Source organism: Vombatus ursinus, unplaced genomic scaffold, assembly GCF_900497805.2.
Source record: "Vombatus ursinus unplaced genomic scaffold, bare-nosed wombat genome assembly UNPS02014770.1, whole genome shotgun sequence".
NCBI lineage: Eukaryota > Metazoa > Chordata > Mammalia > Diprotodontia > Vombatidae > Vombatus > Vombatus ursinus.
Genome location: NW_020954548.1, coordinates 39,563,949 through 39,685,844, shown reverse-complemented (window position 1 = coordinate 39,685,844; position 121,896 = coordinate 39,563,949). Strand labels below are relative to the sequence as shown.

At 43.0% G+C, this 121,896-nt stretch overlaps 1 protein-coding gene and 1 pseudogene across 7 annotated transcripts; one reads left to right on the top strand and one right to left on the bottom strand.

The window, feature by feature from the left end:
- The first annotated feature begins 965 nt into the window (after positions 1–965).
- On the top strand, positions 966–100,005 carry CAPN15 (calpain 15). Of its 7 annotated transcripts, XM_027862911.1 has the most exons (14): positions 1,570–1,712; positions 34,068–34,376; positions 53,410–53,463; positions 66,921–68,406; positions 85,535–85,743; positions 86,888–87,071; positions 87,381–87,604; positions 89,478–89,603; positions 89,943–90,095; positions 93,276–93,437; positions 94,214–94,431; positions 95,539–95,705; positions 96,245–96,423; positions 96,690–100,005. In XM_027862911.1, exons 2-14 carry the CDS (start codon positions 34,201–34,203, stop codon positions 96,865–96,867), a joined length of 3,516 nt encoding a protein of 1,171 aa, XP_027718712.1. In that variant the 5' UTR covers positions 1,570–1,712; positions 34,068–34,200; the 3' UTR covers positions 96,868–100,005. The 7 variants fall into 7 exon arrangements, with proteins under 7 accessions (XP_027718708.1, XP_027718712.1, XP_027718706.1 ...); XM_027862905.1 differs by lacking the exon at positions 53,410–53,463; XM_027862907.1 differs by lacking the exons at positions 1,570–1,712; positions 34,068–34,376; positions 53,410–53,463 and adding an exon at positions 966–1,011.
- On the bottom strand, positions 24,262–25,522 carry LOC114043740 (annotated as a pseudogene).
- Positions 100,006–121,896: the final 21,891 nt, after the last annotated feature.

The following is a 121,896-nucleotide window of genomic DNA, read 5'->3' as shown; positions in this document are numbered from 1 at the left end:
TGAGGAGGCAAAATAGGGAGGCTGAGGAGGGGCTGGGAGGAGTTTCTGAGGAGGCAGGGTATCCCTGGGGCTGGAGTAAACCGGCAAGGGAATGTGAGAGCACTGAGGAGGCGGGGGAATCCTTGAGGCTAAGGAGAAGGGGGAAGAGGGCCTAAGGGGATTGAAAAGGCAGCGTGGTCGCTGAAGCTGGGACGAAGGTGCAGGGGGATGTGGGGACACTGAGGAGGAAGGGGGTTTTGGGGGCTGTGGATGTGTGGGCACAGTGAAGGCAGGGGGAATCCTTGGGGCTAATGCCACGGGGGAAGGAGGGTCTGGGGGGCATTGAGAAGGCGGGGTGGTCCCTTAGCGGGGGCTAAGGAGGTGGGGGTCCCTAAGGCTGGGGCAAAGGTGCAGAGAGACGTGGGGAGTTCAGGAAGCAGTACAGGTTTTTGGGGCTGGGGATGTGGCGGCTCTGAGGAGACAGAGGGGTCCTTGGGGCTGGGGATGGAGTGGCACTGAGAGGCACGGAAGTCCTTGGGCCTGGGACAAAGGTACAGGTCGCTGAGGAGGCAGGGGGTTCCGTGGGGCTAAGGAGGTGGAGGGGGCGTCTTTGGAGCTCGAGCAAATGGGCAGGAGGGTCCTCGGAATAGTCTGAGGCTCTTGTGGCTGTCCTCCACCTCCTCGAACCCCCCCCCACCGAAGAGCATACCGGGGTATGTAGTCACAATCCCACTACGCGCATTCTTGTCCTCAAGGTGCAGCCCCGGACAGCTTCGCGGCCCCTCAATCAGCAACTCGAGCACCCTGAGCTCTGAAGCCTGATTGAGAACATCCATCCCTACCTGGGGACTTCTAAGGCGACCTGCCATAACAACTACAACTCCCAGCATGCCTCCAGCTTCCGTTCTGGCCTACCCGCCCCCCCAGCTTTCTGGGGCTTGTAGTCTCGGCGCGCGATTCACAGAGCCGCTTTCGCTCCCGGCGCGCCGTAGCTGCCGAACCCCTTATGGAGGGCTACGCTACGGAGACGGCGTAAGGCCGGGTTTCTGGACTCCCGAGCGCGCTCGGCTGGGCTCCTCAGGCTGAGGCAGAGGAAACAGTTTCCAAAGCGGCCGGGCGAGCGGTACCGAGCCGAGCCGAGCCGAGTTGCGGCGCGGGGAGGGAGGAGGGCGGGCGGGCGGCCGGCAGGGGCGGCGCTGCTCTCCCGGCTCTCTCCGGAGGCAGAAGTTGTGGCGCGGCGCCCGATCGCTGGTGGAGGGAGGCCCGGGGCCGGGGCCGGGCCCGGCTGGGCTGGGGGGCCCGGGGCCGCGGGGCGTCTGCAGGCGCCTCCGGACTGCGCGGGTGAGTGCGTCCCGGAGCCGGGGCTCTGAGGGCTCCAGGCAGGGCCTTCGCCGCCCGCCTCGGCCCCCCCAGGGGCCCCCACGCCGGGCCGCCGGGCCCACCGAGCCCAGCCTTGTCCGCCGCCGCGCGCCGGGGCCGGGCCGGGGAGGAGGGAGGGAGGGAAGGAGGGAGGGGATCCGCACCGCAGCCAGGCCCCTCCCCTCCGCACCCCCTCCCCGCCCCCGGCCCTCCCTCCGGCCGCCAGAGCTCTGGACCTGGGACCAGGAGGAAACGCGGGCTAAGTGAAACTGTTGCAGTCCCGGCCCCGGTCAGCCCCGCCCGGCGCGAGCTCTGTCCGTCCGTCCGTCCCGCCGCTGCCGGCACTCCTGGGCATCCCGAAAAGTCGGCAGGAGGTAGTGCTAATTTATTTATGACGGGAGCCTGTTGTTACTGTTGCTGTCGTCTTACTGAACTTGCCCGTCTTCTCCGGAGGGAGAGGAGAGGAGAGGACGGGAGGGGACGAGGATGCCCCGGAGATGGTGGCCGGGAGCAGCTGGTCTCCGCGGCCAAGGGCAGGCAGGTGTGGGCTCCTGATTCAGCTTCGGGGACTTGGGTCCTTGGAGGATGGAGCAGACGCTTGGGCGACCGTGGGGTGGGCAGAGCAGCCTCGGAGGAGAGCAGGGCAGGCGGCCAGCCCGCCCTTTGGTAACCCTGGAGCTTCCAGGGCAGGGAGCTGGGGGGAGATGTTTTTGAGCCCAGGCCAGACCAAATGGCCAGAGGGAGGATCTCTGTGGCCTCTGGCCAGATGTCACCTGGAAAGCTCCGGGGGCTAGCCAGAAGGTGTTCCTCTTACAGGGTGCTCTCACCTCTTGCCTGTCCTTGGTTGTCCTTATTCCTCAAATACTGTTTTTATTTATTAATTTAATTTTTGGAGGAGGGGGGAGGGGAACCAATCAATCTAGATTTATAGTTCCCCAAGTCAACATAAGAGGAAGTTTCAGCCTTCCTTACACTTCCATACCCTGTGACTCCAGGAACTACCGGAGGCCCCACAGATTAGGGGGCCCATCCTGTGTGGTGGCTTCCAGTTCTTCCTCTTTTATTTCCTGGTTTGTCTTTGGGGACGAAGGGCACCTTGCAATGTTTCTGAAGAACTTACTATTGATTAAAACAACATTTACCAGGGTCATGGGGGTAATGCCATAGGCCCTTGGGCTTCAGAGTCCTTCCGGGATAGGAGTATAAAGAGACCATTCTAGTGGCAACGGGGAGAGAATGAACTATCTTTGTTTTAGGAAGGGTAAATCAGGCCTGAGCCTGACCAGATCTGGGAATCTAACTACAGTAGTGAGGTCCATTGGTTTTTACTGCAGACAGTAGGACTAGGTAAGTGATTTATAGGGACCCCAAAATGAACTCTTGGTCTATAATGGATTTACCTGGAAGTGTTAGGAGTTTTAGTGACTTGAACTAGTAAGTTTTTATGTAGAGATCTGTGCTAGGCAAGGTGAAGAAAAATACTCTGTGATCTGGGTCATTGATCTCTATGAAACTGGGTCTCTACTCAGAATATCTCATTTGTGGAACCTCAGAAGCAATTTATTTAGCTGCTTCCTCTGAGTGGTGTGGTGGAAAGAACACTGGATTGGGAGTCAAGAGACTTGTGTGCAAGTCTCTCTTCTACTCCTAACCATCCAGGTGACTTTGGGTGAGTCATTTGACCTCTTTGAGACTCCGTGTTCTTATCTCTGAAAGGTGCCCTACCTGGATCACAGGGTGTTTGTTTGTTTGTTTGTTTTGGGGAGGGGTAAGTAAAGTATTTAATAAACCATGGAGTCTTGTATAAATGTTTGTTGTTGTAGCCAAAGTTGACCATTCCCTCGAAAGTATGGAAATTGCTCCTATACAATACCTGCTTAGGGTATTAAGCCAGTTTGCATTGTGTGGAGGAGAGTGTACAGGAGAGAAGTGGGGGTAATTTTATCTTTCTTCTTTTTTTTCAGTTCTAAGTGACTCAGATGGGAACAGAGTAGAGAACAATATTATTTTTTAGTGCCTGAGTCAGTAGAAAGAGTGAACCCATCACCCAATAGGTGTGGTTAAGATGACTCCATAATGAACAGATACCTGGTGGAAGCTGATATTTCAAGAAGCCAACTTAAAAATCAGGTCTTAGGGTCATGTGGCACTTTGTGCTTCATTTATCTAAAATTCATTCTCTTTTTTCTCTTCCAAGACTGAGAATCCCCCAAGCTGCTTATATTTCCAACTTTCTTATTGTTGAGAAGACTGGATTGTATTATATTGTTGTGTGTGACCTAATGGAAGATGGGTTCTTTGTGGAGAAGCAGGATGTCTTCGATTCCTAGATCCAAGATTCAGTGGCTACATGATTTTATGCAAGAAAAACATGACCTCTGTGTTCTTCAGCTTCTCTGTAAAGTGGAGATTCTAGTACCTGCTTTTATTCTTCTAAGACTCAGAGTTTTAGCGATCCAAATCCACCCATTTTACAGAGGAGCAGACTGAGGCCTGGAGAGATAAAATGAAATGTCAGTGGTGGCAGAGCTGGGACTAAGAATCATGTCTCTCAAATCCCAGCCTAAAGATCTGTTCCACTATACCTTGCTGTCTTCTTAATAGGGATGCAGAGATGTTAGAAAGACAAATGAGGTCAAGTTAAAGTAATTTGAATTCACAGAAAAAAAGTTTTTATATTAATGCAAGGTAGTAGTAATGTTACTGACAGGAGCCTGTTAAACATCATACCTATAGTTTAACTCTCTTCTGACCTTGATATGGCTAAGATTGCTGGAAGGTAATAGGTTCAGTGATATAATGGCAGGAATAATATGTGCTTCCAAATTTCCAGTACCTATTACAGGCACATAGTGAATCTTAACTGAGATTTGTTGAATGAACTATTCACTTCTTGGCCCCTGTTATCTATTAGTCTGGTTATCTATTAAGTCAGAGGGAATTATTCTTTGGCAAGTATGAATTATCTATGAATAATTAGTTCCTCCTCCTCCTCATCTAGGGCACTTGGAATCCCTAACTCCTACCTCTTACACAAAATCTGTTGTGATCCCCTCCCACTGAAATTACTTTGTATATGTTTTTGTATTTACTTAAAACACATCATGGTGTAGTGAAAAGAGGAGAACTTAGAAGTCAGGAAATCAGGAAGAACTGAGTTTGAATCTTTCCTTTGATGTTTAATAGCAGTGTGACCCTGAGCAAGTCACTTAACCTGTCAGTGTCAGAGTTGAAGTGGATGGTTCCCTTTTAGCTCTCAATCTATGATCCTATGGTTTTTGGACATATTCTATGTTCCATTAGAATGGAAACTCCATGAGGGAAGTTGTGTTTTGTCTTGGTATCCCTAGTGTCCGATACTGCAGCTGGAACTGTAGGCCCTTAATTTGTGAAATTGGCTTAGAATTTGTGGAAGGTGTGGTTCCAGGGAAAGAGCTTAGGACTAGTATTCATAAGACCCAGTTTCTAGTCCTGGTCACGTCATTAATTGTGTAATGTTGGGCAAGTTAGGTCACCATTTGGAACTTCTGTTTATTTCTTCACCTATCCAAATGAGGTTGCTTCTAGCTTTAATGATCAGTGAACTTGTATGAATATGTTAAGCATTTCTAGATTGTAGTAAATTGTTGGGGGGTCTGTGGATAACTGATTTTTAAGTGATTTGGAATGTTAGCTTTCTTATTCTTTTGGGATGGCCATCTCTCTTTTAGAACTCAGGGCAGATCTGGGCCAAGCAGTAGGCCATTCTTTTTAGCATCATTAGCTGGCGTGAGAGTAGATGGGTAGAAGACCCCTTTCTTTGCTCTGAGAGAAATAATGGAATGTGCCTTCCTTTTCATCTCCTGGGATAGGCTGGACGTGTCTGAGTTGACTTTGCCCTGCCCACCTTCTGTCCTTCCTACTTTATTGTGCAGTTATTTCTAGGTCACTTGTCTTACTTGCTCTATTGATTGGAGCCTCAAAGTAAATGCAGTAGATGATGGACAAGAACACAGTCTTGCCCCCTACATTTGTAGACATCAGGCTACCCCTTTTTATTCTTTTCAGGGAATTGCTGTGTATCGCTTTTTTACTTCTTGAAGCAGTCAACCAAGTTCTAGACCTGGAGTTGGAAGGGCTTGATTTTTCATTCTGGATTCACCCCTTACTGGCTGTGTAACCCCTTAGGCAAGACATTTGATCTTTCCAAGGCTCAGTTTGCTCATCTGTAAAATGAAGATAATACCGATCTCAGAAGCTTGTTGTATGGATCAAATGAGAAAGTGCTTTATAATCATAAAGTGCAACATAAAAATCAGCTGCTACTATTGTAGTGCTGGACATGGCACTCTAGGTCAACCACCTTTTTAGTTTATAGTTGTTTCTTGGGTTCTTCCAGTTAGAGTTGAGATGCCTTAGGTATTAAATAGGGTTATTGTTTGTTCTTAGTTCTTGAAGAGAATCATGACATCAGGAAGATGATGCTATGATTTGCAGGTGAATTAGATTTAAGTGAGAGAGGGTTGTGCACGGTCACCAGGCTCCCTTCCTCCTCTGGAGCCATCTGGGTCCAGTGGCAAGATATAGATCAGGATGACTGGAGATGGCCCCCTGGATTCAGTGGGAGACCTTGGCCTTTTTAAGCTAAGGTCTTTCTAAGTTCTCACTTTGAGTGTTAAATAGGGTGCTGAATGTGGAGAAGCAAGGTCAGACAGAGGAGGGCCCTCCAGTGTAGAGGTTTTGCTTGTAGTATTTCATTGTCTTTGACCTAAAGCTTTTACATGATAGCTTCTAGAACTCCCTGTGTTGTTTTAGGAAAAAATGTAGACCTTTCCCATGTATGAGGGTATTGCTATTGGTCAGCTGCAATAATGGTGTGTTTGGGGGAAAGGGGGAATTTAATCTGAAATTACTGGAGTAACATATTTAGGAACCTTGTAATGCTGTTAACAAAGATATGCCCAGGAGAAACATCAGAGTTTGGGTCTATTAAAGGATAAATCTTAAATGTTGAGTTAAGACTTCTTGCTGTCTTCTCACCATGCTGACCACTCCATGGCCATCATCCTTATCCCCTCCTCTCCTCCATACCTGGGAGTCCTCCACACCAAAGTCCTCCACACAATCCTGATAGGTGAACTTCTGCCTTATTTTATCAAGGCCTAGGCTTTCATGTTACTTTCTGCTGTCTCTTCATTATGCCTCCTCTCCAAGGTCATTTCCTCAGCCTTCCCAATACTCCTCTGTGTGTCTGTCTGTCTGTCTATCTATATCTAATTTTTATAAGATTGAATGAAAATTTGCAAACTATCTTATTCCCTCTGTGACTGTTAATTGTCTGGCAATTTTATCCAGTTTGGTAGACTTCTCTAACTCCCCAGCAGTTGAGAGGAAGGTTTGGTGGTTGCTGTCCCACCAACTCTTTCCCCAGAGTCTAGGACTTGGATGTTGGTTGTTAGTAAGACAGTCAGCCTGGAAGACATGCTTTTGAATGGGGGCTGGAAGATATCACAAGGAAAACAAGTCGATACCAGTTGTTTTAAAATGGCACTGGTGTGTCTGCACCCGATCGAAAATAATCGTTTGCAGGCTTCCTGATTCCTCTGCCTTTATGACTCCTATAGAGAATGGCTGAGTGGTCAGTTGCTAAGGGAACTTTTCCTTCTCTTTCCCTTTTTCCACATTTCTCAGACATATTGTCAATTCCCGTCTTCACCCTGAAATCCCTTACTGCCATGTTTCTTGAGCTTTGAGTTACTTTTAAGATATTATTTTCTTTTGGGGGTTAAATGGAAAAGCTAATCAGGTTTTAGAACTTGATCTGGAGACATAATGGGAGGAGCCCTGGACTTGGAACCAGTGGACCCAATCCAAATTTGAGGCCTGGCTATTAAAGCTCACTACACTATCCTATTGAGGTAATAGAAAAGCACTGGACTTGAAGCCTGGAGAGCTTGTACTTCATTTTTCTTCTTTCTTTAAATTGTGTGGCCCTCCCTGTATTGGACCACTCTATGGGATGAGGCAGAAACCTCAAGTTCTGTCTCCTACCAGGGTTGGGGAAGCCTTGGCCTTGAGGCCACTTGTGGCCTTCTGGGTCCTTAGGGTGACCTTTTATTAAGATCTGACCTATACCTTCCTCTAACTGCTTGTTGTGTGAGAGGAATTGTAGATTGGTCCTATCTGTGTTGTAGATTTTTTTTGGTCATTACCAATTCTAGACCGGTAAAGCAAAACTTCTGTCAGCTCCTCTGTGTCTTCCTTCACAACTTAGGACTAGGTTTCAGGTTTCATTTTTGAGTTTCTGAGAATGCTTTCCCTGCCATTGTACCTATTACTTCAAAGAGACCTATTTCCTCTTGCTTCCCCAGCACATAAATCCAGATGACTCAGTGAATGAATTGAGAATCCCCTGCCAACAGACGTTGCCTGTGGGCTAACCATAACCAAGAGAAATCTCAGGCTTAAAGAAATACTTTGAATAGAATTATTTTAGTACTGCAAAGAATAGTAATTTTATCGGCATGGATTCTCTCATCGATAAGGTCCTCACCTTAGTAGATAATTTTGGTAAGTTGCTGTGGCCAAAAATATCATGATCACCCTCTTGCCAGTCTCTCCAAAAGAAATTGACTTGTTCTCAGACAATAGATATAGCCTTTCCATCTTGGTAGGACCTACTGGCGTAGCCTGTAAGAGCTCTGGGTCACCTCTTCTTTGTGCCACAAAGCACCAGAGTGGACTTGAGTGGAGGTTAAAGATGATTAGAAGGTTGAAAATGAATTCTGAGGAGGTAAGTTGAATGTAAGGAAACTTTGAACCTAATTTTGAATACTTTGAGTCTGGCTTAACTCAGGCTCAAAGATTTGGGACAAGTTCTAGTTTGACCCTTTACCTTAAAAGACATTGTGACTCACGGCACTAAGTCTTAGAGTGTTTCTGGGTCTCAGTTTCCCCATCTGAAAAATGAGGTCAGATAGCACTGATCTGCCTCATGTGTTTGCAAGGAGATGCTAATGATTGTAAAATGCCAGGCCAATAAAGAGAGCTATAGAAATGCCAGATAACAATGGTGATTGTCTTGTAATTTGTTTTAGCCCCACTACCATCTCTGAATCTCAAGAATTTGAGGGATTGGATGCTTCCATTCAGGTTTGTTAACATAAAGTGCTAATTAGTTGTGTTTTTCAAAACCACAGCCATCAGCTTTTATTCTTTCGTTTTGATCTTGGGTAGCTGGTTTTCAGTTTTCAGCAAAACCTCTGCAATTCATTCTCCAGAGGTCAGAAGTTGTCAGATGGTGTTATCTTTCTGGCATTATAAATAAACCATTAATGAGCAATACTTCCTCGTAATGATAGTCTGTCTGATTTATCATTGGTGTTTTTGTATCTCTAATCATTCCTGTATAGTCTTGCGCCATCCTGCCTTAGAGTTTGTCGTGATTTGCCTAGAGAGAAGTATATGTGGCATAAAATGAAGAAATGGGTTTGAGGTGCCTTTTTTTTTTTTTTTTTTTTGGAAGAAGGAAGTGGATCAGGAACATAGTAAGGAGCGGTGTATCCTCTTCCAAACTGAGAATGAAGTCATTTATGCTTTTGTTTTGTTCAATGTGGTTTAAAGACCCAAATAAAAGAAAAGCCACCCTCATCCATGAAGTACCACTTATCATAATCAACAATGTAACATGGGGAAAATCTTTGACCCCAGCCAAGATAAAGTTATGTTTTATGACAGCATCAGCATCAGCAAGCAATATTTTTCCCTTTATCTACAGCACGCAGTTAAGTTTTATTGATACCCTTTTTTTTACATCACATTACTTCTAGATATTCTAAAACCACCATTAAGCACTCTTTTGTAATAAAGAAAAACAGTTAGCAAAAACCAACTAACACAGTGACCTTATCTGAAAATGTCTGCCACATTCTTCACGCATAGTCCCAGACTTCTCCAACAAGGAGAGAATGGTGTGTTTCATCGTCTACTATGCAGTTCCAAGATTGGTAATTATGATTATCTAGAGTTAAGCCACTTTTTATTGTTCTTTTTGTTTACGTAATTGTAGCTGTTACGTGTGTTATTTTTCTGGTTCTGCCTACTCCTCTCAACATCAGTTTATTTAGGATTTCCCTTGTTTCTCAGAATTACTTATTTATGTTTGTTATTTCTTATGATGCAATAACATACTGTTACACTCATATGCCACATTTTGTTCAGCCATGCCCCACTCATTGGATACCCATTTTGTTTCCAGTTTGGGAATATTTCCCATTTCCATATTTTGGGAATAGTTTCCTATTTTTCTTCCTTTTTGTCCTTCACCTGGAACCCATAGTGCAATCACCACTGGTACAGTTCTTTTGATCCTCATGGGCTTTGTCCATTGATGCCTTACTTGGCTTCTGGGGATGGTTTGTAGAACTGGCGAACCAATTCTGTTGGTGTTCATCGACCTTAGATTCAGAGGTCATCTAGTCCAATCCACATCCAAATCATAAATCCTATTACAGGGACTCTGACAAGTACTCACCTAGCCTCTGCTTGAAGACCTCAAAATGATTTGGACCTGACTACTTTTAGTGCTAGATAGCATTAATTGAGTGGATTTGTTGTCTGAGGCCCGTGCCTCTTTTTTTTTTTTTTAAATTAAAAATTTTTTTCAATTATCAAGCATTTATTTTTTCTCTCTCCTCCCTCCCTTCCCCAAACTCTCTCTCCTTTTCCCCCAACCATAAAGGGGGAAAAAAAGAACAAATATGCATATTCAAACAAAACAAATTCCTATATTAGTTAGCCATGTTATGGCTCTGCTTCCTGTAGAAAGAGTAAAGGGTACAGCCCTATTCCCTTGTTGTTTATGAGACCCATCATATCTTAGAAACTCTTACTAAGCCCTTTGTACTAATTTAGAACCTTGCCCTTGATCTTTTTGGCCTGGGACACTGAAATAGTGTGAGGATAGAACCAAGGTAGTCTATTTGGCTCTCAAACAGGGGCAGCTGTGTTTTCTTGGACTGGTTAAGACAAGTGCTGCTCTTCCTAACTCCTTTGTGTTCCCCTTGGCCTTCTAGTCCTCTCTGGTTGGCTGAGGACAGATTGAACTTCAAAAGACAAAGTCCCCAGGAGGGCATGTTCAGCTTTAGTATTGCATATCTTACTGTTGCTCCTTCCTTTTCATTAGGGTCATTTACAATGCCACCCTCCCCAAAATGGGTATGAGTGAACTGATTAGTTTTTTTTTTTTAAAAACACATATTGTATCAAATCTTTAGATTTTTCTGAAGAAGGATCTCCTTATTCAGCGTGCTAGCTTGTTCCACTAGTTGAACACTCCATCTCCTAGTGTCTCTGCACTGGCCCTGCACATCCCTTCTCCTCCCAGAGTCCTTTTCTTCCTTTAAAATGCAGCACAGGCATCTCCATGAGGTCTTTCCTGATCCCACAATTGCTAGGGCCCACTCCAGGACTACTTATATTCAACTACTTGTATTTATTCACTTTATATTCATGCCTTTTGTGTATATATTTTATATGTATTTTTTATCTCTCGCATTAGAATATAAGCTTATTGTGAGTAGGTATTGTTTAATTTTTTGCACTTGTATCCTCAGAATCTAGCACAGTGCCTGGCATATAGTCGGTGCTTAATAAATTCCTGTTGATTAATACTTAAAAAATTATGGAAAGCTGATGAATAATGTGCTGGGGTTTGTGCTTTGCACTTTTGGTCATTTCGATGGGATTGGAGGGGTGCTCCCACAGGACCCTTTCTCCCTCTGATTTGGATCCTACAGCATTGTTTTGCTGACAGTGAAATTTACTTTAAAACATTTACTAACTTTTAAAGAATGCACTTGTTAAGAATGATTAACCTGGGAGTTTAGTGTGTTTCTGTCCAGAGCCAACCCTGTTTCTAGAATAGGTAGTTGCTTGCTAAGGTGTTCCATGCCCATTCCCTTAAGTAAATATGGTATATATTAGGGGGTACAGAAAAAATTATTATATGCCTTATAGTATGTATAGTATGCAAAAAATTACAACCTTCAATACATAAATACAAGATGATTCTTCGTATTGCAAAATAATTAGTTCCAGTTTTTTTACTCAGTTCCTTAGTGCATTTCAAGTGTTTTGATTTACAAAAATACCAATTTCAGAGTGGTCCAGGTAGTATAAAATTGGCTATTACAACAGTCACCTAACCATTCTACTTGCTTCTAACTTCCTTCTCTTGTAACCTGTTATATTGATACCAAATTCGTCTTCTTAAAGTGCAGGTCTGATTTTTGACACTCCCCTGTTTAAAGCACCTCAGGGGCTCAGAGGTTGCCTGCTATATTAAGACCATACTCCTTTACCTGATATCCCAGGACCACTTATAGTTTGACTCTAACCTAGTTTTGCAATTTTATCTCATACCATTCACCTTCATTTACTACATACTTCTTCCAAACTGAATTGCTTATTGTTCTAAGGACACATTCTGCACTTTCCTGTCCCTGAAATTCTACTAGACTCTCCTTCATGTACTTCTATTGTAATTTCATCTATCCATCCTTTAAGACAGAGATGAAATGACACTTCCTCAGTGGACTCTCTCCTCATCCTCCCTACGTCAGAAATAATCTTTTCTTCTTCCTTGGAACTATCATAGCATTGTTATTTTCTTTTATATTTATGTATATCTCTTCTCTTTCCTATTATCAGCTCGTTGGGGGCAGGCACTGTGTTTTGTTCATCTGTCTCCCCTAGTAACTGACAATGCTATGTGCTAGAGGTGTCACACACATGTGCCATGTGGCTCATAACACTCCTTAGTGCTGTAGGAACCAATTATAATATAATTGGGAAATATTTAACAAAATAAATAGAAATACAATAAAACATGGATAATATTAGATTTTAAAAGTAAGTCAATAAAGTGGCCTGGGGGGATTCTGTGTACAGATTAGTGACCCTGTTTCTGTTTGAGTTTGACACCACTGCTCTGCACTATACAGTTAATGTATTTATTGTTTAGTTGATAGGAATTACACCCTGATAACCTGCTTTAGGATTTAATGAAAACTTAAACATCAATATCAGGTATCTTCTTGACTGCTCTGCTGTTGAGAAACTTTACAGGTAGCTTATTCTGGATTAACTTTCAGTAACAAACAGAGAGGTAGTGAAACCTCATTCATTTACTAAGATTTCTCAATTCACCTTTTCTTTTTTCCCCCTTAAGTTTTTCTCCTCTTTGTATCACACAGTTAGTACATGTTTAACTCTGCATGATATCTCTAGCATTTTCAACAGATAGTTGTTTCCCTCTGCACCTTTCTACTTCAGAATGCCCCAACTGGGCCCCATTCCTTGTTTGCCAGATTCCTTTCCAGCTGTTACAGTTTTTAAGACCCCCAAGTGAATGACAACAGATGGAGCCCCCCAGCCAACTTTAAGAAACAGGTCTCATTGAGTACAGGCAAGTAAGTCAAGGAACCTTGACTTCTATTCCTTACTCTGCCACTGACTTTCTGGGTGGCTTTGGACCAGACGTTATAACCTTTTGGTACCTTGGTTTTTCCATTTGTAGAATGCAGATTCTACTTGTATCCTGTTTCATAGGGGTTCTGGAAGAAATAATTAACTGAGAAGTGCATTGAAACAAAGTACTAAGTTACCCCCTGTGGCCCTGCCTCTATCCTCTCCTGCTGGTTGACTGTGTACGTACAATCCCTTCTTTCTCACTCCATTACCTTTCTTTGTCAGGTCTGACAGCTTGCATCTCCAACCAGAAAGCTAGACTCTCTTGGGGTGGGGTTGTAAAACCTCTGGTCTAGGTGGCATCAGCCAGCTCTCTAACAACAAGTTCTTGCCTTCTCAGTCAGTATTAACATCTTCCCAGAAGAACATGTATTTTGGGGATGTGATTTGGATCAGAGGAATTGGGGCTCAGTTGGCATGTCCCCAGCCTTCCTTTTTTCCAAAGGTGCCTCTTGGCTGTGATTGGTTGTTAGCACATTGGGAGGAGGGGGAATGCTTTAAATAAGTAGGTTTTCTGACCCTAATTATGTGTGATGCCTATTGATAATGGGTAGAAAAACCCTAAGGAGGGGTTCTAGGAAAGTATAAGATTATGAACTGGGTAAAATGTGATGAATTGAACAAGACTCTGTGGTTTGACCTCAGACGGAAGCATGGCATGTGTTAATTGGGCCAATAAGGGAGGATGTTAGCAGGATCCCTGGAGAAGACCTGAATAAATTCTAAAGTTCTATCAATATAATGCAAGGGAGAGGACTTAGAAAGTTCCCTTTCCTGTGAATGTTGTCCTGATGTTTCTGGTTCCTTTGAGGCCAGCTGAATTTAGGGCAGAACTTGAGGGTCAGTCCATATGGTGATAAGAAAAGTACAATTTTAGAATTCTCTTGGCTCTCACACCAATAGTACATAATTATAATAGCTTCATACTTCCAAAGCTCTTTCCACACAGCAAGCAACCCTGTGAGGTGAGTAGTATAAGTAATACTGTTGCCATTTTTTTGTCTGTGAGGAAACTGAGGCTTAGAAAGGTGAAGTAATTTTCCCAAGGTTACACACTTGATAAGTGTTATAGCTGAAACTTGAACTCTGCTAATTAGCACACTAGTGCTCAGTCCCCTACGCTGGACTGCCTTCCTATACAATTATAATGACTCACAGGACATATATCATTGGAAAATTTACAAACTATTATTCCCAAACTATTCTTAGGGTCTTGGCCTACATCTTTTCCCATCACAGTCTGAAAAAAATCTAGTTAGAGCATGTTGAGGGTACTGTGAATTTGGCAGAGAGGAAATGGGCATTTTTGGCCGGGACTGAGACCCTAGGGCTGAAGGGAAGAACTTTGAGCTTGAAGTTTGCTCTTGGCAACCCAAGTAAGGCACATTTTATCCTTCTATAGCTTCTCTCTTTCTCCAAAGTGGAACTTTGTGTGGGATGGTGAAAGCTTCATTAGTATTCCTGAAGCCATTTGAAAACATAAATGTGATTACTAATTATTGTTGTTGTGACATTAGCAGTGGGCTTGTTATTTGTAATGATAAGATTTGCTTTTTTTAAGATCCTTGGAGAGGCAGTGTGTACATACAGTGTCATTGTTGTGGTTGTCATCCTCATTATCTCTTCTCTTTGATTTCTAGGTGGGTTAACAAAATAATAATAACAACAACAACAACAACCAGCATTTATATAGACTCGAAGGTTTGCAAAATTCTTTACATATATTGTCACATTTGTTCCTCATAACCACCCTGGGAGGCTGGTGCTATTACTATTCCCATTTTACAGTTAAGGAAAGCAGACCGAGGTTAAGTGACTTACCTAGGGTCACAAAGCTAGTGAGTATCTGAGCCTGAATTTGAATTTAGGTCTTCCTGACTCCAGGTTCAGTACTTTATCCATTGATGTACCTGCCTTAATTACCTTAATTAAGGCAGTAATTAAATATGACTAGGCACACCAAGTGCCTATCATTATGCTTGGTAGGTCCCTAGTAGAGATTCATTCTGCTGTATCTATATTTGTGAGTTAGCTTAAAATCAAAAATGCATTTATGTGAAACCCTGTGTATCTGAAGATGACCTGCTGACCACCTTCAGTAGAGCTTGTGCTTCAGGTTGGATTTTTAGTAATATGGTTTTGTTATGTCACATCTCTCAGGAGCTAGAACCCAGGATAAAAAGGGGGCCTTCTCCTAGAACAATACTTAAGAATCATTGGATAGAGTCATTTCTTTCAAAGCCACCTATCTATACACTCAACAACTTAGGCACAGTTAGAGAATAGTACCATGGTGTTATCTATAGGGTTATGGGTTCATTTTCCATGCTGACTAGTTAAGTTTATACTGAAAATTCTGTTTTGTGGCTTCAGATTATATGCATGGTCCTAGCAAGAAAGCCAAGAATGGATTGTTGGCTCAATACAACTTGTAGCAGTTCCTAATAGTAATGACAATAATCCCTGACATTTATATTGCTCTTTAAGGTTTGAAAGGTGCTGTATGTACTCAGTCTCATTTGATTAGGGAAGTAGCTTATAGTGTGTACCTATGGACAATAGATGACATGTTTTGAGATTACAGAGCTGTGCTGCCAAAAATTTTTGGAGAAGGTCATGACCTTGATGTCATAGACAAACTTCTTGTGGTGAGATTTGGTGTTAGATACTAGTGGTGATTATAGGTATTTAATAGGAGCACCTTTATACTACCATCCTTGAGTGAATTAGAAATAGCATGCGGGTCCCAGCTTCAGTTCATTTAGAATCTGCATACTTGATAATGTCTCTTTTTTTTCCATGAACAGCTGTTCTTCAGGTGGGTTATATTTCTACTTTCATGACAAAGTATTTGATTCTTTAAAGGTACTGAGGTATCAATGAGTTCTCATCTTCTTCTTGGATCCACTTTAATTAACACCTTGAACGTATGCCACAATGACTGGCCTACCTCTGCATTTACTTTAGTCCAAATCTAGGCCACTGGTCCTATGAAAAACTAGGGCAATGGCTCCAGAATGAGGGCGTGAAGAATAGCATTTCAGGGAAGCACCAGATTCCATGGCAATGAAGAGACTTTTCTATAATTTGAAAACTCAGGATGCTATGTAAGTCATAGCTTCTGGCCAGTAGTTGAGCCTCTCCTAAGGCAGCCAGAGCTGTTGACTTTGGCAGCACAAAAGGCTGCTAATTACAGTTTGAGTGATGGAGCACAGACCTGAACATTGACAGCCCTGTAGAGAAGAGAAGAGTGTATCTTTTGGGTAAGAAGTGTTGTGCAGTGATCTTCTAGCCCAAGTGGTTAGTGCCACAACTCCTGAAAACTCATTTCTGCCTAACAAGACTTTCTCATGTGGGAGTTGTGGGTATTGAGTGAACTACACTGACTCCGTCTTGTGACTCAGTTCTGGATCTAGCTCAGTTTCTTTTGTGTTCAATTACGGGTCCAATCCAATTTCTGTCTTTTGAGAAGACTTTATTCAATTATGGGAATTGTGAGAAAACTTTGTCGCATTGTTTGAACCTGTGTGTCTGGGAAGCTGGACCACCTGTTGCTTCGAGACCCCTAACCAAGGACCTAGACTGTGCTGACCAGAAACCCAGTCATATCTGAAGATTGATCCAGGGAATTTTCTCACAATTATACATCTCAAGTGACACATATAAGTGTCTTACCTGAAAACTGGCCCCATTCTGGTCAATCAATTACTGTTTCCTTGTATCTTTGATTGAATATAGACAACTTGGGGGGACACCTCTTTTTCTGATTTCAGAGAATTGCACCTGTTTGCTCTCCCCGTCCCAGTTTGGAAAGTCTCTAATCTTTCCTCCAATTAGAAATCAGATGACCTAATCTTGTATCCTGGTTTATATCCTGTTAATTATTTTCCTTCAATGCATAAAAATCTGTCTTCACCTATATTCGGGGCCCAGTTCCAAGCCGAGGAGTCCTGGTCTTGATTTGTTATGCAGTTGGCATGCATTGCTTAATAAATCAGTATGCTTGGAAACCTGAAACTTTGATTCCTCAGTCATTTTAATCATTCGTCACACTAAACTTTGCATTTGAGTGGTGGTTGGCTGTCACGCTTTCATTTCTGTGAGCTGATGTGAAAGGGACCAAAGTCAATCTGAAGAATAGAAGTGGATATATACACACATCAAACCATTTCCCAACTGTGCCTTCCAGGTAAGGGGCAGCTTCAGGAGATTTTGTTTCTTAATTGGGTTTTCTTAGGTAAGTAAAACTTCTTAAGAAATAGAATTGAGTGGTATTAAGGATCTTCTCTTTGAGAGACATTGTGCTGGACATTGAGAGAAATACAAAGATAAGGCATAGTCCTTTTCTCAAAAAGCTTACAGTTGGTAAGACATGCACTCAGATAAATATTTGCAGTTGTAATGTAGTTTGGCTTCTGGAGGGTTTCCTCTGCATATTGGTCTACAAAGGATATTAGTAACTATATGTTTGCTGAGAGCTGATGACAGCACCTCACCCTGCTGGATGATGAGAGCTGTGTCTTTGGAGGAGAATTCATATTGATAGGCTTGGAGATAAAACCCTTGTTGGATAAAATTACAACATAAATGTTTTATTTTTCCATATACACACACTTAATTTCATTTAATATTTGTACTAAAGCATGTGTATAATGTGTGTGTTTTTTTAAGTGTCCCTTGTGTATTGATTGCTTTGCTAAAGTTCATTGTATATAGAAGTGACTGAATTCTCAAAGTTTACCAGCACAGAGAACCTTCTGGTAAATCTTAACAAGCTTGAAAGGCTTGAACTATGTTTATCAGGGGTTGGCCCAGAGAAGTTAAGAAAGGCTTGTCAGCAGAAGGTTGGCCAAGCAGTAATGATTTTTTCCCACCACAGCCCTTCATGAAGATGCCAGGCTAATAAGGTATAGATGGGCTCTAATCCATATCAGCAGAGTGAATACTTACATCATTGAAATAATGATTCCATTAAGTATCAAATTCTGTCTTAGGTTAGGTCACTATTAGTAGAGTTGTGTCTGTAGGTCAAAGGCTTATTCTCGGTCTGGGATTATGTGCTTAAGGTTAACATGGACTGTTTCTTAAACATATGCTTGTGGATATTGAATCCTTTTTGATAATGATTCCATGACCCTTAGTCAAAGATGCCTTCTGAAGCTTTGTGAGATAGATATGAGGCTATGTGAGAGTGCTGTTTGGTTAGATAGGGAATAGGAATGACTTCCTATTGGTACAATTTTTGTAAAGTAATAGGATTGTTTGTACATAGTTATTTGCATGTTGTCTTCCCCATTAGACTGTGAGCTCCTCAAGAACAGGCCCTCTCTTTTACCTTTCTTTCTATTGCCAGTGTTTAGCACAGTGCATGGCGCGTGGTAGGTACTTAATAAATGTTTATTGGCTGACTAATGGATAATATTTTGAAAGAGTATTCTAGTCAGCTTGTTTTCCAGTAACATTCCATCTAAATTATCTTTTTTTTGCATTTTTTATTAATTTATTTTGATTTATCAGTAATCATTTCCATATGCTTTTGAGTTTAAAATTTTTCTCCCCCTTCCCACCACTCTCCCCAGGACGGTGCAAAATCTGATATAGGCTATACATTTACATTCATATTAAACATATTTTCACATTAGTGATGTTGTAAGTAAAAATTAAAACCAGTAGGAGGAACCATCAGAAAGAGGAAACAAAACTCAACAGAAGAGAAGAAAAAAAATAGCAATGCAACTTCATAGTTCTTTCTTTGGATGTGGATAGCATTTTCCATCACAAAGGCCTCTGGAGATGTCTTAGATCCTTGTATTGCCAGGAAAGTTTAAGTTTATCAATATTAGTCATCACACAACGTGGCTGTTATTGTGTACAACGTTCTCTTGGTTCTGCTCACTTCACTCCGCATCAGACCGTACAAGTCCTTCCAGGTTTTTCTGAAGTCAGCCTGTTCATCATTTCTTATAGCACAATAGTATTTCATCACATTCATATACCACAACTTGCTCAGCCATTCCCCAATTGATGGGCTTTCTCTCAATTTCCAATTCTTTGCCACCACAAAAAGAGCTGCTATGAATATTTTTGTATATGTGAGTCCTTTTCCCATTTGTATGATGTCTTTGGGATATAGCCCTAGAAGTGCTGTTGCTGGGTCAAAAGGGTATGCACATTTTTATAGCCTTTTGGGCATAGTTCCAAATTGCTCTCCAAAATGGTTGGATCATTTCACAACTCCACCAGCAATGCATTAGTGTTCCAATTTTCCCACACCTTCTCTAACATTTATCATTTTCCGGTTTTGTCATGTTGGCCAATCTGATAGGTGTGACGTGGTACCTCAGAGTTGTTTTGATTAGCATTTCTCTAATCAATAGTGATTTAGAGCATTTTTTCGTATGACTATAGATGGCTTTAATTTCTTCATCTGAGAAATGTCTGTTCGTATCCTTTGACCATTTATCAATTGGGGACCATCTAAATTATCTTGACCAATGTGTTTTTATCTTATTTGTAAAGAATCCTTAGAAGATTCCACCATGACCCCTCATAACCTGCTACAGTATTGAATAATTTTCTCTGTCAGTTTTCCATTATATCTATTCTAAAGAAGTACATCTTGCTCTGTATGCTGTGCTACATAAGCCTGTTTTCTTTGTTTTTTTAGTGGATATGGAGAACAATTGATTTCTATTTCTGCATGAAAATCCTTCTGAGACGTAGGACAGTTAAACTTTTCCACTTCTCTTTTTCTAGTAAAATAATCTCAAGTCCTTTCCTCTTTCCCCAGAGGTCTTACTTTGCAACTCTTTAATCATCTTTATGACCTTTCTCTGAAGCCTTGCCAAATTTTCCTTTTCACTTATTGTAGATGTCTCTAGCTTGCTCAGAATAGGTTAGATTCTGGGATACCAATCTTTTTTAGGCTAAGTCTCTTCTCAAATGTATGTATTAAACCCTGACTAAATAATGGTTATTTTGATTCTGAAGTAAGACATGTCTATGAATGGTCTGAGAGGTAGACCAGAGGAGAGATTGTAGAAGAAAGGAGGTTTTCTTAGCATGGCATAATAAAGTACACATTTCTGTGGCACTTATTAAATGCTTATTAATTGTTGTAGAGGAGGCTAAAAAAAGTGGATTATTCTTTCAAGAGTTTGTACAAACAAAACTTTTCACACATCACACCACTCATATACTATATGGTTGGGGACCAATTACATAGTAGAAGGTTGCCTGCTTTCTCTGATGTATGTTATTGAGGCTACTCTGCAGCCACATTCAGCAGGCATTTGGCTTCTTTAAAGCACAAAATCAACATCTACTCAGCTTATGACCCTCCTGTTCTGCCAACTGGATGTCCAGACTTTAGGCACTTGTAGTTAAAGAGCATTGAGCAGTCATCCTTTCTTAGGTAGCCATAAGCTCACATTCTCTTTTGGAACACCTCATTGCACAGTATGGACTGCAGTATTCCCAGTTTTGTTCCTCTTAGCTAATTTCCTGTATTTTGGATCTGATCTTTAAACCCACTTAAACCGTGTGGCCGAAGACCATGCTACCTGCACTTCAGTCATTTTCCCTCCCACTGGACACTTGGACTCTGCCCCTGGGATCTGTTAAGTGAATTTTTGCTTTATCTTGCCTAGAACTGGGCTATAATACTACTTTCCACACATTTTCAAATGATGCCACTGCATGTGTACCTCCCCCACCTTTCTAGTTTCTCTTTGTTGTTCCCTGCCCTTGGTACCATTAGAATGTAAGCTCCTTGAGTACAGGGGCTGCCTTGATAGATTGTATTTATATCCTCAATGCTTAGCACATAATAAGCCCTTGCGCTTTGTTGTAATCGCCATCACCATCATCATGTGAAGAAAGCTACAAGAAGCCTGAATGGGGAGAGTCCTCAGTGAGATTGTTGTCTTGTTTTCCCTGAGCCCTAGGAGCATTTCCTTGCGCTTCCATTTTTAAGAGACACTTCAAAGCCCAATTCTCTAATTCAAGCCTTTTTCTGAAATATGAGCAGGATAAAAGCTCTCTTTTTGCCTCTCCACTCAGCAATTGAATGACTTGAGGGGAAAAAATTTTATTTGTTGTTTTAAAAATTGTTTTGAGGGATTCTTAGGCTTATTACTTGAGTATAACCATAAACTTCTCAGAATCAGTACCATGCTTTTTATTTACACGTTAATGATTAGTATTAGGCTATATTGCACAAAGGTTTTTGCTTGATTAGCATGATAGAATTAGATGTGAAGTGACAATTGACTTTTCTCCTGTAATTTTCAGTAGGCAAAAGTTTTATAAATCTTTATTTCCAATATTGGAAAAAGAAAAAAAGATTCTTTTTCCATCTTCCTCTTCTCTTAGGTAGCCTTCAAAGCTCTCTTCTTGGGGCAGCTAGGTGGCACAGTAGATAGAGCACTGGCCCAGGATTCAGGAAGATATGAGTTCAAATGTGGACTCAGACATTTAACGCTTACTCGCTGTGTGACCCTGGGCAAGTCACTTCACCCCAATTCCTCACAAAAAAAAGAAAGAAAGAAAGAAAAAAAAACAGAATAAAACAAAGCTCTCCTTTTTTTAAGCCACTTAAAAGTGGCTGCTCCATAGAAGGACAGTGGTGATGTCAGTTATCCAACTATAGTCAATTTAGAAAGAACAGGAGGATAGAGCTGGCCTCCCACATGTACTAGGCATAAAAACATACATGTTCTAGGAAGAAGATGAGTAAAACAAATTGAAGGAATTCATTATGGAACTTAAACACCTATGTATTTTGTTTCACTATTGAACCCTGCTTCCTGACTCTAGAACGAAGGGTTTTTAACCTTTTTTTTTTTTTTTTTTTTGTATCATGGTCCTCTTTAGCAGTCTGATGAAACCTGTGGATCCCATCTCAGAATAATGTTTTTAAATAATTGTGAAGGAAATGCTAAATTTCAGTTAGAAGTTTGTGAAAATAGATATCATTTTTTCCATCCGAGTTAATAAACATCTATTCATGGAGCTCCTCTCCTCCAATCCCAAGTTAAGAATCCCTGCTCTGCATCATGTTTATTTGCTTGCCTCTTGAATCTGTTTTTGGTCCTGCCCCTGACAGCTTCTAGTCCTGACAGTACTTTTTGCCTTTGATGACTCAGCTCAGCTCGCTATATCCCAGTTACTGATTCTAACTTATTGAATATGTATCTGGGCTTTACTTGCACTGAAACTTCCTGACTATGGCCTTTACATGGTCTCCAACCAGAAGTTTCAACTTGTGCCACTGAAAATTCTCAATTTTAGTTCATGGTAGGTTATGGGCATCTAGGGGCAAGTTGGAAGGAATAATATCTTGCACATAATTGGATTGAATATGCTGGTCCTATTTAGGTGTTACCCTATTATGACTAGGGCAGAGGACTTCCTTTCCAATATATAGTGCTGTAGGATGAGAGGAGGAATTTGATAACAGTTCATCAGAGATGGTTGGCAGCTTGGATATGAAGAAACTCATGCTATGATCTAACAATGAAACATCTGGATCACAGTCATAGAAGGTGTTCACTTGCTGACCTGGCCCAAAGCAGGAAATGCAATTGAATTACACCTTACCAGCACCTGTCACCAAGAGAGATAAATTCTTTAGCAGCAGAAAAGGAGAACAAGGCTCTTATGTCATGGAAAACATGTGAAAACTCCTTTTTTCTTATAACAGGCTAATTATTGCTAAATTATAATTATTTCGTGTAACACATTATAATGATTATAATTCATAATAATTTCCTGGATTGGGACTACTTAGTGATAGCATGGAAAAGAATACTGGACTTGAAGTTAGGAGAATGGCGTTTCAATCTTTATTCTGACATTTACTACCCTTATGATAAATGTGGATGAGTCATTTAACTTCCCCAGGCTCAGTTTCTTAATCTGTAAAATGGGAATAATAATAATGGTTAATAATGTTTGCAGCTCTTTACTTCAATAGAGTTTTTATGAGGAAAGCACTTTATAGAAATATGAGCTGGATTATTATTGGAGCACTAGGTGGGATGATGTGTATGAGATCAGATTAATTCCCCAAATTTATCAATTTTCTGTTGCTCTTCCCACGGAGCAATGACATAGAAATTAGTAGTTGTAAACTTCTTGGGCAGAGACTATATTTTCTATCCTGCTAAGTGCTTAGGACAGTGTCTTGCATATGGTAGATAACCTGTAACTATTTGTTAAATGGATGTAATGATGCAAATCAGCGAACACCTTTTCAACTCTGGTTTTCCTGGTATTTGGCCACCGTATTAACCAAGACTTTGTAATGTCTTTGACTTTTCTTTCTTTGGCTACGTGTTTGGTCTAATTATTGGTCAAGCTTTGGTTTGTGGTTTGCACTAGTCCTAGATTATTTGCAGCAAATCCCTGAGACGTGCCATCTTGGCTGGTCCAGCTGGTTTATCAGTTGTTTCAGCTTTGATTTAGGAAGTAGGACCCTCCATAATTCAGTCCATAGTACCTATTACCTCTCGGATGTACTTATCACATTTTAACTTGTATTATTAGTGTGTATTTTATCTTCCCTATCAGATTGTAAGTTGTTTGAGGTCTTTTTTTTTTTTAACTTTTTCCCGTCTTTGTAATCACAATACTTATCACTGTGCACATAGTTGAATTGAATATGCTGGTCATATTTAGGTGTTACTTTATTTTGACTCGGGCAGAGGAGTTCTTTTCCAACAGAATGCTATAAGATGAGAGGAGAAATTTGATAACAATTCATCAGAGGTGATTGGCAGCATGGATATGAAGATACTCATGAAATGATCTAACAATGAAACATCTGGAGAAAAACAAAACAAGACAAAACTCCTCTGTGGCTACAGAATGCACCCTTTGATGCAGGCCAGCTGTCTGTGAAGAGGATGAAACTGTAGTATGCAAGTGCATCATCATTACTGGAAAAAGACATCTGAGAAGGAGCACTGATCTGGAGGCTATAAGACCGAAGTTTCAGTTCTGGCTCTGAAGCCAACTAGTAGTATGACCTTGGTTAAGTCACTTCCCCTAAATCTTAGCTTTACTTCCCTCATTTGCAAAACAAGAGAGTTGGACTAGATGATCTTCAAGGCTCCTTTCTATTATAACAGCCTATGATCTTAATCAAAATTTTCATCCATTTATGAGGCACGGAGTTTTGAAACCCAGCTGGCCCATCTTTTTGACCATGAGTTAGTAGTATCATCTTATAGAAAGGACAACACATTTTTTTTTTAGTGCTTGCCTGTATGGAGAAGGTTATCTATATTTGTAGACATATCTATATAATTTATTTTATTTTGCAATTATACTTTTATTGATTGACAACTAATTAACAACAAAAGATATTTTCATAGGACAGAAAAACACAGATAGTATGAAAAATAACATAAATTAATATTTCTCACGTTCATCTTCCCCTTCAGTAGTGTCTGCTCCAACTTCTTCAGAATCCTTTATAGGACAACCATGTCCTTATGTGCTTCAGAGACCTTTCTCCTTTCTGTCCCCTCCTCTACATGCTGTTGAACAATGGTATGCTTGGCATACATCAAGTTAAACTTGTAGTCCAAGAAAGCTCAGGCCTCAGCAGCTGAAGAGTGTTGTTCAGCATGCACCCATCCCTGATGTAGCTTGGCCAGGTCTTCCCAGGAAACCTAGTGCAAAGCTGGTCATCAATGCCAACCTTGAAGCCAGTTGAGCACCAGTCCACGAACTGGATGCCATACCTTGCCTTGATGGTGACAGTAACATTTTTGGGAACCACATCACCACAGTACAACAGTCAGTAAGCCATATATTTTCTGTGGTGACGGTCATACTTCACCATTTGGTTAGCTGACTCAGAGAAAGCATTGGTGATCTCTGCTACAGTCTGCTGCTCATAGGAGACGTTCTTAGCAGAAATGATTGAGGCTTCTGTGGCCAGAAAAAAGTGAATCTTGGGATATGGTATGAGGTTGGTCTGGAATTCTGTCAAATTGAGATTCAGGACACAAAAATCAAAGAGAAGCAGTAATAGAAGACAAAATTTGATTAAGGTGATTCAGGTTTGTGTAGGTTGAGTGTTTAATGTCTAAGGTAGCGTGATCATCTGCCATGAAGGCACAATCAATGCCTCTGGTTGGTGTGAGTGATCAGTGTCGTTGATGGGCTTAACTATAGCTGTGGAAACCTGGGTAAATGGAGAACTCTAGCTTTCACTTCTTGCCATAATCAAGGGACACACAGCAGACGGCTGAAATCAGACCCAGTCCTACCTTCAAAACTCTGGAAAACAAAGAAGGCTTGAAGACCTATGCACAGATTAGCAAGCTCCTGTATCCTTTCCAGAACTGGATCAATGATGCTGATAGTGGAAGGATCTCAGGTATGGTCATTAGCAGAATCTTCCTTGTTGTTGATCAGCTGCTCAGAGTGGAAACTGGCAGTTTATCAATGACATTTGGTTCTATTTCTGCAAATACTGTTCTGGGGACCTGTTTACCAGAGCCTGTTTCACTGACGATGTTGAAGGAATTATCTTCTTCCTCAGTGGTACCTCACTTGGTATCTGACCATTAGACTGGATATCATTTTCCAGGCAATACAGCTTCCAGCAGGCATCACCAATCAGCACAGCAGCTGGTCCGTATATAGAGATAGTCTCATACATGGCCTTTGTCAAGTGAGCAGGGGGGCTTCTGGAACAAGAAGAAATGGAAGGGAAAAGCCACAAGTTTCTCACTGGCCAACCCTTGTTGGGGGAGGGGGTCCTTAGGAGAGCCAGCTATATTTCTCTTTCTTCCTCTCTGTCCTTCTTGTTTTTATTTCTCCCTCCCTCCATATATGTGTATGTATATTTGCATATACATATACATATACACATAGGCCCCATTGAGAAACCTATAAATGCTGCCTATAAATTACATATATATATATATATATATATATATATACACATATATATTTTGTGAGGGAGGGTGGCGGTGTTGGTGAAGACCTGTGATTCCATTGATGTGGGGAATTCCTAGAGAAGGAGACTCCCTCTATCTATGCTGATTGGCAAGTACTTTGCAGCTTATAATTAGAGGAGTTTCAGTGCTCACAGAGAAATTGATTGATTTGCCCAGAATCACATGGCCATTTTATGGCAGAGATGATAACGTGAACTCAAGTCTTCTTGATTCTGTTGCTGGTTGGCCATTCTGCCAGCTGCTACCCTAACTTGTTATATGCTTGCAAACACTTGAGTATATATCTTCATTCTAAATGCAAGTGAACTATAATAGGTATTCATAAGGTACTATGTGGTAGGATTTTGTGAGGGTGTCATGCAGTTGAAACTGGCTTTAGTAACTGGGGAAAAACATAAGGGTTCTGCTCAGCTGTCTGTAAGATGTAGAAATTGAATTGATAAGTATTTGGAAATTAGAAACCTAGGTGAAAGTTTATGGTAATTAGAGCACTGTTGCCTGGTGTATTGGGTTTTTTCCTCCTTTTTTGTGATAGCTTTTATGATATTTAGATCTTCCTAATGAGGCACATCATACCAACCCACGCTTGTTTTTGTTAGTACTTTATACAATATTCAAATGCTGTAGGTTGACATTAGAAATACCAGTATCCTTTTTATGTTAGTATTTTCTCTTGATGATCCAAGTGTTGACCAGGTTTTTGAAGTTGGTCTTTTAGGTCAGATGCAGTTGCCACTGGTTAAACTCATCTGGCCAAACCATGGTAACTTTGTGTTCACCACAGGGAAGAAACTTTAATATTGTTATTCTTAGTAGAGAGGGTCTTTTATATTTCTAGGAACACTGATTTGTGTGAATTTGCAAGATACATAATTTTCTCTTTAGGTTTCTCCTAGGAGTGGTCTTCAGGGCTTCATTCCAGACCTTACTTTTAGTGTCATTGGGTAGTAAGGAATATCAAGCTAAGGTGTATACTTCCAAATCTTTATTGGCCTTTTTGGAAGGGAACACCTAATTGTCCTTTATACACTCTGGATATCTATCATGTCCATGAATTTGTTTGAATGGTGATTCCAGAGAAGTCCTCAATTTTAATTACTTTTCTGCTTTGTGCTCTTGTAGAGGATATCAGACTGTCAACCAGGCATATAAACCTGGTCATAACATAGAGAAAGAAGTTGCTATGAGCATCTAAGAAATCTCTAGTTCAAAATTAAAAGTTGGTGATTTAGCACTGATCTTGCTATTTTTTTTTTTTAAGAGCAGGAGAAGTCAGTTTGTACATACTTTGATCCTCAACCCCACTGTCTTTGGCCTGAAGTGTGTTGGAACAATAACTTTCTTCTTTGGCTGTTCCTGGTTCTCCACCGCTTACTCCTGTGATTTTAAGCAACTTTTTCCTCCTCCCTTCTCCAATGACATTTAGTGTCATTTTGTGTCTACCCTTTGTATCCTCAAGATTTGCAACACAGGGTATTTGCTACTATGGATATTGTGTGGGTGGGGATATGTAGACTTTGTGGACACTTCATAGAGTATGTTCATGGACTGAATTCTCTAGCCCTAAGGTTAGAATTTTGTTGTTAGAGGCATCCAGGAGAGAGAGTGTATGGATGAAGGAGTGCCTCATCTCCCTTCAGACAATGGATTTCCTCAGCAGTCTCTCTTCAGAAGATATATACTCAACTGTTTGCAAGCATATAACAAGTTAGGGAAGCCCCTGGCAGAATGGCCAGCCAGCATCAGAATCAAGAAGACTTGAATTCACGTATCATCTCTGCCATATAATGGCCATGTGATTCTGGGCAAATCAATCAACTTCTCTGTGACCACTGAAACTCCTCTAAACTAGATGAAACTAGAAAAATAGGAAGTGAGTATGATTCAATCTCTAAATAGGCAGTGTGGGGCTGATGAGGGCTCCAGTCCTTCACCATTTCCAGACCTCTTAAGCCTTATTTGTATGTTCCTTTTCTCCTCAAAGCCCTTCTCTGCTTAATCAAGCAACTTTTACCTCTGATCTGCTTGCCGAGAAGGGAACTGGTGGGGCAAATCTGTGGGTCTCCTGTAGCTCTAGCTGTGTGATTGTGCAAAGCAAGTGCCCTCTCCTGGAGGTGACAGGTCACATTACAGAAAGGGTTGGTGAGAAAGACCCACACCTCCCTTTTGGGGCAGAATCTTCTTACCAAATGAAAAGCCTTCTATGAAAGGATTGTGGGATTGGTTGCATCATGGTGTAGCTGCCTTAAATTTGTCATACCTTCTTTGTGGGCATAGGCTCTCCTTATCTCTTAGAGGTAGTGAATGTCTGTCTGGAGAGGGGAGGATTTCCCCTTCACTTTTTCTAAGAGAGATAGTGAAGTGTCCATAGTAGGGAGCTCTATTGCTTGGCTTCTGCTATCACCACAAACCAGATTTTTGAGATGACAGTTGTGTTTGCGTGTATATTTTTTAGCTTCTCAAGGAAAGGGCTTTGTAAGTATCTCTAATTGGATATTTTTTCCTCCCATATTTCTGACTAGCACATGTCCCTCCTCTGCTTTCTTAACCAAAATCTCCTTTCCCATATCTCTCCTCTGAGTTCTGGTAGAAGGTATTTGGTTAAATCTGCAGCCTCAGAGAAAGCTTAGCTGGTATGGCGCCACTTAAACCATTTCTCCCCTGGGAAGTGGATTTAGGAAGATTAAGCATCAATGTTATTCATAATAATAGTAATAACCCAGATGTCCATAAAGCTTCACAAAGCACTTTCCTCACAGCAACCTTGTGAGGTAGATAGTTCAAGAGTAGCATTCCCATTTTATGCATGAAGCAACTGAACCTCAGAGAGATTAAATAACTTGTGTAGTCCTAAAGGGTTGGAACTGGGATGCAAATCCAGTCTTCTGACTCCACTGCTCTTTCTCCTCCACCAGCTTCAGGGGAAAGGCTTTGTGTTTCACTGGTTTCCTGGAAAAGTGGGCTGTGGAGGTGGAAGGGGCATGAGGACCTGGTGAAAGAACTAGAAGCAGCTATTGAAGTCTGCCAGAGGGCAGAGAACATTCCCCTCCCTGAGACACCTTTTTTGCTTCCCACTTCCCTCCTCCCACTGAAAAATGGGTCTACGGTTCAATTTTTTTCTCTTAAGGAGGAAGAGGGAGAAAAAGAAGTGGCAAATTACTGGGGGCTTGGAAGTGGGGGAGGGATAAAATCAATTTCTTACTTGGAAAATAACATTTCAGAAGCAATTAATGAGAACCTGTGAAAACCAGTCATCATTGTGTTTAGAAATAATAAAAGAAAGGAACTCTCCCTGTTGGTCTGTTGTTCCCCCTCCCCCCCGCCCATTCATCTCTTCCACTTTCCAGCCCTCCTAGAGCCTTCTTCCTGCTGCCTCCAGCCAGGGATCCTGCCAAGTCAGGGCATTTTGCTATTCACCATTTATCTGGTGATTTGTTGGAGGAGGTGGAATGGAAACTGGGAACGTGCCCACCTCGAACCTTGCCTCTCACTCTTTCTTTCCCACTCCATTTCTGCTCTGAGAAAGCAGTTCTACTCAGATTTCTGCATCCTCTCTTGTTAAAACATAGCAGTGCTGTTTGTCTCTGTTGGGAGCAACCCTTTGGTTCATACAGGGAGGGAGGTGAGTGGGAGAAGAGATGCTTACTGATTTGGGAATCTTACAAACCAGTGAATGTGAGGTGCTTCAGCACAAACACTGCCTCGATTTTGCTTTGTGAGAGGCAGATTCAGGTGATGAGTTATTCTTTCTGGTTCGATTTTATTTTAACCCATTATTGTCCAGCAGCCTTAGGCATAGAGAATAACTGTGAATTCTGTGCAGTCACCATTTTGTGGAACAATTTGGCTCATTTATTTGTAAATTTGAATTATTTTCCTCCTGAAATAGGCCTCATTCATTCAGTAAATATTTTTATTAAGCATCTATTATGTCTAACATGTTGTTCTGGGGATAGGAAGGTTACAAAGAAAAACAAGGATATCTTGAGATTAGGGAACATACAGTTTGTCAGCTTACTAGAACAGTCTTGTTGCAGGATTCTAGACTAACCAGAGATAAGTTTTACTGACCAGAGAGCAGTCTCTGTTTCACAGAACAATTGCTGGTGTGAAACTAAATCTGTCCCAAGAGTAACTCCAGCTTAGCTTGGGTTATCCTGTATCTATTTATAGCTCTCTTTCCACACCCAGCACTACCACAAGCAGAATTTTGTTCCTAAGCAGCCTTAAAGCAGGCCTCCTGGCCAAAGTCTCTTTCTTGGCTGGAGTGACTGACTTTTTTTTTCCCTCTTGGACTGACTTTGTAAAACCTGATGGTCAAGAAAGGCAAGGAGCAGGTGAACAGCAGGTGTAGAGAAAGGGAGCAAAGGAAGATGAGAGTCAGAGAGGAGGTCCCAGCAGTGTGTTTGCCAGCAGTGGCCTCAGTGAATCAACTTGACTTTCACATCTATTCAAGAGATCTTTATCACAGGGGAGCCCTTCTCTTTCCCTATTCCTCAGCTTTGCAGTGTGATTCCTGCAATGTGATACTACTAAATAGAGTGCCTAGAGTTCGAAGTATAGCAGTAATCTTATATTCCTAATTTTCAGTCCAATTCAACAAACATTTATTAAATTCTGCTAAAGTGTATATGCTCAAAGATGAAACAAGGCAGCCATTCTCAAGGAGTTTACAGTCTATTACAAGGGAAATAGGACATGTCTTTGGATAGCTGCAATACAAATTAGAATGTGGTAAGGGCAAAGGACAAGTTCAGACAAAGTATTAGGAGAGATCACTCCCCACTGCAGGGATGAAGAAAGCTTTCTGCAGGAAGTTACCTGGGTTGGTCATTGGAGGAAGGAAGGGATTTCAAGGGGGGTTGAGAGCTGGAAGCAGAGATGTGAAATGGAGGAGGTCCATTTTTAGGCCTAAGGGATGTCATTAACCACGAGGCACAGAGATGGTCAGAGAGCAAGAGGGACAGCCAGAAATTCAGTTGGAATGTAGAATACTCAAAAAGGTATAGATAGATAAGGCTATCAGAGGTTAGAGGTAGGCTGGAAAGAACTTTGAATGCCAGCTGAAGGATTCTCATTAAGGGAATAACATAAGGGCAGTGTATTGGGAGGGGCTAAGAATTGGCTTCATTTTCAAGAGGGAAACCTCAAGGTACCAAATAGGATGATACTCTCCTCAAATTGTATAGTAATGAGAACTACTGGGTTTTCTCACTTTGGTCAGCTATGCTGCTAGAAATCCAACTCCTTTCTACTGTAGGAAAGGTGACTAATATGGTGCTTTTCTTGAAGAGAAGGATGTGGTCCTTTTCTTACTGGCCTGTAATGTTGTACCATCTTTGATTAGAATTTTTGCCTCAGAGGTGTATGTGTGATGTGAGTTAGTGTATGTTTTCAAAGAGGAAAGGACACAATTACCTTCAGTTCTTTTACTTTTGAATGAAGAGTCCCTTCTGTTTGCTATCAAGAGTGAGCTGGAGTAGTCTCCTTTGTCACTTTCCAGAATTGGGCAGCTTTACCTGAGAAGTCAAAGGCATTTGCAAGCCTGCCTCCTCTGCTTAAGTCTGTTATCTTTCTTTAAATCTATCTGGCTTTGAGTTTATTTCTATCCCTTCCTTACATGTAAGTAAGCTTTCCCCACTCATTAGTCCCAGGTGGGTTAGAAGTTGCCAGACTTGATGATTAAATGTTTCCTGGGCCTTGAGGCACCAGGACTACTGGAGGTTTGGGTAATTTGGGCTGCATGAATGTTGTCAAAATTGTACGGAAACAATCGATAGCTCCTAAAGTATGTTCTGTTCCAAATTTTATTCTTAAGTTATGTCATTTGGATGTAAGACGCTCTGTTGAGTCAGTTAATTTTGAAGGAATAATAAATCCCCTTCCTTACTTTATTCAGTTTCTGGTTCTAGCACATGGATTTTAGCATTTACTAAATAGGGAGGGGGAATCTGGGGAGAAGAAATTGCTTTCTAGTTGTTTGAGAAGTTGAGGTGGATATTGTCCATGAACCTTATCTGAATACGTTGGCCACTAAGCAGCATGATTTATTGGGATGTATGCTGGGAGGAGAAGGCAGGAGTCCTGGGTTTGATTCCTTGATCTGATAATTTATTAGCTTCGTAATCGTGGGTAGGTCACCTACTTCTCTGGACCTCAGTTTCGTCACTTGTAAAGTGGTGATAACAGGTTGTTGTCAAGAAAATGCTTTGTAAAATATAAAGCACTCTATGAATGGAAGTTGCTGCTGTTAGTCACCCTGGTAATAATCTGTCAGCCATGGCTACCTCTCATGCCAGATGCAAGAGAATAGGCTGGGACACCCTTCAGAGTTCTCACTTGATACTCTCAAGCACTGCATTTTCCAGGTTCTTTGTCTCTTTGATTGCATTAAATAGCTTCTTCATAAAGGTCTTTCTGAATTATGGTGGGCAGTTGGATAAGCTCAGCTGTGCTAATTTTTTCCTTTGTTTCTCCTTTTTAGCTCAGTTATATGTTCCCTTGATCCTTTTATTCTGTCATAAATCTAAATGATATGATTCCTTTTCCTCCAATCAGAAAAAAAGTGTTGGTTTATTTATTTATTCAAACTCTTTGTATTTACCTATTCAGGAAATGTGACGCATGGCTGTATTAGAATGACAGTAAGAGATGACACTATGTAGTTCATTTAAGGTTTGCAAAGTACTTTATCTAGATCATTCATGTACAACTGGACAAGACCTTTGAGTTCAGTCCTCTAGTTTTATAGATGAGAAAAGTGAGGCCTAGAAAGGGGAAGTGACTTACAAGGATCTGAATTAGAGTTTCTAAAGCTAGCACCCTTTCCACAGTACCACACATAGACTGTATTATCTAATTTGGTTCTCACAACTATTCTTTGGAGAAGCAGCATGGCATAAAGAAAGCTGGCCTCAGTGTCAGGGAAGTCTGGATTCAGATCCTGTCTCTGAACCATGCTGGCTGTGTGACCTGAATGAGTCACAACCTCTCAGTGCCACAGGCAACACTCTAAGACTATGAGTTACAAACCAGTTGCTGGTCTCTGTTGGTAGAATGAGTTTACTCACTCTCCCTACAAGGATGAAATCATAGGTCTGGTAAAATAAACACTGTCTCTCACTCACACACAGATATATACACATACATCAAAACCCTCAAAACCTCCCTGTGAGGTAGGTACTATAGGTATTATTTCCCCAGTTTTACAGATGCAGAAATTCAAACTTAGTGAGCTTAAGTGACTTGTTTGTCTGTTGTCTGTCATGTAGCTGGTAAGTATCTGAGCCAGGATTGAAACCCAGGTCTTCAAGTTCTAAACCCTGGGCTCTTCCCACTACACCATGCTACCTCACTTCCAAACAGAGAATGAGAGGATTGGGTCATATTTTTATGGGAAAGGGTAGAGCAGGGGGATGGAGAAATTAACGTTCTTGTAATTTTGACTTTTCCTGGAGATGAAGGCAGTGTTTTCAGTGAGTTGGAAGCATTGTGTAAAATGCCAGGTTGAGTTTGGTTGGAAGAATTTACATTCTCCATGAGTCACCCAATTTACCTTGGGCTGATCTTGCAGTCCATAAGACCTTCTTTGGATCCTGCTACCTGTCTGCTTTCAACATTTAATACCCTACTTTTGCTAGAGAGCTGGCTGCCCTTGGGTTTGGAATGGTTTTAGTTTGAAGTTAGTTATAGGAGATGTGGGTTGATGGGCTTGGTAAATTGGGGAAAATATATGTGTGTATATATATGTGTGTGTGTGTATATATATATATATATACACACACACATAAATGCATGTATACATATAGGTATACACACATACACATGTACTCATATGCACATACATGTATGAACATGCATATACATATACATATATGTGTATATTATGTACTAAGTAAATATATGTTGAATTGAAATAATAGTCTCATTGCATTGGTCCTACTGCCTGTACCACTGCTGGTATTAGTCATAGGAACTAGTAGTGTGGAGGCCTATTGCACTGGGGTATGACTTATTGACTCTTCAGGACCCCTGTGCCCACTGTTTCAGTCACATGCCTTTATCTTCACTACTCCAAATCTTAAAACTTTGACTTATTTAGTCACCTTAGTATGCAAGCATGATCCCTTCAGAGAATTCTTCATGAAGCTTCTGAAAACTTTATTCATTTAAATCATACTTTGTTTCTTTTTTCTTTTTTTTCTTCTTTTTGTTTCTTTTCTCTTTTTTTTTTACTTTAATCAGAATCGACCTCCCTTTCTCCAGTGTTGGGAACTTTCTGCCTGTCCATGCCTCCAATCCTCACCCTTTCCACCCGACTACACGCGCCTGGACCTAATCTGGGATAATTCTTGGCTGGGCCCAGGTTGGGGGTGACATGGGGAGCTCAGCTTCCTCGTTGGCTGCAGAGACGGAATCAGACCACGGCTTCACTAGCCCATCCTATCCCGGGCACCCGGCTACAGGCTGGTATAGGAGTAGCCACAGTGGTCCTGTGTGGGAAAGTGCCCTAATAACTCGGCAGCATCAGCACTTACATCCCAGGGCACGAAGGTAAGAAAGTAGGGGAAGGAGGCTTGTGGCATACCTCTCAACTGGCCCCTGGCCCCCAAGATAGTGGGACAGCAGGGCTGGAATCAGCTTCAGCCCTGGGGGGAGGGGGTCTGTTCCAAAAAGGAGATCATTAAAAAAAAGATAGAAGAGGAGAGATTCCTCAGAACAAACCCCTCACAAAGGAAGTTTTTGTATTTTCCTTTGTGCTTCTTTTTTCTTCCTTGTCATCAAAGTATCTGTAGATAAATAGTATTGAGTTATTTTCAGGCACCAAGATCACTGATGCATAGTTCTCCGTTGTTATCTCCATCTTGCCCAAAGGTAGTCTGGGAACTCCCTAAGAAATACCCATGCTACTTTTTCACTGGCTATTTTCTTAGGATTTTCCCACCAGAGATGCATTTCAAGTCTTACCTTCCATTAGCTGACTGGCTCTTTTAAGCCTTCCCTGCTTCCCTCTTTCCCCAAACTATGTCATTTGGGGAAATTGGTTCCTAGAGGTTGTCCAGCCCTCTATTTCATCCCTGGCTAGTTGAGAGGTATGTTGAAGGCATCTTGATATGCTGGCCCTTGCTGATGAGGCTGCCATGTTTGTGCTCACCATCTGTGGGGGCTCGAATAAATGCCTGCTTTTTTATAGTTGCTTACTTCAAGAGAGAAGACTGGTTCTACTTAGATCTGAATAGTGGGAATGCTTTTTAGAAATAGCAGCTTGCTTTATCCAGTGTTTGGGCACTGGTGTGGCCTTATGTTGAGACTGCTTACTGTTGCTGTGTGAGCATTCTGGCTGGACTTGTCTCGTTGATGTAGCTGTTTTGCCTTTCCTCTCAGCTGCTGAGATCATTGCATGCTAGAGCCTCTTCAAGAGTTAACTGTTTGGACTTGATCGAATCTGTCTCTACCTTGTTTCCATGAAGAAATATTTTATTCAGTAATGGTTAGAGCCTTACATATCCCACTTTCTCTTTTAATTGGTAACTTATGCCATTCATTCTCATCTGTTTACTTCTTTGTAAGGATGGCTGGATTTATGCTCTTCTAAATTCTGAGGTTTTATTTCAAACCTTGGAAAGAAGCACAAACTATTAGCCCTCACCCCATTTCAGATGTCCGGTAACTGAGCAGCACCACGCCCACAAACCAGGCCTGGGACCAAGTAAAAATTGCCGAGATGAATGTCCCCGCAGCTGGAATCAATCAGATACTCAACAAGCATTTATTAAGTGCCCACTATGTGACAGGCACTGTTGTAGGTGCTAGGGATGCAAAGACATAAATAAAACAGTCCTTGCCCTCAAGGAGCTTATGGTTTATGGGGAGAGAGAACACATACCCATATAAGTATATATACAAAGTAACTGAGGGGTAGGGTTGCTAGCAACTGAGAGGATCCCAAAAGGCCTCAGGTAGTGGTTGGTATTTGAGCTGAGCTTTGAGGCAGAGGTGAGGAGAGAGTCCATCAGGGCCTCTGAGCAATGTTTTTGGGGAAGTTTCCCCTGAGCTTGATCTTATACTTGGAGACCATCTAAATTAGACTGTGTTAAAGAGAAGAGTGATGTTGATTGGGGCTTCTTAGAATTTCAGAAGAGGGCTCAACTTTACTTCTTTGAAATAAGGAGTTCTGGATTTCTGGGTAAAACTAACCCAAGAGAGGCTTGACCAGAAGTTCCTCGCTGTAATCAGGAGAAGAGAAGATACCACTGGATTGTGTATTATTTTAGAACTCCAGAGAAATCTAGTGGCTTTTTGTTGAAGAGTATATTATTCTCAGCTGTTATCTCATCAGCGTTGAACCCCAATGTATCAGAACTGGCCCTGTGGTCCCACTGCGGACATTGAAGATCTTAGACAAGTGAGGGGCAGAAACAGAACAAATAGCCCCTGAGTTTCTTATCCTGTTTAGCCCACTGAGCTTTATTGCTGATATCCGACTTCTCTTTGGAGCAAAGGATACAGAGTGACTTTTAGAGACATCTGCAGTGCATGTCATCTTTTCAGCCCATCTATCAAAGAACTTGCCGTTCCCAGGTGAAACAATGCAGAATGAAGTTTCAGCCAAACCTGTATTCTGTATTTGGAAATAAGTGGTTCTGGGGTTTTTTTAAGTTAATAGAAAGAGAAATGTTCAGCTCTGTTGGTTCTTGTTAGCTTGGCCCTGTATCCTGCTGGTCCCTGGGGCCCATCGAACAAGAAGGAAATAGAGTAAGGTACAGTCAATTTGAGAGTGCTGCAGTGTTCAGGGATTGATTTGGCTTTTCCTGCTGATTTCATGTCTGTACACCCAGCCCCCAAGATAACAGTCCTGCTGATCTTTCAAATGGTTCTCTAACAAATTAAGTACAAGCTTTTTAGCCTGGCATTCAAGGCCCTTGACATTCTGACCCTAACCTACCTTTCCTCATCTACTACTCCTTTTCACGTACTGTGTGATGTAACCAAGCTAGACTACTCACTATTTTATTGATGTTGCCTGCTTTTTGACCTCTGTGCTGTTACCCATACCATTCCTTGTGCTTGAAGTTCCTTCTCTCCTCTGCCTATTGAAATCTTCCCTTATTCTTCAAGGTGCATCTCAGATACTACCTCTTCCATGAGACTTTCTCTGATCCCCTCCTAACTGGAAGTAATCTCTCTTGTCTTTAAACTATTTTCTTACGTACCTAGTTGTTAGTACTAGTTACTGGGTCCTAATACCTCATTTACTCATTTGTCTTATAGTCTGCTCAAAGGACCTGAGTTTAAATCCTGGGTCTGATGTTTACTAGCTGTGATCCTGGATAAATCACTTAACCTTTCTGGGCCTTGGTTTCTGCCTTTGTCAAATAAAGAGACTGGAGTAGGTGCCTTCAGTGGTTTCTATCTCTAAATCCTGTGATCCTACTTTGTTATGTTTATTATCTATATGTATTATTTCTCTATTAGATTGGATATCCTTGAACACAGGAACTGTGTCTTCCTAAAAGAGTTATCTAAAATTAGAATGGTATGCCTTTGGAGATAGTAGATTTCCTTTCCCTGGTAGTCTTCAGACAAAGGCTGGGTGACCACTTGTTGTGTCTGATGTAGAGGAGATCTTTGGCTGGATACTCTTGGATACTCTTTGGTTTAGATGGCTTCCAAGGTGCCTTCCATTGCTGATATTCTGTGATTCTCATTCATCCTGTCTCCTTCAGAATACCTTACTTGGATGAAATAGATACTGGGTAAATGTTAAATGTTTTTTGAATGAGTGAATGCCATGTTTCAGTCTAGAGTCCACATCTCTTATGGAATACAATTTAGGGATCTTTGGCAACATTGATAGTCTTAGCTATATTTGTATATGTATTCCACTTAGCATGCTCATGTGTGTATTCCTATTGGCCTTGTATAACCTTGTCCTTTGGACACAAAGTGAAATAAATTGGTGATTGCATGGTAATGGAATGTTCTTAGAAGGGAGGAACATTTAGTCAAAAGTCAGTATATTTCATAGTGTCAAGCTAGCAAACAGATTCCGTGTCCTCCCTGGAGTCAAATTTTGCTCCCCTTGATATATTGATATGCCCAGGACTTTATACAGGGCTGCAACTGTTTATTTTCTCTTAGTCAAAACCAAGTGGATTGGGTGGCTACTGATCCTTAAGTGGGAGACTGGTAGGAAGAAGGATGGTATTTAATCAGAGCAGTGGTTTTTGATTCCAGATTCTTTGACCTATATTCTTTCATAAACTTGGACAGTTTTTGAAAGAACTTAGATGTATCCAGCCAGTTATACCCAGTAACCTTAATGTGCTTTGGTACCGGCTGAGTAATGAATATTAGCTCAGTTGTTATGATAGGCAAGAGCCAGGAAATTTCACCTCAGCCGTCCAAACCATACTGCAGAATGCATCTTTACTTGACTTATGACAAAGATTTTTGTTGGGAAAACAAGGAAAGAGGTTGGTCGTGTGTCCACTTATTGGCTTTATTTTGGTCTTTGGGACAGAATATTTGAGGAGGAAAGAATTCATGGTTCCAGTGTCCTGAAGATGTTCCAGGGTGTTCAGTTTCTTATCCTCTTTGCCGAATACCTGAGCAGCTGCCTTCTCAGAAAAGGAAGGAGAAAAAGAATACTCCCCCATTAAAAGGGAGAACATCAGGATTCAGGCAGCCCCTTATAGGCCCTGTCCAGTTCTTTGACAAGGCATTGGTCAGAGAATATAAGGCCACTGTAATTCTTGCCTCTTTCCGTAAAAACTTTCTGGACAAAACTGAAAAGGTGACATGGTGGTGCTTGGATTCTGCATTGCCCTCTGGCTCCTCTTCCCTCTGTCACTTGCTACTTTCCTGAGCATCTTTGAGCCAGTAAGATCCCTTACCTTACTCTGTGGTTGCAGAAAGCAGGTTATAAAGGGAGGGATACTGGCCATGCTTAGGCCACTTTTCAGTGTCAGGACTGGGACCTATGCTCAAAGGAGTCCCCACTTGGTATCATTGTGTCCTAGGCTGAGCAAAGTTTACCAAGCTGGATGATGATGATGAGGATGATGATGACGACGACGACAACGATGATAACATATTTGTTGCTTTCTTTACAACAGTCCTGTGAGAAAAAATAGCATAAGTATCATTAACCCCATTTTATAGATGAGGAAACTTTGAAAAGTAAAGTGACTTGCCTATAATCACAAAACTGTCTAAGATATGATTCACATCCAAGTCTTCTGACTCTGTTATGTCATATTGTCCCAGGCTGAAGGCTAAATTGAGTCACAGTAAAGGAGTAGGAAATACCCTCTCAATTTAGATAAACATCTGATCATGTATTCATTGAGATATTATTGGATATTGATGAAGATGCTATTACAGGAAACTTCTCTTGTCACTGAAAAAACATGAGATCTAGGGCTTCCTCTGTACATGTGAGAGTAGAGATTAGATTGAATCTAGTCACTTTTTCTGTGTGGAACCAAAAGTCAACATGGCTTATTACATTGAATGCTGCTTTTGTAATCAAAAGATCTGGGTTCAAATCCCACTCCAGACAATTAATCCTAATGTAGTCATGGACAAATCACTTGAACCTCAAAGACCTTACTTGTAAAATAGGTATGTAATAATACTTATACTCTATATAGAGTGCAAGCTCTGTAAGGTTAGAGACTTGTGTTTTTGTCTTTTTATCCTCATAGATATTTGTTGAATTTTTAAATATCTGAACTTCACAGGGTTGTTGTGAAGAATGCACTTTTTAATTCTTAAAGTGCTATATAAATATGAGTTATAATTAATGGAGATAGGGAACTGTTTCTGCTTGAGGCATCTCACTGTAGTCCTGAGGTATTCATTCAGAGACTGTACCAGTCTGTAGATAGACTGCAGGATGCTGGGGGAGGGGGGTCTGGAAGGAAAGGAGCTCATCTCTTGCCTTAGAGCTAATCTTGGATTTGAGGAATAACCCAGATTAAGGCAGAGAGTGTGGAAGGGGTAATCTAGGATTTTCATTCCAGTTGGAGGGTCAATTTAGGTCAGAAAATAGGTCTTTTTTTTATATCAGAACTGAGACAGATTTTCAGATAAGAGCTTTCAGATAACTATGACTTTTCACCGGTAAGATTTCTCTTGTTACTTGTGGCTTGGTTTGTTAAATCTTAATTTAGGTTTCTAAAGTAACAGGTAGAATCACCTTTGATTCCTGAAAGCATTTATTTGGTACTTGAAATAAAAGTGTTCTACACGCACACATGCACACATACGCACACATGCGCACACACTGTATACACACATATGTATGTATTTTATATGTATAATATATATACACATACATGTGTATGAGCTATATATATTTAACAGTAAACAAACAAGCATCCATTACATGTGGTGTTGAGAAGCCATCAGTACTAAAGAGGAGGGTCACAATAAAATAACTATATAGCCATTGTGGCTTTTGTAATGTTGAGAAGCTATCAATACAAAGGGTGCCATAGTAAATGTGTAGCCTCTTAATAATGAAAAGATCTTGCTCATGGGGGCATATTTTTTTTTATATATCTTCCACAAGATTTTGAGTTTCAAATTTTCTCCCTATCTCATCCCTCCCCCCACCCCAAGATGGCATGCATTCTGTATACCCCTTCCTCTAATCTGCCCTCCTTTCTATCTCTCCTCCCCTTCTCTTATCCCCTTCCCCTTCTATTTTCCTGTAGGGCAGGATAGATTTCTATATGCCATTTCCTGTATCTTATTTCCCAGTTGTATGTGAAAACAATTTTTTAACATGTGTTTTTAAAACTTTGGGTTCCAAATTTTCTCCCTTCCTCCCTCCCACCCTCATTGAAAAGGCAAGCAACTTGTTACAGGTTATAAATGTGTAGTCATGCAAAACACTTCCATAGTAGTCATGTTGTGAAAAACTAAGTATATTTACCTTCATCCTATCTTACCACCCCCCTTTATTCTATTCTCTCTTTTGACCCCGTCCCTCCTCAGAAGTGTTTGCTTCTGATTACCCCCTCCCCCAATCTGCCCTCCCCTCTATCATCCCCCTGCTCATGGGGGCATATTAAGGTGGGTGGTTTTATGTCTGGGCAGATGATCTCTCTTTCTCTGTCTTCCTCTCTGTCTCTTCCCCTTTTTTCTGTCACCGTATGTCTCTGTCTGTCTGAATCCTTCCCCCCCCGGCTTTCATAAGTATCACATCTCTGACTTAAGTCCAGGTATCACATAGGCCAGTGACAGCTCACCAAGCATGTCTGCCAGGTTGCTGTTCTCCTGGAGGTCATGGTAGCACCAGTTGTGCCTTTCAGAGATTCATTTACCCATATTTGGCACAGTTCAACATAACTTTGTGGAATATCCTAATTAGGGCATTTCTGGCCAGTCAGCTGATGGAACTCCAGGTGGTAGGCCCTGACCAATCAAGCAGGGGATGAGAGAGGCAAATGCCAGAATTCTCCCATTGGCTAAATTGAGTGTGAACATCAAAAACGATGAAGTAATAAAATTCATATGATAAGCATTGAGTATGTGAGACCCACTTAGTTTATCTGTCTAGTACAACTTCCCAGCTTGTTAACATGTTAAAAGTGGATTCCCTAAAATGATTCAAGCACTTTAAGATGCCTTTCTAGGGCAGACCACCTGGATTCTACTTTAGACTGCCTCCATGACTTTGAAAGAAGCCTCTGTTTCTGGGCTCTTTTTTTTTTTTTTTTTTGAGTAGGACTTCCTAAGAAGCTAGCTAGCCTTTCCATTCCTTTTCCTTTGGTGATGAAGTCTAACATGAAAGTTAGTTTTAGTCCCAGCTCTGCCACCAAACACTGGACCTCAATTTTCTCCTCTCCAGGATGATGATAGCATGTCATTTAAAGCTCCCTGCCTGCCACAACAGTAAAGGCAGCTTTTCCAGGCTGCTTACTGGAGTTCTCTGCTGCCAGGGGTCAGATAGGATATAAAATAGGAAGAAAACACATCTTTCTTAGTGCTTGAGAGAGACTGAAGTTGTGGATTTTAGGCCAGGTAAAGAAAGGTTTTGTGAAAGAAATAGAAGGGAACTTTCAGGGCCCCACTGGATATGAAGGAGCCACCTTTAGAAACATGGCTTGATGGGACCTTCTTTCCACAGCGTTTCTGTTGCATTTCAGATTAGTAGAGTGATTTGAATCCTGAATGAGTAGGGATACAGGCTCGTAATCATGTGCCAAGTCCTCATTCCACTGGGAAACGTGAGCTGGGAGCATCATTTTACCTGTCATACATTTTCGGAGACTGGATTATCTTAGGAACATGTGTCATTTAACCAGTGATACAATTCAGTCTCTGACTTCTCACTCCTAGACTAGTACCTAGGTCCTTGCACCATGTAATTGTGACTTACCTTCTTGGGCAATAAAGCCAAGAGAGATCATAAACAAAGCAGAACTGGGTGAGTATATGGGAACCTTTTGTTATCACACTCCCTCAGTGCTGTGGGAAGTCACAGTGAGTAGTAGAGACTTCTGGTAGAACCATGGCCTAAGGATGTATAGAGATAGAGAGACTGTTCCCTCTGAGCACATGCCATGCACCTAAGTGCTGATGCCCATGTGGGTACGTGGGCAGCTAATGATAGTGAGTACTGGGTAGATGGTGATCCCTGCTTTGCATCCTGTCCAACTGAAAGGGAACCAGAGCAAGGTGAGCCTGTGGTATTTTAGAGAGATTGGTGACTGGCTCATATCATCCTGCCTGCTGCTCCCTGATGGGATGTTGGATGATGGGCCGGTGTCGTGATAGGAGTCCAATAGTATGAAATCCAGAATGAGTCTGGAAACCTAGGCCTCTTGGTGCCAGGTCTAAACAGCCTATCAGTCCCTTCTCCCTTCCACCTGGGGTAAGCAATAGGCTTTTAGTTCATATTCTTTTTTCCTTGCATGCTGACAGCTGATGTCAATGTAAATGACAGTGTAACTGGAATTCTTTTTTAGGGACAGTAGGGTTATCCTCTTTGGTTCAAAGTGCCCTAGGCATGTGTCATGTGAAGTAGAAGCAGGTCTGAGTGGGATACAGGAAAGATAAGTAGCTAGAAATGTCTGTGGGTTATTAGGTAGAGTCCTGAGTGATTGGAGCAGACATTTGAAGAGTTATGCAGCTACCAGCGACCCCTTTTCCCTTGCAAATTTTGTTTAGCAACATGACACATTTCTTCTTTAGCCCCAGCAGAGCTAGAAATAGTCATCAAGGATAGCCCATGTCCTTGTTGCCCTCTTCCTTGTGGCAGAAGCCCTAGAGCCAATATATGGTTCTCCTTCTTGGACTGAAGCCAAAAAGTACCTGGTTATTCCTCTCTGTCTTTTGGGAGACTCTGCCTCCTGTGGTCTCAGATCTTCTGACCTTTCCTCCTGCTTTGACTTGGGAGAGCAACACCACCGGGTCTGTTTTGCTGAGCTTTGATGGCCACACATCTATAACCTGCCTATCACTTCTGGCCCTGACCAACTCAACAAGTGATATTTTCTGCCTCAATTTCTTCCAGTTTCTTCAGTTGTGGTACTGTCTCCATTACTTTCTCACCATTCAGATGTTGAGTAGACATGCAAATGGACTGGGAAAAGTAAGAAGGGGGAGGCTTTGGGGAGTCACAGATCCAGAGATTTAAGTCAGCCTCATCCCAGAGACTGATTGCCTTAAGATCAAATTTTTAGCTGATGTCCACTGATGCAGGGGTAATGAAGGTTCTCCATCACTGGAAATTTTCAAGCAGAGGTTGGTCACCTGTCAGGAATGTTGTAGATGAGATTCATGTTTCTGGTAGGGGCTTGGACTTAGGTGACTTCTGAGGTCTTTTCAAGCTCTGAGAACAAAGATGGCTCAACCCTGGTCCTTCTCATGGGCTGCTTCTCTGTTTGTTTCAACTTGGGCCAGTCATTTAATTCTCCCCATTCATAAAAAAGAGCTAGAAGTATGGCCCTCTCCTTTGTAGGCATAGTATGAAAAAAAAAAACTACAGAGCAATATGCAGAAGATAATGGACTGCTTATTAGCAGCTTTGGTAATAGTGCAACAAAATAACCAGTAATGTGGGCTAGCAGGAGTGGTTCTGGGCAAGGAACATTGGCCAATGGGATGCAGTGACTCATGGGAAAGGGTTGTCATTAGGTCTCTTAAAGCTTTTTCCCCTTTCCATTTAATTGTGGCAATAAACTATATGTCCATGTTATTTAAATAAAATAAATAAAGCTAAAGGAGCTTCCTTGGAGTTCCTGGGACTTCACTCACCATAAAAAATGAGTGATAAAAGCAGGCTTGTGTAATATAGGGGGAGGGGAGGAGACTAATGCTCGGTTTGTGCCCCTTTAGCTTGGATCCAGAGGGAGCTTAGATGGTGCTAGCCACCTGGCTGAGCAGTGGTCTGTCTAGAAGCTGTGGCCTTGATAAGACACGGGAAGGACTGACTTTCTTTGGCAAGTACTTTTTGAAAATATCCCATCATGGCTGGTGGCACATAACCCAAACCTGCAACATGGTCTATAGGGAAAAATCTGTTATAGGCTCAATGGCCTATTATAGAGGAAAGAATAGAGGGAGTAACAACTCATAAAGGCCAGGTGATTGGTCAGGCCCGTCTGATGTTCAGGCCCTAAGATCTTGTCAAGTCTAATGAGAGTGAAGCCTAATCGAACATAGCACTGGTTGAGGATGGGGGGAGGAGGTCATTTTGAACATAAATGTGATTTTACCTGACCTGAAACCTCTGATATTGCAGTGGTACTGCCAAGTGACCTGGAAATATTGCTTCTTTTCCAACTTATGTTTGAAGAATTTGGGGCTATTAAGAGGCCAGGCATATTCTGCTAACATGTTCCCTCCCCTTCCAGAAATAGTCATTGATTGGCTTTCTTACTTTCTAGCCTTTTTCATGCAGTTGTTAAGACAGGTGTCATGGCCTACACCACAGATGGTGGCATCCTGGGAAAGCTAATCAGTATAGACAGGTGGCTCCTGATAGATGCCTCTCTGACAGGTGCTGTCCTTCAATATGTATCAAGTGCCCACTGCTGGCAAGACGTGGTAGAGGGTCGGGAGGAATGGGTTGGGCAGGGAATCTTCTGGGGACTGCAGATTTAAACAGAAAGCCCAATTTATGACCTTGAGCAGACTACTTGAATGAAACTCACCAGTACTGTTAAAGATGAGTAAAAGAGCTAGGAGAGGATGGAGGGCAAAGGGGTACATGACAGAAAGCAGAGAATTGGAATGTGTAAGGGTGGGGGGATGGGGAATCTGTTACAGTTCTCTAGCTTCCTGGTCCACCTGGTTTATTTCCATCATATTTTGGGTAGCCTGTGCTCCAGAGTATAATGACCCCTGGCTTTTCTTTTAACCACGCTTTCCTCCACCAAACCTCTGGCCTGTCCACTGAGTTGAGTCAGAAGGAATTACCAGTGTTTTAGAAGTTTATTTGTTTGAATATCCTTTTGCCTGTGCCTAATCCTGCAGTATGAATCTGGAGGCTTTGGGTTCTTCGAGCTTCCTTACAACAATGTGGTTTGTACTCTGAGACTCTATTCATTAAATTTTGATGTGTTAGGTCCTTAGCTATTTTTCTGCCACCTTTGTGAGATGAATTAGAAAAGGTGAAAAAACTCCTTGGAGAATGGCCATGTGTAAGTACATACTGCTCTGCCTTCTTCTATCTTTCTTGATTCTTTTTCCAGAGCTTTATTATCTGCTGTCTCACTTCTTCTGCCCCTCCTCGAGGGCCCCCCCCCCCCAAGCAGTAATTGCTATGTGAGCAGAGCTGTCTGTGGGGTCTTGTGCCTATTGTAGCCTCGCTGCACACTCTGCAGAAACCCAAGAGTATCTCCCCCATGAGGCTGGGGGGTGGCTCTTGACTCTCTCTTCCCCAGGATCGGAGGCTCACTCGTTATGCCCCACCATTCCTCTAGTCTGGCTGAGCTTCACTGCTCTTGCCACACAGAGTGCTAGGTTAATTTTTTAGTCACTGCCTTGCTGTCCCAGGCCTTAACGTCCGTCCTGTTTGCTTCCAGCTTCTGCTGTAGTCTCACCTCCACTTAGTTGTTTTCTTCTATTCCTCTTAGCCCTTAGTGGTTTTGAAAGTTGGTTAGTGGTCACCTCCTCTCTGTAGGCCTCACTTTCCTCCTATGTACAATCAGAGAGTTGGCACAGAGCACTTTCAGTCCAGTCCATCTGACATTTATTAATCACTACCATGTGCCAGACAATGTGGGCAAACACTGGGGATACAGAGACAAAGTTTATAGTCCTCACAACAACCTGTAATGGAGGTATAGGAGGAAACTGAGTCTCAGATATTAAGCCTGTGGTCACACAACTAATTAGTAAGTTTTTGGGATAGGACTAAATCCAATTCTTCTCTCACTCCAAGGGCTGAAATACACTATCCAAATTCTCTAATGACACTTCCAAGTGCATAGGTCTGATATAACTACTTGTTTTCCTTCTTTCTGCCATGTCCAGAGCTCTCTTTCCTTTGAGCTCTGAGTACCACTGTAGAAATTCGTGGTTTACTGGAAAGACTTATATGAACTGATGCAAAGTGAAGTGAGCAGAGCCAAGAGAACATTATATACAGTAACAGCAATATAGTATGATGATCAACTGTGAATGACTTAGCTGTTCTCAGCAATACAACAATCTAAGACAATTCCAAAGGACTCATGATGAAAAATGCTCTCCACTTCCAGAGAAAGAACTAATGGAGTCTGAATGCAGATCAAAGCATGCCTTTTTTCACTTTGGTTTTGTGTGTGTGTGTGTGTGTTGTTTTTGGGGGTGTGGGAGGGGTCTGTGTTTTCTTTCATCACACCATGATTTAATATGGAAATGTTTTGCATGATTGTACATGTATAATCTGTACCCAAATTGCTTACTGTCTCAGGGAGGGGGGAAGGAAGAGAAGAAGGGAAAGAATTTGGAACTCAAAATTTTTAAAAATGAATGTTTAAAATTGTTTTTACATGTGATTGGGAAAAATGAAATAGTATTTTTTAAAAATTCATAATTTAGTGGAACGAACGTAAAACATGGAGCTAGTTGTCATGCATTCAGATCTTAGTGCTACCACTTCTTAAATCATGGGGTAGCTAGGTTGTGTAGTGAAGAGAGTGCTGGACTTGGAGCCAGGATGACATACTTTGAATCCTGCCTCAGACACTTACAAGCTCTGTGAATCTGGACAAGTCACATAACCTTGCAGCCTCAGTGTCCTCATCTCTAAAACAGGTTAATAGCAGCTACTTCGTAGGGTTGTTGTGAGGATTAAATGAGATTAAAAAAAATGCTTTGCATGCCTTTTGGCATTGTATAAATGTTAGCTGTAGCATATTTTTGTTGTTACATCATTTCACTGCTCTTAGCTTTAGTTTCCTCATCTTTAAAATGGAGATAATACTTATACAGCTTTACTGACATCACCAGCTCTGTTGTAAGGGCAGTGTTCCATGAGCTATGAAGCATTATGGCCAAGTGGACGGAGCTGTGGGCTTGAGGGAAGCTTGGGAATCCAGTCCCATTTCCAATCCTTCCTCTCTTGTACCACCTGACAAAGTGGTTCTGATGAAAGCATTCTGGAAATTGTCAAGTACTATGTGAATGTGTGTACCAGGCACCAACAAAGACAAGTCAGATTGGTCTTTAAAAAAAGTGTTTGTTGGAGAGATAGAAGATAAACCAGCACGCTCTTTAATTTTAAGACTTTTTGGAACACAACTGCTATTCTTTCTTGGATTAGCTCAAATTAATACATATGAAAGTATTTTGGAAACTAAAAGACTCTAAAAAAGTAAAAGGCATTAAAGGGATTAAGGAGTAAGGGAAGGAAACAGAGTAGCCAAAGACACAGCTGTGAAATGTTTCAGTGAAGTGAGGAGATGGGACCAACTCAGTAAAGCCAGATTTCGTCAGTTTGCGTGCTTTCTGCAGCTGCTGATTATGGAAAACCACGGGCGTAGGGTTGACTCCTCACTAGAAGGAAAATTGTCACGGGTTGTTGAGGCCAGAAAAAAATATAATAAAATTCAGTGGACAAAATGTGCTTCTCAGGTGATGAGCAGGGGCTCAGAGGCACCTGTGTCTCTTGATAGGGCACTGCTCTGCCTTTTTCTGGATCCAGACCAAGTTATAGAAGTCCCTGGCATTTCATTTTTTGAGTAGTGACTCAATTTCAGAAACTTGAGCTTTTTTTCATACAGATCTAAAGGTCAAGACAACAGTTTAATGACTTTGTTGCCCTTTGAGGCAAGTTGAAGGCACGAGATCTGGTTTTTTTAAACTAGGATGGCGTGAGGATGCACACATTGGGGAAGATGGGGATGGTAAGGCCAAGAGAAATGAGAGCAGACTGCTTGTTGTATCTGTTATAGTTGCTAGATCCTCTCCACAGCACTTAGAAAAGTCTCAGACGCCTCACTCTTAGGAATTGGAACTGAATGTTACCAACTCCCAAGCAGTTGAGGGGAAATCAGATGTTTTCTGCCCAAATTTTCTGATCTGATATTTCTTTGTCCTTTTCCACCTCTGCAGCTGTATGCATGCTGTCTCCTGTGCCTGGAATGGTTTTCCCCCAACATCTTTCTGCCTATTGAAAGCCATTCTTTCCTTACAAGATTAACTCAGGTGCTGTCTCTAATAATGCCTTCCCTGATCCAAGCCCTCCTCTGCTCCCACTTGTCCTCCATTGCATGTAATAATTTATTCTAACTCGCCTTGTATTTATTTCTGTACATATCTCATACACTTATTAGATTGTAAGCTCCTTGCGGGCGGGAACTGTCTTGTTTCATCTTTGTTATCCCCATTACCTAATGCCCAGTGTATTGAACAAGGTACCAAATAAATGTTTATTAAATTGAGTAATTGCCTCAATTTTCCATTTGGCTTAGCCTTTGTTTTCAAGGAGACACAGACCAGTTTCCTTTTGAAGTGTGTTTCTGTGTCCTGAAAAACCTCATGACTCACAACTGATCTGATTTTTTTTTGTAGTATCAGCATATGAATGTACCATTTCAGAGCCTTGCATCAAAAATTCTGTAAGCGTATTCGCTGACTCTTCTGTAATGTTGATATGTATGTTGTCCAGGTTCCTGACACAGCATTTTCATCGCCAGACTTCTACAGCTTCATTTTCTAGTCTGACCTCAAACGTAGACCTGTGAATGCTTCAAGGAATTTCACTTCTCAGTGCTCCAGCCAAATGTCTCCAAAGTCCCCCCAGCTTCCACATTTTATCAGAGAGACAAAATGAGAATTTATAGGATTTGAAGCAAATTCATTATGGAAGATGGCAGGAGACGTAAGTTGGAGAACAGTAATGTGATGTTTCCTGAAGATTCGGGGGGGGAGCTGATTTGGTAGTAACTTAGTTCTATAGAACTCCCTCATGTTACTTTGTTTGGGAAAGCAAACTCTTTCTAAGACTTAGAATTGTGGTGTTTCTGTCTTTTCCTTTTCCTTTTGTGTCAGTCATATAGTCACCTGACACATCTGATTGAAAAACTTAGCTGTAAGTCCCTTAGTATACTTTATTTCATCTGTCCCAGTGATGTGGATGGTATGATTAAACCAGAAAGCTTTCTGAGGTATAAACCTTATTATCACAACTTATTTATTGATAATTGTGGTAATTGCTGCTTAAAAATTGTGAATTGAATCTAATCCAGTTATTAAACTCTTCAGGCCTTTCTCATCTGTAGGGTCACATATGTGCTTGCATCCGTGCCTGTCTTTATTTGTAAGCCATTATGGAAACCTTCTGAAATCTTTGTGGTTTGATGAGAAGGAGATTTCCTTCTACTTAAAGCACGCTTCATTAGCCATATTTCTCTACTCTCCTACTGCCAAATTTGATTTCTTAGACTATTTTTTTCATTCTTATTCTTCCTACCTCATACCATTTTAATTTATTTTTTAAAATAAATTTTTATTGATATCCTCTGTGTCTTACATCATTATAATTATTCTAGTATCTGTTTTCCTTCCACCCCTAGCAAACCATCTTATGTAACAAACAGTATTTTTAAAGAGGATAAAACGTCAGCACAATTTGCCAACACATTGAAAAGATCTGAAAATATGTGCATTTTATAACACCTGTTCTCTTCCCACCTCCCCCAAAAAGGTGTGGTGAGTTAGGAGTGTCCTATCCTATCTGTTCTTTTGAGTCCTGCTTGATCTTTATAATTTTGTTACATTCACTTTTGATTTTTGTGTGTGTGGTAGTTCTTTCCATTAACGTTGTGTTTACTGTGTGTATTGTTTTCTTGGTTCTGCTTTCTTCACTCTGTACCAGTTTATATAAATCTTTCCATGCTTCTCTGTATTCATCACACACATCATTTCTTATAGCACAGTTACGTTAATGTATCACAGTATGTTTAACCATTTCCCAGTTAGTGGACATCCACTTTGTTTCCAATTCTTTGCTATCACAAAAAGTGCTACTATGAATATTTTAGTGTATATGGGGACTTCTTATCAATGGCTTTCTTGGGGTATAAGCCCAGTAATGGAGTCTCTAGTTCAGAGAGTATGGAATTTTAGTCTCTTTACTTGCATAATTCCAAATTGCTTTCCAAAATGATTGTACCATTTCATAGCTCCACCAACAGTGTATTAGTGTATCTGTCATTCCGTAACTCCTCCAACATTGGCTATTGCCAGTTTTTGTCATCTTTGCCAGTTTGCAAGTTGTGAGGTGAAACCTCAGAGTTGTTTTGATTTGCATTTATCTTATCATTAGTGATTTAGAGAATTCTTTCATGTGGTCATGAATACTTTGCAGCTCTTTCCAGAACTGTTTTTCATATCCTTTGACCACTTATCTTTGAGAGAATGACTGTTAGTTTTATACATTTTTGTTAATTGTTTATATATATCGGATAACAAACCCTTGTCAGAGAAATTTGACACAAAATTTTTTCCTCATTTAACCACTTCCCTTACTATCCTAGATGTATTAATGTCTTTGCAGAAGCTTTTCAGTTTCATGTAATCAAAGTTATCTGTTTTATCTTTTGTAATTGCTTCTATCTCTTGATCTCCTATCCATAACTGTGATCTACTTCTGTTCTAATTTTTTTTATGATATGATATTTAATATTAAGGTCACATCCATTTGGAATGTGGTACAAGGTGTTGATCTAAGCCTAATTTCTGCTAGACTATTTTCTAATTTTCCCAGCACTTTTTATCAGATAAAGAGTTTTTCCCTAGTCAATTTGTTTTCCACTTGTATCAGCTTTTTCTATAGGGTTATTGAGTTTCATTGTTACTGATTCTCCCTTGTCTAGTTCATTGATCTCTCTTTTAACCAATACCAGATGGTTTTGATGACTTTATAATATAGTTGCTTTATAATATATACTTTATATTATAGCTGCCTTATAATGTAGTTTGAGGTCTGGAAATGCTGTTCTCCCTTCTTCCTTACTTCTTTTCATCATTTCCCTTGATATTCTAGATCTTTTGCTTTTCCAAATGAATTTTGTTATTATTTTATGAAGTTCTATAAAGTATCCCCTTGGTAATTTAATTGATATAGCATTAAAAATGAAAATTATCTTTGGTAGTATTGTCATCCTCTAGCCATGAGCGTTTAATGTTCCTCCAGTTATTTAAGTTGTCTTTTATTTTTTAAAGAGCACTTTGTAATTGAATATATACAAATCTTTTGTGTGTTGTGGTAGATTGATCCCCAGAAATTTTATGCATTTTGTAGTTCTTTGGAATGAGGTTCACCTTCTATTATTGCTTCTTGTGTTTTTCACGTAGAAAAGCAATTGATTTTTTTAGTTATAAAATAACTTGCAACTTTGCTGAAATTTTCTCAGTTGGGGAAAGGGAATAAGCATTTTTATAATACCTACTATATGCCAGACACTATGCTAAGCACTTTTTATGAATGTAATCTCATCTGATCCTCACAGCAACTCTGAGAGGTAGGTACTATTATTATACCCATTTTACAATTGAGGAAACTGAGGCAAACAGGTTAAGTGACTTGCCTGGGGTCACACAACTAGTAAGTGTCTCAGGTCAGATTTGAACTCAGGTCTTCCTGACTTCAGGTCCAGCACTCCATCCGTTGCTCTACCTAACTGCATCAATGGCATTAGTATTTTGCTGATTCCTTAGGATTTTCCAAGTATGCTGTCATATCATCAACAAATAGAGATAGTTTTATCTCATCTTGATTTATCTTTATGCTTTTGATTTTTTTCTTTTGTTTCATTGTTGTTGCTAGCATCTCCAAAACTATATTAAATAATAGTGAGGAAAGTAGAGATTCTTGTTTCATTCCTGTATTTATTGTGAAAGGTTCTGGTGTATCCGCATTGCATATGATGCTTGTTTTGGGTTTTAGATAGATGCTTTTTATTTTATGCCTATACTTTGTAAGGTTTTTAGCATGAAACAGTGCTATATTTTGTCAAAGATTTTTTTCAGCATCTTTTGAGATAATCATGTAGATTGGGATGTTTTGTTATTAATATTGTTTTAATATTTAATATTTAATTATGTTGATTGGTTTCCTAATGTTTAACTTGCGTTTCTGATATAAATCCCATTTGGTCATAATGAGTAATTTCTTGGATAAATCACTGTTTGACAGGATTTTGTTTAAAATTTTTGAGTCAAATATGAAAATATGTTTTGCATGGCTGCACATGTATAACCTGTGTCAAATTGCTTGCCTTCTTAATGAGGGGGGACAGGACAAAGGAAGAGAATTGGGGCTCAGAATTTTAAAAAAAGAATGTTAAAAATTGTTTTTACATGTAGATTGGGGAAAATAAAATATTAAATACAAAGGGGAAAAAAATAAATTTTTGAGTCAATATTCATTAGTGATATTGGCCTATCATTTTCCTTCTGTGTTTTTTCTTTCCCTGATTTGAGTGTTAGGACTATATTTGTCTCATAAAAGGATTCTATTAGGGTGCTTTTTTTTTCAATTTTTTTATGATAATTTGTGAAGTATGGGCACTAATTATTCTTCAAAAGTTGGATAGAATTCTCCTGTGAATTCATCAGGACCAAAAGTTTTTTTATTTGGTACATCCTTTACAGCTAGATCTATTTCCTTTTCTAAGATTGGGTTAAGATCTCTTTCTGTGTCTCCTCATAGTTTGGATACTATATAATTTTGAAGGTAATCCTCTATTTCTTTTGTGTTCTCAATTTTGTTAGCATATAACTGCACTTGATATATTCTGAACATTTTTATTTCTCCTAGTTTTATTGAGATTTCACCTTACTCATTTACTGTTTAATTGATTTAATTTTCTGCCCTCTTCTTTTTAATCACATTAATAGGTTGATTGATTATTTAATTAATTAATAGGTTTATCAAAATTTTTGGTCTTTTCAAAGAACCAGCTTTTACTTTTATTTATTATTTCTATTTTTTAAAATTTCCAGTTTATTTCTATACTTTCAAATAACTCCTCTTGTGCCTATTTTAGGTTTATTTGTTGGCTTTCTAATTTTTAAAATGCTTATTCAGTTAATTAATTCTCTCTTTTTCTATTTTCTTAATGTATATTTGTAGGAATATAATTTTTTTCCCCCTGAGGACTGCTTTAGCTGCAACCCAGAAATTTTGGTATGTTATTTCATCATTATAATTTTCTTTGGCTTAATTATTAATTGTTCCCATGATTTGTTTTTTGACCCACTCATTATTAATATTTCATTTTAAAGTCACCACTTGCTTCTGTGTCTTTTGTTTGTGGTCCCTGACTGTTTTTTTTATTGTGTTATATAAATATATTCTATAAAGAATATATTTAATATTCCTACTTTTTTACATCTGTTTGCAATCTCTGTGCCCTAATACATGCTCTTTTTTTTAGTTACACGTAGTGCTGAGAAATACGTATATTCTTTTGCAATCGCATTTAGAAGACATCATAAGTCTTTTACCTCTAGTTTTGCCAACAGTTTGTTCAGTTCCATATTTTCCCTTTTCTTTATCTTACTGCTAGACTTCATCCCAAACTGAGAGCAAGATTGTCACTGTTGTGTTGTCTTTGTCCTCTTGTAGATCGGTTAATGTTTCCTTCATGAATTTGGGTGCTAAGACGTTTGGAGCATATAAGTTTTTTTTTTTTTTTTTTTACTGATAGCTGTGGTTCCTTTTAGCATAGTGTAGTTTCTTGTTTATGCCTTCTGATTTTTGAATGTTTTTACTTTGTGAGATAGCGAGATTGCAGCTCCTGCATTTTTTAATTCACTTGATGCATAGTAAATATTTTTCCATTCCTTCAGTCTTATTTTGCTTATGTCTTTGTTTGTTAGATGTTTCTTATAAGCAGCAAATTTCAGGGTTTTCTTTTCTTATCCAATCTGTTATTCTTTTTCATTTTGTTGAATTGTTTAATCTAGTCACATTTAAAGTTATGAGAGTTAGGTTTACATTTTCCTCCGTTTATCTCTAATATTTGGGCTGTTTCAAGTTAAGACCCCCCCCCCACTTCCATTGTAAACACAGTCTTGTTTCTCCAGTTATTTTAGCTTAATCTTTTTTTTTTTTTTTTTTTTAGTATGGCTGTATGCCTACTAATTATCTTCCCCTCACCCCCAATCCTCTCCTCCTGCTTTTTTTACTCTTTTCCCTTTGGAGTTTTTTTTCTTAATTCCTTTTTATTTCCTGCTTTTATCTAGTTATTTAATTCTTCCCTTTTTTTCTCATTTAGTCAGGTAGATTTCCTTTCCTTCTCTTTCTCTTCAATTCCTGTTCATTAGGTTTTTTTTTAAAAATTTCATTTTTTTCACCCCTTTCCAGAGAAGAGTTCTCTAACTTAATTATCAATCCTCTCATTCTATCTATTCTGGAACCTTATTCTTTGTTTCATGACCCCAATAATCATCTAGTCCCTCTCTCTTCTTCATATTCTTCATGGAATAAAACTTGCAGAGTTGTCTATTCTGGGCTGTCCCCTCTATGTAGTTTCTGCCACTTAGAGAGCTTGTTGTCTCTTGGATTCCCTTTTCATTGTTCCTTACTCTTAAAACAAAGCCAGACTCACACACCCCACCCTCATCCCTGATTATACAGCATATCACTGATTTATACTTTGCCCTTGGTTACTTTTTTTCCCCATTTGCCTCAAAATCTCCTCCCTGGGTCCATGCCCTCCCACTCCCCCAGATATCACTTGCTTCCAGAAGTTCCAACTCACCCTCTTCCAAGGTAGGATAAATTGTCTTTTCAAGCACCAAATCTCCCAGACATCACCCAACACAAGGTCCACATCTCCTTTCACAACATATTACTCTTCTCCCATAGGAATACTCTTCAATGGAATCCCCTTCTACCACCAAGGCAAGTCCTTTTTCCCTCTTTTCAGTCTTTCCTCTTTCTCCTCTGCAAGATCTTTTCCTCAGATACAATAGGGGTCACCTTCTCATTGATAGCCTTTGATTTGATCTGGGCACCTCACACACTCCCCTCTATGCCCCTATCTCCTTTCCCCTTTGTACCCACTCCCATTTTATAATGTAGTCCTACAAAAAACCATCGATTCTGTCTGTAGGCAGGGTGTCACCAGATTCTGTTCACTGTTCCCTCTTCCTGACTTCTACCTTCATCCTTGTCTCATGTACATTTAGAAAGAAGTCTCTTACTGTTCTCTGCTGTTACTCTGTTGCTGTTGCTGTCCTTGGATTCAGCATTCATTCACTCCTACAATTCTGTGTTTGGGGTGTTCAAAAAGCAAATAACCTCTTTGGTTTTGGTTTTCTTTCTAAGAATGTTTCAAACACCTCTCTATTATTAAATGTCCATCCTTTTTCATTTATGGTTCAGCTGAAATTTTCAGGGTAGAGCACACTGGGCTTAGTTTGGAAGTATTTATTCTTAGATGCCTGAACTCATTTACTAGATCTGCAGACAATATTTCCTTGTGCTGTTGAGTTTACCTATTGATTGAAGCAGTTCAAGGTTTTTGATTTTTCTTCTTCCTAAGACCGTTGGTAATTCAGCCTTTCCTCCCTATTTTTCCTTCTTGCTCACTTTCTGACTCTTTCCTCTCTGATGGTGGGTTCCCTGGGGGCTGGATCCAGAAGGTCTCAGCCTCCTGTAACAATGAGCAATTCATGGTTCACCAGCCTCAGTTTCTGTCCCACATGACTTGTGGTAGGGTGGAAGGGAGTCCAAATTGGCCCCAGCTGGATGCTTGGCTCTTACCTCAGGCTAGATAAAGCACCACACAGTCCTCTCTCACCCAGTGTCCTGTTCCAGGGTCTTCTCCCACACTTTCTGTTCCCCAGTTCTCTAACCTGTCCCCAGCTGGTAAGAATGCTGCCTTGCTGGTTCTATGGGGTTGGTTTCTATAGTTTAGGTCTCACTGGCTTTAGAACAAAGTTGGGCCCTATTTCAAGTGCCCAGCCCCTTTCCCTCCATTGTCCTGCAATGGAGAATGATACTGTCATAGCTGTCAGCCCAGATCTCCATGGCCTTGGAAAGAGGGTGGGGGGATCAGGCTGTAGGCATGGGTTCTGTTGCAAACCTGTTGATCTGATCTTTGGGTCACTTAGTGTGACCTTACTGCTCATCACATGTTGAGTGGTCAGGTAGGGGGTGTGAAATGAATTTAAAGGAGGAATCTTTTTTTTTTCACCTTCTTTTGGATTCTGGGTGTCCCAGACCAGGGAGACAGCTGACATTGCTTTATTTTTGGCACGTAATTTCTGTTTTAGAGAGGTTTGGGAGGTCATGGGCATGAGAGAAAATACCTCATCCACTATCTTGTTGCTCACATGGCCAGGAGTCTCTTCCCCCACCTCCCACACTACTTGTAAAAACTGTGTGGATCTTCTTGTACTTCAACACAACCACAAACTATTACCATTTTATAATATGATTTCACATTTAAACTCTTACAGTAGATCAGTAAACGCACTATGCCTTGAATTCAGCTACATCCTGGGAATGGACCTTGTTATGGTGTTGATTGCCAAGAACTAATGAATAGGTTCCCAGGCTTCCCATGCTCTCAGAGGTCTTGTGGGCACTATTGGCCAATTTGTCCTGCACTGACTTGCACACAGTGGGCCATGTAGCATTAGTGCATTTAAGTTGATAACTTAATAGTGAATACCATATGTTGCATGGTAGCTGAGGGAGCCTACTTTGCATTCCCTGTCTTCACATTGCTTTCACGTGACAGATTTGCATGCTTTTTAAGTGTTCTCCTTTTAAGATATTTTACCAAAGTTGTCCAGTTCATTTTCCCTACACATTTAAGAACCTCAACCTATTCTCCCATCCTTATTGATCAGGTTAATGGGTGACAATGATCATTTAAAGCCACAAATACTTCAAAAGTCTTGCTTTATCCCATAGTGTCAACTTTTTCTTTCTTCTAACTTATTCAAGACAGCAGATTGTGGAAAGAGCAGTAATCTTGATGCCAGAAGATCTGAGTTCAATCCTAGATCCACCACCTAAAAGCCATATGACTAATCAAATAAGTTCCTTAATCTCTCTGAGCCTCAACATTCTGTTCTGTAAAATGATGAAAATAGCAAATTACATACACTCCAGGGGAATCAAATGAAGCACTTCATAAAGTGCTTCTAGAAATTTGAGACAGTTTTTTTGCTTTTTTACTTACCAGGAGCGGAATTGAACTTTCATTTACCTCCTCTACCCTCCCTACCTTCTGGTAAAGATGGCAAATGGTGGCCAAAAATGATGGGAAGAACTAATAATAACCCACATTTATATGGCACTTTAAGATTTACAAAACATTTTGGAAAGAGTCTTGGGACGTTGATAAACTGGATTGTGAGTCCTGAGGCAATTGAAAGTTGGCATTAGTTAGAATGAAGGCTGGTAAAACTGAATCCTACTGAAGAAAATGACTTGGCAGCCATTGGCTGAAGCCTAAGATACAACAGGAAGAGCAGCCATTCTAGTGTCTCGGTCTCTCTCCTGGGTCCCTAGGTCCCCTCCTGGTCTTCTGCATTCAGGTTTTGCAAACCATTACTGGGCCTCATTCAGTGTAACCACTGTTGTTCCAGAGGACTAGAACCTATGTCTCCTGACTCCTGAAGTCAGTATATATGCAGCACCAAACTTAGAACATGGTTCTTCCATTTCTTCATATAAGGATGCTCAGTTCTTTCAGGAAGGGCATGGTGGAGAGGAAAGAGGATGATTTTGGTGTTTCTTTTCTTTGCCCAATTTCTGCCTAACCTGAAATTGGCTCCCGGGAAGCGGGAATCTGAAAGGCAATGGTTCTGTCTTAGAACTTTATAATCTGTGGGGTTGACCACCAAGATCTTTTGTTTGACCACAGGGAGGGAAGTCATGCTAGTCCTATAATCAATAGTCCCTGTTCTTCCTGTTTTCATCTCATTTCTCTTGGGACTCTCCTGACCCTTGTGGGAATTGTGGGAAGGCCCCAACTGCCACTGCTGTTTTTGCTAAGCTGATAGTTTCCCAGCGCTTTTTATTATGCAAACATAAATCACATCTTCTTCCCGTGGTGTGGTAGGTTTTCAGTGAAATTTGGCTGTGATGACTGAGCATCAAATGGCCTACACCTGAGGACTGGAGACCACTAGTTCACAATTGATCTTAGCCACAATTTCCAGGAAGATAAGTGATGTCCTTTGAAAGCTTGGGATCCTTTTTGTGTTCTCCCCGGGGAGATACTGAGTGCCTTTTAAACTCAGTTTGATTCATATTTATTGAATGCCCTTGGGACACATAGCATTTTACAGTATTGGGTGGTGGAAAAGGAAATCAATTTTAATTCCAAGCTAAAGAAGAGAAGGTTACTGGGAAAATCTAATTTTCCTTTAGTATAGAATCCAGTGTTGTGGCTGGATTTTTTGTTGTAAGAGGTATGCTTAAGAGGTTGAGACTTCCACCGGGGATCATAATGAGACTGCCCATGCCATAGCCCCTAGAGGATTTGCTATGTCCATAGGCTGTACCAGGTAAAGGATCTTTCAGGATTAATTCCTTTTTTATTTTATTTTTTGTCTATAATGCTACTGGGAAAATTTATTGGCATTTAGGAAAGTCATCCAGGTAAAGCCCATGGAGAGTTATTCACCTAGACCAGATGTATTTCTAGTTCTGTTCCAGATTAATAATGATGTTATTTCCATAGACATGGTCCAAAAGTAAATTGTTGAACTAACCAAAATAGCACATTATAACATTTCAGCACTAGAGGCTTTTGCTACAGTATAATAATAAGGACGTTAGTTATAAAGTTATGATCCTTCTTGTTAGGGTAATTTGGTGGTGAGGAAGTAGAACACCTTCCATGTAGACAGCCAAAGTCAGATGTTGCATATTTCGCATGAGCCATAGCTGTCTATTTCCTGTTGAAGATCTCAGGAGAGTTGTGGATTTGTATTTTTGGGGTGAACTTGTCTTGCTATGTAGTTTAGTGTGAGGAAATATTTGTTGTCTTTTTTTTTTTTTAAGTCTTTTTGCTCTGAAGATTATTTCCTGATTTTTTTTTTTCTTTGCTGTCTTTCCTCCTACCTTTTTGTCCATTTACTGAGTCTCTAGCCCATGTTCCAGAAATGTATAGCAGAGAAGAGAGTGACTCAGAACTCGGACATGAGGGATGCCAAGGCCCGTCCATAACTTTACCAATCCTACAAACATCCTGGAGTCACAGTCTGGAAAGAGATTTGCACACCTGCCTCCCAGGACTTGAGTGCCAAGGAGTGCATCTTGGCCTAATTGGGGAGCCTGAAATTTGGGCTTGGGGAGGTTTATCACAGCTGGTGGTCTGTCACAGCTGTGCACTTCATTCTGGCCCCACACACAGTTCTGCCTCTGTCCAATCGAAGTTTTCCCCATCCTCCCTGTGAGAGGATGGTGGTTACACTGAATGAGGCCCAGTAATGGTTTGCAAAGCCTGCATGCAGAAACTAGGGACCCAGGGGAGAGACCTAGACACCAGAATGGCTGCTCTTCCTGTTGTATCTTAGGCTCCAGCAAAAAAGGGATTATCACAGAAGTTTGGTCTGGAGCACTGGGAAATAGTAAAGTGTTGCTTGAGGGAAAAGCAAATGAGATTAAAAAAAAAAAAAGATAAGTTTTCTGCCTTTGTGAACCAGAAGGATTTGGCTGGAATGTATTGTGTTAGACAATTCAGTCTTCATACCTTGTTAAGAAGAACAATTGATTTTTCCACCAGAGAGAGTGACTACAACAGATTTAAAGGATGTTTTGAGGTATGGAAGGCCTTTTTCTCTCCTTTCTCCTCTTACCTGGATTTTACCATTGAAAATAACACAGAGAATAATCTAGCAAAGTCTGCCTTGCTCTCTAGGCAACCACACATTTTGATATTGAAGGTGGGAATGCCCAGATTTTGGATTCCCTCCACCCACCCCCCTGCAGTTCTTTCATGTTTCACCCTTTTCTCACTCAGGTTATAAAGCTAACATCCTGTGAAAATCTATCATGTTCCAGAACTGCCTTGGCAAAAAGTGTATTTGGCCACCTGGTCTCCCTGTAAATTGTCCTTATCTATAAAGAAGTCATGCAGTGTGAAGCTCCAGCCCCAGGGGAGAACTTTGCCCTCAGGTCCTAGTGGGTGAAGATGGCGTGAGTAAAGGAAAGCATGCTCCTTGCTTAACAGGGAGAAATTACTTTACCTTTTCTTGTCTCTGAAACAAGAAAAGCAAAATTCCCAAGAGTTGGACCAAAGGGCACAGCATGCCCCCAAACTCTGCCCATAGTTCCCCTATTCTCCCAGACATTTGAGACCCTCTGGAGCCAGCCAGAAGGTCTTAATTAAATATTATGGTATGCTTGTGTTGAGTCCCTGTTAACAATACAGCTGACCTTAATATTATTTTATTTTCCCTTGGGAGGTGAAACCAGGTCTGCCCTTCTGTTGCTTTACTTCTGGCACCTCCTCATCCTATCCTCTCACGTGGAGGTAATCTGCTCTGATGAAGCCAAAGGGTATTTGTGGGTCTTAACTTGATTTCTATTTTTGTGCTATGTTTTTCTATCCTCCCCCACATCCTGCTTTTGTTAGATTTTCCTGATGTGTGGCAATGCTCTAGAGTTGGGTGGCATTCCTGTTGAAATCTACATTTTAGCTTGTCATTTCCCCATACTGGTAATTGTTTTAGTCAAAATAAAGTTGCCCTCTGAAGTCTCTGTGGGGTCTAAGCCAGAATGACCAGGACAGCTCTCAGCCAGAGATCCAGGAGTATCTAAGAGAGAATGTGGTCTTAGCTAGATTGAGCTGTTTGTTGTCACATCATAATATTATTTCATTTACTCTAGGACATGGCCCCTATTGAGGCTTTGTCTTTCCTTGTTTACTCAAAAGTTTCTCTGATTACAGTACACTAACACTAGCCTGGATCTCCCGTGACCTCTGAGACCACAAGGAAGAAATATAGTTTCAGGGGAAATTTAATCTTAATTCCCCAGAAAATTCATTCTAGCCCCCATCTCCCATTGGATCAGTATGAGCAGAGAGGTCTTGCTCCTTCTCGTTTTCTCCTGCTTTCTAAGTGACTTTTGTAACCAAGTGCTTAGGGCCTGAACAAGCACTAAGTCTCATTCAAAGAAGGAGATAGTTTGAGCTGTGGATGCCTTCTGGAGTTGTATTGAAGCTGTTACACATGGCTTCATGGCTTCCACCCCCAGATCTGTAGTGTGTCCCCTTAGCAGCTTCCCTTCTGCATTCCCAGCCTTCTCACTGCCTCAGAACCAGAATATATATAGCCTCTTGGACACAGCTACAGAGACCTATGGAATTCAGAAAGTATTGGTGAATTAGACTGGCTCCTTGGGCCCTGGAAGCTAGCTTACCTGTAAGGTCCGAAGTAGGCATTAGCCATATGGCACTCACCCCAGTACCTCCCTTCAGACTGAAGCCCTGTGAGGATGAGGGGGACGTGGCTTCATAGAGTGGCAGCCAGACATAAAACAATCCAAATCCTGCTACTAATTTCCAGTGAGGCTTTGAACAAATGATTTGATTTCTCATGGTTCAGTTTCTTCCTATGTAAAATGAGGCTAATAATCCTTATGTTATTTGCAGAAGTGTTGGACTCCAGTGGCTGTGACCTCACCAATGTGCACTTCTTTCACTAGTTCAGATTGCAGCTCATCCATGCCTTCTTCTCTCATGTGATGTTTGTCTTTTGTTGTTTCATAGATCCTGCAGCGAGAAACCAACCACCTTATGTATCAGAGGTTTTTTTCTACATCTTTTGTCATTTGACAAATGGAGCATTTGGGCTAGACATCCGTTATCCTTCACTTGTATTTCATGACTGTCTCACCTCCTTTTCTAACTGCACATTTTTTAGACCTAGATGATATATCACTTAGACATGAGAGGCAATATAGCACAGTGGTTACAGAGTAGGCCTCAAAGTCAAGAAGACCCAGGTTCTAGGCCATCTTTGACATGCTAGTTCTATGACTTGAAGCAAGTCATTCTACCTCTCAGTAACCCCTAGGTAATTCCATTAAGGCTACAAACTCTAGAACAGTTGCCATTGGTAGTGATAAGTTTCCCCCTTGGGTGCTCTCTGCACCAATGAAATTATAGATCCTGGAGGAAAAAAAAAATCCCTCATTCCATTTGTGGATTGTAGGCGATCACTGAAAATATTCTGTAGTACCATGTTTTACACGTACACACATAATTATTATAAGTACTGTGCAATTTCCTAAATGCTAGCCTACTCTCTTTCTGCTGTTCAGTTCATTGATTATCTGTAATGCATCTGTCTGCTGCCCAGCTATGCACTGATGTCTTGATTCAACAAGCTGACCGCTCATAGGTATGTCACAATTTAGTCAATAGGCATTTTACATCCATTCAATTGGTTCTATATAGATTATTGGGTAATCTTATATTTCATCATGGGGATCCTTTCATGTTCTGGAGCTCAGTGCCATCCGAACAGTATTCACAAACAAGAAGATCTAAAAGTCACGTAAGGGTCATCATCCTCTTCCTTTTGGATGTTTGTAAGACATCATTCATGACAGAAGCAAATACCTTTGATAAATATACATATCTCCATTTTATGCCTTCTTGATGTTAAAGTGGGTCACTGAACAGAGGCTATGATGATCTTCCTCTGTGTCCTGTATGAATCAAATGTTCCAAGAACCTTGAGAGGGAATGAACTTTCTTGTGAGGCTGGATGTGGTAGAGGATACAGGTTGTACTCTTCTGAGGTCCTTCCCAACTCTGAGATTCATCCTGCTTACCACTTCTAGGTGATAGGCAAGTCTGGTTTCCCTAATAATAATTCTCTTTTTATTTTACAATAGATCTACTATCTCTAAGAGTTCCTGCCTCATCATATATCTCTGGGCTTTCATGTCTATCTGCTCCCTTGTAGCCATTCCTTGACCCTAGGACTATAATAGTTCCCTATCCTTTGCCCATAGCTTTTTCAACTCATTCTCCCATATATTCAGCTCTACTGACCTTGTCCCCCATGCCAACCCATTCTCTTCATATTCCCTTTCAGTCTTCTCTCTGGTGGAAGAAGTGGAGAGTGGGAGAATCTTTTCTGCGTCTTTGACAGTGGTAATTCTCCCACTCCACAGCTTCATCAGAGCTCATTCCCCATTAGCGTGGAGTTGTGATTTAGATCAGAATTTTTGCAGTAGACTATATATTGTTTATTGTGTGAGTGGCCAATACCTCAAGTCACAAAGGCATATAAAAAGCCAGCATCCAGAGTAATCACAATAATAACACTGGTCACTGGCCAGGGGATTTTCTTTACTTTGAATATTTGTTTCAAGTGCCAAGAAATAAAGGAAATTCTTTGGTTCCACTAACCAGAAGTACTTGAAGTGAGTAGCCTTCCTATGGGGTTGCTAAGCAGCATACTTGTGTTCTTGGAGAGAATAGAAGTGGTGAATTTTGTTTTCCCTCATTCTGTCCTGAAGAAGAGACTAATCAGTTTTTCCAAGTTTGCCCAGTTAAGAAGCACTCTTGAAATATATATATACTCAGTAAATGGGCTCATATAAGGAACTGAGTCTTAAAATATTTTTATTTTATATTTCTACAAGGAGTGAACCCTCATTTGTCTCTCTCAATCTCTCTCTAAAGAAGTGCGTATTATTGAAAAATTAAAAATCCATTTTGTCACTCCCGTCCATTAAAGTCTTATTCCCTTGCTTCATCGTGGTATAAAGGCAATCGTGGGTTCTTAAAGGCTATGCCAATGGAACACTAGTTCTGGAAAAGCTCAGGGTACAGATTGGGCAGTAAATAGTGTGTCAGTCATTTGAGGACTAGTCTAAGTTCGTTCCCAAATGCACCATTGGGACAATGAGATTCTTCTGCCACAACATTATCAAACAGTTATCAAAGACTATCTCCAATATTATAGATAGCTTACAGTCTGCAGAAGTTCAGGCAATACCCACAACAATGAAATCCTGGATCCCTAAATTACTAAAATTTCTACACACTCTGTGATAAGGATCAGAATAGAACCATACAAACTCCATTATGTTCCAGGTTTGGAAAGAGGACGTGATAAAATCTCTTTGTTATGATGTGACCAGTACTGATACCACACTGGACATTTCTATCTCTGTTCAAATAGCCATACCACTGGTTCACTCCATCAAGTCTTCTGTCCATTCCCAGTTAGCTGTTTGTGGTCTTATGAGATCCAGTCTTTAGGCTGAACATTTCATCATCCTTTTTACGTGCCCCACTCAACCTCTTTTTGAATGAAAGGCATTCTGAAATATATTTGACGTGCCTCATTTGCAAGTGGTCCTACATGTCATTTTTTCTGCTGTGTGCTCTCTGACTTCAGGATTCTGCATTTCCTATTTTACAAAAGTGGATATGGAGCAAGGTACCTTAGACTCTAACTCTTAGAGCTGTCCATGACCTTTGGCCATAGAATGTCAGAGCTGGCCATGACTGTAGAAGATCAAAGCTAGAAGGGACCTTAGAAATTATCTAGTTCAACTTACTCATTTTACTGATGAGAAAACTGAGACACAGAGAGGGGAAAGGATTGTGTTGAGAGCTTCGTTCTTTGGGGACAGTGCAGTGACAGTTGGGCTTTGTCGTGTTGGTGCAGCAGGAATATTACCCTGCCAAGAAAAGCAGAACCAGCCAGGAGGTCATTACTTTTGCTGTTGTGTTGTTTTTGTTTATAGTTAAACATTTGTTGAACATCAGTAGTCAGCTAACTGCTGTGTAGAATACAGAATCAGACATATCCCCTGCCCAGGGGGGCGTTCATGGGACATATCATTGACAAGGACCTCAGAATTCATCTAGCCCAATGTCCTTATTTTATACATGGAAAGCGAGGCCCAGAGACATTAAGTAACTCGCCCAATGCCACGCAGGCAATAAGTAGTTAAATCAGGATTCAAACCCACATACTCTGACTCCAAATCCAGTGCTCTTTCCACTCTGCCATGTCAGTGGGAAGATCCAGGGAAAGAAAAACAAAGGAGGAGGAGAAAAGTGGAATGGGACACCAGCAGAATCCGAGAAAGGCAGCACGATTTGATGCAAAGAGCACAGAATACGGAGTTAGAAGACCTAGGTTTGAGCTTTAGCTCCGCCACTTATTGTATGACCTTGGGTAAATTATTTCACCTTACTGAGTCTCAGTTTCTTTATTTGTAAAGTGGGAGGAAATACTTTCACTTTTCCTGCTTCATTGGTTTGTTCTGAGGAAATCAGTTTTTAAATGTAAAATTATTGACATTATCCTTGTGACTCTGGGGTTGGTTGTGACATTGTAGTCACCCAGCTCACCCAGGTAGAAACCTTGAAGTTGTCCCCTGGGGCACGGGTTTGAGTAAGAAGGAACTGGGAAAGGCCAGGTTAGAAACCTCTTGGCCTTCAGTGAAGCATCAAGCAAGAACATATGTGTAGGAATGGGAGGAATGGGCTTCTCCTCAGGGTGGCAGCTATGGCACCCCTATCTCTTTCTCTGACTCCTCTTTTCCTTTTTTTTTTTCTTTTTCCTTTCTTGTTGCCCCACTTTGGGTTTCTCTAGTTGTACTTTCTCTTTGATGTCTCCCCCTTTCTTTGCCTATTCCTACACAAATTCACCTTCTGCTCATTGCTTCAATGTACTTTGGTCTGTGAGTCAGGCACAGGACCTTCCTTTTTCCTATCTCTATCACCTCTAGAAAAACGTGCTAGGACCCACAGTGAGGGCATCATAGACTTTCTTCAGGGGCAAAGGAAGTGAGGATACTAGAGAAAGAACAAATGACTGCAACTTTGGTGAGGCTGATTGACCTCGGGTGAGAGTGTGGAAATGCTCTTCAGCCCCTGGTAGCTTTAGAACAATTATACGGCTTCTCAAGAGTGGGAAAATCATAGATGTATAGCTAGAAGGGACCATAGAGGCCGTCAAATTCAACTCCCTCATTTTACAGATGAGGAAACTGAGGCACAGAGAGGTTGTGACTTGTTCAGGTTCAAACAGCTAGTAAGTGTCTGAGGTGGAGGAAAATGGGTAGTTGAATTGATTCTTAGTAGAGTCAAACAATTTAATCACAAAGTTGGAAGGGAACTTAGAAATCATTTAGTCAGTAATCTCCCTTCTCCTCCCCCTATACCTGGAAAATGATCATTCATCTTTTCAACAATCCTGATATCTAGTAAGCACTTAATAAATGCCTGCAAATTAATTGATTCTTGAAGACCTCCAGTGACCAGGGAATCACAGTCTCATTGAAGCAGCCTGTTCTGCTTTTAGACTGGAGGCTTTTCCTTAGGTTGACCTGCCTCTCCCCTTCTGCTTGTTGACCTTAGAGTTTCCCTTGGGTACCGAGCAGCATGAGGGCAAACTTCCCCCGGTTCTCTTCATCTTATTGGTCCCTGTCTTCCTGCTGATGTGAGTCAGGTCTCCTCAACTTTCCCATTCCTAAAGCATGAACTGAGTTGAGGACAACTTGGACACATGTGGATTCCCATACCCTCAGCATCTTGTGATTGGAGGGCAGCAATAGGCCGGGACCTAAGTCCTTCACATTCACACCAGACACTTACGGGCTGGAAATGACACCTGTCCCTTCTTTTGCAGCCACACCCATTCGCCTGGTTCTATGGCCGCAGTCCGGGAGTGGTCCTGTACCCGGTGCACTTTCCTGAACCCTGCCGGCCAACGCCAGTGTTCCATCTGTGAGGCCCCCCGACAGAAGCCTGACCTTAACCACATACTGAGGCTCAGCGTGGAAGAGCAGAAATGGCCCTGTGCCCGCTGCACCTTCAGAAACTTTCTGGGCAAAGAGAACTGCGAGGTATGCGGCTTTACTCCAGACGCTCTGCCAGGAACGTCCCCACTACCCGTCATCAATGGGGTACTCCCTAAACCCCCCACAATCTTAGTGGAGCCCAAGGGGAGCTGCAAAGAGGAGGCAGTGCTAAAGGTGGAGGCTGGCGAATCAGGAGGAAAAAGCCCTGAGGAAGTGGAGCCACAGAACGGGTGGGCCTGTCAGCGATGCACCCTCCACAACACTCCCGTCGCCAACTCCTGCTCTGCCTGCGGAGGCCCACGAAAACTCTCGCTGCCCAAGATCCCCCCAGAGGCCCTGGTGGTCCCTGAGGTCATCACTCCTGCCGGCTTCCATGTTGCCCCTTCCACTCCACAACCCAGCCTGCCCACAGATCTCCCTGAGGCTGACCCCACCTCAGCTAACCAAGATCCAGCCGCTGCAGAGCAAGAGCTCCCCAAAATGCCGCCATTCAGTCCCTTTTCCCCTACCCTGCAGAACAATCCAGTCCCTAGAAGCCGCCGGGAGGTGCCTCCCCAGCTACAGCCACCGGTGCCTGAGGCTTCCCAGCCCACAGCAACCCCTGGCCCCAAGGGATCCCCCCAGGGGCAAGTCCGAGCACCCACCACCACCCGCTTCCAAGAAATCCTGTCTGCGAAGAGGCTGAGCGTGCTGGAGGAGGAGGCAGAAGCCAGCCCACCTCTTTGGAGCTGTAGCGCCTGCTCCCTGCGTAATCCTTCAGGCACCTCTAGGTGCGAGAACTGTGGTGCCCTTCAGGGCAGTGACGTCATTGACCTGACTGGGGACACTGTCCGGTTCACCCCTGCTAGCCCCTCCAGCCCTGACTTCACCACCTGGTCGTGCGCCAGATGCACCCTCAAGAACCCCACCGTGGCCCAGAAGTGCAAGGTCTGTGGCTCCTCCAAGCTGCATGGCTTCCAGGAGCACGGCAGCGGGGCCTGCGCAGCGGAGCCGGCTGCCCGCTGCCCAGACTGCAGCGCCGACAAGCCTGGGGACTGCTGCTGTAGCCGGGCCCCCTCTGCTCATAAGGCCGCCCGGCTCTTCCCCTCACAGCCCCCTCCGCTCCCTGAGTGGGCCTGCCCGGCCTGCACCCTCCTCAACGAGGTGAAGGCCAAGAACTGTGCTGCCTGCCACACCCCACAGGGCTGCGTGACCCAGCGCAAAGGAGCCAAGCCCCTGACGCGCAGGGAGAGCATGCACGTGGAGAAGCGGAGACAGACGGACGAAGGCGAGGCCAAGGCTCTGTGGGAAAACATCGTTACCTTCTGCCAGGAGGCAAGTATGGGGTGGGGGGCAGCCAGGGGGCTGTGGGCTAGACAGGGGAGGGGAGCATCCTCAGTGGGGACTCCAGGGCCCCAGAAACTCTGCTGGAGTTTCTCAGTTCTTCCATCTCCCTAGAGACAGGCCAGAGTTTGGTGTAACCTTCTCAAGACCCTTTTTTTTTTTTTTTTTTCAGTCTTTCAGCTTTGCCTTGGACATTACCCTGGTTGTTTCCTCCTTTTTAGCTTTTCCTTTGTCCTTCCTTCCCCCTGCTTCCTCTTTCCTTCCTCTGACTCTTCTCTCTCTCTTGCTTCTTCCGCCCCCGTCCTCTTCCTCACTACAGCCTCTTCCATCTCTGCCACTTCTGCCCCTTCCTCACTTTTCTCTCTCTGTCTTCTTGGGTGCTGGTATTTGAGGCCATAGGATGGGACTTTGCCTTTGTCATTTCACCACATTGTAGTTTTCAGTAGGTGCCCATCTTTTCTTCCTTTGGCTCAGAGCTTTGACAGAGTCATAAAGAAATGCCTGAGGTGCTGAGCTGGCTCAGGTGCCACTTTCCAAAAGGCGTAGCAATTCTGCATGTCAGGGAAGCTGAGGGACAGACCCTCATGTTATTCATAATAGATACAAGCAGCATGTTTACTTTTTTATCTGGACTGAATGTTCGGTGTTGATTTCCCTGTCTGAAAGGTCAGCTTTGAGTTCCTCTAGGGCTTTTCCTTTCAGGTGCCCACAACTCACCTCAGGCATGTAATGTCTTCCCTTAACCCCTGGGGATTATGGGGGAAACCTGATTTAGTCCCCTAATCTCCCCAATCTCCAGTCACATGGAATCAGAAACAGAATCATGAGATCAAAAGAAATTTAGGATGGAGTGGCCTCAAGGTCATTTTAGGCAGCCAACCCTCAGCCTTCAGGATGGGGGTCTTTAAATTTCCCTAAAAGTCAGCCCATGTAATAATTGCCAAGCCCTGCCAATCATTCATTTTCAAGTCATGAAGCTGCAGCAGAGTTGTTTTGACTGCAAAGTCTGCATTGGATTCCGCTTTCCCCCTCCTGGTCACCACTGCCACCTCCTCTTACGGGGATGAATCTGAGAGAACAGAAGCATCTGTGGCAACGCACATGCTCAGAATCCCTCCTCACACCCTGACTCACATTTCCATGGAAACAAAACCGAAGGGAAGCCAAAGGGAGCTGCAGAGTGTGCTTTTCATGAAGTCCAGTGACTGATTTTTCGTGAGGCTGGCTGCTTAATTTCCACTGGGCTTAAACCAGCTATCCCCTTAGGCCCAAAGCATGTCTGCCAGAACTCAGTGCAATGGCTGGTCTGCTCTCTGGGTGAAGTCCACTGTGAGTCCCCAAAGTCTCTCCCATAAACATCCTGGACAAGAAGTGACCTGACTGCCAATCACTGGGAAATTGGTTTTAACAGGAACCTCCAGTGACGGAGCCTGCCCTGTTCCTCTGACTGTTTGGCAGGTGCAGTTTTGCTCCTCTGCAGCCTAAACATCGTTCCCTAAAAAGCTGATCATTGCAGTGACTATATCAGGTAGGGCTGTTTCAGAAAGAGTTGTGGGATTTAACACCAACAGCTGTTGGAATCAGAATGAGCCACTAAGCTTGGTTATTCTTTCCTTACCATCGCTCAAACATCAAAAGGCTTTTTTGTTTTGTTTTGTGTTTTTTTTTTTTCTGATGGTACTTAATGACTAATTTCAGATGGTCATATTGCCACCCCGTTGGTAAGTCAAACTAATTGCCAAGAAAAAGAGCTTTGAGGAATCAGGATGCAGTGTCAGGCAAAGCCCCGAGGGGAGAGCATGGGCACCTGGTGTGACTGAAGGGCTTTGGCCAAGGTAGAAACCACTTAGGAAGCCTGGCAGCAAAGCAATTAGAATCCTCTCAGTTGGCCTATGACTTTGTTATTGTGCTGAGAAGGGAGTCTGGGGAGATAATTTGACTTGTGAGACCTGTGGGTGTGGGCAGCTTCACTCTCCTCCTGACCCAAGACCAATGTAACCTGGCTCTCGTGCGTCTTGGGCATTCATGGCTGACTTGAAATGAGGCCTGGAATGGGCTCGGCTTTGACAAAAGGTAGGTTTTGTTTTTCTTTTAAAGCTGTATTGGAGAGAGAGAGGAAAATCAAAGACGAAGACTGTGGTTCAACAAGATGAGACTATGATAATAGAAAAAAGGCAGACTTGTTCAGCTCTTACTTTCCTTGTGTATTCTATGCCCAGGACGGTGATCTTCGGACTGGAAAGGTTAAAACAAAGATGGCTAATAGGAAATTGGCCCCAACATAAGTATAGATTAAGGCCCAAAGGAACTACATCCCAGGGGATGAAAAAAAACTGGAGGATATGATTGGTGACTCCATCTTGAAAAGGTCATGGGAGGGAGGTACTACAGGACTGAAGAAAGGCAAATGATATCCTGATTTTAAAAAAAAAAAAAGTAGGGGGAAGGGAAGAGATCTATCTGTAAACTCTAGGTTATTGAGGCTGACTTCAATTCCTGACAAAATTCTAGTATGTTTTATTAAGGGGATGATTAGTAAACTTACGGAAAAGTATATGGTGATCAGTAAGTCACCATAACTTCAAGAATAGATCACATGCCAAGCATCTCCTTTCCTTTTCTTTTCTTTTTTAAACAAGGTTACTCCACTAGGCTTTGGCAAAGAATTTGACAAGGTCTCCTGGGAAAAGTTGGAGAGATGTGGATTAGATGATAGCACCTTTAGGTAGATTTGGAATTAACCGAATGACTGGACACAAAGACTAATCATAATGATTCAGTGTAATTTTGAAATGGGGGTCTCTAGTGAAGTGCCTCAAGGACGTATGGTTGGCCCCTGCAGTTGAAAATGTTTGTCACTGATTTGGATAAAGGAATATTTGGCATGCTTATAAAATTTGTAGAATACAAAGCTAGGAGGGCAAGTTATCACATATTGAATGGTGGAGTCAGAATCCAAAAGATCTTTAGAGACTAGAACGCTGGAATGAATCTAATAGAATTAAAGCAGCACGAAGGTGGGAAAGGTGTTTGACTTGGAGGAGTTAAGAAGACCAGGCTTAAAATCCTGCCTCAGATACTTAACTATGTGACCTCAGGCAAGTCCCTGACCTTGAGCAAGTCAGCCTCAGTTTCCTCTTCTATAAAATGGAAATAATAATAATAATAATAGTACCTCTCATAGGAGTTGTTTTGAAGATCAAATAAAATGTGTAAATTGGTCTGAGCACCTTAAAGCACTATATAAATGTCAGCTATTTAAAATTAATACCAATAAATATAAAGTCTTACACTAGGGTTCAAAAAGGCAACTTCACAAGTACAAGATGGGAAGGCTTGACTAGAAAATAGTCCATCTAGGAAAATCTGGGTTAGTTGATTGTAAGTTTGATATGTCAACAGTGTAATAAAAATCCAGAAAAAGTGAATGCAATCTTAGGCTGCATTGAGGAGAAGTGATCACAAGGGAGGTGATAGTTCTGCCCCATACCTCTCTGATCAGACTCTTATCTAGTGTGTTGTGCTAAGTTCTATGTACCCCATTTGAGAAAGGATATTGGCACCCTGGAGAATGTCCAGAAGAGAGTGACTGTGTTGGCAAGTGCCTTAACATCCTGCCATATGAGAATCCACTGAAAGAGTTGAAGATGATTTCCCTGGAAAAGAGAAGAGTTAGGGACAGGTAGGTGGTGCAGTGAATAGAGCACCAGCCCTGGAGTCAGGAGGACCTGCGTTCAAATCCAGCCTCAGACACTTGACACTAGCTGTGTGACCCTGGGCAAGTCACTTAACCCCATTGTGTAGCAAAAAAAGAAAGAAAAGAGAAGACTTAGCTAGAAATAGGATAGCTGTCTTCAAGTGTCAGAAAGAAAGGCTGTGATGTAGAAAAGATATTAAATGTGTTCTGTTTGGCCCCAGAAGGCAGAACTAGGAGCATTAGTTTGAATTTACTAAGAGGCAAATTTAGACATGGTATGAGGTAAACTTTCCCAACAATTAAACCTGTTATAAAATGGAAGAGGCTGCTTTGGGAGGTTGTGGGCTCCCTCTCATTAAAGGTGTTCAAACAAAGATCAGATGGCCACTTACCATGTATGTTGTACAGAGGATTCATGTTCAGACACAGTTTGAACTAGATTGCCTGCTGAGCCCCTTCCAACTTTGAAATTGTGTTTCTTTGGAATACCACATCTGAGATTTTGTTCTTCTCAGAAGAAAGTGGATGGTAGGTTTTGCTTGAGAGTGTGGGGAAACCAGAACTCATCAGGCTACAGAGTATTGTTGACCCATGTGTGGCAAGATCACCTGGACTCTGAGTTTCATCACTCAGCCATAATGCCAGGCATGAAGGGTTTGGTGTGTAAGGGCCCGTCATCTATGGAATGATTTCTCCCACCCTCCGAAGAACCTATCGAAAGAGGATCCTACCGTTATCGGTCTGACTTTTGCCGAGGCACCCTTTCCTCTGCTCCCAGGCAGCTGCCCCTGCGGCATGTGACCTTGCTTTGGGAATTGGAAGTCCAGTAATAGAGCCCTTCAGTTATTCTGTTCTGTAGTAGAGAGGAGATAGTTACCTCAAGCAGTAGAACAGGGAGGATAGGGAATGGTTTGTGACGGCTAGCTGATGGTGAGGAGATTCCTAAAGGATTTCTCAGCTTCTTGTGTCTCACTGTTTGCTGTTTGATCAATCTTATTGGAATCATATTGGATTATTGGAATGATTGGAATGATTCTGGGCATGATATTATACTTCCAAAACACCAGCAGTGCCTTAGTTCAGGGTACGGCAGCCCTTTTAGCTTTAAAAGCCTCTAGAGAGGCTAAGCAGGACCCATAGGGACCAGTGTGATGAGGATGTTGTAGGCAGGGAATAAGAGAAAGAGCAGAAGGAAACAGCAGAGAAGCAGGAGACGCAGAGATTCTGAGAGAGGAGAGGAGAGGAGAGGAGGAGAGACAGGGCAAGGGAAGGCAGGGAAGGACAGAAGCAGCATGTGGCAGGGGATAGAAGTGCCAGTTGCCTCAGAGGCCCCAAGTGGATCACTTAATTCAATCTAGTAAGCATTTATTAGATGCCTACTGTATTCAAGTTGTTGTGCTAAACACTGAGCATTAAAAGACAAAAATGAAACAGTCCCTATTCTCCATTCGAGGAACTTATTTTCTGCAGGAGATGTTACATTTGTACAGATGTGTAAATACAGATTAATTTTAGAAGAGGAGATTGTGTTCAAGAGGTTGAAGAGGGATTGGGTTCTTAAAAACTACTCTGAGAGGACGTGACTGCATTTTTGCCTGTGGATGTCTACGGTAGCAGTCCATGTTGGGGGGAAAGAATGAAGGGATTCCTGTTTGTTTGTTATCTTGTGCTGTATGAATGTCAACAAAATGTCCCAGATAATAGAAAAAAAAATTTCAGCCTTATCTGAGTGGTGGCACCTGATCTGTGCTTTGAGGAAGCTAGAAATTTTTTAAGAGGCAAAGGGGCGTAGGGCAGCTAGGTGGCACAGTGGGTAGAGCACCAGCCCTGGAATTGTGTGACCCTGGGCAAGTCACTTAACCTCATTGCCTAGCAAAAAACAAACAAAACAAGAGGTACGAGGAAAGGAAGGAGTACATTCCAGACATGGGGAACCACTTCTGCAAAAGGAATGGAGGTAAGAAACAGATTGCTATGTAAATTAGGGAACACCTAGCAGCCCTCTTTGACTGGAATGGAGGAGTAGATTAACAACAGCAACAACAACAACAATAATAATGATGATGATGATAGTTGACATTTATATAGTGCTTACTATGTGCCAGGCACCTTGCTAAGCGCTTTACAATTATAATCTCCTTTGACACTCACAATAATCCTGTGAGGTAGGTGCTATTATTTTTCCCATTTTACGAATAAGGCAAAGAGAGGTGAAATGACTTGCCCATAGTCACACAGCTTGTAAATTTCTGAGGCCGGATTTGAACTCAGATCTTGCTGACTCCAGGCCCAGCTCTCCATCTACTGTACCACATAGCTGCTCCATAAAGAGGAATCATATGGCCTAAGACTGGAATTGGTAGTTGGGTGTCATATTAAATGCCAGGCTAAGAAATGAGTATTTTGTACTCGAGATATTAAGGAACCGGTGAATATTTTTTGTATAGGGAAGATGACACGGTCATATTTATGGTTTCGGAGGATTGATTTGACAGTTGTGTGGAGGATTAAGTGGACAAAGACAAGATTAGGTGCAAGGAGTTAGTAGGCTAATGCAGTAGTCCAAGCAAGTGGTAATGAGTTAATGAGGTACCTGGGTGAAGACAATCTGAGTGGAGAGAAGGGGATATATATATGAGAGATGTCATGGAGATGGATCATTAAGACTTGGCAATTGTTTGGATGTGGGCCCGAGATTGAAGGAAGAAACAGAGGTAATTCCAAGTTTGGGATAAATAGAATCGAGTTTAGTTTTAGAGCTGCTGAGTTTGAGATGCTTTTGTGACATTCAGGTATAGATGTCCAACAGGCAGTTGGTAATGGAGGACTAAAGTTCAGGAGAGAAATTAGGGCTGGATAGTTTGGGGAGTCACCTTCATGGAGGTAATAATTGAATCCATGAGACCTGATCAGGTCACCAAGACAGAGGATGTAGAGAGAGAAGAATGCCCAAGATAGAGACTTGGGGGAAAGCCTTAGTCAGGAGGGGACACATGGATATTCCGACAAAGAAGACTGGAAGAGGAGCAGTCAGATAGATAGGAGGAGAACCATTGGAGAAATATCACAAAAGTATCCCAAGAACCCAGACGAAAGGCTGTTCGGGAGGAAGGTGTAGTCAGCAACGTCAAGTGCTGCAGAAAGTTCGAGAAAGATGAGGACAGAGAATTGTCATCGAATTTGACATGTACGAGAACATTGGTAACCTTGGAAAAAGTGGTTTCAGTTGAGTGGTGGGGTTGGAAACTAGACTGCATGCTACTCAGATAATAGACAGTCCACGGGGCAGGTCTGTGTTAAATAATTTCTTTATACCTCTGCTATAGGTGATCAAAGTCCTAAGGGTTTGTCCAGATAGAGCACAGGTTGGGGACAGATACTTGGTATTTGAAAAGGGCTTCCCAGATATCCTGGCAACAAAGGCTAGCAAAGAGCACTAGCATTGCTGGAGTTACGGAAGCTGGGTTCAAACCCTATTCTGCTACTTAATATATTGCTATATTACTGCTGCCCCTCCTAACCTAAAACAAGCCACTTTACTTCTCTGGGCCTCAGTTTCCTCGTATCTAAATTGAGGAGAATTGAACTAGATAATCTCTAAAGTCTTGTCTAGCTCTTGAGACAAATGAAAAACCCAAGAGACAGAGTTTCTGGGTGATTAATAATTAATTTATTAATTAGGCAGCTGGTAATCAATAAATTGATGGTCAGTGGTTTCTCTCAGTAACCAAAGACAAAACTGTGGAGATCACTGAATGCTTTGGAAAAGGAGATGCCCGTGACAGGTGAAAATCAACCCTGTTTAGTGAACAGTTAATAAGAAAGTCTTCAGTTTCTCCTGCTGAGAATGTGGTTTGATTATGAGACTCAGCTGCCTTCAGCAATCTGGACAAAGGAATCCATCTCTACCCAGACCACTCGGGTTGGTTTTTTTCCTTCATAAGTTAAATTACCCTCAACTCTGATAGAGGGCTACAGTGACATAGGTTTATTTCCTAAGGGCAAGAATTCACCTAGATAAGATACTGTTTACACTCTAAACAAATGTAAGGTCTGGGTGGGGTCCCAACACAAGATCCACAGAGCATGTACCCAGGGGATTTGGGCAATCTCATCTTTCAGTAAAGTCCTTTAGACTGACTGGCCTAGCGGGGCTGGTCCCTGAATGAGGAAATAAAGGGGGAAAGCCTTCATCCTAATTTAATGATTAGTTAGTAATATAATAAAAAATAATAATTTCTCACTCTAAATCCTATTAACGATCTTGAAGTTTGGGGACCACAGTAATTCAGTTATTGAAATAATGTTATGAGAACTTGGAAAATCTTCATCAGACTTACACAAGAATATTTGAGTTCCATTTAAAGTGGGGAGATTGATAGTCTTTGTTCTTGCTCATCGTTTAATTCACCAAGCTCTAGGGCTCTATGTTCCAGTGGTCGGTGCTCTCCCGATAAATTAGTCTCCTTGTGCCTCACCTTTTTTCCACTTGCAAAATGCAGCTGACACACAGGAGGGTTGTGAGGAATTATCAATAATAAGAGGGCTAAAGTCCTTTGCCGTTACCGAGTGCTCTAGATATGCTGAAAAATAACAACATCTTCATGTTCAAGAGGCGCTTCTGCAGAAGTGGCTACTAAGAGCCTACATGAAGTATTCCTCGCAGGGTGGGGAAGAACTCCCTGCCAATATTTGGCCTACATATGACAAACACAGACTAATCCAAGGAGTTTCAGCAGCATGGCTCTCTTGAGACTTCTGTCTCTTGGAGGAGCTTTCTTGTGAAACTGAATACTCCACCCTTGTTCACCCCCAGAATCCTAACAGGAAGCTGCACATTCATCATCACACCCCCATGAGCCCAGGGGTGACTCATGTTTCAAGGCCCGTTTTACATGTAAGTAACCTGACACCTGCTGAGGGAAGGTGACCGACTCTGGAAGAGATGGCGACAGAGGTTGAAATGGAGCACAGGTATCCCAGTTCTGAGACACATAAACTTAAACCCTGAGGTCACTCCTCCACCTAGCTAGGGTCCCCTGTAGGGCTGTGGCCCCACTCTAAGAGGTTCATGATCAACTAATCACAGGCTTGGATGATGGGTCACATTCTCCCCTCTCCAGGAAAACTAATTGTGTTGTTGGTCTCCAACACTGCCACGCCTGTTCTTTTCTCCTCCAGTACTTCGTCACTCTGCCCCGTCTCTCCATTATGCAAGTTTTCAACCTCCCCACTTATGAACCAGTTTGCCCCTCAGGACAATTACAGTCTGACCACAACAGCCGCTGTTCAGGTGCCATTAAGAAAATCCCCCGAACCCCCAGCAGACCTGTCCCCGACCTTCCAGATTACCTTGCTCATGACTCCTCAGAGGACAGTGGGCTTTGGCTTCAGGGCAGTGACTAAACAGCTCAATCTTCCCACTTTTTATTTGGGGTGGGAAAATGAATTGTAGAAGATAAGCAGACATGGATATGTGGAGTTTAGAAGACATTGCAGCTCTTACTACATTATCTTTAATTTTTTCTTCTAAATTTCTCTATTTCTGCGAAGGGCACCACCATCCTTCTGGGCACCCAAGTTCTCAAGGTGCCATCTTTAATTCACTCTCTTTCATATTGTACACACAGTCAGTTGCCAAATCTTGTCATTTCAACTTTCATGGCATCTTCTACATCCATCCTTTTTTGTACACTCTCACAGCCATCCAGTCAGTTCAGGCCTTATCACTTCTCATATGGACTGTTGCAATAACCTCCTAATTGTTCCTCCTGCCTCGTGTCTCTCCCCTCCACATGGCTACCAAAGTGATTTTCCTAAAGCTCAAATCTGTTTTCCCCCTACTCATTAATTTTTTCTTATTGTTTCAGTCCAGTCTGACTTTTCCTGGCCCCATTTGGGGCAAAGGTACTGGGGTGGTTTGCCATTTCCTTCTCCATTTCCATTTGCCATTTCCAGCTCATTTTATAGATGAGGAACTGAGGCAGAGTTAGGTGACTTGCCCCTGATCATATAGCTAGTAAGTGTCTGAGGCCAGATTTTGAGGTCCTCCTGACTCCAGGTGGGCACTCCATCTGCTGTAACACCTAGCTGCCCCATTAAACTCTAGTGACTCCTTATTGCATCCAGGATCAAGTATTTCATATGTATGCCATCCTTTTATAATTTCTATTTTTAAAGTTTTATATGCACATGATATGGACTAGAACAGTAGTACATGTCTATAATTATAAACAAGTAAATATACATATTGGGAGTTTTTACTAAAAATTTTTTATTGATAGGAGTATACAGTCAGCAAGTTTGGAGAGCACTGCTCCAAAGCATCAGCTAAAGTTCTGGTGACCACTGTGAAGCATAGTGCTTAATGCGGAGGAAATGAAGACCCTTCTGAACCAGAGACCCTAAAATTGTGTCTGGTTTGGGGGAAAACTGTGCTCAGAATAATAATGGGCAATATCAGTGGTTTCAGCCCTCAGGACTACAGTATATTTCTTGAGTGATCCTCATCTCCTGCTCTAGTCCCTTTTTTGTATCGAGTATCTGCCATCTAGCTCTCTGTGAAGGCAGTAGCACGCCAGTCCAGGTTGGTGTCAGAGAACGCGCGCTGGTTTGAAGCCGTCTGAGATCATATCCTGTCACCATTCCCACCAGTGTGACTTAACCTCTCTGGGTCTTCATCTCTAAATGTCGAAAGTTGAGTTAAATGGTCTCTCGGTTCCCTTGGAGCTCTAAGGCTAGAAGCCCATGTTAAGGATTGACTGGTGTTTTCTTAGTCACTATGTATGAGAGGGCAGGATGAACAAATCTGTGGTCATGGTGTTTTGTTTTTTGTTTTTTCCCCCTAACCCTCACCCCAGCCAGGGAGAGAGAGGGTAAAATGTTAATAATAGCCTTGGGGTTGAAAGCATCCGCTAGTCTACCAAGTTTTATAGTAAGAGGTGGCATTGAGCGTATGTAACTTAAAGAAATATACTGTAGTCCTGAGGGCTGAAACTATCGATATTGCCCATTTTTATTCTGAGCATAGTTTTGCCCCAAACCTTAGGGTCTCTGGTTCAGAAGGGTCTTTATTTCCACTGCATTAAGCACTATGCTTCACACGTGGTAGACACTTAATAAATGTTACTATTTGCTCCTTAAGAAACAGAAAAGGTTGTAATGAGTCTTTATTGATGGCTCTGTTCTTAAGGGTACTTAAGAACAAGGGCTGTTGCCTTTGTACTGAGCCATTAGCCATTTGGGGCCTTCTAGAGACAAGGGCTTTCTCAGAATCTAATGATCCAAAAGGGCCCAGCATGAGAGACAGTGTACCTGGCACTGACCCTTAAAACTGAAACTGAAAACAGTCCCTGAAGTCCATTTGGTATAAGGAGCAGTTTCTTTCCAATCCCTGAAGAAGCTTTAAAGGCTTCTTTAGAAGAGATGAGGCTTAGGAAATGTTTGGGAAGGGCAGGTGCCTGTGTCTGCTCACACATACACACTCACTTGGATGTATGTGTCACTGTTTGAGATGAGAAACTCTTTAGCTCCTACAGACCCCAAAGGGAGTCTGGAAAGTCTGAGAGAGAGAGAGAGATTTCCTTGCAGTATTGAAAAAATAAATGATGAAAACAGATTTGAAGGTTTGCTTTTCAGTGCCAAGTTCCTCCTAGTGTGTTGGCGATAAGGGACAGTGAGATTTAAGAAAAATCAAACAATGTTACCGTCCCCTGAATGAGACCAAATCCAGTTTCCAAACTACTGTGATTTCTTTAGCTGGCAATTGACCTCAAATGCATCCCCTCAAGGGCAGTTCTCTTAATAGCTAGCATTTATGTATACCTAACATTTCTATAGCACTTTAAGATTTGCAAAATGCTTTCTAAATACCTCATTTTATGTGCATACCCTTTGACCCAGCAATAGTACTTCTAGGGCTATATCCCAGAGAGATCATACAAATGGGAAAAGGACCCACATGTACAAAAAAATTTATAGCAGCTCTTTTTGTGGTGGCAAAGAATTGGAAATTGAGAGGATGCCCATCAATTGGGGAATGGCTGAACAAGTTGTGGTATATGAATGGAATGGAATACTATTGTGCTATAAGAAATGATGAGCAGGCTGACGTCAGAAAAACCTAGAAAGACTTGTATGGACTGATGCTGAGTGAAGTGAGCAGAACCAGGAGAACGATGTACACATAACAGCCACATTGTGCGATGACTAATAGTGATAGGCTTAACCCTTCTCAGCAATACAAGCATCTAAGACATCTCCAAAGGCCTCATGATGGAAAATGCTATCCACATCCAAAGAAAGAACTATGGGGTTTGAATACAGATTGAAGCATACTATTTGCTATTTTTTTTTCTTCTGCTGTGTTTTGTTTCCTCCTTCTGCTGGTTCCTCCTATTGGTTCTGATTCTTACCTACAACATCACTTTTGTGAAGATATGTTTAATAGGAATATATATGTATAGCCTATATCAGATTGCATGCTGTCTTGGGGAGGGAAGGGGAGAAAAATTTAAAACTCAGAAGCTTATGGAAGTGATTGTTGATAATTCAAAATAAATTAATTAAAAATGTAATAAATAAATATCTCATTTTATCCTCACAGCAACCCTGTGAGGTGGGTGCTATTGTTGCCCTCATTTATAGATGGGGAAACTGAGGCATACAGAGATTAAGTGACTTGCTTGCCTAGAGTCATACAGCTGGTAAGTGTCTGAGATCAGATCTGAACTCAGGCCTTCTTGATTCCAGGCCCCAAGCTCTCTCCACTGTACCACCAGCTTTGGATACTCCTCCATATATGTTGTCTTCCCCTAATAGGATGTGAGCTCCTTGAATATGGGGATTGTCTGGTTTTTTTTTTTTTTTTTTGGTTTTTTTTTTGGACAACATATATGGAGGAGCAGTGGCCAGGGAAGGGAGTTTTAATCTTGGAGAGTCACAGAGATGGTGAGTTCATTTATTCATATGACAGAGTCATAATACTATTGATTTAATTACTGTTTCCAGAGCAAGAAGTGGAAAGGGTGGGGAGTGGCAAGATGGTACATATGTGGTGATGGGTCAGTTCTGGATGGCTGAATGGGATAAGAAGATAAAATGTGGGCTAGTATCCCAAGCCAGCCCCGAGATACAGTTGGCTGAAAGGACTAGCTCACATTTTGCACCAGTCATCTGGGTTAGAACTCCAGAGATGAATGAACCACTTCCCTAGGGACTGGGGACACGGACTCTGGAGAGTCAGGGTGTTGTGTTCTAGGTCCGCGTTAAGGATGCTGGTCTAGATAGGGAGGTTCAGAGCAGCAGAGACATGCACGTGGTGGGGTGGCCTGGGTGGGTGGGAGGCCGAAGTACATAGTCTCTGTCTTCAAATATCTGAAAAGTTATCATAATAGCCCGTGTGTTTATCACCCTCTATGGATTACAATTCAGGTTAGCAAGGCAGGGAGAAGTGGGGGGTGGGGGAGAAAAATAAGTACATGTTACTGAAAAGAACATTTTACTGAGTGCCTTTACTCAGTGTTTTTACGTGCCCAGGACTTTGCTCTGTAGTGAGGACATAAGAACAAATAGAATAACTCTTGCCCTCGGGGAGCTTCCCTCTGCTCCTCAGTAAATGCAGAGTGACCTGAGGAGGGAGAGAGCTCTAATCCCTTGAAGGATCTGAGAAGCGAGCAGGTGGTATCTGACCTGATCTTGAAGAAAGTGAGGAGAGGTGGGCAAGAAGTGGATGCTGGAGATGGGGACAGCCCCACAAAGTGGCCTAAATATTTGATATCTTTTTCCAGAAAGATAAGACTTGCTCTGCTTTTCCCGAAGAACAGAACTAGAGTAGAACAAGAAACAGTTTTCTGCTTGATAGGAGGAAGAACTTAGAGGGATATCCAAAAATAGACTGGCCTGCCTCGGAAGGAGAATAGTAAATTCCCTGTGTCTGGAGGTATTCAAACAGAGGCCAGATGACGACTTTCAGGAGACATTTTAGACAGGCTTCCTTATTTGGTTGAGACAACCTCTCATGTCGTCTTACAACTCTTTAAGATTCGATGATGTTAAGGAAGTTTTTGAGCGTATCTAGTTTTATAGCAAACTTTTTTTTTCTCCCTTGAGGACAGAACAAGCGAACAGGTTTAAATTGCGGTAGTGTAGGATTTTGATTTAAACATTAGAAACATTGTTATGAAGAGGCAAACACCAGAATATATTCCTAAGGAAGGTTGTGGTGATTCCAGAAAATGTTCAGGGCAGACAGTTTGCTTGAGGAGACATTTTGAGTGAGCTTTTACCCTAAGTTGACCAGATCGCCTAGGTGACCTCCCAAGTCTGAATTTTCTTTCATCCCTTTCCCCGTTCCATGTCTTCAGGTGCTTTGACTATGTTCTGTGCACTAAAGGTTGAAGAGGCAGATTAAGCGAGAGTAGGTAGAGTTCAGACCTAGCTTCCCAGGGCAAGCAAAGCCTCTTTAAGCCCAGAATCTTATACTTTTCTCTGCCTCTTCCTGTAGAGCAGTCATCATGCCTGCTGTAGCTTCGCTCCCTTCTGGATGAGGGAAGACTCAGCAAAGCTGGGAGCGTTATTCTAACTTTATGAATCAGCTTTCACCAGGGAGCAGCCCCAACCCCTGTCATCTCAGAAAGCTCTCTTTGAAGAACGTCAGGCAGCAAAGGAAAGAATGTCCTCAGAGTCAGGGTTGGTAGCTGCTGGAGCCAAAGACCAAAGGAAAGTATGTAAGTGCCTTTGCAAATCTATACAAAACAAGAATGAATTTCATCTCTTTTAAGTATGGCCTTGCTAGGAGACCAATGATGTGAAATTACTTAAAAAGGTCCTTCTAGGGATTTTGAATCTGTGACCCTTACCTCCGAGTTCTTTGAGGTAGAAGCTTCCTTGGAAGCCGGAAGATTAGGGAACAAATGGGTAGGATGGAGTGAGGCCCAGGGATGCCTTCTTCCTTGTCAGTAGGAAGCAGTCTATTGCTGGAGTCCCCTAGCTCAGGCTAGGAAAATAGGATGTGACCTTAACAATTGTTATCCCCTAGTAGGCTGTTGACTGTGGCTAGTCTAGCCTGTGTTGAAGCTATTGGTCAAGCCACAGGAAATGAAATTATTTCCGTAGTGACAGATTTGGAAATTTTCATTTGGATTTTATGCAGAAATATCGTCTTCTTTTTTCTCCCTGCCATTTGATTTCAGGCTCCCATCTTTGTACTGATCACCCCTTGAGTCATACATTGCAGCTGCAAAGAGAACTCATCTTCATCTGATCACCTGTGTCCAGATTCTCAATTTCTGGCATATGATATTGTGGCATAAAGGATAGAGAGCTGGCCTTGAGGCCAAGAAATCCAAGGTTCAGTCATACCTCTGGCAACTACTGGCCGTGTGACCCAAACAAATCATTTATCCGCTCAGTGCCCTTTTAAGGTATAGTTTGCAGAGAAGTTGCTGGCCTACACTGGGAGTTTCCTTGTCACTAAAATCACAGGTCCCATTCCTGTCCCCGTCCCCATCCTATACTTCTCTTTCTTCAGGCCTCCCATTTGGTCCTTAGCATTGAGGAGCAGGCGTGAATGAAAGTAAGGTGAAATAAGCCAGGGAAAATAGGTTGTGCCAGATTGTAAATGGCTTTGAAAACCAAACAGAGGGCTTTTGCATTTTATCCTGGAGGAAGAAAAGAGTCACTGAAGCTTCTTAAGGATATGGGGAAATTAGAAAGAGGGAAAAGCAGGAAATTAGGTTAGTTTTGGACATGTTGCAATGACTATGGAAGATCAATTGAAGAAATCCATCAGGCATTTGGAGATCTGGGACTAAGGTTTGGGAGAAACTGTGGGAGGATAGACAGACAGATAGATCTGGCAATCACTTGCGTAGAGATGATAGGTGAACCCATGATGATAGTTGAAGCTAATGAGATCACTAGTAGTGTTATAAAACCCCAGGAAGAAGAGAGTATCTAGGGGAAGGAGGTAGTCAGCAGTATCAGATGCTTCAGGAAGGTCAAGAAGGATGAGGACTGAGAAGAGATCATTGGATTTGGCAATTAAGGGATCATTTTTAACCTTGGAGGGAGCAAATTTGGTTGCATGGTGTAGGAAGACATTGCAAGGAGTTGAGAAGTTTGTGGAAGGTGAGAAAGTGAAGGTAATAAGTGTAGACTCTTGTTTCCAGAAGGTCTGTTCAAGAGAATGGTCCTATAAGGCATCTTCTGCTCCAGCCCCATTGCTGCTGCCTTCTCCCCATTTCTTGCATTGTCTAAGGAAGGAGAGGTCTTTAGGACAGTAGTTTAAAGAGATGGTAAGAACACGTGGATTTATGTATTTTTTTTTTAAGGATGAAGGAGATTAGAGTATGTGTGTAAGCATCAGGGAAGGAGCCAGTGGATGAGGAGAGACTGAAAATTAATGAGGAAGTAGATGATTGATTGAAGTTGTCTGTGCGCGCTTGTCAGCTGAGGGAGGAGCAGCAGGGATAAAGAAGCAGGGGGTAGCGTGGAGGACTTGGTATTTGCAAAGAGAAGGCTCACTTTTTCCTCTGAGCTTGAAGCAAAGGAGGAGAGAATGAGAGTTGATATAGAAGTGATTTGAATTGTAGAGTTAAAGAGAAACGTGATCTTCAGACACATGGCTTCAATATTTTCAGGGAAATGTAAGACCTATGGGAGAGGCAGGGAGAGGGAGTGGTTTAAGTAGATTGGGAGAAAAGAGTATCAAGAACAAATGCTGAATATCAAAGTCTTTTTCTACCAGTATTCCCTCTATGAAATGGAGATGTGACTTCTCCACACATAAGGAAAATTACAGTTTAGGGCAAGGCCTGCTGGAAGGCCTCCAAGATTACTTTGTACCAGAGATAAGAATTTAACAAGTATCAAAGTAGCCACCCCCTGAGTCTTTGCAAGGGGAAAAATACTAAACTACCACTGCTAACTCTATGTGTAACTTCAGGCAAGTCATTTAATGTTTCTGCATCTTGTTCCCCATCTGAAAAATAGAAATAATATTTGCAGTATGGTTATGCTTAGATGGAATTTTGGATATGACACTGCTTTGGAAAGTATAAAGCTGTATAAATACAAGTGATTATTATTTTGAACCGTACCACAGCCATTTTTTGATTCAAAGTTTTTATTGACTGCTTCTCAGGTGGTAAGTCCTGGCAACCTCCTCAGGACATCAAGCAGCTCTGAGCTGGGAAGCCTGCTTCCTCTCTGTCCCACCTCCCCTTCCCCCCCCACTATCCCAGGGCAGAGATGATGCCTAAACAATGGAGGAAATGTATTCAAGATGTTGTTTGTGACAGGGGCTGCTTTGTTTTCCAGGGCATGACTGCTAGTGTCAGGTCTTCCTTGGGATTCTGGTACCCAATCCTGCCAGCCCCTGAGTGTAGTTGTGTTTGGACTTTGTTTTTTTTTTCTTCTCAGAACAAAGTGAACTTTGTGGATGACAGCTTTCCCCCTGGTCCTCAGTCTGTGGGCTTCCCTGAAGGGGACAGTGTCCAGCAGCGGGTAAAGCAGTGGTTACGACCTCATGAAATCAACTGTAGCATTTTCAAGGACCAGACAGTCGGATGGTCAGTGTTCCGGACACCTCGGCCCTCCGACATCCTGCAGGGGCTCCTAGGGAACTGTTGGTAAGGGATCATGTTACCAGATGGTCCTTGGCATTGGAAAGGGATACTAGTGCTACTGTTCCCACCACTCAAGGCAAAACAGATCTTTCTTACCACATTAGCCTCAAGGTTGGTCAGGGTTTGTGATCCTGTGAGATGAATTATCAAGTGGTAAAGAAGCCAGGAAATTAAGATAGCTTTTGCTGGGAATCTGGAATCTCCCATGCTGGCAGTGATCTTCCTGCTGGTACTCCAGAGTGAGGGATTCACTTCTGCTACATTGCAATGAAGAAGATTAAGTCACACTCACCAGTAATCTGACTCCTGCCCAGCTCACCCAGCCACACACTCCCATTAGGAGGAGCCAGCTTCGTAGGGCCTTAGTCTTGAAGTAGTGTGGGATAAAAAGCACTTGGGAGACCTGGCTTCTAGTTCTGGCTCTGGGACCGTAGCAAGTTATTTGCTCACTCTAGGCCACAGTTTCCCTCTATAAAGTGAGGGGAATTGGATGATCTTGAACATCTCTTCTGCTTCTGGCACGTTAGGAGTCTGCAAGCTGCGGGGTGCTCTTCCTGGAGCCGGTTGTCCTCTCACCCCTAAAGACTTGCTTGAAAAAGACCCAGAGACGCTGCCTTGGTCTGGAATGACTGTGGCCCTAGAGGCTGTGTTTAGTTCCACATCCTCTGGAGTTCAGTTGGCTCTGAAGAGGAAGGGGTTCTTAACCTGTGGTCTATGAACCTAAGGGGTCTGTGGAAAGTAGATTTCAGAGGGTCCCTGAATTTGGTTGGGAAAACAATGACATCTTTATTTCTACTAACCTCTAACTGAAATTTAGCACTTCAATTAAAAATATCTTTTAAAAAATCTTATTCTAAGTAGAGGTCCTCCATAGGTTTCACCAGGCAACCAAAGGGGTCCATGATGCAAGATTAAGAACTCCCAGACTAGGGAGTGAAAGAGGAGATGCTGTAGTTTGATCTGAAGAGTCCAGGGCCTCCTTGCCACCTTCTTCTCCATAACCTACCCACTTAGACACTGGGGAGGGGGTATGTGCCTGAGGCTGGAATAGTCAGGGCTCTGCATCTATTCTGAGGGACAAGGGAGTGGGCTGGACAGGGTGTGGTGGCTCAGGGGTGATCTGGCTTGAGCCATCCCCTTTTGACAGGTTTCTCAGTGCCCTGGCAGTGTTGGCTGAGCGCCCAGAGCTGGTGGAGCGGGTGATGATCACCCGTACTCTCTGTCCAGAAGGGGCATACCAGGTTCGGCTATGCAAGGATGGCACATGGACCACAGTGCTGGTTGATGATATGCTGCCCTGTGACGAGTGTGGGTACCTTCTCTTCTCTCAGGTCAGTGCTCCCTCCTTTCCATTTCCTGCCAGGCCACTGGGCTTCTACAAGCAGAGAGGGCTTCAGAGGTCAAGATACTAAGCATAAAGAAACTCAAAGGGCCACCAACAGGGGCCTATCACTCACTGGGCAGGAGGTCGCAGGAAGGGCAGGTGAACTTAATCTTTTGAGGCAAGCAGTGGGAGTCTCATGGCTGCCCATTGGGGGTGGATTCTTTGGGGTTAGGGGAGCATGGTTGATAGAGGGGAAGCCAACACTTTGGCCCCTGCTCCGTTATTGAAGTGCCTTCACTCTCATCTTTCCATTCAGGCCCAGCGGAAACAGTTGTGGGTTGCTCTCATGGAGAAGGCTCTGGCCAAGCTGCATGGCTCGTACTTTGCCCTCCAAGCGGGGCGTGCCATCGAAGGCCTGGCCACACTCACTGGTGCCCCCTGCGAGAGTCTGATGCTGCAGGTCAGCTCCACTAACCCCCGGGAGGAGCCCATTGACACTGACCTCATCTGGGCCAAAATGCTGAGTTCTAAGGAGGCTGGGTAAGAGGAGGTGGGAGGGGCTGGGTCTCAGCAGTCAGAAAAGTTGGGAGGAGAGGAAAAGGGACACAGGACAGTAGGCCCTCCTTGACTCTGAAAAGCTAGAGTGACTACTCCCAAGATCTAGAAATCTGGACTTGACAGACATTTTATGAACCTTGGCAAGATACCCCTTGGACCTAGGGTTTTTTGGGTTTTGTTTTGTTTTTGTTTTTTTGAGGAGAGTTACTTTGCTTTGTGTTCTTAACACATTAATGATATTTTTCCAACTACACTGAAGAAACAGGTCCAGGGGAAGTTTTAGAAAGAGCCAGTAGTACATACCCAGGAGTCAAAATGAGGGTTTCCCCAGCTGGAAGATCATCCTCCCATCTGAGGGTGGGCTTGACAAAGCCCCTAGACTGGAGGTGGGGGGTGGGGTGGGGAACTGGCATTGCTTTAAAACCATTGATGGTGCCCCCCAAGTGGACAGAGGTCAGGTACCTCACTGGAGACTATGAGACTGAGGCTTTGCCAGGGCAGCACGAAGGACACAGACTGATGCCATGAAGGGATGGGATCAACAGGAAGGAATAGACATCTTCCCCCATTCAAGAGGCTTCTCTTCCACGGAGCAGCGGGGATTTGTGGTCTTTATGCCCACTCCAGCCTGTGAAACCTCAAGACAAAATGCAGAAAGTTTGCAAAAAGGGAAGAGCAGAGTCAAACATTCCCCTCAGCACAGAGGGGCTGCCCTGGGGCAGCCATCCACCCATTGTAGGAAGCACCTAATTTGTCAGGCAGTTGAGACACTTGGATTGAATTTAGTTCCTTTCCCTCCTGGTGATATATAGGGAGTTAGTTCTTCTCTCCCTCAGGGCCTCAGTTCTGCCATCTGCAAAGTGTTGAGGGGAGCAGTCTCTGACTCCTTGCTTGAGGAGTCCTGGGAGGCTGCAGCCCTTCCTGCTGCCTAGGAAAGAGTTGGAGACTGGATTTCTGATCCTCCCTGTAATGTTTCCTGTGTGAGCCAGAACAAATTACACAGCTTCTCCAGCATTTGACTTTCTTTGGCTATAAAATGAAGAGGAACTAGCGAAGGCCTTCAGAGACGGATATTTGTACCAGTCCACACAGAGCCAGGGAGAACGGTCCACAGGGCTTGTTTTACTTGAGTACCACCACTGTTGCTGTTTGCCGCTTTCTTGCTTTGTGCCCTTCCCAAACAGGCTTGGACTTGGAATTGTGTAGCCCTGGGAAGTGTCCTGGGCATGAAACTAGTTTCATGGCTACAATATAATTAGTGCTACCTGCCGGACTGGGGATGAGGGACCTGAACAGAGATGACTCTCTGGGAATCTATGGGGACCACCTCTTCGTCCCAGGGTTGGAGCCTATATAAAAGGACTCCTGAGAGTTCTCCTGCCTCTAAGTCTGGAGGTTGGCAGTCTCCATTCTGGAAACTCTATGGGGGTTAACAGTAAATCTTAGAAAACCGTCTGAGAGGGTTGGGAAAATGCCAGCTCTTATCATGCCCAGCCTATCTTGTAGAGGTTAGAGGAGTGTGTATTAAATATCTAGGTTGCCTTTTTGGAACTTGTGCCCCTATCCGTAGACCACTGAGTACTATCTCAGTGTTGAGATTACCTGTACAAATGGCTATATCTTATGGAACAGTACAGCCTCAGGAGGCCTTCTTTTTGGTGCCTTCTAGGTTTGAAGGAAGGTAGAACAACTCCTACTTTTGGGATGAGAGAGCACTTGGTCTAAGGGCCTGCAGTCCCACCTATTCCCCAAAATGCTGCAATGGGGCAGTGGACTTGGCACTCTCAGCTGCCCTGTCCTGGCTGAATCTGGCACTGCCCCGTCAGCATGGGCTGTGCTGTGTCCTTGCTTATAGGTTCCTTATGGGTGCTTCTTGCGGAGGGGGTAACATGAAGGTAGATGATGCAGCCTACGAGAGCATGGGACTCCGCCCCCGCCATGCCTACTCCATTCTGGATGTCCGAGATGTCCAAGGCTTCAGGTGAGCACATCAGGGGACCCTGACCCTGCCTCATGAGGAAAGAAATGGCAAAAACCCACGAGCCTAAGTCTCCAGAGGGTGCCTGAAGGGGCTAGAGTTTCTGGGGTACTGAAGGCCTCCTGAATTCCATCACCAAGCAGCAGGGAGGGAGAGAGGAGCTCACTATCCAAACTGTTCTGAAGACCAGAGGGTACAAATGTGCTCTCTGAAATAGCTTGTCTCTAGAGCACAGGACTTTAATAACTGATGACAGCTTCTTGAGACCTGCTGCCAGGGGGTGAGTGTCTCAGGTGGCTAACAGTTCAGCAGCCTTCATCTGTCACACTCTGCTTGCTACAGGCTTCTCCGACTTCGGAACCCTTGGGGACGATTCTCCTGGAATGGCAGCTGGTCAGATGAATGGCCTCACTGGCCTGGGCACCTGCGCCATGATCTGATGCCCCATGGCAGCAGTGAGGGGGTCTTCTGGATGGAGTACAGTGACTTCATGAGGTAAATGAGTGGCTGGGATAGAGGAAATGTATGGCAGACTGAGCTGGATGACACGAAGGTGCCATAGAGCTTGGGAATCGTTACCTTGAGAATAGGTGAGCAAATCTCCATTACTTGTGAACTGGACTGAACACTCAGCAGCTGCAGCTTTGGGCGAGACTTGAACTGCCATTCAGGATGGGCATGGCTACCAGTCTTCCTATTTGCCCAATGAAAATAACACTTCCTGTCCTTTTCCTTCTGCCTGCCCTCAGAGCCTTGTGAAGGAGTGAATACCCAGAGAGCTTATTAGAGCCCTTTGTGAAAGGTTGGCTGGTGCAGAGGACGCCAGAGAATGGATGTACCCTCTCCGAAGGCTGTCCTTAGGTGAATTCGGACTGGGAGCGGCACCTCACCGGATAATTTGGGGACATTGGTCTCCGTGGGGCATCTCCCAGTCAGAGCAGCAGGTCCAAGGCTCCCTGCCTCATATCCCTTTGGAGTTTTGTGAATTCCGTGGGCCCATGCTGTTTACTCTGAGAGTTCATCTTCGCACAGCATACTGGTGCTAATACAAATGTTGAGTTGCTGAGAGCAATTCCTCCCTCCAAGAGAGTTAAGTAAGGTCATCAGTGCCACAGGGCGAACCAGGCAAGCCACGGTAGCCCCTATTTCTTTTGGGCAAAAGCTGATAGCTGGAGTGGGAAGTCCAGGCGTTTAAGGTCTGGGACAAAGAAGGGAGTAGTGGGCCTTCTGGGGGTGGGAGAGGGTCAGAGGACTTAATCTGTGTGGAAGGCTGGGTGCTTGCTAGCCAAAGGCCAGTTCATAAGACTGGGTGGGGCCTGTTGGCACCCACACAGCAGTGATGTTGAAGGAGTGAGTTGAGACCCTGGATCCATTGGGGCCCGGCAGTAGATTCCAGATTGGAGTGACTGGATTATCATGTTTCCAGTTCATGGGATCTCTGACTCAATCAGACACGGGAGTGAAGAACGAGAGCTTCACATTCCCAGTGTGGGGAGAGGGGAACAAGGGACCATTAGGCTGCTTCTTGATCCATCCAAGTGAGGAGCTCTGTTTTCCCTGGGGTAGGAAAACATGGGCCTCTGAACTGCAGGCCACCTGATGGGTAAGTCTAGATAATGTATCAGGAGCACCTGGCAGAAGTTCTCCCCCTGCCCATCCCCCATGAGGCTTATCCCTGGGATCCTTGCACCACCTGGTGGGGAATGGCAGCGTCTGCAAGAGGCGAGAAAGATTTCTTGGGCACCCGTTCTCTACAGGAGCCTAGGCCTGGAGCTGGTGGGATGGCGAACAGACAGGAATGTGGCATAGCTCCTGCCTTCCTGCAGCTTGCAGTCTATTCCCCACCTTGGCATTTAATGTTTTTTACAGCCTGGTTTTAAGCTATCTTTCCAGACCTATTTCATATTGTTCTTGTCCATTTGTTCCGGATTCCAGGCAAAGTGTTCTACCTGCTGTTTCTTAAACCCTTAACATTCTGTCTCTAGCCCCCATGCCTGGGATGCACTCTTTCCTCTACCTCTTTTGATCCCTAAATTTCCTTAAAGGATCAGCTCCTGAGACCCCTCCTTTTCCTCATCTCCCAGTTATTGCCCTTCTCCCCATTACCTTGTGTTTACTTATCTGTGCAGGCTACAGATCCCATTATAAGCGTAAGCACCTCGAGGGCAAGAGCCGGTTTTCATTTTTGTTTGGAGAGCTCCAGGCCCTAGCATAGCGTCTGTACTTAATTAATGCTTATTGAAATAGATTAAGAGAGAGAGTTCTAGGCCTAGCTTCTTACCAATGCCCAGCAGGGTTAGATGCTTTTGAGAAGACAGGAGGGAAGAAAGGGACATGATCCCTTCCATGAGAAAGCTGAGAGCCTGCTTGGGGAGTGGAAGCAAAAGCATAGAAACAGAAATTAGCCTGACATATTCAAGAAGCAAGGCAGGCAATGGTGGGAGTGGGGAGGAGACAGAGAGAGAGAGAGAAGAGAAGAGAAGATAGGTTGGCTGGGTTGTGGAAGCTGGAGGGAAGAATTTTGCATCTGGAATCCCAAGACGTGAGGGAGTTTGAATTCTACCTCTGCCATTTCCTAAGTGCGTGACTGCAAGTGACTTGTTTTTCCGGTCTGAGTTGGACTGAATGGCTACCCAGGTTCCTACCAACTTTGAAATTCTGGGGGGATGGAGATTCTTATTCTTTTACTAGCAAGTCCCTTAACTTCCTCCTGCCTGTTTCTTCATCTGCAAAATCGAGGTTGGACTACCCAACTGACAGGGTTATGGAAGAAAAAGTGCTTTGTAAACCTTAAAATACTATACAAACGTGAATCAGGATAGGTGGGGAGGGCTTGGTTCTAAAGGGTCTTGAAAGCTAGGTTGAGGAATTTGCACTGGGAAAGCCATTGAATGTTTAAGTACAGTGAATAAGTGAGTGAATGAATGAAAAAGCATTTATTAAGTGTTTAGTATACACAAAGCATTGTGCCAAGCCCTGGGAGTACAAATTTAAAAAATGGGACAGTCCTGGCCCTCAAGAACCTTACTTTCCAATAGGAAGATACAACACATGTAAGAAAGTGCTATCCAAGAAGGGGTTTTTTGGTTTGGAAAATCATAAGAACACCTTTTGGAGCCTTTGGGGAATAGATTGACATGCTCTTTCTAGTAGAAAGAGCTGTATTGATTTGATTGCTTACAGAACTAGAAAGGGGATGGGGGAGGGGCGCAGGAACTGAAGGTATGCATGAGAAATTAAATTGGTAATGTGTGCAAGATTGATTGGAGACCTATTCACTAGCTAGGAGGCTGTTATTATCCTGGTGTGAAGTGAGAAAGACTTGGATTAGACTGGTAGCAGGTGGAATGGAAAAGAAAGGGCAAATCTAAGGCCTCAGTATTATGGGGGCTCCTGCTTCCCAGGAATAAGGGGCCTGGGATGGCATTGTCAAGAACCTCTAGGCTGCCCTCTCTCTCTTCAGACTTTCTGAAGAGCCTGAGCTGAGACTCCAAAGGGAAAAGAAACTCAGATGGGGAGCCTAGAACCCAGAGAAGTGAACTCTAGCCATCATCCCCATGGAGGAAAGGCCAAGGATCTTTGTGGTTTTACTGTCAACGCTGTACAGTGAGGTGTATGGTCAACAGAGTAGCCCCCAGATGATTTGGCCTTCTAATTTCACCCTCCTTCCTGCAGGTACTTTGATTCTGTTGATATTTGCAAGATCCACTCAGACTGGCATGAAGTACGGGTGCAGGGTATCTTCCCCAATAAGGCAAGCAGGCCTATCATGGTGACCTCCCTGACTGTGCTAGAACGAGCCACCCTGGAGTTTGCTCTCTTCCAGGAGGGGAGCAGGTAAGTGCCAGACCAGGTAGTGTGGAGATAGTTCAAGAGTCACCAGGGAACTGCTCTGGAGGTATTCTATACTCCTGCTTCTGTTAACACTACTTACCCCTCTCCAAGGTAGAGCTTAAGGGCAGGGTGACTATGGCCCCAGGCCACTTCCCACCCTTAATCCTATCTAGGCTCCATCCTCCCTTGGCCACGTGGTCCAGGTCCCTGGAATTCCATTACCTCATAGACTACTTGGCTACTCCTAGATCCCTCCCATAGTCTTTCTAAGGTCCATCTTGTCTCCATCAAGATGCTCAGATTCTTACAATCTAGCCACTGCTCAGATTCCTTAAGAGTCTGCCCAATATGACAGATGTTCTAATAAACCTTGTCTTTGTCTGGAAAAAAAAAAAGAGTAGGGTGAGGATATAGGAAAGTGGAAAGACTTCTGATCTTGGCCACCTTTGATTTGACTTTTGTATGAAAGTTTGGGAGATAAGAGTTAGTGTATCTAGGAAAACTTCAGAATAGGAGAGAATATTAAGAGTAGCCAGCAGACAGTAGAATGAGCTCTGCCCTGGGCTCCTGTGACATACTAAGATGCCTCCAAGGCACAGCAAACCCTGTTTGGTGAGGCATTCTGGGTGGATTTCTTCCTCAGGGTGGGTGACATCATTACAACCATCCCCACATGGTGACCATTTAGTCAGCCCCTAAGCCTGGGAGCATGGCATTCTCCCCAGGACAGAGGGGGTTTAGGATCCTGACCAGAGCCTCCCCTCCCCGTCCCGTTCCAGACGGTCAGACACTGTTGACAGCCATCTCCTGGACCTCTGCATCATGGTGTTCCGAGCAACCTTCAGCAGCGGGAATAAGCTGAGCCTGGGCCGACTGCTGGCCCACAGCAAACGGGCAGTGAAGAAGTTTGTGAACTGTGACGTGATGCTGGAGCCAGGGGAGTATGCCGTTGTGTGCTGTGCCTTCAACCACTGGAGCCCCGCCTCAACCGCTCAGGGTAAGGACTGGCTGTGTGCAGCTTCCCAACCCATCAGGAACAGCAGCTGCGCTTCGGACGTGACCTGGGCAGCCAGGGAGAGGGCACTGGCTGATGCAGGCGAGAGAACAGAGGAGACAAGACAAAAATTTGTCAGTCAGGGATACAGATGTAGTGACTGGGTGACCTTGGTCAAATTACTTAACTCACCTGGGACTCAGTTTTCTCTTTTGTAAAATAAAGTAGTTAGACCACTTGGTCTCATAAGGTCCCTTCTAGTTTGAAAATTCTGTGATTTTTGAGGAGGTTCCCATGGCTTTGAATCTAGCTATGCTTCTCACCAGCATTATGCCCTTGGGCAAATTATAGCCTCTTGAGTCCGTAAAACAAAAATCTTAACATTTTTGCTACCTCTCTTGCTCCATAAACGATAAAGTGCTATGTAAATGTGAGCTGAAATCATGGTGATATAATGAGCATCTCCTAGGTGTCCGATCCTATGTTGAATGCTATCTGAAGATTCAAAGGATGGTAAAAACCCATCTTAGCCCACAAAGGGGACCCTGGTTAGGCCAGGGGACATAGAATGTGTGAAAATATCTGCTGGTTCAAATAACAGAATTTTGAAACTGCCACATTGCCAGCCATCCTTATATCTATCTGCCTGGATCAAAGCCAAAGACCCAGAGCAGAACCTCTTAGCATAGACAGCCTTCCTCAAGGAAATGTAGGTGAGCTCCAGGGTCCTTTCTAAGCCTTAATCTGTGATTGGAGGTGGTTGAGATCAGGAGTTCTAGTTTTGTCTGAGAAGCCTGATAAGTGTCTAAGAAAGGTGTCCTCTGCAGTGTAGGATGGATTAGGCTCAAGGTCCCAGCTGGGATGGGCCAAGGTGGAAAGAAATCCTTTGGGAGAGTCTGTGATCTCTCTTTCTTTTTAGAGACACTATTCCCTTTGCTTCCCTTTTATTCCATCAGAGTAGGTGGACTTAGGGAATGGGGTCAAGGAGACCTTGTCCATGAGAACGGGATATATCCCCAGCAGTAGATGGGGAAGGTCTGCAGGGGATGGAGAAGCTGAAATGTCTGCCTGCACTCAGGCCTCTCCCATCACTGCTTTGCCCCTGCCCAGTTTCCAGCCCGACAGGAGGAGTAGGGCGCAGTGCCCCAGAACCTCCTGGGCACATATTGGCTATCTACAGCTCGAGACTGGTCATGGTGGAGCAGATTGAAGCCCAGCCCACCACTCTGGCCGACGCCATCATCCTCCTGACTGAGAACAAGGGCGAAAGGCATGAGGTAGGTGCTGGGTGCAGGGAGGGAAAGAGGAGGAGCTCCAGAGCTGGCCCAGGGCTGCCGGTCCTTCCCCCAGTTAATGGTGGACTTCCCTGCTTCTCTTCATGCTTCAGTAAGCCAGAGGACCAGCTCTGTCACAGGACCTCAGGGGGGTTGTCTGTGATGAGCACTGGGATGTGGATGGACTTGTTTCAGATCCAGGCTCTGCTCCCTCCGAGTGTGTCACTCCCTTCTTTGGACCTCAGTTTACTTATCTGGGGAGTTAGGAAGTTGGACAAGACGGTCCTTGCTTTCTCTGGTTCCTCTCTGGTTCTGCTCTCCTCGAATGCAGCTCTTCAGAAGGCCAGTAGAGGGCACCAGCTGAAAAGCTGTGGACTTGGGTGGTCCCTGCTGAGCCAGAGCTGTCCAGGCACCCCCTTCTTCCCATCAGAAAACTGCTCATCTGTCATTTGTTTGGGGATGGGGATGGGGATGGGGATGGGGCATAGGGAGGAAAGGAGGACTTACTGACATGGGAGAAATGCCATCCCCCTTCGCCCTAGGGCCGGGAGGGCATGACCTGCTACTACCTGACACACGGCTGGGCAGGCCTGATTGTGGTCGTAGAGAACCGTCATCCCAAGTCCTACCTGCACGTGCAATGTGACTGTACCGACAGCTTCAATGTAGTCTCCACCCGAGGCAGCCTCAAGACCCAGGACAGCGTCCCACCCCTGCACAGGTGAGGCCCTGCTGGCTGCCAGCGTCCTGTTAAACCTTGGCCCCTTCCCTGAACAGGAGCCCTCATGGGGAGAGAGATTGTGGATGATGACGAGGAGGGCGCTTTCCTGGCACGTGTCCTAGTATCCTCAGTGGGTTGCTTTTCATAGCCGCTCATCTTCAAAGCAACCTCTGGGCGGTGTCAGCCCCTGGTGCCAACATGACGAGGATGAGGGCAGGAATTTCCTCCGTTCTGTCTAGCTCCATCACCTGGTCCTTCTCCTTCAGGCAGGTGCTGGTGATCCTATCCCAGCTGGAGGGGAACGCCGGCTTCTCCATCACACACCGCCTGGCTCATCGAAAGGCTGCCCAGGCCTTCCTCAACGATTGGATGTCCACCAAAGGGACCCACAATCCTCTGCTCACACCTGAGGTTGCTGGGCTCCACGGTCCCCGGCCCCTATGACCCATGTTCTGCCCTTCTAGGGGCATCTCACTTTCCTCTCCCCATCCCAGCCTCTCCTCGCTTCATGCCTTCCCAGTTTGTTGAGGTTCTCAGCCCCTTCTGCTCTTCAGGGTAGCAGAACCCACCAATCTCCTGACCTCTCTCTGTGTTCCCGTTCCCTCACCCACAGCCACTCCCTCGTCTTCTTGATTACTCTAAGGGTTCTTCTGGAGTCTCTGCCTTGGAGCCAGCACACCTGAAGTGAAGTCCCATGCCCTGGGTCTTTCTTTCCTATTTCTGCCCTAGGGTGGATTGGGAAAGATCAGACTAACTGGGCTTGGGATTCCTATCACTTCCCCTCCCCCTAGTTGCATGCACTTTATGAGGGAGACTCGGAAGATGTAGGGGGCAGGGACTTAACAATGCTTGAACCTTAGAAATCTCAGGATCCCCACCCAAGGGACATAGTCCTGTAGCCTGAAGTGGGCATTACCAGCCTCCTGATTCTGACATCCTCCTGCTTATCGAGTGGAGAGCTGAAGGTGGCTGGCCCCAGCGGCGTGACGTGGTGGTGAGCCCTCATGGTCCAGGATCCAGCCGTGGCATCAGCTTCTGCAAAACAAAATACCTCTCACGAAGACTCTGCTTGTCTCCACTGTGGCCAGTCCCTGGGACGCTGCTGGAGATCCAGATAGGGGCAGAAAAGAGGGTATAAGGGTTGGGGATCAAGAGTGGGTTGGAGGAATATCCCTCCGAGCCCTTCTTCTAGTTTCTTCTATCATGGGAATTTGGGGGTCCTTCCCCTTGAAAATTTTAGCCAGGATTTCAAACCACAAAAACCAAAATAACTCTTGGGGGCAGGATTGGAGGCATTTCAGTGTTTATGGAAGGAAGGCTTCCAGTGGAGCTACCTGGCTCAGAGCTTTCAGGTCCAAGTTCACCTCTTCCTTCCTCTTCCCTGGTTCATCTCCTTTCAGGGATACAGCAGCCATCTCCTTCTTCCCACTTGCCAGCCTTACCCAGGTAATAGGGACCCAGTTTGAGGGACTAGGGTCCTGAAGGATCCTGGTTTTTCACATGCTCTGTGAGGAAGGTTTGTCAGCAGCTGAGCAGGAAGACAAGCTAGGCCCAGAACTGTGTTGTGGAGCTTTTAGTAAAACAGAACAAAATTATGTCTAAAGGAGATGGGAATAAAAATGGGGAGTCCAAAGGCCTGGATTTCAACAGAAGGTCCTCTCTCGCCTCTCCTCATGACCCCTTCCCCTCCCATTCCCACCAATGATACTATGCAACTCCTGGAGAGAGCAGTGCTAGGATAGAAGCCATGCCCTGAGGGTGGAGAGACAGGGCCTCCCTTCTGCTCCCACTTTCCCTGGGGTGGGAAGAGGCTGCAATGGCAGGGAATTTCACTTTGGCCCCTTTGTGGTAGTTTTAACTATTCTGTGTCCAGTGTGGCCTAGGATAGGAGTAGGAGGGAAAATGCCCATAGGATCCCTAAGTGGCCACCTTGCCAATGGCAGATCATTTTGTTTTTAATGAAATTCCTTCTCGAACCTTTAAGCAAACTCTTCTGCCTTGTGAGCTCAGGATGTTAGGGCTGACAAGTTTGTTCTGACCTCCTGGGGAAAGGGTTGGGATGGAGTGGGAGATCTGTCTCGTTTGGGGAGGAGACCAGTAGTCTCACTTCTCTTGCCCCAGAGGCTCTTGATGTGATGGATACCTGTTCAGTGTGGCCCTGGGAACTCAACTGGGATCAGTGAGTTCCAGCCCATCCCAGGCTTTCCCTCCCAGCCCCCAGCATTGGCTGCCCAGGCCTGCAGCCACTAGTGCCCGGCCTGTCTCCAACTCAGAACAACCTACCATCCCAGAGTATCAGGGCCATCATTGTCCTAACCCCCATTCTGGTTCCTAGAGGGTTTAGAGGGCTCTAGAAACCCATCTCCCTTTTAGAAACACAAAACAGATAGGGCCACCAGTCCCATGAGGTTTAAAGTTTTGTACTAAGTAAAACTAGCACTTGTGAAAACTAGGATCCCTCCCCTCCATGACTCCATAGGTGCTAAGTTTTTAAACCCAGGGCCCGCTCTGGGCATTGTACCCCAGCAGCAGGGGTAAGGGAAAGTCCAGTTTGAGTCATTGTTCCCACTTGGCTCTGGCTCCAACTGAGACCAGCCAGCCTGGCGTCCTGTTGGGCAGGGGCCTGATTTAGTGCCAGGCTCAACAAAGACTTCAGAATAATAATTCAGGTTTCAGAAAAGTACTAAATAGAAGCATGTCACAGTGTAGCATAGCTCCCAGCTTCACGCATTTGGATATCCCCCAGATCAAATCCCAATCCCATCTTCACCAGCTAGCCACTCCCAGCAGCCAATCCCAATGTCAGGTGGTTAGCCTGGTACACACGTTAGTCTCGTCCCCAGCATCCATTTTGCAGAGGGCCTCTTGCTATCATTAGGTTGCCAAAATCCTCTTTCATATATTCAAGCCCCAGCTCTTTTCGGAAGCGCAGGGTGAAAATCCAGCCTCTGGGGTGGGAGTGGGGATAGAGCCTCAGACTCGGGGCCCAGGTGGTTGGTAGTGCCCCAGCAATTGCTTTCCCCACCACCCTCCCTATTCCTGTCCCCCCCCAGATGTACCCTTTCCCTCCAGCATTCCCTGTGCCCCCAGTACCAGAGTGGGGTGCAGCAGTGGGATGTTGAATTCTTTGGTGTCTGTTTTGTGAATGTCTGAGCCCGGGCTCCCTGCAGGAGGGAAGAATGGGAAGGAAGCTCACCAATCCCAGGTGCTCCTGCCCCCGGCCCTCCCGCAGGACCCCACCTCTGCACTGCCTCATCAGACCTGCTGCCCCCGTCCCCTGGCAGCGGGGAGCCAAGCTCATCCAACCCTTTGTTTCTGTGGTTCCCTTTTTTTAAAAAAAATCTGTCAAAAATACCTAAAACACTATAATCTGCCCTTCCTTTTCTCCTTTTTATTTCCTTTTATTCTGTCTGAGCTGTGAATATTTTTAACCCTGTAAATACTGTCCAGCTCTTATGAAACATAGGCTATTTTGTCAATTGTAAATCAGAACTGTAATCCCTGTATGATACGAATTCTCCATGGGTGGTTTTCAGACTCAGGCTCCAATGGACCAAATAAAAAGTTTTGTTTTTTAATGAACTTCCGGAGTCCACTCTTGTCTTCACCCCCACCCCAACTCCAGGTTTCCTCCTAACACTAGCTCTGGACAGAACAGCCTGTGTGGTGAGAAGGAAAGAGACAAGAGTTGCTCAGAGCTCTCCTGTAGCCCATTTCTGCCTGGGATATCTCAGCCCCTTGGAGAAAGCTCCCTGAGGCAGGCCTCCTGCTCTGGAGATTGGACCTAAGAACCTCTCACATCACAGCCAGGGCCTCTGGGTACCCTCGTGGCCTGAACTGGGAATCAGCACGACTGGCTTTGAGTCCCACCTGTGACACTGGCCGTATGACCCTGGGCGAGTCTCAGTCTTTCTCAGTCTCGGTTTTCTCACTCGGGGTATTTCTCAGGGTTCCAGTGAGATAACGTATGTAAAACACTGCGATCCTTGGAGCACTCCATAAATGTCAGTGGTGATTATCATCACTGGCCTGGCCTCGCGGAAGCTCCAGCTGTGGGGAGTGACCCTGCAGCTACCATCCTAGATGCAGTCGCCCCAAGCTAAGCTCCCGGTGCTTTCTATACCAGGGAACACCTCACCCTCTTCTCCGCTGCTGGCTGAGGTCTGAGAAGAAGCGTCATGGTGCTTTGGGAAGAGCACTCAACGGGGAGCCAGAAGTCCTAGCTCTGAGTCAAGCTCAGACGCGACCCAGACTCAATCCACTCAAGTCCGCTTAATGCCTATGTGACTTTGGGCATGTCATCTCATATCCGTGGGCCTCAGTTTCCTTATCTGTGAAAGAAGAGAATTGGACCAGGCAATGGCTAAGGTCCCTTCCAACTCTAACTCTGATCCTGTGATTCACTAGTTGTGTGAGCCATGAGTCCGAGTTCCCTCCTCCATATAGTGCCCGCCTCACAGGATTGTCAGGAGCTGCTGTCAGACCCAAGGGCACGGGGGGGCATTCTGTCCTCTGAACGGCTGTGGTTCTTAGCTCGGCTCCCCACAATGCAGAGCCACTCTGGAGAGGGAACTTGCTCCATCAAGACTGGGAGAATCAAGGCCTTTGGGGCCCCAGAGAAGACGGTGCCAGACCTCGGGGGCATTGCTGAGGAATGGCAGTGGCATCCAGAGACCTGGATGTTTGGGGCTGAGCATAGGTATCCCGTGGGAGGCTGCCTGCTTGTGCTTCCTAACTAGAAGCTGTGTGGCTAGTTCAGGCTTCTTGGCCCTGGGAAACCCTGACAGCCCTAAGGGGACTGTTTTTCCCAGCAGAGAAGTGGAGGGGAAGAAAGTACCCATCTCTTTTGGCTACACGAGACAGTTCTACCAATTACGTGGAAGGCACAGGGTAGTGCCCTTGCAGAACAAAGGCTGTCCAGAAAGGCCAGTGCTGGCTTTGGTTACCTAGTAGACAAGAGAAAGCAGGAGTTGGGGGGAAGGGGAAAGGAGGGGATGGTGATGAGGGAGGGAAGGAGTCAGAAGGGCTGGCCTTGGCCTGCCCCTTGACTGGCCTGGAGCAGGAACCTCAAGAGACCAGCACAAAGAGACAGAAGGAGAAAATTTCTGTCTTTCTCATAGCAACTTGTAATAGATTTTTCCAGGCAAAACATCTTTGCATTCAGGAGGCCTTGTCTAAACCTATCAGAATCACCCAGTAAGGAACAGATGGAAGTGAGGGGGGAGATGAGGGTGGAGAAAAGTTTTCCTCTTTATCTCCACCCCCATTCCTCCACCCCCAGCCCCCTTCACTCCTGTTTTCCTTGGGAATTCAGTATTATTTCTCTAGTGGAAGAACCGTGGTAACAGAAGAATGTACCTAATTCCCCTTGTTCTCCTGCCCTTTATTAGGGGTAGGTACTGTTAACTAGGTAGCTCCACAGTTGGCATTATTAAGCTGTCCTTCCCATGCTGGCTTCCTTCTGAATGAATTCTTGGTGGGCAGGACGTGTCCCCAGTCTGTGGGCTGCTCAGGAGGCAGAGAGGGAGGTGTTATTTTGTCCAATGTGTCTTCCCTGCCCCAGGACCCCTGGGATGGGGGGCGCAGATAGGAAACTAGCAAGATTCACCTGGTACTTTGTGCCCTAGGACTAAAGGAGATTCTGCTGAACCCTAAAGAGGCAACTTCCATCTAATGAGATCTTTCCCCCTTGCCCCTCCCCTACATGCACATGGTTCTGTGGCCACCTGTAGCACACTCCATGGCCCAGACACTGAGCAGTACCCAGATCAAGTGAACACCACCACACTCCCTAATCAAGGTATTTTCATTGGTCTGAGAGCTCCCTTCATTGGGACTCAAAAGGTGACTTTATCTGATCTCTCCATGAGGGTTGGGGCTTCAGGCTTGAGAAGGGGAAAGCAAGGGTCAGGCAGTTCATTTGGAGATACTGAGTCTTAGACATCCTTGATTCCCTAGGTCCTGTCTCTACTCTAGCTACCCTTCCCCAACTCAGACCGTCATCCCACCACCACAGCATGCCTCAGAGACTTCTGCTATAGTCTACCCATGGTCCTGAGGTCTCCTCACCTGGCAGTCCTGTCAGGGCGGGAGTGGGGGGGTGGACAAATAGAAGGATGACTAATGACAGAAGTATGGGGGTCTGAGCTCCCAGTTCAGTGCTGAGAAGGTGTGGGCAGGTGTGTGTGTGTGAGGTCTGGGTCCTTGGGGAGTGGGAGTGGGGTGTGTTAATGTCAGGGTGTTAGGACATGCTCGGTAGAGGGGGAGGTGAGCTAAGTTGGTGGGGGGAAGTATGGTGTCTGGGCTTTAAGGAAAGGATCTGTGTGAGGAAGCTAGGCAAAGAGCAAGGTACTAGATAGAGGAAAGGTAATTGGGGAGAGGGATAGGAAGTGGTGGGCTCTGGGCTCTGGCAGGAGTGGGGGGTTCAGGGTCCAGTTCAGGAAGGGAGGGGGCTGAAGGCCAGTGGGCTCCTCTACAGCTGCTCAGCGGGTGGCACCGTGGAGCCTGTCACAGGCTGGGCTATCGAATCTGAAAGCAATTAAAGCCATCAGCAGTGTTCGCTTCGGGCTGGCTCCAGGCAGCGGGGGACCTGCCATAACATATCAGGCCCTGTCTGCTCCCCTCCCGAGGACCCAGGCACAACCACACGCCCTGAGTCCCCCATCCTCCCCCTGGCCCAGGCTTCTAGGGCCACCTGGACTTCTGCTGCCCCAGCCCCCCCCCCGCCTCCTGACACCTGGCACCCATGTCCCCTGAGTGAGCAGGCAAGCAATCCCTGGGGATGCCCAGGCCAGGATGGCAGCTCCTAGGGCCTTCAGGCTGTGCAGGGGCCTTTCACCCCTTAGTTCCCAGGCTGCCTCAGGCTTACTCTCTGCCCACCTGTCTTTCTTGGGGCAGCCACTAAGCCCCTTTAGCATGGTCTGCCATGGAATTTCCCTTCACTCCCCCACAAGTCCCATAAGCCTCTAGCACTCCTTGGTTTCCTCTTTATTTTCCATCATCCTGTATCCCTCTCCTCCCATTTCAGGTTTGTCCTGTTTAAAGGCATCAATGTCCAGCCCATTCTGAGCCCACCTGACTCCAAGTCCTTGAGTGGAGACCACCCAGCCTAGCTCTTGAAGAAGGGATTCATTGCATCCCCAACATTTTGGCAGAGGCCAGCCCAGGGGGTCAGAACCCTAACCAGGCTTGGTCCAGCTGCACAGCTGGCCCATTTGAGGAGCTTGGCTGTTCACAGTGCTGGCTCCCTGGGGAGCTTGTCATTGGCTAAGCTGGGTAAGAGACCTCACTCAGACCCGTGGAGTTCTAATGTCCTCTCACCCGACCCCTGTCTGCACATGGCACTCTCCTCCTGTTCTCTGGCCCTTCTTCCTGATTCGGGATGTCCTGCCTGAAATCTCTCCCTACTAGGCCTTTGTCAAACCTCCTTACACCTACACAGAGTACCTCCTTTCCTGCTTCCTTCTTGGGGAGCCCCAAGACTTTAGTCAAAAATCACACTAACCCCAAATGGGGGTATTAGTGAGCCAAAGAATATGAAAACGGGGAGCCTGCTTCCTCTCTTTAGAAGATCTTGTTCAGTTATTTCAGTCGTCTCCAACTGTCCGTGACCCCATTTGGGGTTTTCTTGGCAAAAACGCTGGAGTGGTTTGCCATTCCCTTCTCCAGCTCATTTTACAGATGAGGAAACTGAGGCAAACAGGGTTAAGTTACTTGCCCAGGGTCACACAGCTACTAAGTGTCTGAAGCCAGATTTAAACTCAGGAAGATGAGTCTTCCTGACTCCAGGCCTGGTGCTTTGTGCACTATAACGCCACCTGGCTGCCCCCAAGCATTGCCATTAATGAATAGGACCTCACGTCTGGGTACAGGGTAGGGAGTAGAGTGGAACTTCTTCCCCTGAACATCCAGTACTGGGTCCTCTATGTTAGATGTAAATTTTTATAGTGTAAATAAACCTTTTTTTCCTATGTTTAATACTTTTGTTAACCTGAGTACTTGCTAAAAGCTAAATGCCCTTTTGGGGAAATAAAATGAACCAGAGAATGAAGTTCTCATGTTTCCCAGAACTGGGGCATGAACAGTGATATATTGGTAAATGTTTAACAACCGGCTGGGGGCGGGGGGAATATACACACGATACACTTTTAGTTTAATGTTCATTATTAACATTTTCTCCATCGTTTTCTTAAGTCTTGACAATTATGAAAACCATAAATCAAGCCTTAAGGTGTATGTGATGTTTGCCAATTTCTGAGCTACAAAGCTCACACTGAAAATTTAACAATCAGCTCTCAGAAGTTGGTTCAGGCCAGCTCCAACATACCCCTGGCATGAGCCAGAGATTTTCAGTATGAAACAGATATTGAAGTTCTCAGGGTCTTCATGAGTGGGCACATGATCCAGAGAGATTTCAGTGAAAAGGCACAGCCAACTCTGTACTCATATCCTCTGGTCAGGTGGGATTTACAGATACCTAGGTTTTATATCTAGGTACAGAGTCCCAGCTCTATGTTCCTATGGGCAGGTCACTTAATTTTTTTTCCAGGTAGTTTATCCCAGAAGGATGGGAAACTCTTAAGAATGGAATTCTCAAGTTATAAACACAAATGACTGATTTCAATGAGGAGGAAAAGAAGAATTGCTTAAAGAGACTAATATGGCTTAAAATATATGATAGACTCTTGGCAAGGGATGGAACGCACCTAACAAGAGCACTTAAAAATGTCTGTCTGCAGTCTTGCAAAATTTAATCAAGCAGGATTTAAGCTGAAAAGGAGGGGGAGGAAGAAAACTGCATGTGTAGACCTAACAAGACTGGTACCACATAGAGAGTAGCAGATACAGTATAGAAGGGAAAATAGAAATAGAGAGGAATAGGGAGTTAGATGGTAGAGTAAATACTCTTGAAATTGGAAGTCAGGATTAAATCTGGCCTATGAAACTTACTAACTGTGTGACCCTGGGCAAGTCACTTAACCTCTGTCTACCTCAATTTCCTTATCTATAAAATGGGAATAATAATAGAACCTTCCTCCCAGAGTTGTTGTAAGGATACAGTGAGATGATATTTGCAAGGTGTTTTGTAAACCTTGAAGGGCTATATCAGTGCTAGATGTTATTATAATTATTGTTATTGATGTTCATAGACAATATCAAAGAAGAGAGGCATCACTGAAACCAATGGCCTCATGTCCATATATATAAATGTACAAAGTATTGATAAGAGCAACTACGTGGCACAGTGGATAGAGCACCGGCCCTGAAGTCAGAAGGACCTGAGTTCAAATCCAGCTTCAGACACTTGACACTTACTAGCTGTGTGACCTTGGGCAAGTCACTTAGCCCCATTGCCTAGCCCCCCACCCCCCAAAAAAAGTATTGGTAAGGAATAGCATGGGCCTAATGCAAGAAAGCAAATTTGACTTCCGAAGTATCACTGAGACTGTGGGAAGGAACCAATAACTCAAATTTGGCTCAGAAAAGGGGTAATTAATTCAAAAGGAGTATGAAGCAACTAAGTGAGGAGTGGATAAGAGCCCTGGACTTAGAGTCAGGAAGATATGAGTTCAAGTCCTATCTGACTCTGGACAAGTCACCTAATCTCTTTTAGCCTCTATTTATTCAGCTGTAAAATCAGGATAATGATTACACCTCCCTCACAGGGTTGTGAGGATTACATGAAATAACATGTAGAGATTTGTAAACTTCGAGGTACAATATAGAAGGTGCAGTCTATTAAAAGGAACAGAACATAGAAGGGGAGGGGGTGGCATTATATAACAAGATTACCAAACAACATTTTTTTAAGGTAACTAAAGTATCAGAACCCTTGGATCCAGAAATCCCACTGCTAGGCATATACCTCAAGACAGTTCAAGACTCCCATCTAGATGAAAATATTCATGGTGGTGCTTTTTGTGGTAACAAAGACTAGAAACAAAGTATATTCCCATTGGCTGGAGACTAGCTGAACAAATCGTGGTATATGAATGTGCTGGAATATAACTACGACATAAAAAATTCCAAATATGAAAAATTCAGGGAAGCACGGGAAGATTATATGAACTGGTAAAGGGTAAAGTACATAGAATTAGAAAAATGATATGCACAATACTACAATAGTGTGCACAGAAAGAACAAAAACCAGAAACTAGATGCTGCCTAATGTACTTTTCTCCCTTTGGTGCTGAGGTAGGAGAACATGAATGTTGAATATTACCTATACTGTTAGACATAGCTGATGTGTTAATTTTGCTGAACTGCCTTTCTTTCTTTTTTTTTCTTTCAACTTTATTATAAGGGATGATTTGTTGAGGAAAGGAAGGGAGGAATATATTTAAAAATGAAGGTGATATAAAAACAAATGGTATCAATAAAAATAAGATTTAAAAATAAGATTATATTCATAATAATAACTAGCATTCGTATAGCATTTTAAGGTCTGGAAGTTATTTTTTTTAAACAAATATTACCTTGTTTTGTCCTTATAACAATTCTGGGAAGAAGGTGCTTTTATTATCCCCATTTTCCAGATGGGGAAACTGGGGGAAACAGAGATCAAGTGATTTGCCGAGGGTCATATAGCTAGTAAATGGCTATTTGAACAGGATTTGAACTGAGGTCTTCCCTGACTCTATATTCATGAAGGTAAATCCAGGAACGTGGGAGAGAGGGAGAAACAAAGAAGACAAATAGAGACAGACTAGTAGAAACAGAAGTAATGTTTAGGGATAGATTAGAAACTACCTGGACAGAACAAAGAATTAGATAGAGTGTTTTTTGTTTTTTTGTTTTTTTTTTTTTTTTTGTGAGGCAATTGGGGTTAAGTGACTTGCCCAAGGTCACATAGCTAGTACGTGTCAAGTGTTTGTTCTGAGGCCTCATTTGAACTCAAGTTCTCCTGACTTCAGGGCCAGTGCTCTATCCACTGCGCCACCTAGCTGCCCCTGATAGAGTGTTTTTTAAACAGATTCTTTAAACAAATCCGGTGGAGAAGAATGATATTGTAGTGATGGGAAGACTTCAACTATCCAGACAACTGCTGGTACTTGCTCCACCAAAATCAGAGAAGCTGGTAGATCCATGATTTGCCTTCATAATTCCATCTTTAAAGGATGGAGAAAGTAACAAGGGAAATTGGACTTAATTCTAACTAACAAGGAGAAGCTAGTTGCCAAAGTAAAAATGATAGGACCTTTGAGGGCAAATGACCACTCCATCATGGAGTTCGTGACAGAAAAAAAGAGGAAAAACCAAGCATAGTCTGACGTGATCCTCTGTACCCTGAATTTGAGGAAAGTGAATTTCAAAAGGGTTTAGAAGTCTGCTGGGGGGCCAGCTCGGTGGCGCAGTAGATAGAGATACAGCCTTGGAGTCAGGAGGACCTGTGTTCAAATGTGACCTCAGACATTTGAAACTTACCAGCTGTATGACCCTGGGCAAGTCACTTAACCCCAATTGCCTCACCAAAAATAAAATTTTAAAAAAAAGTGTGCTGGAGCCAGCTCTAACCTGCTTACTAGAACTCATTGTTAAATTTTCAACTTAAGCATTCACACCTCAGAAATCTCTGCAGATCAGGGTTTGATTTATTATTTTGTTGATTGTCTAGACTTAAGAAAATATTCATAATGCAGATTAAACTGAAAAGTGTGTGTACACACATTCCTTTTCTCCAGAGCCCTATTGTTAACAGTTACCAGTACAACCTTCTGTTGCATTGTAAACCTTGCTTGAGGTCAGCAGGAATGTAGTAGAAGGGTCAGAGAATAAAATCATTAACAGACTGGAGACCTGATGACCTAAGGATAATAAATAAGGATTATAATAATATTAATACCAATCAGCCTTTATATAGCACTTTAAGGTTTACATAGTGCTTTGTGTCCATTAAGTCATTTGAGCCTGATAACAACCCTGGCCTTAATCCTGTGCAGGCCTCTTCCATGTCTGCAATGAGGAGTAAAAGGTACTAAGAATCACAGTTTTTAGATCCTTTGTCAGCATTAACTTAGCTGATAATGCTTTCTGTAAGAGAGCTTCATCCAATGACCACTGAGTAGATCTTCCACTAGATCATATCTTGACGTTCTTTATAACTAAGAGACAAAAGATAGTTGAAGCTGAAGGTTGTCGTTGTTACAAATAAAAGAGTCAGCAGAGTTGGTTTTATCTTGCATCTTGAGTCTTGACAATTATGAAAACAATAACTCAAGCCCTGAGGTATGTAATATTTGCCAATTTCTGAAGTGTAAAGCCCACACTGAAAATTTAACAATCAGCTCTCAGAAGTTGGTTCAGACTGGCTCCAACATACCCCTGGCATGAGCCAGAGATTTTCAACATGACACAGGGAGGGAGATGGAAAATTCATTTGGTGTGTCCCCTGGTCATCTCATATTGCAGTGATCATAATGAATATCTGAAAAAAGACCATTGTGTATATAATTCCAATAGAATGTAAGCTCCTGGAGAGCAGAGGCTGTTTCATTTTTGTCTTTATACCAGGGACCTAGCACATAATAGGTGCTTAATGAATGCTTGTTCATTGATTGAATTAATTGATAATCGCAACCTATGCACCAAAGTCTATTGCTGAGGATAAAGGGACATTGCAATATATGAAGAATTTAGTAAGACCCTCTAACATATACTTTAGTACTTGGTGACTCTAATGAATAAATGGGCATAGAGAAGACAGATCTAGATACAGATACACACATACATATGTACACACACATGTGTTTGTGTATGCATAGGTATGAAATGAGAGACCAAAGGTTTTTTACAGTATCAGAAGCTTCAATCTTGTATGTCAGGGATACTTTTTTCAAAAAGGAAATCAACATGACTTTACATGAAAATGTATTTTGCATGACTGCACATGTATAACCTATGTCAAATTGCTTGCCTTCTCAATGGGGGAGGGGGAAGGAGGGAGAGAATTTGGAACTCAAAATTGGGGGGGAGAAGAATGTTAAAACTGTTTTTACGTGTAACTGGGGAAAAATAAAATATTCAATCAAAAAGAGAGCCAAAAGGCCCTAGATATAATGACCATTGAATAGCCTTCAAAAAACCGAAATTGATTCTATTTTTACAGACAGAAGATGACTGGATACTATTTTCTGAATGGGCTGTCTGTGTATAGTCAGAGCTTGTTAGAGCGAAAACCAAAATCAATACCCAATTAGAAGAAAGAATAAAATGAGATGATAGAGTTCCATTAAGGCAACTCCAATCTGATCTTTTTAAACATGATATTGATGCTGAAAAATGGGAAATGGATAAAAGAGAACTCATCATTACAGACTATCACCATTTCCTAAGGAAGTTTAACCAGTATAAATCAGTCAACACTGTAACAATCCCCAAAGAGTCTAGAAACTGCTTTAGCCAGCAAACATTTGGTTTCCCTGCCAAATGGAGGTATCTCCCTCCTTCCCCCTCCCCCATTGAGAAGACAACCCAGTGCAACACCAATTTAGAATAGAAACTTGTTTATCAAACCTTATGGAGGAGGATGGTGGAAGGTTATCACCAGTGTTGTAAATAAAACAGCAGGAAGAGGTAGGAGGAAGAACAAATTTGCAGAAAAAGACCTAATTAAACCAGAGCATCCTGAAAGCATTTAAGGATGAAGTTGGAAGAAGGACAGCAAACAGGAGGAAAACAGAAACAATCTGTCAAGATTATTATAACTAACTCTTCTCTCCATCGGTGACAGCAGAGCCATCAGATTTGGATTCTCCATCTCAGTCCCTAGTGTGCCACCTGAGGAAGCAGGGATGACACTAATGAAAATGGAGATAGAAAGTCAGTCAACAAGCTTTGGTTAATAAGCACCTACTATGTGCCAGGCGCTATCCTAAGGGCTGAGGAAAGAAAAAAAAAACCAATCATTGCTTTCTAGGAGCTTACATTCTAACAAGAGAGACAACATGTGATGAACTAGGTAAATGCAAGATAAGTATGAGAGTAGATGGAGAGGCATCTGAGAGGGGAAGGCACCAGCAACTGGGGAGATTAGGGAAGGCCTTCTGCAAAAGGGGAAATTTGAGTTAAGTCTTGAAGGAAGCTGAAGAAACTAAGAAATATAAGTAAGGGGAGCAGAGCCTTCCAGGCATGGGTGAGAGGCAAAAGAACAGCTAGGCTAGCCTGGACCATCTCCTCATGGAGGAAGTCTATGCTGAAGGTGAGATCATTTTGAGGCTACTGAGAGATCCCATCTCAAAGCCTCTTAAAGTGGGGGGTATACCAAATGCTTAAAAAATATCAGATGCTATTACTGTCCCCAAAAGGACAATTGAGAAAACAACAGTAATTAGCAACCTATATGCCTACTTTCCCATCTCTACAAAAATTTTTATGCCCATGTATCTATTGAGGATGTGCCTGGTCACTGTGGCAGCTGTGTAGAGGATGGTTTGAAGGGACTTGAGACAAGGCAAAAAATTGGAGGCTATTGCAATAGTTCAAACAAGAGATGATGAGGATCTGAACTAGGGTGATGGTGATATGAGTGGAGAAATGGGGATGTATGAAGAGATGGAGCTAAGAATGACAAGAACTGGAAACCAATTGGCTATGTGGGGTGAGAGTGTAGGAGTCAAGGATGACATTGAGGTTGCAGACCTGAGTGACAAGTAGGATGGTGGTACCTTTGACAGAGACGAGGAAGAAGGGGGAATTTGGGGGGAAAGATAATGATATCTGTTCTGGACATGTTGAGTTTGAGATGCCTATGAGACATCCAATTTGAAATGTTTAATAGAAAATCAGACATTGAATAAACAACTTCTATGTGCCAGGCACTCTGCTAAGTTCTAGAGATATAAAGAGAGGCAAAACAAACAAACAAAAATTAAATAAAAAAGAGAAAAGCAAGAGATAGTCCCTGCCCTTGAGGAGCTCAATGGGGGAGACATTTGCTTATACAAGACAAGTTATATACAGGGTAAATAGGAAATCAATAGAGGGAAGGGACTAGTATTTTTTTAATTAATAAATTTATTTATTTTTAGTTTTCAACATTTACTTCCACCAGATTTTGAGTTCCAAATTTTCACCCCATCTCGCCCCTCCCCCACCTCATGATGGCATGCATTCTGAATACCCCTTCCCCTAGTCTGCCTTCCCTTCTATTACTTCCCCCCTTCTCTTATCCCCTTCCTCTTCTATTTTCCCGTATGGCAGGATAGATTTCTGTATCCCATTTCCTGTATTTCTTATTTCCCAGTTGCGTGTGAAAACATTTTTTTAAACATGTGTTTTTAAAACTTTGGGTTCCAAATTTTCTCCTTTCCTCCCTCCCCACCCACCATCACTGCAAAGGCAAGCAACTCAATATAGGTTATACATGTGCAGTTACGCAAAACACTTCCATAGTAGACATGCTGTGAAAAACTAACTCTATTTTCCTTAATCCTATCCTGCCCCCCCATTTATTCTATTTTTTCTTTTGACCCTGGGGAAGGGACTAGTATTAAGAGAGATTGGGAAAGTCTTTCTATAGAAGATGAGTTCTTAGCTCGAATTTGAAAGAAGTCAGGGAAGTTAGGAGGTAGAATTGAGGAGGGAGAACATTCCATGCATGAGGGATAGGCAGTGAAAATGCCCAGAATTGGGAGATGGAGATGCGTTGTTCAAGGAAGAGCAAAGAGGCCAATGTCATTGCATCAACAAGTAAATAGGGTAGGGGGAGGGGTGTAAGGTGTAAGGAGACTAGAAGGGGTGGGTTAGGTTATATGGGGCTGTGTATGCCAAACAGAGAATTTTATATTTGATCCTGGAGATGACAGGGAGCCACTGGAGTGTACTTGGTAGGTGTTTGTCATGGTCAGCCCTGTGCTCTAGGAAAATCAATTTGGTAGCTGAACAGAGGATGGACTGGAGCAGGGAAACTTGAGGCAGGCAGACCCACCAGCAGGCTGTTCCTGTAGTCCAGACATGAGGCGATGAGGGCTTGTACCAAGGTGGAAGCAGCGTCAGAGGCGAGAAGGGGCCGTATTTAAGAGACGTTACAAAGGTGAAATCAATAGACCTTGGCACCAGTTGGATATGGGAAGTGAGAGGGAGTGAGGAGTCAAGGATCACACCTGGGTTGTGAGCCTGGAGAACTAGGAATGTCATGGTTCCCTCAACAGTGACAGGGAAGTTTGGAAGAAAGGAGGGTTTCGGGTGGTGGAAGATTTTGAATTGTTTTTGGATATGTTAAGTTTGAAATGTCTACTGGACATCAGGTTTGCGATTCATAATAGGTAGTTGGAAATGTGAGACTGGAGGTCAGCTGAGAAGTTAAAGCTGGATAATTAGATTCAAGAATCATTAGCATAGTGGTGTGGTAGTGAAGCTCAGGAGGGAGACTAAGGATAGATATATAGAGCTGGGAGCCACCAACATAGAGAGGATAATTGAACCTATGGGAGCTGATTAGATCAGTTAGTGACATGGTAGAGAAGAAAAAAGAAGGCCCGGGACAGAGCCTCGGAGGCTACCTGTGGTTAGTGGAAGAAATCTAGCAATTTAGATATTGAGGAGTTGTCAGAAAGGTGGCAGAACCTAAGAGAGAGCAGTGCCATAAAATCCAAAGAGGAGAGAATACTCAGGAGGAAAAAGTAGTTAACAGGGTCAAATGCTACAGAGAGGTCAAGAAGGATAAGGATGGAGAAAAAGCCATTAGATTTGGCAATTAAGAGATCATTAGTAACTTTGGAGAGTGCAGTTTCAGTTGAATGATAAGGTCGGGAGACCAAATGCAAAAGATTTAGGAGTGAATGGATCGGGCAGGAAATGGAAGTATGAAGTGTAGGCAGCTTTTTCAAGGAGTTTAGCTGAAGAGAGGAGGGATACATATATACATATAATGATAGCTAGGGGGCATGGGAGGCTCCAGTAGAGTTTTTTAAGGATGGTGAAGACTTGGGCATGTCTGTAGGCAGCAGGGATGGAACCGGTATAGGTTAAAAAAAATTTTTTTTAAAGAGAATAGGAATGATAGTGGGGGAAATCTGCTGGAGGAAAGATGGTGGCAATGAGACGATGGATCCAGGGAAGTTATTAGTGGGTCAGGGGGATGCTATAGACCTAGCTTATATGCTTTGATTTCAACACTTGCATTTCACAAAGTCTCTCATGCTGCACTTGTGTGTAAGATGGAGGTAGGGGCTATAGTAGTACAGTTAGCTGCCCTTGGAAATCATTAAGTGACCAAACCCAAAGAATCATCCTTAATGGGTCATTGTCAACTTGGTCTCTAGTGCAACTTCTCAGGAATCAATCTTTGGCAGTGTTTTTCAAAAATAAATTTTTGTTGATCACCTACATTTCTCAATGGAATACACCCTCCTGTTCCTTCCAGAGAGACATTTCTTATAACAAAGAATAAAAAAGAAGGGGGAAGACAGTGCAGCAAAACAAGGCAATGTATCAGACACATCTGGCATTGTGTGCAATATTCCACACCCCTAGTCTCCCGCCTCTGCAAAGAAGCTGGGGTGATACCTTGTGTATGATAGCTCTTCTTTGGGGTCAAGCTCAGTCATTGTAATTTCACATTCAACCTTGATTGTTTTGTTGTTCTTTCTGTTTACATTGTTATAGTGACAATATATATTGTCATCATGGTGACATCATTGTTATAGTTACATCCGTTCATATGACTTCTCATGCTTCTCTGTATTCATCATATTTGTTTCTTACCACACAATAATATTCCATTAAATTCATGTGCCACAACTTATTTAGCCATTTCCCTAATTGACAAGCATCCATTTTGGCTCTTTTTCTTTGCTGTTGCAAAGAGTGTCGCTATGAATATTTTGGTGTAGATGGAGCCTTTCTTTTTGTCATTGACCTCAGAGTATGTGCCGAGGAGTGGCATCTCTGGGGTAAAGGGTATGGACATTATGGTCACTTCCTTTGCGTAATTCTAGATTATTTCACACGATGGTTGGACCAATTCTCAGCTCCACAGCAGTGCACTCGTTTACTGCTCTTTCCATAGTTCCTCCAGCATTGACTATTCCCATCTTCTATCAACTTTGCCAATTTAGTAGATGTGAAGTAAAACCTAGGAATTGTTTTGATTTGTATTTCTCTAATTATTTGTCCTTGGATCAGAGGTTTCAGTCTCAGGTGTAGGCCAGAAAAACTCCCTAGTGGGACCAAAAACATATTAAATGAAATTAGAAAGTGTTTAACAAAAGAAATAGAATACATTACGACATAGGTAATGTCAATGTGTGGTTTTCTAAGTCAATATGGAGGGGTAGGGAGCAGGGATCCATTTCTATTTGAGTTTGACACCACTATTTTGGAGCACTCTTTCATAAGGTTGTTAATGGTTTGTAGTTCTTTTGAGAATTATTTGTTCATATCCTCTGACCACTTATCTACTAGAATCCTTGGGAATATGTAACATGTAGTAAGTGACTTGGATAAAGGCATAAATGGCACACACTAGAAAACCTTGTGAACTCCACAAGACTGAGAAGGATAACTAACTTTTTAAATAACATTTAGGTACCAAAAGATCTCAAGAGGCAAACAAGAGCTCTGAACATCTGCGAATTTTCTGAGCATCAGTTTCATCTATAAAATGAGGATAATATTTGTCTTGCAGTGTTTTTTTTTTCCTTTTTTCCCAATGGTGGTGGATGAGCAAGAGAGAAAGAAAATCAATTTCTGTTAATTGAAGATGAAAATTTAATTTAAAAAAGAAAATCATACACCTAGACTTTTAGTAGTAGTACAAGAAGAGAAAAGAGAAGAAGGAAGAAGAATTTGCAGATATATAGTATTTGATTGTTACAAAGTACTTTCAAACTAAAAGTAAATAAATAGATAGATAAAAAGAAAATGAAGGACAAACAATGAGAACAGCAGCTGTGTGACCTTAAGCATATCACCTTATTTCTCCAAATTTCAGTTTTCTCATTTGTAATTAAACGTGCATTATCTCCCTCATAAAAAACTAAAAATAAAAAAATAAAGCAAACTTTTATCCAGTGCCTGACCTAATTTTTGTACCAAGTGTGGGATTCTTTTTTTATAAAAAGTCCTTTATATCACTTAAAATTTAAAAAATTATTTGTAAATGTAGCTACCCAATAATATCAGTTGAAATCAGCTAAATAAACCCAATGTTATGTACGCGTTTAAAAAAGTACTTGCAATAATAATAATTACATTTATTATTAGCCATGAGAGTGGATGAGATCATGTCAAGAGAGGGAGAGAAAGAAAGAAAAAGAGAGAGAGGAGAAACCAAAGAAAGATGAGAAAGAGAGAAAAAAAGAGATGAGCAAGAGAGATAAGGTGAAGAGAGAGAAAGAGAAAGATGAGAGAATGAGAAAGCTAAATGAGAAAGAGAGAGAGAAAGGAGGGAGGGGAGAAGGGAGAAAGAATAAGTGAGAAAGAGAAAAAATGGATGAGAGAGAAAAGAAAACTGAAGGGTGAAGTTTGGGGAGCAGCCAAAATTTGTGTGGGGACAGGAAGAAGACAGAGAAGGAGCTGTCCAAGAGGCAAAAGAGAAAGCAGGAGAGCAGTTTCATAAAAGTTGAATGAGAAGAATGTCAAATAGGAGGGGATGATTAACACTGTCAAATAATGCAAGGTCAAGGAAAATGAGGCCTAGAAAAGGGCCCATGGATTTGGGGAATAAATGTTTCAGAGGATTTTAGGTCTAAGACACCTTAAAAATCAGAGTGTCACAGTGGACAGAGTGCTGGCCCTGAAATTAGGAAGGCTAGAGTTCAAATCCAACCTCAGATATTTACTGGCCATGTGACCTGGGGCAAGGCCCTTAGCTGCTGTCTGCTTCAGTTTCCTTGCCTGTAAAATGGAATAATAATAGTGCCTCCCTCCTTCAGTTGTTGTGTTCAAATGAGATAACACATGTATAGAACTTTTTTTCATTAATTTTTTTTTCAAATGAAGATCTGCCTGTCTCTCCTATCTCCTTCCCTTTTCTCAGTTGAGAAAGCAAGAAAAACAAAACCTCTGTTCCAAACATGTATAAGCAAGCAAGACAAATTCCTATGTTGGCCTTGTCAAAAAAAAAATGATGTTTCAATCTGCACCCAATCTGTGAACTTAAAGGAAAAAAACTACTTTGGGGTTTTGTGGAGGGGTCAAGGACTTACTGGAAGAGGTAGAACATTAGCTGGGCCTTGAAGGATGGACAGGATTTAGATAGGAAGAAAGGAGATGGATTGTTTGAGGTCAAGGGGGATGGATAATTGAGAACCACAGAGAATTTCTAAAACTCTTAGGGCTGTCTTCCTTACCCCATGGAAAAAACAAGGAACCTTAATCCAAGGAACAGCCTGACCAGCCAGATGGTTCTGACACTGCTCATATCATCTCATTGACAATGCTTCTTAGTCTGTAGGTCAAATCAACAAGCATTTATTAAATACCTGCTATGTACCGGACCCTGTGCTAAGCACTGTGATGCAAAGAAAGGCAAAAACAGTTTTGACTTCAAAGAGCTCACTATCTAAGGGGGAGAGACAACTATATACAAAGAAGGCATGTAAAAGATAAATTGGAGGTGATCACAGAGGGAAGGTGCCAGCATTAAGGAGGAGTGGGAAAGACTTTTTGAAGAAGGTTGGGTTTTGGCTAAGATGTAAAAGAAGCCAGGAGGTAGAGATGAAGAGGGAGGGAATTCCAAACATGGGGGGCAGCCAGAGAAAAATGCATGGAGTCAGGAGTTGGAGTGTTTTGTAAAATGAGTCAGAGAGTTGTATAGAGGGAACTGAGGTGTAAGAACACCCGACAGGTAGGAAGTAGACCAGGTTATGACGGGCTTGAAAAGCCAAATATAGGATTTTACATTTGATCCTGTAGGTAACAGGGAGCCAACCACTGGAGTTTTCTGAATGGAGGGTGAGAGTAGGGAAAGACACAGTCAAATTTGTGCTTGAGGGAGATCACTTTGATAGCCAAGTGGAGGGTGGGCTAGAATGAGGAAAGATTTGGGACAAGGAAATCAACCAGAAGGACTGGACTGCAATAATCCAAACGTGAAATACACTGAGATTGTGAAGGTATTGAAAAGAAAGGAGTGTAGACAAGAGATGGTGCAAAGGAGAATCAATAGAATTTGGCATAGATCAGATATGAGGGGTGAGAGAGAGTGAGGAGTTAAGGATGGCACCTAGGTTTCAAGCCTAGGTGCCTGGAAAGATGGCATTGCTCTCAACAATAATAAGGAAGTTAGGAAGAGGGGATGCTTTGAGGTAAAAGATAATGAGTTCCGTTGTAGACAAGTTTAAGATATCTATGGGTTCAAGATGCCCAGTAGGCAATTGGAGATGCAACTTTAGAAGTCAGGAAAGAGGTTAGGGGCTGGATAAATAGATCGGAGAATTATCTGCATAGAGATCATTATTGAATCCATGGAAGACGATGAAATCACCCAGCAAAACAGCGTAAGGAGAGAAGAGAAGGAGAAGAGAGCCCAAAACAGAGCCTTAGGGAACACTCATGGTTAGCAGCCATGACCTGGATGAAAATCTGGATCTCTCTGTCTGCCCACCTGCCAAAGAGGTCTACAGCGTTTATGGTACTGAGGGCCCCTGGCTGGGGAAGTGAGACACAGGCAGAGGGAGCAGATACAGAAGAGAGGGAAAAGAAAAGGGATGGAAAATGAGCCAAGAGTCCCTTGGGGATCACCGTCATACCACTACTTCATCTCTTGCCTGTGTATTAATGGTGATAACAATAGCTGACATACGTATATACATAGATATAGATATATATATATTATATATATATATATGTGTATATATTTTTGTTGTTTAGTCTTTTCAGTTGTGTCCAACTCTTTGGGACCCCGTGGTGGGGGGATTTTTTGGCAAAAATAGTGGAGTGGTTTACCATTTCCTTTTCCAGCTCATTTTACAGATGAGGAAACTGAAGCAAACAGGGTCAAGTGACTCGCCCAGAGTCACACAGCTAGTAAGTGTCTGAGGTCATATTTGAACTCATGAAGATGAGTCTTCCTGATTCTAAGCCCGGTGCTCTGTGCACTATGGTGCCACCTAGCTGCCCTGTGTGTAAACATAAATATATATAAAAAATACATAGGTATATATGTGAATGTACATACGTATGTGTATGTGTATATGTGTTGTGTGTATACATACATGCATATATATATGTAATGTGTGTATATGTTGTCCTCTAAGGTTTGCAAAGTGCTTTACAAACACTATCTCATTTGACCTCACAATGATCAATGAGCATTTATTATTATTAATAATAATAATAAAAGCTAACATTTATATATTGCTTTCAGATTTGCAAAGCACTTTACATATGTTATTTCATTTTATCCTCACAACAACCAGGTGTTGGTTATTATCCCCACTTTACAGATGAGGAACTTGGGGCTGAAAAGTTAAGTGACTTGTCCAGGGTCACACAACTAGTGAGTAGCTGACCCAGGATTCAAACTCAGGTCTTCCTAACTCCAAATGCAACACTCTATCTGCTGAACCATGTAGCTGCCACAATGTTTACCCTGTGCCAGGCACTGTGCTAAGAACTGGGGATCCAAAGATAAAAATACAATCATCTCTGCCCTCAAAGAGCATACATTCTAACAATCTTGTATGGCAAGGATGGTGGCCCTGGCTGGGGAGAGGCCCCTCCCCCATGCTGCCCCTTTGGTGCAGTGAAGAGAGCCCTGGTCCTGGAGTCAGGAAGACCTGAGTTCAAATCCAACCTCATACACTTAATAGCTATGTGACTCCAGGCAAGTCACTACACCTCTGTCTGCCTCACTTTCCTCAACTGTAAAAATGGGGAAAACAATAGCACCTACCTCCAAGGGTAATTGTGAGGATCAAATGAGATAATATTTGGAAAGCCTGGCACACAATAGGCACTTAGTAAATGCTTACTCCTCACTCCATCCCCCTTTCTCACTCCCCTCTTTCCTTCAAACCAAACCTATCTAAAAAATAACTCTTTAATGGGACTTTTCTTATCTTGACATTCTGTGGTGGTAAATGAAACACAGATCCTGGATCTGACATTTGCCTATCAATTAACACAGACATCCTGAGTCAGGGTTTAAATGTCCTGCTAAAATTGCTTGATTCAGTCAGAGTTAAAGCTCTGCCTCCATGTAACATGTTACATGCTGCAATAAAACAATATGAATTTTTTTTAAATAAAATAAAAAAATAAAAAATAACTCTTCAAGAAGGAATGTGGATGGGGATGAGGAGGAAAAGAGTCCCAACAAGAGGGACTGAAGGGTCAACACTGGGAGGGGAGGAAGGACAGGGAGAAGAATGGAGAGTGTATCATTGGTTTGTCTTACTGTATTGGGATTTTACCTAGTTGAGGACTGTGATACTCTTATCACCTTCTCTCTTAAAACCTCCCTCCTCCTGCACTTTTTTCCTCTAAGTTGTCTTGTCCCTTCCTCTTTCTCCTTTTTCCCTCTCTTCTTCCTCCCCTCAACCTAACCCACCACCAGAGTTCCATCGTTTCCTCCTTTTTTCCCCTTGAGGTTTTCTCTTTGGTCTCAGCTTTTTCTCCCTTTCTTAGTGTCTCCTTTGTCTCTCTGGCTCTGTCTACCTTTTCTGTTTCTGCACCTCTACATTTCCTCATCTCCGTCATTAACACTCCTTATGTTTCTCCTTGTTACCTTCTTTTTCCAACTCCCCATGTCACTTTTTCCATGTCTTCACTGCTCCCCTCTAATTCTATCTCTCCATCTCCCTTTGTCTCCCCATCTCTCTCCCTGTCTCTTCTCTTCTCTTCTCTTCTCCTCTCTTCTCTTCTCTTCTCTTCTCTTCTCTTCTCTTCTCTTCTCTTCTCTTCTCTTCTCTTCTCTTCTCTTCTCTTCTCTTCTCCTCTCCTCTCCTCTCCTCTCCTCTCTCTCTCTCTCTCTCTCTCTCTCGCTCTCTCTCTCTCTCTCCCCTTTATATCTCTTTCTCGTATTTTTTCCTCATCTTCCCCTCTCTAACTCTTTGGAGTCATTTCCTACCCCATCTCTTTTCCCTATATTTCCCCATTTCTCTCTCTTCCTCATCCCTGTTTTCCTTTCCCTATTTCTTACCCTCATCTCTCTCCCTATTTTTCTCTTTCCCACATCTCTTCCCATGTTTCTCTCTCCCCGTCTTGCTGTCTTTATTTTCTCCTCCATCTTTCTCTTTCCCCACCTCTTTGTCTTCCCTATGACTCTCCCCATCTGTCTTCTTGTCTCTCTTCCCACCTCTTCCTCACCCCTGTCTTCTATCTCTCTTCCCTCTTTGCCTGTCTCTCCTCTCAATCTCTCTCAAATCCCCCATTTCTCTCACTGCCCCATCTCTATTTCTCTAATAGCTTTCTCTGTTCTTATTCCTCTCTCCATTTTCACTCATTCATCTCTCATTTACCAATCTCTTTTCCCCACTATCTCTTTACTCATCTCACTCCCCATTTTCCTTCATCTACCTCTTCCACTCACCCATCTCTCTCTCCTATCTTTCTCCCACACTTCTTTCCCTTAACCTCAACCCCATCTTTTCCCCCTCTATTTCTCTCCCCATCTTTTTCTCTTTTCCCCCATCTCTATCCCTTCATCTCTCAATCTCTGTTCCCTAACAGCCTTCCTCCCCCACATTTCCCCCTGTTCACTGTCACTAGGTCTCTCCCCTGTCTCCGCCTTTCTTCCCCACACAGTGACACACCAGTTGGGCGGCCTGGTTGCTGAGTGTTTTCTCCAGGCACAGTTTCTGTGTTTTCACTTGTGAAATATTTCTGTCAGAACCAGTTAATGTACAAATTAGCCGCGGTGGCCTCCCTTACAGCTCTGGGCTCGCTAATTTGACAGGGGCGGTGTGTCTGGGTAGCAAACTCTTGACAGGCAAATAGCTGGTTGGTCATCGGCTCTTACCAGCCCGGCCGCAGGTTAGAAGCACTGGAGGCTGCCGAGGGGCTGGAGGGGCACTCTCCAGGCTCCTAGTCCAGCCAGGACAATTAAGGAACCTGCCCTGAGGGTGGGGGTAGGGAGAGAATTCTAGGCAAGAGGGACTTTTGGGGGATGGGAAACCTGCCATCTCCAGGTCAGTAAGGATTGACCTTTGAGAGACTCCAGCCTGGAATGTTACATCCCCCTCTTCACTGTAACACACATTTCCCCTTCCGAGCTATCCCTCCCAGGATGAGGACAGAAGGGAATGGATGACTGACAGGGATCCTCCAGTCAGAGAAAGGAGATAGCAATGGGAGGGAGAGGCAGAACCAGCCCTGTCACAGTCCTTGGCATCGCAAAACCAAGCAGTCATTTTGCTAATGGCCACAGAGAGATGGCGTCTACTTTTACAGATGTAGAAACTGAGGCCTCAAGGAATCCAGATAACTGTCTCTGTTTATGCAGTCTTTGCTTTCTTCGCCAGAGACACTACAGAGTCCTTGCTCTTGTTGGAGTTTGAGGAGGAGGTCTGGGTCAGAGAGGGGAGTTTG

Excerpts from the sequence above, each read along its gene's own strand:
- CAPN15 (XM_027862911.1), top strand. The coding sequence starts at position 34,201 with ATGGGGAGCTCAGCTTCCTCGTTGGCTGCAGAGACGGAATCAGACCAC. Across the intron at positions 89,604-89,942 it reads CGAGATGTCCAAGGCTTCAG|GCTTCTCCGACTTCGGAACC; the intron begins GTGAGCACATCA and ends TGCTTGCTACAG. Across the intron at positions 94,432-95,538 it reads CCCCGCCTCAACCGCTCAGG|TTTCCAGCCCGACAGGAGGA; the intron begins GTAAGGACTGGC and ends GCCCCTGCCCAG.